General features: G+C 38.3%; 12 protein-coding genes and 2 long non-coding RNA genes across 22 annotated transcripts in view; 6 read left to right on the forward strand and 8 right to left on the reverse strand.

Moving 5' to 3' along the window:
* Positions 1–4,020, reverse strand: part of LOC311251924 (T-lymphocyte surface antigen Ly-9-like) — an 8,873-nt gene extending 4,853 nt beyond the window's left edge. For 2 of the 4 annotated variants that reach the window (XR_014621467.1, XM_084344596.1), the window contains exons 1-3: positions 3,800–4,020; positions 2,163–2,337; positions 1–292 (exon numbers count right to left, since the gene is read on the reverse strand). The exon at positions 1–292 is cut by the window's left edge and continues 11 nt beyond it. Coding sequence is in view for 3 of the 4 variants with exons in the window: in XM_084344596.1 (XP_084200722.1) it covers positions 1–292; positions 2,163–2,241 (371 nt within the window). In the remaining variant the exon portion in view is untranslated. Of the gene's footprint in view, positions 293–1,563; positions 1,792–2,162; positions 2,338–3,799 lie in introns of those variants that run through there. The other 2 variants (XM_084344598.1, XM_084344597.1) reach the window with 2 other exon arrangements.
* Positions 4,021–20,104: 16,084 nt separating this feature from the next.
* On the forward strand, positions 20,105–33,166 carry LOC311251741 (uncharacterized protein). 6 transcript variants are annotated; one of them, XR_014621458.1, is made up of 7 exons: positions 20,105–20,185; positions 20,971–21,023; positions 21,236–21,595; positions 21,709–21,943; positions 22,086–22,144; positions 22,262–22,339; positions 25,293–25,362. XR_014621458.1 is itself a non-coding variant. In XM_084344374.1 (6 exons), coding segments are annotated over exons 1-6 (786 nt in total). In that variant the 5' UTR covers positions 20,105–20,108; the 3' UTR covers positions 25,295–25,368. The 6 variants fall into 6 exon arrangements, 2 of the variants coding, with proteins under 2 accessions (XP_084200500.1, XP_084200501.1); XR_014621459.1 differs by adding an exon at positions 20,691–20,732 and having other exon boundaries at positions 20,157–20,185; positions 22,086–22,339; XR_014621456.1 differs by lacking the exons at positions 22,086–22,144; positions 22,262–22,339 and adding an exon at positions 31,962–33,166 and having other exon boundaries at positions 25,293–25,370.
* LOC311251742 (programmed cell death 1 ligand 1-like) lies at positions 22,868–31,387 on the reverse strand. Its single transcript, XM_084344376.1, has 4 exons — positions 30,938–31,387; positions 28,922–28,995; positions 27,334–27,693; positions 22,868–25,655 (listed from the first exon to the last, which is right to left on the reverse strand). Exons 2-4 carry the CDS (start codon positions 28,977–28,979, stop codon positions 25,528–25,530), a joined length of 546 nt encoding a protein of 181 aa, XP_084200502.1. The 5' UTR covers positions 28,980–28,995; positions 30,938–31,387; the 3' UTR covers positions 22,868–25,527.
* Positions 33,167–39,490: 6,324 nt separating the features above from the next.
* Positions 39,491–48,204, forward strand: LOC311251246 (Fc receptor-like protein 5; the record flags this gene model as incomplete). The annotated part of the gene is made up of 13 exons (XM_084343624.1): positions 39,491–39,689; positions 40,383–40,652; positions 44,114–44,377; positions 44,810–45,109; positions 45,630–45,899; positions 46,141–46,383; positions 46,578–46,691; positions 46,839–46,854; positions 46,950–47,023; positions 47,135–47,185; positions 47,741–47,797; positions 47,883–47,942; positions 48,123–48,204. The coding sequence occupies 13 exons, from the start codon at positions 39,491–39,493 to the stop codon at positions 48,128–48,130; spliced, it is 1,926 nt and encodes a 641-aa protein (XP_084199750.1). The 3' UTR covers positions 48,131–48,204.
* Positions 48,205–51,089: 2,885 nt separating this feature from the next.
* On the forward strand, positions 51,090–55,901 carry LOC311252174. The gene is made up of 3 exons (XR_014621498.1): positions 51,090–51,318; positions 51,689–51,721; positions 55,624–55,901. It is a non-coding gene; the product is annotated as an uncharacterized lncRNA (long non-coding RNA).
* Positions 55,902–56,935: 1,034 nt separating this feature from the next.
* LOC311251247 (Fc receptor-like protein 5) lies at positions 56,936–64,934 on the forward strand (the record flags this gene model as incomplete). The annotated part of the gene is made up of 16 exons (XM_084343625.1): positions 56,936–57,005; positions 57,501–57,770; positions 58,648–58,914; positions 59,052–59,327; positions 59,471–59,770; positions 60,149–60,418; positions 61,372–61,614; positions 61,821–61,934; positions 62,082–62,097; positions 62,193–62,245; positions 62,379–62,429; positions 62,901–62,963; positions 63,063–63,122; positions 63,655–63,711; positions 63,953–64,018; positions 64,156–64,934. 16 exons carry the CDS (start codon positions 56,936–56,938, stop codon positions 64,161–64,163), a joined length of 2,184 nt encoding a protein of 727 aa, XP_084199751.1. The 3' UTR covers positions 64,164–64,934.
* Positions 64,935–75,316: 10,382 nt separating this feature from the next.
* LOC311252173 (uncharacterized protein) lies at positions 75,317–77,977 on the forward strand. Its single transcript, XM_084345096.1, has 8 exons — positions 75,317–75,436; positions 75,762–76,004; positions 76,794–76,892; positions 77,019–77,034; positions 77,128–77,201; positions 77,313–77,363; positions 77,600–77,662; positions 77,773–77,977. Exons 1-8 carry the CDS (start codon positions 75,328–75,330, stop codon positions 77,778–77,780), a joined length of 663 nt encoding a protein of 220 aa, XP_084201222.1. The 5' UTR covers positions 75,317–75,327; the 3' UTR covers positions 77,781–77,977.
* A 1,657-nt stretch (positions 77,978–79,634) lies between these two features.
* On the forward strand, positions 79,635–91,783 carry LOC311251248 (uncharacterized protein; the record flags this gene model as incomplete). Its single annotated transcript, XM_084343626.1, has 15 exons — positions 79,635–79,656; positions 80,459–80,728; positions 81,516–81,782; positions 81,935–82,271; positions 82,380–82,435; positions 83,239–83,505; positions 84,003–84,018; positions 84,112–84,185; positions 84,305–84,355; positions 89,063–89,107; positions 89,412–89,444; positions 90,323–90,589; positions 90,762–91,037; positions 91,209–91,508; positions 91,761–91,783. 15 exons carry the CDS (start codon positions 79,635–79,637, stop codon positions 91,781–91,783), a joined length of 2,304 nt encoding a protein of 767 aa, XP_084199752.1.
* A 2,490-nt stretch (positions 91,784–94,273) lies between these two features.
* Positions 94,274–105,542, reverse strand: LOC311251111 (Fc receptor-like protein 5). The gene is made up of 19 exons (XM_084343413.1): positions 105,424–105,542; positions 105,220–105,255; positions 104,797–105,063; positions 103,202–103,477; positions 102,793–103,062; positions 102,426–102,698; positions 101,316–101,648; positions 100,557–100,823; positions 100,135–100,407; positions 99,677–99,979; positions 98,445–98,711; positions 97,951–98,190; positions 96,536–96,643; positions 96,417–96,432; positions 96,201–96,298; positions 95,985–96,035; positions 95,836–95,901; positions 95,241–95,300; positions 94,274–95,011 (listed from the first exon to the last, which is right to left on the reverse strand). The coding sequence occupies exons 1-19, from the start codon at positions 105,458–105,460 to the stop codon at positions 95,004–95,006; spliced, it is 3,249 nt and encodes a 1,082-aa protein (XP_084199539.1). The 5' UTR covers positions 105,461–105,542; the 3' UTR covers positions 94,274–95,003.
* A 3,179-nt stretch (positions 105,543–108,721) lies between these two features.
* LOC311251115 lies at positions 108,722–110,168 on the reverse strand. The gene is made up of 3 exons (XR_014621353.1): positions 110,093–110,168; positions 109,147–109,209; positions 108,722–108,789 (listed from the first exon to the last, which is right to left on the reverse strand). It is a non-coding gene; the product is annotated as an uncharacterized lncRNA (long non-coding RNA).
* Positions 110,169–115,666: 5,498 nt separating this feature from the next.
* LOC311251114 (uncharacterized protein) lies at positions 115,667–117,902 on the reverse strand. Its single transcript, XM_084343421.1, has 9 exons — positions 117,864–117,902; positions 117,573–117,707; positions 117,435–117,450; positions 117,253–117,341; positions 117,093–117,143; positions 116,931–116,978; positions 116,761–116,805; positions 116,310–116,369; positions 115,667–116,126 (listed from the first exon to the last, which is right to left on the reverse strand). Exons 1-9 carry the CDS (start codon positions 117,874–117,876, stop codon positions 116,041–116,043), a joined length of 543 nt encoding a protein of 180 aa, XP_084199547.1. The 5' UTR covers positions 117,877–117,902; the 3' UTR covers positions 115,667–116,040.
* Positions 117,903–120,381: 2,479 nt separating this feature from the next.
* Positions 120,382–124,609, reverse strand: LOC311251249 (Fc receptor-like protein 4; the record flags this gene model as incomplete). The annotated part of the gene is made up of 8 exons (XM_084343627.1): positions 124,528–124,609; positions 122,747–122,837; positions 122,609–122,644; positions 122,199–122,468; positions 121,157–121,402; positions 120,642–120,902; positions 120,455–120,529; positions 120,382–120,419 (listed from the first exon to the last, which is right to left on the reverse strand). The coding sequence occupies exons 2-8, from the start codon at positions 122,781–122,783 to the stop codon at positions 120,382–120,384; spliced, it is 963 nt and encodes a 320-aa protein (XP_084199753.1). The 5' UTR covers positions 122,784–122,837; positions 124,528–124,609.
* A 532-nt stretch (positions 124,610–125,141) lies between these two features.
* On the reverse strand, positions 125,142–128,157 carry LOC311251250 (uncharacterized protein; the record flags this gene model as incomplete). The annotated part of the gene is made up of 9 exons (XM_084343628.1): positions 125,142–125,622; positions 126,115–126,174; positions 126,273–126,323; positions 126,451–126,501; positions 126,627–126,700; positions 126,796–126,811; positions 126,959–127,081; positions 127,295–127,537; positions 128,055–128,157. The coding sequence occupies 9 exons, from the start codon at positions 128,155–128,157 to the stop codon at positions 125,615–125,617; spliced, it is 729 nt and encodes a 242-aa protein (XP_084199754.1). The 3' UTR covers positions 125,142–125,614.
* Positions 128,158–129,655: 1,498 nt separating this feature from the next.
* LOC311251251 (titin-like) lies at positions 129,656–132,443 on the reverse strand (the record flags this gene model as incomplete). Its single annotated transcript, XM_084343629.1, has 3 exons — positions 132,357–132,443; positions 131,450–131,725; positions 129,656–129,954 (listed from the first exon to the last, which is right to left on the reverse strand). Exons 1-3 carry the CDS (start codon positions 132,436–132,438, stop codon positions 129,656–129,658), a joined length of 657 nt encoding a protein of 218 aa, XP_084199755.1. The 5' UTR covers positions 132,439–132,443.
* Between the last annotated feature and the right edge of the window lie 11,736 nt (positions 132,444–144,179).

Raw genomic sequence — 144,179 nt, forward strand, 5'->3', positions numbered from 1 at the left:
AGAGAGATGATGACTGTTTTCCTTTGTTTGTCATTAACATCTGAGACAAAACTGAAGTTCCCAGAATCTTGGAGAGTCAATCTTCTCACTGTTAAACTAAAGGTTTTGGGGTTTAGCTCTAATCTGCCCTTAAACTGTTTTTCAGAAAAATGCATATCTTTCTCTGCAATTCTTATCCTTCCATATTTCCATAATGCCCCAGTAACCCCATCAGTTGGTAAGCATGACGGAAGCTCCACAGTGTCTCCAACTTTTTTTTGGATGACACGTGGACAGCTGGAAGCCTCCACATCTGAAACGCAGAAGCAAACAACAGAGTGAGTGTCATCTTTTTGAGAGTGTCATATAGATCTTGATATCACAGCTGATGGTTATCACTGTTTACAGAGAGAGAAACAAAATAGACAGAAAGATAGATTACATATTGTTTTTGGGGGATAGAACATTTATTCGTCATTTGCTCTGAATCATGGAGGTTTCCTTGTGACCTGTTCCCACACCAGCCCTGTGGTCAGGAGCCTCTGCACATAAAGACATTGCTGCTGGATGTGGTCACTTGTGAAACCCAATTTCAAACTTTCAGTCAGACAGTGCAGGAAGATAATGCTGGGTATTAAGTTACTCTTTAATTGTATTTCAACTATAATTTGCCAAGATTTTGCTTTTAAGATGACAGCTAAAATCAAATTTGGATTTCCAGCTGCATTTCTCTGCAGTTTTGTTCACAAAAACTACATAAAAACAAGAAAAGCACAGAGGCAGTGCTTTACACAAGGCAAGGAAATGCAACAATATCTGAAAATACATTCAAAAGTAAACTTAACTATCATGTTATTCTAAACCAGAGGTGGACAGAGTACACAACTTCACTACTTGAGTAAAGTACAGATACTCCTTGTCAAATATTACTCCAATACAAGTAAAAGTAGCTTAGTCAAAATATTACTTAAGTAAAAGTACTAAAGTATTTGTTTAAAAAATTACTTAAGTAAAAGTATTTAAAAAATATCTCAGGAAATACAGGAAAGGAAAGTAGCTTAATGTCATTATACAATACACTGATGTGATTCTGCTACAGACGTGTTTATAGCTCAAAAATAAGCAAATAAAGGCAAGAAGCCTCAGAACACAGACTCAGCTGCATTCACCAACACATGAAATATATTGCAGACAGCTGCGGTCAGTTCAGTATATTTTTGCATCTGACATCCATGCTTTCTCTACATAAAAAAGATGTAGATGCAGGCACTACAAGAACTGATATTGACATTTACAGATAAACAACTTATTGGCTAGTTTACTTATATCATACATCACAGCCAAAAATGAGCCGGATAACCCACATCAAAGACAGCCGCACCTCACTAACGCGTGCACACCCACTCTCTCTCTCTCTCTCTCTCTCTCTCTCTCTCACTCACACACACACACACACACACACACACACACACACAGACACATGCGCGTGCGCGCGCGCACACACACACACACACACACACACACACACACACTCTCTCTTTCACAAACATTAAGCTAGCTAACGTTAATAGCTACTTTACATACCGCGACGTGCTTTTTCCGGTTGGAAGACGAGTCTTTGTAGTCCGTGATATAATTGGTCCGCGGTAAGAACAACAAACATTTAAACTGAAACGAATCAGTTTTTGTGACAAAAATCTCAAACATGGGTTTGAGATAAGGCCACGGGTGCTCATGACGTAGTACAGGTACGGCAATACGGCTAAGACAAACCATACGCGAATCAGCAGAAACAGTTTATTTTCTCTGAATTTTGCAAAAAAAAAAAAAATCATCAGCTGACGTAAGATCAAAAGTAGCGAGTAACGAGAGCATTAATAGAAATGTAGTGGAGTAAAAGTACAATATTTGTCCTTCAAATGTAGTGGAGTGAAAGTAAAAGTATCCCCCCAAAATAATACTCAAGTAAAGTACAGATACTCAAAAACTGTACTTAAGTACAGTACTCAAGTAAATTTACTTCGTTACTGTCCACCACTGTTCTAAACACACAATACCCAGATAATATGCAGACATCCAGGAAGTATTGTAAGCTTGGCCCACGTACTTCAGCTGTGCAGTTCCAAGCTCATGCTCTCAAGACATTAAAACCACACAGCCTCACTGAGTAGAGGTATGCTCACCATTGATGGAGACCCCAAGCAGCAGCAGAGCACTGCATGTAAAGTAGCAGGTCGAGTATCGAAGGCAACCACCGGCCATCTTTGAAAGGAACAATGCCTCTTCCTCTTCTGGTCAAACTCTGTTGCGGCGAATTAGAGAGAAGGGAAAGGGGAAGACACAGCAGAAGGGGGCAGTCTGAAAAACAAATTGAAAGTCTGCATTAGCTGACCTTGGAGCAGGAAGAACTTTACCACATCCTATCATCAGACACTCCTACACTCCTGCATGTCATTCTGTGTTACTGTCATTTCTGTCTCTCTGCAGGAGTGGCCTGTGTGATAGTCACACCTCACAAGTTCTGGACGGTATTAACTACCCTCCCCTGGGCCATGCACGAACCATTTCCACTCAGAATGAGTTTTTCAGACAATATTCACATGTCAGCCATTCAAACTATGGGCCACTCAGGCAAGAACACAACCTCTGCACATTGGGCACAATTGGGAATATTTGAACATATATTTTCTGTTAAACTGGCTGAGAAAGTCTGACACAGTTTCTCCGGCACTTAACCTGTGCCCTTTAACTACCTGACGAGGAACAACCCTGGCACAACTGAAGGCCTTAACATTTATAAATGAGAGAGGTTGTAATTGTTCGACATATTTGTAAAAAAAAACATTCAGACACTGCTACTGGTGTCATCAGTAGTCCAACCATGTGAAGTTTGGAAAAGTGAGGAGATGAAGATGTGAACTCTTTACCACAGAATCATGAGCAGAGGTGGACAGAGTACACAACTTCACTACTTGAGTATAAGTACAGATACTCCTTGTCAAATATTACTCCAATACAAGTAAAAGTAGCTTAGTCAAAATATTACTTAAGTAAAAGTACTAAAGTATTTGCTTAAAAAATTACTTAAGTAAAAGTATTTAAAAAATATCTCAGGAAATACAGGAAAGGAAAGTAGCTTAATGTCATTATACAATACACTGATGTGATTCTGCTACAGACAGTTTATAGCTCAAAAATAAACAAATAAAGACAAGAAGCCTCAGAACACAGACTCAGCTGCATTCACCAACAAGTGAAATATATACTATACTCACTCTATGCTACTCTTTCTCTCTCTCACACACTCACACTCACACACACTCTCTCTCTCTCACACCCACACACACTCTCTCTCTCTCACACACACACACACACACACACACACACACACACACACACACACACACACTCTCTCTCTCTCACACACACACCCACACACACTCTCTCTCTCTCTCTCACACACACACACACACACACACACACACACACACACTCACTCTCTCTCTCTCTCTCTCTCACACACACACACACCCACTCTCTCTCTCTCACACACACCCACTCTATCTCTATCTCTCTCACACACACACACACACACACACCCACACCTAACCCCTACCTTGGACTCTTTGATATGAATTGTATAAAAAACATGAGCAGAAAATCAACTCAATCATTCAACTGCACTGCAACAGTTGCCATATTTTTAAACCGTTTAAAAATGGCAACTATGATACTACAAACACATACAATTACGTTTAAAATGTTTATCTGCAATTTAACCAACATTGTGCTAGCTAACGTTAGTAACAACTTTACATACCGCGACGTGCTTTTTCAGGTTGGAAGACGAGTTTTTGTCGGCCGTGATATAATTTGTTCGCGATAAGCACAACAAACATGTAAACTGAAACGAATCAAACATGGGTTTGAGATAAGGCCACGGGTGCTCGGTGGGAGTTTCCCCCGTGTTTCTCCAGTTTCTTCCTCCATTTCTTCGTATGGCATGACGCAGTACAGGTACGGCAATACGACTAAGACAAACCATACGCAAATCAGCAGAAACAGTTTATTTTCTCTGAATTTTGCACACAAAAAAAAAAAAAAAATCATCAGCTGACGTAAGCTCAAAAGTAGTGAGTAACGAGAGCATCAATAGAAATGTAGTGGAGTAAAAATTACAATATTTGTCCTTCAAATGTAGTGGAGTGAAAGTAAAAGTATCCCCAAAAAATAATACTTAAGTAAAGTACAGATACTCAAAAACTGTACTTAAGTACAGTACTCAAGTAAATTTACTTCGTTACTGTCCACCACTGATCATGAGCCATGTGCTTTATCCACTGCACCATGGAGCAGCAGTGGTTGTAGTAGTTTAGCAGTAGCAGAAGTAGAATAAGTAGTAGTAGTATAAAGGCTGTAGTAGTAGTAGTGGTAGTGGTAGTAGCAATAGTCATGTTAAAACTTGTAGTTGTAGCCGGCGGCAGAGTTTAAACCACTAACCTTGTGATGGTGTGCCTCCCACTCATTCTCTGTGGCAAAATCTTGTTGAAAGAAAGCTAATATTTTAGTACAGAAGGTATAAAGCATTGAAATACAAGCACACTTTTGATATTTGAATGGTAGCGGGAGTTGAAACAGGCTAAAACTCAGAATGGAGTCAAAAGATCAACACTAATCCAAGTGCTGTGTACAGACAGCACACACCTCATCGCAATACAGGCATCGGGGCGGTGCAAGAGCAGAGGGCATATTCTCCATAACATGCATATATCAACACAATGAGTTGTTAGTTCGTATATAATGTGATGTGATTCAATATAATCATAATTACTTTTTGTACTTTTTGTACTTGTTAATCTTGAGGGACTAGGAACCAACCTTTTGCATTAGAGACGAGCTTATAAGTTGTTGCAGTGGGCAGGAAGTGTAAACATGTCAAAGTATGCTGCGGCCAAAGCCACAAGTGAAGGTGTTTGAGGTGTAAAAGGAGAGGAATATCTCTGTTTCCTGTATTAATACTAATGCAAAGTAGAACTTTTTCTCAGAAGCAGATCAACAGTTGGAGGTGAACATGGGGCACACTTGGCTCTCTGTACTGGGGTTATTCTGTGAGTACATTGCTGACTTTCAGAGGCAGACTCGTGTTTGTTATCATTATAGGCATTATTTTTTTGTGGAGAATTATGTTTAATATGCTACTTGGGTGGTTATTTTTACACTGGCTTTTGCACACATATTTGCACAGTGAATGTACGGTATAGGCTATATTAATTTTAAAGAGGTTTTTTTTTATTTGTGTCCTCTCTCTGTAGCTCTGTAGCAGAATATCATCACAGAAATGTGTGATGCTGTTTATAGCTGGATTTTAAATGCCGGTGATTATTGTCTAATGAAGTTTTAATCTTGTTTTTAATGTTTAGTGCTGAATACACTCCTCTACGGACATGCTGAAGGTAACCAACTGTCTTTTCTCCGTTGTCAATGTCAATGATATACAAAATTATTATTTGTTATTACTGAATTATTGCATTTAATAAAAAAAAAACACAACAAAACATGATATTGGCATTATATATCAGCCATCGGCCGCCCTGCTCTCAAAAATATAGGCGTTAAAAAAACCCTGTCTGTCGATCATTAGTCTGAAACATGCTGCGTAAACACGACATAAAACAAATTATTGTTGCTTCCTGATCCATTTGCATGTTCTTATAGAGCTCTCTGAAGTATGATAATAGTTTTGATTAATGTGTCGAAATGAGGAAAATATTTCATGTTACAAAAAACAGCTTGCTTGATACAAATTTGATGAATTGTTCTCCTGGATGGTTACAGCTCAGATACAGACAATATATGGCCATGACATACAACAGAGGTCACTTTAATTTAGTGTTAATATTAATATTATCACTTAAGGCAAGTTTAAGAAGTCTGAAGATTTGAGATTTACTTGACTTTGTTGGCTGCTATATTTACATTGGACTGAATCACAGAGACATTAATTTAACGTTTTATGTCTTTGTTCTAAATCAAACAGCAAACAGACCAAAGGCTGAACTGAGGGCTGATGACAGAGACATTCCTGTAGGGGGCAGTGTGACCCTGACCTGCTCTGTGAACCCATCATCATCTGGATGGAAATACTTCTGGTACAGAGGAGAGAAAACATCTGAACATCTGACCACTCAACTCTCAGCTGGACGAATAATTGTCTCAGAGGAAGGAGTCTACTGGTGCAGAGGAGGAAGAGGAGAGCCAGTTTACTACACAGAGTACAGTGATCCAATCACTATCAACAAAAATGGTGAGTTTGACATTTGTTTTGGAAACAGGATAAAAATATATGTTGTATTTATTGATTGAAAAACATGTTTGATGAAGATTTCACTTTTTTTTTTTCATTTTTGATTCCTTACTGTGAATTCTTGAACATGAACAGTTCACAACAAGGCTGTTGTGACTCTGCAGCCAAACTGGTCTGAAATATACAGAGGAGAGACGATCACTCTCAGATGTGAGATCAAAGATGGAGGAGACACTGAGTGGGAGTATGAATGGAAAACAACCAGCTTAGAAAAACCTTCAAATCAAAATGAACACAAAATTAGATTTGATTCTGCATCCCACAGTGGAGACTACAGGTGTAAGGGCAGAAAGAAAGGTGAAAAGTCTTCAACAGATTGGAGTGATCCCTTCAAACTGACAGTATCAGACAGTAAGTCACATCACATTTCTTGTGAAGATTATACAGCTCATTAAAGGGATGTTTTGGTTCATATACAGTGTATTTTTAAATGTAAATATTCAGGTTTGTATGTACTCATTGTGCCATTGTATTTGATCAACATGCTTTCATATCGAAAAATCACTTTCCAGAGGCACCACGGCCTGTCCTCACTGTGTCTCCATCATGGCTGAGTGCTGGAGCCTCAGCAACTCTGAACTGCAGTGTTGAAGATCCATCTGCAGGATGGAGGTTCTACTGGTATAAGACTGCTCCTGATATTTTAAACTACTTCGACAGCATTGAGCTGCTACCTGGCAGTGGGACTGAACAGGATTCCTACATTGTTCATGGACAGACACACTTAGCAGGATATGTGTGCAGAGCTGGAAGAGGAGATCCAGTGTCTTACACTGATTACAGCAAATCTAAATTAGTCTGGTATGAAGGTCAGTCTGTTTCTCTCTCTCTCTCAAAAAGCACCCTTGTTTATCTTTTACCTGTCTATGTCAAACATAAATAGCTCCCTCCCAATAATTGTTTATTTTTTTTTTACATAATTGTTTCGCTTGCTGGCTGCTTGTAAATTGTATAGCATATGTGGAGTATAATGTTAAGTTCAGGCAGGGACACAAGGCAGTAAGGACAGGCCCCAGTGCAGGTCATTATGAAGGGGACTAGTGCTCCTTATTTACAAAGGACACAAGCACACACACTTAGGTGCATATGTATTGTACATACCATGTGTCGGATTTAAGTCGAATGTGTTATCTAGGCTTTTGTATTTGCAAAGTACAGAGGTCAAAGAGAAAGCTGTCAGAAGCATGGATAGCACTGTGACAGTCAAAGTGCTAAAATGTGACAACAAGCACCTGAGAGCAAAGCAGCTGTCCATTTCACTGTGGTGCTGAAATGACTGTCGAAAGCCATTTTAGTGCAGCCACACTGTCTGCACTGCCTGGCAGTAAAATCATCATTGGAGTTTTGCAGACTGTGTGGGCCTGGCCAGTTTTCGGGACATGGTGTGGTTTGTTGTCGAATATTGCAGCTCTCCAATTCTCTTCTTTCTCCAATTACCATTCTTTCCATAATCTCTGGCCTCTATATCGAATAGGAGTGCACTCATGAGGTTACTTAACTAAAATTGCCTTTGTTAAAGTCTGCTTGTTGTTACATGTTGTTTTTCAGATTTTCCCTCATCAGCGTCTCTCACAGTGAGTCCTGACAGAGCTCAACACTTCACCTCTGACTCTGTCTCACTGAGCTGTGAGGGAAACTCTGCTGAGTGGAGAGTGAGGAGGTTAAGCATGGACAGCCACCTGTCTGACTGCCCCTACTGGGGGACAATGATTCAATCCACATGCAGCCTACGCACTTTCTGGCGCAGTGATGCAGTGTACTGGTGTGAGTCTGGATCAGGAGAGCTCAGCAACGCAGTCAACATCACTATACAGGGTATGATTTCACTTAATCACTACATCACACATCCATTTATTTGTTTCAGCACTTATTATATGTTGATCACATCTACATGGAAGAGTTCAGTACACTGACATCTTAATAGTTTGGCCCATTACTGCCACGTGGTATCTTAAGTAACGGCAGGTAACTAAATTACCCAACATTTTTCTTTAATTTAACTTGAGTAGGTTCACCCTTTTATCATTAGTAAATCAACATTTAGCAGCATCTTAGCACACAAAACAAGTTACACCAAAACCTTTGCCAGAAAAAAATGTCACCTCATCTTTCAGATTTAGAATTTTTTTAAAAACAAACAAAAAGCTCAAGATTAATATATCATTGAATTATTGTATTATTATCCAAAAACTACTGTGCAGTCGGGTTCAAAATCATTGGTCCTCTGCACAGCAGTATAATTCAGTTGGGTACTGGTCAAACACAGGCAATGCCAAAGAATCTATATTGAATGAACGGCTAGCTGCACACCAGAAACTCAGCTCTGCACCAGCTTCCTCGGTTTTCATAAAAAAAAAAAACTGCAAATAAGATAACCCCCTATATCTGCAGCTGTTTGAATGAAAACATATGAAAAAACAGAGCTGAGTTTTCTGGTGTGCAGCTAGCCCTAAAAAACAAAACACTCTATTTTGTGGCAGTTACCTTCCACTATTTGTTTCCTATGGTATCTACACAAGATCAACTGTCTGATTTTATAATGTCACAGAGTACAGCTTCTGCACACCTTATGATCGAAAGGTACGCACCTGAGATGGAGATGACCGAAGGCCGACAAAATCAGGAAAAAGACTCCTGCACACTGTCCGACTTCACTTGCAAATAAGTTTAATGACAACGTTTCGGTACTTAGACCTTCATCAGGCTTATCTAGACAGATCTAGATCTAGATAGATAGGTCTATCTATTTAGAGTCTTTTCCCTGATTTTAAAGTAAGTTTTTAAGTGTGATGTATTCACATCATTGTACGTAAACTCATTCTCAAGTTCCTCGACCAGCTGATCTCTGACTGAAACCTCGTATTCTTTGACTGTTTAACAGATGGAGATATGATCCTGCTGAGTCCTGCCCGTCCTGTGACTGTGGGAGACTCTGTTAGTCTGAGCTGCAAATTAAGAAGTCGAACATTCATGTCCACTGTGTTTTTCTATCACAATGAGAAACTGATTCAAAGTGACACCAGATGGGAGTTAAATATCTCTGCAGTGTCAAAGTCAGATGAAGGATTCTACAAGTGTCAACACTCAGGACAAGAATCAGCACAGAGCTGGATGTCAGTTCAGGGTGAGTAGGAATCTGAAAGAAAAATATGGTCAAACACTTAACTGAATTTGAAGGAGCGTTGGCTTCAGATGACTTTAACAATTCTTCATTTTGAGCTGCTATTTTATTACTGTCCGAGTATTAACCTGTGTATCACGATATGGATGGTATTAAAACATGATGTTTTGCATGTATGTACATATGTGTTGTTTAAATCTCTGGTTATCTTCATTTTGTTTACCCTTTGTAAATTAAGTTTCACAACAGTAAAAGTTTATTGACAGTTATTATTTGTTATTTACCGCAGCAGTGTCCAGGCCTGAGAGCTCTTCATTTCCAGTACGGATGATTGTTTGGCTGATTTGTGGACTCGTTCTTATTCTTCTTCTGCTCCTGTTGTTTCGCTACAAAGCTTCCAAGGGTGAGACCTTCTTCTTCTATTATTAGATGTTGCGTTTGAATTGTCCAAAAACACAGCGGTATTCTGATCGCATGTCAGAGGAATAGCAATATAACTTTGTAATAATAATAATATGATAATTTTACATTACAAAATGTAACTGAGAATGACTTTTTTCACAGGTTCATCCATCATCAGGTAGGTGCAACACTCTCTCATCTCATTTTGAACATAACATCAACACATGTTTATGTTCCTATTTATGTATTGTAACCGATACGTGTTGTAGACCAGTCCAGTCTGAGAACGCCAACACAGATCGTGAGGACTACCAGAATGATAATTACTCTGCTCTTCTCCATGGTAAGCAGTTAAACTAAGCTTTATTTTTTAGATAATTTAAAAACCTAAGGATGTTCAATTAGTATCATAAACTGAGCTTGTCTTGATTTTCTTTTGTCTGTAGGTGATGTTTTTCTCTATGAACCAATCAGAGGCCCTGGAGAAGCTGGACATGGTACAATTGATGCCTCGACAATCCTTTAAGTTTAAAACACATTTCAAATTCGCATTACATTTACATGTCTGATTAATCAAAGGATGTCACATATTCTTCGAATGATCTTAAAAAACACTGCTAAGTAGAGTGAGTACTTTAGTAGTGTCCATAGTGTAGATACTTTTGTAGACAAGTGTCTAAATGAAGTACAGAAAATTGTTCTGATGAATTCATCTGATTCTTCTAGCAGGGACGAACAATGAACCGGAAGAGGATGCTGTTTACGCAAATGAAGAGATGTAATCAGCTGCAGGTACAGTCAAGTACAACAGACATTGAACAAAATATATATATGTCACTGTTATATTTATCCTGTTTTAAAGAAATAACAGAACAAAAGAATAAAGAAATGAAGCACCCTTAATCCTTATATAACCCCTTATCTTTTCTCTTTCTCTTTGGTTTTCTTTCAGGTCAATAAAGAAATCTGTATCAACTAAACTAATGGAGCGGATGACGACATGAAAAACGACATCTGTGTATTTTTTCAGCTTCTATATAATCAGTGTGTGCAGCTGTGCTGTCCAAATATCAGACGGTATTTTGTAAAGTTAATCTAACAGCAGGTCATATAAGAAAAATATATCATATGGTTTGAATCTTCTTCAGATGTCATATATAATTATTCATAAAAATGTTTATGCTCTATATTTTTTCTTTGGTGTATCATACTGACACTTTTAATTTTTTTAAAACTCCTGTAGATACCTTTGTTGTTTGTTGTTCCAAAAAACAGCTGTTATGCACCTCGACACTCTGTACGAGGTGATTGTGCCGTTCCATTGTGAAAAAAACAACATACCAAGAAGAATAGTTAAGTACAACTCAGTAAAAACGCGAGGAACAAAAAACCAGAAACATACCACGGGGAACGTAGGGAAACACAGGAAGACACGGGAAAAGGTTCAGGTGAATAACACAGGACAAACTGACAAAGACATCAGGGAGAACATACTGTATACACACAGTGCTGACTGACAAACAAGACACAGGTGAACACAGAAAAAGGGCAGGTAAAACAGGAAATCACAGAATCACAAACATGACGTGCAACTTTAGAGTCAGCATCTTTTGTAGCTTTTGATTTAAAAAGGTTTACACATTTATAACATTTAACGTATTATATGTGAAAATCACATCCTGTTACACAAGTTTTCTTCTGACATGTTAAAAACGGTTTGACAATCTATTATGTAGTTTATGTAGGTTTCATGCATCAATAAACTTGTTCCAGCAATAATTTGTCAGCAGTGTTCCTCATAGATTTAAGGGGGAATATAACTGTAGTTACTTAAGGGTTAGTCTCTTTTTTATTTTATGTCACTTCTTAGTGCACATGATGTTTATTAGAGTCAAGCCTGATCAAAATGTTCCCGTACCATCAAGCATATGTTGTGCTGCATGTGAATGATCTTCGCATCTCAACATGATGCTTCATACTGTGGAATTGTTTTATATGTCATTTACATTTCCTTTTTTTTAATTACTCAAATGGAACCAGAGGTAGTTTCAAAATCTAAGTCAGGCAACAAAATTAATTTGTCAATTGTTATGGCTCTTGTATCAAACATATATCATGATCATTGTATCATTACCATTTCCGAGAGTGCCCTCTTGTGTTCTAAACTGTTGTTGTTATCACCCCAGTTGTTATGGCTCTATAGAGCGACAAGAAGGCAACAACACGTTTGAACTTCAGGTATTCTTTGTGGAACAGATGAAAAAAAATCAACCACCAAATAAAAGTTCTGACCTCATTTTATATTAAATTCAGTTCAGAGTATGAAGCACACACATACAGGATGTACAGGCCTACACAGTATAATCATACAACAACATAACATGCACAAATGAACACAATGAAATGTTAGTTAGTATATGATATGTGTTATAATAACTGATTTTTCATGTCTTTTTATTGTTAGGGACCAGTCAGCTTTGTACAAGAAATGATTCCATATATCTTTGCAGTGGAGGAGGTGGCAACATGTCACAGTATGCAGCGGTCAAAGCCACAAGTGTAGTAACTTCTCTATTTGCTGCGTTATTATTGCTGCAAAGAACATTTTCCCACACACACAGCGACAGTGTCTTTGCTGGATGTGAGGATGGAGCACACTATGCTCGGTGTGCTCGGGTTGTTCTGTGAGTACATCTCTGACTTTCTAATGCTGTGACTTTCAGTGGCAGACTCATGTTTTTCATCAACATGGTCATTTTGTACACATGATCTCTGTTGCTGATTTGGCTTTTGCACAATCTATGTACAGTATATAGTCTGAGATAATGTAATGAATAGTTTTTCTGATTTTATGGATTGTTTTACTTTATATACTGTATTCCATCTTGAAGAGTTTCTCTTACTTGTTTCCTCTTTCTGTAGCTCTGTAGTAGAATATCATCACAGAAATGTGATGCTGTTGATTGATAAGAAGTTGCTGTCACTGATGAAATTCCAGCTGGATCTTAAATGCTTCTGATTATTGTCTAATCAAGTTTTATTTATTTTAGTGCTGAATACACTCCTCTACGGACATGCTGAAGGTGACCAAATGTCGTTGCTTCTGCTTTTTATATATTTAGTCATTGATTCATACTTATCATCTACTGTATCACTCTTGATCACTTCCTGTTTTTCTTTTTCTGTTTTTCCACGTATCATAATTCCATGTTTCAATATAAATTAATGTCTAGATTAGTGCCCAGTGTTTGGGATGATACAAGCTACAAATTATTGGACATGGAAAGAAGTTGAGGTACAACAAAGATCCCCTCGGGAGAAATCTAGTTTGGTTCGGTCAAGCTAAAAAAGATACCAGACAGAACAAGTACACATGATATTAAATCATGTCAGAATAGAAAACAAAAAGTCACATGCCAGCACAACATGCATCTTGAGTTTAATCCTAAAACTTATTCACCGGTCATACATAAACACTTACTCATATGTTGTAATGGCTGCCACACAGAGATGCAGGAAGTGAGTCACAGTTGGCAGTACTGAGGAATCAGTCTATGTAAGGACTTCACAGTAAATGGTGGGCGACATTCATGTCTTTTGTATTAGTTTGAATGAAACTTGAACACCAACATATTATAGGTCAAAGTGGCCACATCAGCTACACTCAACAACAGCAAGGAGACGAACAGGGAGGGGAAATCCCCCTGTCTCCCTTATAAGATTGCTCAATTTTGTGAATTGTTGAGTCAGGAAAAACTTTATAAACTTAAATAAATATAAACTGTGATTCGCTGTTTCTGACAAATTCTTGAATATTTAGGCCTTCTTGTAAATTCAGCATATGATATAGCCTCTATTTAAGGAGTGCTGGAGCCACCTTAGCACCCCTAGTTCCTGCATCTTTAAATATTATTAAAAACAGTCAAAGAAAGATAATCAGAAAAAGAAGCAAAGAAGGGAAGAGTTTTACTGTTTACATCAGGAAAGTAATACAAATTACAACCCATCCTCTATCTACCCTGTAAGAGCAACATTCTTATAACTGTTGAGCAAGCAAACAGGGCAGGCAGGTATGAAGCTGTTTCTAAGAAATGAGTAAATGTACTAATGTAGAGTTATTGACACAGTTTAAGAACATATTGAGCAGAAATATAATATCACAGCTAATCATATGTAGTCAGATAAATCATATGTTCTTTTGATTGAACATATTAATAAAACATCTCTCTACCTCTGTTACATAGATGTTGATGCAGTCCTGGAAATTCCTGTATTCACTTTGTTTGAAGGAGACTCAGTGATTCTGCGCTGTAAGAATCGTACTTCAGGAAGTACGATGACAGCTACCTTTTTCAAAGATGGATCACTTCTTAAAATGGACAGAAACCATAGGTTATCCAGAACAGGAGGAATGACCATTGATCCAGTGTCAGAGTCAGATGTGGGCTGGTACAAGTGTAAGTTTGGTGATGGGACAGAATCTGAAGAAAGAGAGCTGAGAGTGAAAGGTAAGAAGCTGCCTCACTGTGATGAACAAACATCATTATTGTTTTCAATGCTGCACCAAGAATCCAAAGAACAGGTCACAAAATATTCAACGAACAAACACTTACTAGCTTCTGATGAGCTTTCAGCTGCATTTACTGTCTTCATCCAGTAAAGATTTGTTTTGTCGTGCAGTAAATTCTACATGAAGTATTCATACTTCTTAAAACAACTACTAACAAGTGCTGAACTACAAGTGAATGTTTTTCTGTGCCTTCACCAAACCATTCACTAAATATCTTTAATTTCCTTAATTTATTGTTTTTCTAAACCAAACAGCAGGTAGACGTACAGTCACACTGACAGCAGACAGGACAATCATACCACTGGGGGGCAGTGTGACACTGACATGTGCTGTGGAGGATCCTGCTGGCTTCAAATATCATTGGTACAGACAGACCTCAGACTCTTCTGGAAAAACTTCTGTTCAGACTGAAAATGTTTATGAATCAGACAGAGTTATCTCACTTGGAGGCAAATACACCTGCAGAGGATGGAGAAGAGAAAGAGATGTCATCACACCTGATAGTAATGCAGTCGTCATTGAGGAAACTGGTGAGTTTAGTATTTTCTAATGGAATAAACAACCTACAGTCTTTATGTTCTTAAACAATGTCCACAGGTTACACTGTTAATCTGAACTAAATCACAGTGACATTAATTTCCTTCTTTTATGTCTTTGTTCTAAATCAAACAGCAAACAGACCAAAGGCTGAACTGAGGGCTGATGACAGCAGCAGTGGGACCGAACAGGATTCCTACATTGTTCATGGACAGACACACACAGCAGGATATGTGTGCAGAGCTGGAAGAGGAGATCCAGTGTCTTACACTGATTACAGTAAACCTAAGTTTGTCCGGTCTGCAGGTCAGTTTGTTTCATGTTATGTCAACTCTTAATTAATTAAATCTAATTCTATTTCCTGTATGTAATGAACATACAGTAACTAACTTGAAAGTTAACAAATACTTGTCAACAATAATAATCATGATAATGTGTATAAAGATAAAAATTATAATTTCACCAAAACTTGTACTAACCCTAAGAAAAGAATATAAAGCAAATGAATATTTGAATTGTGGAGTTTATAATGTAAAGATCTCTGTGCTCTGTTGACCTCCTGTCACATGTTTTTCAGATTCTCACTCATCAGCGTCTCTCACAGTGAGTCCTGACAGAGCTCAACACTTCACCTATGACTCTGTCTCACTGAGCTGTGAGGGAAACTCTGCTGAGTGGAGAGTGAGGAGGTTATCGACTGAGGACAGATACCTGTCAGACTGCTCCACCTGGGGGGCAATGACTGGATCCACATGCAAACTAAACACTTATAGGCACAGTGATGCAGTGTACTGGTGTGAGTCTGGATCAGGAGAGTTCAGCAATGAAGTCAACATCTCTATACAGTGTATGATTTCATTATATTTGTTTTTTCTTTTAATAAATTATTTTGCACATCCCATTAGGTATTTCAACATATATTAGATGTTGTTCACACTGAGGAGTACAGTACACTGGCATTTTAAGAGTTTAGTCCAGTCCTTTACTATATGTTATCTTCAGTAGCTATAGGTGGCCAGGATTAATGGAAATAATGTTTTCTACTCAATGTAGATTGACTTAAATAGGTTCAGCTTTATTATAATGACTCAATCTTATGTTTTGTCATTTGTAGACCATCCACATTCAGCAGCATCTGAGCACACAAAACAAGTTACAATAAAACATTTGAAAAAGTGTCTCCTGTCTTTCAAAGTAATATTTTTAACAAAACAAACAAAAAGGTTTAGATTTATATGATTGATTTATTGTTCCACAAGATTATTTCCAAAAACTACTGTGCAGTCGGGTTGAAAATCATCAGTCCTCTGCACAGCAGTATAATTAAGTTGGGTACTGGTCAAACACAGGTAATGCCAAAGAATCTATATTGAATGAACGGCTAGCTGCACATCAGAAACTCAGCTCTGCACCAACTTCACACTTATTTGGTTTTCATTCAAACAACTGCGAATACTATATATTTATATATTTGTTGAAAAAGTCATGGAGGTCATTCATAGGGTATCTACACAAGATCAAATGTCAGATGTTATTATGTAAAATAAATATGTGAGTGATCTATTCACATCATTGTACGCAAACTCATTCTCAAGTTCCTCGACCAGCTGATCTCTGACTGAAACCTCGTTTTCTTTGACTGTTTAACAGATAAAAATATTATCCTGCTGAGTCCTGCCCGTCCTGTGACTGAGGGAGAGTCTATTAGTCTGAGCTGCAAATTAAGAAGTCGAACATTCGTGTCCACTGTGTTTTTCTATCACAATGAGAAACTGATTCAAAGTGACACCAGATGGGAGTTAAATATCTCTGCAGTGTCAAAGTCAGATGAAGGATTCTACAAGTGTCAACACTCAAGAAAAGAGTCAGCACAGAGCTGGATGTCAGTTCAGGGTGAGTAGGATTAAAACAATTATTCCATTTTCTTGTAAACTGTTTTTTGTTTTTTTTTTCTGAGAAAGAAATTTGGAAGAATTCTGTTCCTATTTATTCCAGCAGTGTCCAGGCCTGAAAACTCATCACTTCCTGTACTGTTGATTATTGGGCTAGTTTGTGGACTTGTTCTTGTTATTCCTCTGCTGGTGTTGTTTTGCTACAGAGCGTCGAAGGGTGAGACCTTCTTCTTCTATTATTAGATGATTTTTATTATTCAAATACACACACATACTCTGATCTCATGAGATAGAATAGCAGTATAACAACCATCTAACAACAAATGTCTTTTTCACAGATTCATGCTTTGTCAGGTAGGTGCAACACTCTCTCATCTCATTTTGAACATAACATCAACACATGTTTATGTTCCTATTTAAATGTATTGTATCTGATACGTGTTGTAGACCAGTCCAGTCTGAGAGCGCCAACACAGATTGTGTGGACTACGAGAATGATGATTACTCTGCTCTTCTCCATGGTAAGCAGTTAAACTAATCTTTATTTTTAACATATAATATTTTAAGAAATCTAAAAAAATCTTAGTTTGTTTAATTAGTATTGTTAATTAACCTTGGCTTGATATTTATTTCTCTGTAGGTGATGTTTGTCTTTATGAAGCAATCAGAGGCCGTCAAGAAGCTGAACATGGTACAGTTTATACCTTTTTATTCATCATGGAGCTGTTAGAAATATGAGACAATGTAATTTAACTGTAAATGACTTATTGACAATCCTTGAGCATATTTATTTGTCTGAAATGACATATTTTAGACTGAGTTACACATCTAACAACAAATGTCTTTTTCATAGATTCATGCTTTGTCAGGTAGGTGCAACACTCTCTCATCTCATTTTGAACATAACATCAACACATGTTTATGTTCCTATTTAAACGTATTGTATCTGATACGTGTTGTAGACCAGTCCAGTCTGAGAGCGCCAACGCAAATCGTGTGGACTACGAGAATGATCATTACTCCGCTCTCCTCCATGGTAAGCAGTTAAACTAATATTATAAATCTAATCTTACATATTTATACAGTGGGGTCCAAAAGTCTGAGACCATTGAAAATCTCTAATATCACGTTAACCAGGAAATAATCAGAAAGTGCTAAGAAAGTGTGAGTCTCAGCATCAAATCATTTCCATGCTTTAGGTTTCTAAAGGGGCAGTGCATGTAACAATATAAACTGTAAAACACTTCACAGAAACTGGATCAGTTGCATCCAAAGACAGACCCAAAGTGAGCACACCATCAGAAGATCAATAAATCAAGTTTGTTCCCTGAAAGATAGAAAAGCAACTTGATCACAGATACAGAATTTGATCAATACACACACAAGAATCCAATCAGGTGAAGTCTGTCAAAGGAAAGCTGTCTTGTAGTTGCTGAGGACGATTAGCCGCTCCTAAACCACTTCTTAGTTGGTGAAGCGAGACCAAAGACTGGAGGTGGGTTAAGAAATACCAGAGTTCTTCAAAGAATCAACTTTTAACTCAAATTGTTCAGCTGATATTATCATCTGCAATAAAAAATATTATTACATTCAAAACAGATGCAAAATAGAGTTGTTGAGTGGTCTCAGTCTTTTTGACTCTATAAACACATTTTAAATGATCAAAACAATCTGAGGTCTCACATGATTCATTTGTTGTTTACAGTTAAAGTGATTAAATTAACCTTGACTTGATTTTCATTCCTCTGTAGGTGATGTTTGTCTCTATGACACAATCAGAGGCCGTCAAGAAGCTGAACATGGTACAGTTTATACCTTTTTATTTAACATGGAGCTGTTAGAAAAACTGAACTAGGACAATTAACTGTAAATGACTCATTGACAATCCTTTAAGTTTAAAAAATATTTACATTTCAATTAATCCAATGATCTCACCTATTCTTTTATTGATCGTAAAGACTCCTGACATCAACCTCAATCTCTTTTTTGTTGACTTTGCTTTTTCTTTCAGGTCAATAAAGAAATCTGTATCAACTGAACCAATGGAACGGACGACAACATGAAAAACTACATCTGTGTACTTTCACAGCTTTTATGTGATCACTGTGTGCAGCTGTGCTGTCCAAATAACAAACAGTATTTGGTAAAGTGAATCTAACAGCAGGTCATTTAAAATGAACGTATCATATGGTTTTAATCTTCTGTTGTATTTGGTATAAAGAGTTTAGATTATCACATATAATAATTGAAATGTTTTGTTGTTTACGTCCGGTTTGTTCTGACACCTTTGTTGTTGTTTGTTGTTGCAAAGAACAAATATTATGTGTCGACAATCGGTACGAGGTGATTGTGCAACTTTAAACTCAGCATCTTTTGTAGTTTTTGATTAAAAAGAGTTAAACATTTATAACATTTAATGTATTTTATGTGGAAAAAAAATCCTGTTACACAAACAAGCTTTCTTCTGTCATTTTAAAAATAGCTTGATATTCTCTGTTTTTCATGTTTTGTTTTATATATATATGTATATTTTTAAAAGGTCGTTGACCATTTTTTGCATCAGTAAACGTTTTCCATCAATAAGCTGTCAGCAGTGTTCCTCATAGATTTAGAGGGAAAAAGGAATATAACTGTAGTTACTTCAGTTTGAAAAGTCTCATCATATTTGTGTCACTACTCACTCTTCATAATGTGTATTAGAGTCAAGCCCATTCAGGCACATGTTGTACTGCAAGTCAGTTATCTTAGTGTCTCAACATGATGCTTCATACTGTGGAGTTGTTTTATATCTCATTTACATTTCTTTATGTTTAGAATGAAACATATTTACGGTAAACATGTCACATTTTACAAATACAGTAAACTAACTACAATCAACTGCTTCTCGTGGTCCGTGGAGTAAGTCACCAGACTCCATTAGAAAAACACTCAATTTTGGGCCTTGCAGCGTTAGGAGAAACTGTATAAACTTGTGAAACGCTGTCTATACCATAGTCTTAACTAGTTGGGCCTCCGTATTAGTTCGGCTAACGTTATAGTGGTAAAAAAATTAATAGGTCAAATAAAATCATGTAGTTACATTTAAACATAAAGAAATCTTAAAATCAAGGAGTGTTTCCCATCATGCACTGTGTTCTGTGGAGAGAAGAGAAACATCTGCAGCTGTCTTTATGATTTAATTCTGATGCTTCAAACACATATCGATATATACGAGAGGAAGCAAACAAACCAACCACTCTGAACATGCGCAGAAAACAACACAGTCAGTTGACATCCTCGGATGAGACAGGAATACCCACCGTCATTATCACACTGGGATGGTAAGCTTGACTTTGGTTCGTCTATAGAAGCAACGTTCGCGCTGTGGCAAAGCCTGTTCTCTTGTAATATGTTTATGAACGTCTGAAGATATTGAAACTATCTCTCTCTAAGTAATCATATTTGTTGATGTCAAATGAATTAGTCAGCTGTAAGAGGGACATTTACCAGAAACATCATTTCCTCTTGAACAAATCGTGTGTGAGAGACGATTGCATTGATGGAACTACACAGAGTCAGTGTTGATATTTACCTCCACCTTCATATGAACATGAACAACAACATGAGCTTGTTTGTGTTTATTTGCAGTTTTTTTTTCTCGTGACTTTATATGGAGACACTGTTTATATGTATTTCTAATGTATCAGTGTTACATTTTTACAACATAATATGTTTTTATGAGTTTTTTACATCAGCTAAATCTTTAAAGAAATACAATACTAAATCAAATACTGACGTCATGCTATATGCAGCATACTACAGAGTAATTTCTGTTTTCACCACTAGATGGCGCCATTATTGCCTCCGGAGGTGTCCACATACACTTGGGTACTTTTTTGGGTGTTTTTATTATGAAGTTAAATGATGTTCTGTTTTCTTCGTTTAATTTGTTGAACCACAGAGCTGCTGATGTGTTTTTACTGAGTCACCATCAAAGCTGTTGAACAGCAGGATAATAAAGACAGAGGAGTATTGTAAAGACTAGACAGGCTGTAGATGTTTGTTGTGGTAAATGTGAGGACCGAACTGTGATCTCATGACTCTTCACCTCTGTTTCCTCTCACAGGGAGAAGATGATCTGCAGGATCCTGCTGCTCATCAGCCTCAACTGTGTCTGTGGTTAGTTTCCAGCTTCACTTTATTACACTGTGATTCAATGAATCAGTTAAAGTAGCCCACGTGTGAGCAAACAGTTGATGTTGATGAGCCTCTGCAGCTCTGAGACGTCACTAAACTGTCCACAGAAACATGTGTAGACTGAGTTTAAAGGCTGCCATGTTAAAGTCGTCAGTGTGTCTGCTCCCGACTTTCCCTCTGTGTCTCCTCAACAGGAACATTTGTAGTGAAAGTGGCACAGACCTCCTATCAGGCAGAGGAAAACCACAACATCACACTGGAATGGATGTTCCCAACCACAACTAACACTTCCCCAAACTCCCTTTTTATCTTCTGTGAGATGATAACTGATCACAAAGTCTCAGTCCTGTTTGAGCTACGTGGAGGTGTTGTGGTCCCAGAGTCTCGAGATCAACAGTTTGTAGGACGAGTCCAGTGGGACAAAGATGTCATCAGAGACGGACGACTCAGACTTCATGTGTCCAGACTGAGGACTGAGGACTCAGGCCGGTACCTGTGTGATGTGAGGACAAACTATGGTGTGGACTTTGGTGAATGTTGGCTCAACGTCTCTGGTAAGTCAGTAGAACTTTATCAACACCACAATCCACAATCCTTCACTTCATTCTCACAGTATCTGTGAAATATGTCACAACTTCAGCTGTTCTGTTGTTTGGTCTCTTTACAGCAGCGAGGGAGAGGCCAGAACCTGAGAGACCCAACACAGACACACCTGAGAGACCCAACAGGGTCAGTTGGGGAATGATTGCCCTCTACTGTGGACTGGGACTGACAGCAGCAGTGGTCGTTGTGTGGTTTGTTTGTCGCCGTTTACTTATTCACTGTGTGTCTGCTGAGTCCAGTGGAGGAACTAAGAAGAGTTTTAGCTCAGCAGCACCAGAGGAAACAGTTTCATCAGTACTGTAAGTGTGATTGTTAAAACACATCCTGCCTTCATGTTGTTCAGTACGTGTCCGTGATCTAAGAGTCAGAGGAGATAAACAATAATGGAGTTGATGGAGGAAATGTTTTTCTTTACCTTTATGTTGTCCTTTATTTTGACAGGACGTCTCATCAAGCTCATCAAATAATGCTGAGAAACACATCGACCTTGTACGCCATGTGTATGTTATAACTGTATATATGTATTTATACTTTTAATTTCTCTACATGATGTATTTATTTATGACATTATTATTCATTATGATTCATGTCATCTCTCCTGTACTGGACTCCTGCAGGATGTCATGAAGCTTCAGCTGAACTGATCTGCCTGTTCTCATGTGCTGTACAGTATGATGTTACAGGACACACAGGAAGTGATGTCTTTATTTATTTTATCATAATCTTCATCTTCTGATGAACATTGTTACAATGCACTGCCTTAACTACCTTAAATAAACAACTGCGGTTTCACTCTGAGCCTGCGCTGGAAACTTTACACCACAACAAACTCAGGGAGCCAGACCAGTGCAAGTGCAAAGTCCCCACTGATAAGATTTGTGGAATAGTTCCAAGCTGGCTGTTTCCCTCATTGGTGTAATAAGTAAAGCTGAAGAAATGTGGATGAGGATGGGGAGGTGTGCAACAGAAAGGAGTCACCAAAAGGAAATTACCTAGACCGGCAGCTGAGAATGTTTGTATAGTCAGTACTTGAAATCATTTCTCTCTTCTTGATGGTTATACCATACAAATTCTCAGGGGCGGCGACTTAGACATGTTACAAAACCCGACAGTCAGGAGTGTCTCCACTGTCAGCTCAGATAAACTTCCTCTCTGACAGAGAACACACTTGTATCGCAAGTTTCACAGTTTCGTCCGCAAATGACCAAAGACTCACAAGTTGATCTGTGTTAGTAATCTGTTTATTGAAGTCATATTAATCAGTCAGCTGTATGAGTGACATTCTACCAGAAATGACAGAAATAACAATGTCTATGCTGTGCAAGTAATTCATATGCAGGAATTATTATGTATGACAGCATGATTGATAGATACAAAAAAAACAACTATAAACCAAAGACCACACTCTACATACAGTATATGAAATCTAAATTAAAGTGAACATATTCACTGATGCTCAGCTTACAAAAGAGCACGTGTGAAACAAAAGTATTGCAGGATAAAACGATCAAAGATCATTCATTCATTCGCCTTCAATCGTCACAATGAAGCACCGTTACTCTGGGAGGTAGCACGGAAGAATATTAGTGTAACATTGAGATTAAACTTCATCCATGATTTGAACTCTGTGTCCAGGCAGATTCATGAGGATAGTTAAACATCAGTTATATTGTCTCTCTGTCTACAATCTCAAAGTGTTGATAATGTTACAAATGTTGTTGACATTATAACACAGAAGTGAGTAGTGCATCAATTAGTATTGTTCTTATTTAAAGTTGTTAACAGAGATGAGGTATGCTGTACATTCAGTGAGGAGGACTTGTTTGATACTCAGACCAAAATGACTTGAGTCACATGTCTGGCAAGAGGTAAGAGAGGAAATGCCTCTCACTGAAATGACAAAAACTGAGTTTGACTGAGGTACTGGAGGCCTGGTCACATCAGAATTCTTTACAAAACAAATTAGGAAATTCAAATGAAATCACTCTGATTCATTTACAAGTAAATCATTTCAAAAATTTCACAATAGGCTCAACTTTGGTGACTTTTGACACACCAGTTTTCACCTTTGATCAACAGTAAAACTGTCTTGACGATGCTGCCGACGTTTGATGAAACACACGGCCAGAAATGTAGAGGTATCTTTTGTAGCTGTGTTGCACATCTGTTTTACCCTACGCTATCAAAGTATAAATGTCTAAGGTATTCCTAATAAACAGATTACACAACAGCAGCTTTAGAAGAAGAGGTAAACAGAGTCTATTATATTAATATCAACTTGGTGAGGTAGCAAGGCCAAATACTTTGTTTGCATAGGATGTCACGTCATTCTGTAGCTAATGGCGCAAACTGCAGATGGAAGGCAGGAAGTGATTTATGATTCATAATGAGACATGTAGTGATACACAAGGTTCCTCTTAAAATACTTAATAGGCCATATTAACACATCTGACCCTGACATCAGGTTCAGGGTGCAAGGCTTGAATGCTGGAATAATGTAATGCTGCTGTTTTCTAGGTTGAAAGTTGTCTACAGGTAGGTAATGACAAAACCATTTTACCACTTTGCAATTGATAAGGTGACGGAGAGTGAAAATCTAGAGGGACATCGGGCCATATTTCAATGTAAAACAGCATATTTGATAAACATTAGCTTTCATTAGAAAACAGATCATGTTGGCAATTAAAACCACTTCCTAGCTAATGTGACTAGGAAGTGGTTGAACGCTAACATTAGTTAAGCTTACATGTGTTGTTTTATCTTGAAATATGGCCTGATGTCCCTCTAGATTTTCACTAATCATCATCTTTTCTGTTGCTGATCAATTTAGGAAGTGCTGAAATAATAACGACTCGTCAGAGCTCAGAGTGTTTATATGACAACCCATTACCTAACGTAAGCATTCAACTACTTCATAGATGTCATTATTGTTTGATTAAATCCAGTGTGATTCACTTTCAGGCTTTAATAAATCTGTCCGAGATGTGTGCATTGATGTTTTAGAATTAATTCACGACTTTCCTGTCATATCGTGAAACACTATCAGACAGCAATGTTAACTAGGAAGTGGTTGCATTGCTAACATTAGCTGTTGTCTAACGGAAGCTAACGGTTTAAAAAAATGTTGTTTTATCTTGAAATATTGCCTGATGTCTCTCTGGATTTTTACCATACATTGTCTTCAATGTCTCAAAACTGTTTCCTTACTTTGTAATGTTAAAGTAACTGTTTTTTTTTCTTTCATTTGTGGAGTTTGGGCCACTGTAAATGAACAGTAAGAACACATGAGAACAATAGCTTTCCTATATCCTATCCATTCTGCTTTTCACTTCCGCTCAACATCTGAAATTCACGTCATCAGAACCACGTGACTGCAAATACTCCACTCATTAACATCAAAAGAAAGGACAGCTTAAACAAAAACATAGACCAACTATTGTGGTCTCATTTCCATAAGGTAGATGACTGAGGTATAACAATAGCTTCAGAATGACAAATAGAGTTCACTCTTCTATGCATGAGGTATTTAAAGAATGAACATTAGGGATGCATGATAAATTATTGGCCTGAATTTATCAACTATTAATCGTATCTGTGAAAATACAGCCAATAATACGAAAAGTTGTTTTGTGATCTGCAAATTAACAGAGAAGAAGAAGGAAGATGAGGAGAAGAAGCAGAGGAAGATGAGGAACACTCTTCTCACGCTCAAACGGCTGCTAACAGGTTGTTAACTTCTTTCTAATATATAAGAATGTGAAATTATGGGTTGTTTTATCAGTATAAACAATCCATATCATGCATCCCCAAACAAGAAATAAATCGCATTACTTCCAAGGTGTTCTCCTTGTTGCAGTGCATATAAAAATAACATTAACCAACGTTACTTGAAACTCAAGTAAAGTGCAAGTGCTGCTTTTACTGTTGTAAACAAACCAAAACTTGCATAGAGTCCAATCCTTCCCCGGCTCACTGGCTTTGATGTCTCATTTACTGGTTTATTGCTGGCAGCTGTGAAGAGATTTAACAAATATTAGCCACTGTCTACAGATTTCTGTTAACAGAAAATTAAGAATTATAATTATACATGTGTTTTTAGATTTTAAATTATTATTGCATTAATATGTGAGCATGACTTTAATGTTGTGGCTGGTAAAGATGGGACTAATTCTAATTACTTTATATACTTCAGTATAGAGTAGCTTAATCAAGAATAATATATCATAATTTGGTAATTGATTATAGAGAGCTGAAGCCACTCTCCTTCTGGTGGACCCCATGGGACCTTATTTCATGAAAACTTTGTATGTTAGTGAATAAAGAGAGACAAATAATTAATTGATTCTGTTTGAATTGTGTCATGAAACACACACGATGTTTAAAATATATTTTCTAAGACAATACAATCTCAGTTTGTCATCAAACTAATAAAATATCAGACTCTGAAAATAAGTCATTACAAAGACGACACAGCCAACAGTATCGTTAGTGACGTTGTCTCCTAAATTAAACTTTGTAGGGCTGCTCCTGTATATTAGCAGCTCACAGAACTGAACCAGAACCAACTCTCCTTTCACATAACTGCAGTTGTCAATATGAGCAGATTTATTGTGATTTTTCATCTTTTTACGACCTTTTCTGAGCCCAATTGGCTCCATGTTGGTGTTGGTGACGTGTGTTGAGTGAGACGATGTAATTCACTGAGCGCTTTAACATGAAACTACATGAGATTTTACTTTAATTACAACAAACTGAGACTTTATTGACTTTAGAAAATTATCACTCCACAAACTGGCAGCTACCAAGACTGTTTATACTGATGACACACAGACACCACATGATACTAACGGCGTTACTATTGGCTGACAAACCATGTTAGAAACCAACCATTTTTTCTTTTTCTTTTTTATCATCTAAAACAAGTCTCCAACTACTTCAGTTGTTTAGGAGAATGCTGCAACATTGTTTTTGCTGTGAAGCTCCAGAAATCTTTTGTGGAAACTTGACCTGACTTTCCATCATCATGGAGGGAGGAGATAACTTTAGCTTTTAGTAATCAGACACCCATGATGCAGGTGTTAAATTAAATCAACACTTTTACACTGTGGGTAATGCCGGGATCAGACTACATATGTCGTTCACAATGGTCACCATGTCAGATTAAGCAATCACAGTGGCATAAATTCTTGCCATGTCTTGGTTGGAAGACTGGCAACGTAAGTTCATAGGTCATCGTTGAGGCGGGACAGCACGGTCTTGTGCTCAGACACAAACAAGAAAAAGAAAAAACATTGTGGACCCATTCCTGGGTCTCACAAAGAGTGAACAGTGTGGCTTGTCTGTTCTTCAGAGAGAACTTGAGGTAAGTAAAGGAACGTGTACATGTCAAAATCATTACATTACTGCGGGATGCTGCTGTTAGGGTGTTGTGGAGCATCCCAGATGCAACATCTTCAGTTATGTTACACTACGCGTCTGTTTCTCGTTTCCGACATTCATAATCAAGCCCACGACCACATCGTGTTAAAATCTGCCTGAATTTGTGTCGTCTGATCCCGGCATAAGGGGAACAACAGTGGGGCTTTACTAATTTGTGTAACTAATAATGCAGTGGCCCTGGTATAACTGGGTTAATATCAATGTACATGATTGTGAAACAACATACAACTTGTCAATGATGTCATCTTACCTGTAACATTGAGATTACATGCCGTGTGGTTAGAATCTTTATTAATGGCAACACTGCACTGATAGGTGCCTGTGTCATTGAGCCTCAGATCCGTAAGTAGACATTCAATCCGTCCTTTCTTGGCGAGCTCTGGATCACACCACGCTCGACCTCTGTAGTGTTCATCTTGATATGGTTCAACCTTAGGCGGGCTGTTGTAGAGGAAAACTGTCCTTTGTTGGTTCACGCTCCAAATATGTATATGCAGTGAGGCAGAAGACATGTCAGTAATGACAGGGAAGAGCCATGTCAGCGTGATGTTACTGTATTCCACTACCTCCCAGTACTCCCTGGTCACATTCACAGTGAATGGCCTCTGACCTGCAGGGGTGAAAGGACAAAACACAAACACTGAGTGAAGGAACTTACACAAAAAGTAAAGCTGCTCGTTATCAGTACGTTGATTAGCAGTTACTTTAGCAACAAGTAAAGCTATCTGTCCCGAGCTGCTTCCGAGACATAACCCGGTTTCACCTGAATCACCGGATGGAGTTATAGGGCCGTATTTAGACGGTCCAAAGCGCAGCGCACTAGTGCGTTTAGGGCGTGTACAAGTCCATTTTGCTTGTTAAATGGTGGAAAATCTGGGCGCAAAGAGGTGGTATTTAGACTCTGAATTTGTCATGGGTGTGTTTTGGCCGAAAAATAAATCAAACCAATCCAAGTAATGTCTCCCTGTAAGAGCCAGGTGCGCAAGGACCTGGCACATATAAAAACAGCAGCACTCGTCTTCAGCGTGATTCTCGGCTGCTGGACCATCTGCCCCGCTGTTTCACAACAACTCTGTTTGACTGCATATGAAGAAATAAACTGATGTTAAACTGAGGAGGAGGAGAAGCTGCTGCGTCCCTCTGTGTGGGCGCAGATCTAAGTCGGTGAATCAGGCGGGACGGATCATAAAAAGCATCATCCTAATCAATAACGGTGGGATGACGGGAGAAATAAGTTCTTAATGAGGAAAATATTAATGATATCACTTGCAGCAATCCTCCAGCAGCAGAAACAATATGTGTATTTGTACATTAATGTAAGGAACAGATAATAAACTTCATTGATTATTTAAAACTCCTTACGCATTTTTTTCTGAGAGTTTATAACTACAGCTTTTAGTTTTGTTGATTAAATGAGCCACGATGTGTTACAGTGACATGACTGCGTTCAATTAAATGTTTAAAATAACTGAGAGCAGCCTCTCAAATCATAAAATCAGAGTGTGTGAATGGTGTGAAGCCGCCTGTGTAGGCACATCTAATGCGTCCTCAAAAAGCAGAAAACAGACTGTGCTTTGACTTAGACCAGCTTTTTGTTGGTCCATGTCTCTTTCTGCTGCCTCAAGATAGCAATCCTCCAAACCACCTGACGACACCTCATTTTAAGACCAACATGCCCAGGGGCATACAGGTGGGAGCGAGTACATTTACTATTTACACAATGTATCCCCAGAGCCTAATGCCCTGCACAACCCGGCAGTTACAGGGCTTGTTTGCACAGTGGAAAGGCAGTTTGAGTAGCAACAGTAAATAATCAGATACGATGAACGGCAACTCACCCGCTGCGAGAGAGAAGAGGGTCACAGTTATCAAGATGGGAGCCGTCCCAACTGGCATCTTTCATCAGGCCAACCTAAAGTGGGAAACAAAAGTGACAAATATGATCAAATTTGACTTAAATGTATTAAACTTATCTAAACTTATTTCTATGCTAAAATAATTTATTACAGTTTTTGCTTAATGCTTAAACACTAAAAGTGGTTGCTATGCCCAAAGCATCACAACCTCTAACTTTGGTGACCATGCCCTAAACAAAAGCAGCAACCCTGCAAACACAATATAAGCTTTGCACTGTGTTTGAAATTCTCCAACACACTTCTTGCAAAACACTACACACTGTTTTTTACATAAGACACATTGTTCAAAAAGGAAATCTCATGCAATCATTGGGAAAACACATCTATTTAAAATACAACACACAACTAAAATTGGAAAAGCACACAGACTCACACACATGAAAACATTTAAAATGTCATTGTAGACCAAACAGTCTAAGCCATAGCACTACAAATACACCTGGTGTGAGCTCAGCTCCTTTGTGCCAACTTTGGAAACATGGAGGCAGAAAGAGGAAGAGGGAGAGTAAGAGCAGTAGCAGGACGAGGAAGAGGACGAAGAAGGGGAGCAAGCAACAGAAGGAGACAAATATCTGATGCAGGGGTGCAGATCCGATGTCAGGATTGGGGGAGACTCAAAAGTGATTTTTTTTTTTTTTTTGCCTGTATGCAGCTCATACCATGCCACCATAAATCACAACTTCGTAGAGGCTCGCCATATCATTCAAAAAGTACTGCATTTCTTTTTAGACGTGAATCTAAAATGTGAAGAATGTGAAGTCTGAAAATACATTTGTTGAATAATTTAGGGTATTCAACCCCCCCCCCCCCCCCCCCCCACACACACACACACACACATACTTATTACAGTATTGTGTGTAAATGTATATGTGATAGTCCTGTGTTTTCAATTACACTCACTATTCACTGTACATTATCTGCATGTTTCTGTTTTTAGAGATTCCTGGAACTTTTTTACTTTTGCAAAAACCTGAAAAACAAGTGTTTCCATTTTGTGTTCATGTGTCTAGATCAACTGTAGTTGATCAATCTTTCACACAAAAAAATCTGTATGAGTCAAAAACCATCCAAAGTACTGAATACAGCTGTGTTTTGCATAAAGCACATCTGCGTGCTGTTGCTGCTAGGAAAGAGTAATTCAAAGGTGCATGTGTTTAACGTTTTGCTGCTAAAAACTGTTTTGAAATGGGATTGTTGGGTTTTGTTTCAAGAGTTTCATTTTGCCGTATAAGTTAGGAGTTTATCTCCATGTGCTGTGTCTTACTCGGCCTGTGTGTTAAGTTATGACACAGTGAGCCAAAGTCTGCAACATGTGTCAAAGCATTCGGCAAAAACTGTAACCATTTACACCGTATTATGAACATCAATTGCAACTTTCCAAAACACAATTGCTAATAAAAAGTTTATAAAGCATTTCATTGCTTGTTAACAGTGAAATAACTATTAAGTACGGTTAATAACTATTAATTTTAATTTGCCATTTTCATTATGTCTAATTGTTTATTTTAATGAAATGATGTTAAGAAAGTGTTACCGAATATATATACACAATGTATGTGCGTAAAAGAGATAATCAAAGACCCGAGAAATACCAAGGACATGACCTCAGTTTCCTAAATGGTAGCTTCGGCTCTGGGCCAGGGGTGAGAAAAAAAAGAAAAGTTTCTTTGTTTTTCATTATGCACTCAAGGAAAAAGTGGAAATGTTCGAGAAAAAAGTTGAAATACAACACACCTCCTCTAAAATTGGGTGTTTTTCGAGTTTTCGATAAGCGCTGTTTGGTTTAGTCTCAAATGGTCGACTCAAATCTTGAAATGTCAAGTTTATTGTATAGCGATTAAGTGCAACTTCCTCATCTTTCTTTCTCACCCCTGGCACTACTCTTCCGTACCCGACCTCCCGACTATTTGCAAAAACGTGTTACATAGTGAAGTTTACCTGAAGGACGTCGATGTGTTTCTTTGTAACGCGGTTGTCTGCAGATTTCTTCCTCCTCTCTTCTGTCGCTGAAACGCTTCCAGTCGCTACAGTCTGGGGAACATTACTGAGGAGATAGAGGTCCAGTCTGTTCTTCCTTTCTTGTTACATGCATGAGGACTGAGAGCAGAGATTAAAACTACTTTTGAAACTAATCTGGAGGCCGCAAATCTAATTTATGAGCCGGTGGCGTTGGTTAAATTCACCACGTAGCCTACCGACTGGTTGGTTTCGTTTTTACTGTCGCTCCTCAGTGTTCTCACTGTAAATATAAATCTTACTCCTTTTACATCACATCTCTTGTCCTCTGTCTCGACTGCGATGGTTAAATTTTGCAAAAGGCGACAACACATGCTCTTTCACTCCTTCACTCCATGGTTCACTTTGTCAACTGCGCACTCTTTTCACAGGAAGACTGTGAAGTGGGGAAGTGACAGCGGGATCACATGATGAACAATATGACGATCACAACTTTAAGCTCTCCTTTTTTAAATGCAGCCTGTCTGCTTCTGTGTCTGAGGTGTTTCTTACCTCCCTGCAGCTGTTTGAACTCACATTTTCAACTTATTTCAGCATTCACACCAAATTGATTAAAGAATATAACATATTGATGGTAAACATGGAAATTTTTACATATCCAGTAAACACTAACAAGGGCTGCTTCTTTGGGGAAAAAAGACTCACCAGACTCCATTAAAAGATGCTCAATTTTAAGACTTGTTGCGTTAGGAGAAACTGTATACATTTCGTGAAGCTCTGTCTATAACACATTCTTAACTATCTAGGCCAACTTGTCAATTCGGCAAATATTATACATAAAGTTTTTCGTTTCTTTGTGTAGAAAACGTATTTGTTTTTTCCCAGTGAAATGACCTGATTTGAAACTGCTACTTCCTGAACTGTGGACCAATGTTACACATTTTAATGTGAACCCGGGTTGCTTTTACACATTTATCATTCATGTATTTCTCCTTTGCTTTTACAGAAACAGTTAAATGTTGTGCAGAGCCTCAGATGAAGACCGTGATGATGGCTGAGGACATCACCAGCAGCAGGAGAAGGACACTGGAGCCTGTGGTGACTGCATGTGACTGTTTCACCGTTCAACTTCACCAAACGTGACTGTAGGCTAGCTTTTCTAGATTGACTGTACTATGCGTCATCATGACCTCGCAATTATACTGATCTGACTACTTCTTGACTGTGTTCTGGTGTGAAGCTTCCTGTTCATGTTCATGATGGGAAACACTCCACTTTTCTCCTGATCGAAAGAAGTTTGATCTGAAGTTTTCTTTATGTTTAAATGTAACTACATGATTTTATTTAAATGATTAGGCGATCTGAGGGGGGATGAGGGTGCCGTCCCCCTTGTCTGCAAAATTACCAAAAAGCATCCCCCTTGTTAACCTGCCATCACTCTCCATCCGCTAGTAGGAGATAGTGTGTTACAAATCACAGGCGGCCGCAATCAGCTCCGGCTCACAGTGGAGTCAAGCCAGGCACGGCTTCATGTTTATTTTGTTTATTTCATGTTTATTTTCAATAATGTTCAAGTTTTTTCAAAGATAAGTTTTTTCTGACAGTTTAATATCAATAGTAAGTTTGCTATTTATGTTCTAAAACTGAAATGTCACTTTTCGTAAGTGTTTTTAGTGTGTCTGTTCAGAACATGGTGGCTTATGTTGGTAATTGTCACTTTTGTGCTGGTTTACAGTTTAACTATTAGTAAGGTAGCTGTTACATTTCCTGACACCAGCTGTTTAATCCCCTTTTGAAGCACACTCTACTGGGCAAACTATGTCCTTACATCAATTTAAAATGACCCCAAGCATGTTTTTCTGCATTATAGTTTTTAAATGTAAGGTTTTCATATCAGTGCAGGTCGGACAATATAAACACCTATACTGATATGTCTGTGGTAGGCTAATATCGGCCGATAAATCGGTCGGGCTCTACGAATTTAAGATGGTAAAAAATTCCAAGGGGTCATGTAACTAAAAATGACCCTGCTTGTGGTGTATTGTGAGAAACATGAGAAAACCCTGCCTGAATAAACTCAGTCCACTGCATACAATTTAAAGGTGTATTTACTCATTACTTTAATACAGTTATGAAAAGACAACTGTAGTAGGGAGAGAAGGAAGATAACTGGATGAAATGGAGTTGTAGAATTAGAAATGTCACAGTTATGGTTAAGGCCTCCTGCAACAATGTCCTTTGGGAGGTGTACATAGGTGTGTCGGGGCAGGGTGGTGCTCCCATTGGGCCACCCCCCCTGGTAGAAAATTAACAAATCACCTACTGGTTAAGTCCCAGGATGCCAAGTCAAGGTTACCTGTGAGCCTCATTCTCAAAAAGTCGCAGTCCTCTCTAAGTAATAATAACTTTGTGAACTTCTCTCATTTTAAACTTTTCATGTTCTTTGACTCTTTTGCAACTGAAAATGTCACCCTGCTTTACTCGACTCAACTTCTGCCACAAGATTTGTTTTTCCCTCATGATTATCCTATTTGATATCTGGACTCATTGTAGTAACATGAGGTAAAAACAAAGGCATCTCAGTTTACAGACATCTTTACTCCATCTTATAAGGCTGCAGCTCACAGGCCAGGTTATGTCTTTAAGGTTAAAAGTTGTGAAACATTGATAGCTAATATAATACTTTACTTTAGATTAATATCTGAAGACACCCGACTGACAATCTGTTCTAATTTGTTAAATGTAATTCTTTAACTGAATAAAACACAGAAAATCCACAAATATGCTATAAAATGTTAGTATATGGTCTGACATGTGCAATAATTACTGTTAATGCCACTTTTTCTTTTGACATTTTTTAGGTACCAGGAAGTAACTTTTGCACGAGAGACAACTTAATATATAAAATGAACTAAAACTGTCTATAGCTGAATGAATACGTTTGGAATATAATATAATGTGTTGCTCTGGAAATTAATGAATAGTGTTGGAGAGGTCACATGATTTGTGAGGCTGCGAAGAGAGAGAGACCGTTTCCTTCCTGATATAGATTGGATCAGCCTGTAGATTACTGCTGCCTCAGTTGGGAACATTTTATCTGAAAATTCTTCAGTTTTAATCACACGATTTAAAGGCAGTACTGTAGAGGAGAGTGTCTCCTCCCTCCAGCACAGAATCTTTACATGGTCTCACTTTAAGGTGGTTTTGTCACAACTTCACGCACAGGAAGTGACTGAGCTCGGAGAGAAACAGAAATAGTCTCATGAAGAGAAGTGAGCATGAAGAGAGCAGAGAGCTGTGCCCTCTCTCACAGCTCCCCTCTGTTCCATTACTAGTAATCTGGCTCTGACTTTACAAGGGACAAAAACATTAAGAGGACCAATATCAATTTTCAAATCTGATGCACCATGAGAAAATATTAAGAACAGTCATGGAAACCCCCCTTACATTAAAAAGACAGTGGCATAACACAGGTCTACTTTAGGCAGAGACAAACATAAGTTTTAAAAAACTTCAAACATACTACAAGGAACATTTAACTGGTTATGAAACAGTCTCACCATTCACTACTGTACATTTTCTTTCTGAAATAAGACCCATGAGGTCGACCAGAAGGGGCCTGACTTCTTTCTGCTTTGACATCATGAGTTACTGAGTGCACTGTGTATACACACAACACACACCCTCATTGAAATACAGGCACTGTGGATGCAAGAACTGTTGGACGGCATAACACGTACAGATTAGCTAACAATAAAATGTTATTGTGAAGTATTATCATACTCATTGGATTTTATCAAATCCAATGATCTTGTGTTTCTTGGATGTGAAATGAAGATGAGGAGCAAACCTTTGCAAGGGAGCTGAATTTATAATTTATTCACTGTGGACAGGAAGGGTGTCTAAGTATGCTGCGGTCAAAGCCACTGCAGTTGTTTGAGCTTTGTGTGAAAAGGAAGCAAGAACAGAGTCAGAACTGCACTCAGACGAGGAGGTTGATGATAAACTCTGCTCTCACATTTATAAGAAATTTAACTTTTATTTTCTTTCGGCTGCAGTTTTATTAATACAAATTAGGAAGTTTGATCAGAAACAGAGCGACAGTGTCGGTGCTGGATGTGAAGATGGGTCACACTCTGCTCGGTGTGATCGGGTTACTCTGTGAGTACATCTGACTTTCTATGTGATGTTCAGTATTTATATCAATGTAGTAGTTGTGTAGTGTTACGAAAAAATGTTTAATGAGGGTGAACTTAGCTCACAACATGGTTTACAACATGTGGGGGAGGAAAGGAGGAAGGTGGAGTGCCAAAGCAATGAAATCAATTAAACAAAACAAGGCCTATGCTACTTATTCACACACAAAAACCTCTGTCTTCTCTAAAAAAAGGAGTTCAAAACAACTTTCAAAACGATACACAAGTGGCATCCATCCACCGCTAACCTAGTGTTTTTAGACTGTTTACTACGTGATGAAGTGTATAGGGCACCCCAACTTACCTAACACTCCTTTCTCCCGCCACATACCTTTACCAATCCAAAACAAAACAAAGTCTGCCTGAGCATGTGTATCATGTGAGGACCAAATAAAAAATGAGAGAGCGAGCTCCTCAGCCAGGCTCCCTTTTATTGGGCCTCCAGTCAGGTGATTGGCCACCCCAGAAATTACTGCAACAGGGGGCGGTGGCTTCATGGCCTCTCAGGTGCAGCTCGTCACCTTGTCAGCACCTGAAGGAAAACTAGGGAGGGGGGGAGAGACAGAGAGGAGAGGGAGAAAGAAAACAAACCCTCTGCCCCTGCTGGGCACGTAACATGTAGGCAGGACCTTTGTTGCTGATTTGGCTTGGTTCAGATTGGAGGATTATGTCCATACCTGGACAATACATGTACAGTATATGATCTAAGGTGTTATGTATATAGCTGTGGAGTTACATGTATCGCTTATTTTACTGGGCCTCTTTATATTGAAGAGTTTAAAATGTGTTTCCCACCTCTGTAGCTCTGTAGCAGGATACCATCACAGAAATGTGTGATACTGTTGATTGATAAACAATAGTTGCCACTGATGAAACTCCAGCTGGATTTTGTATTTGATTCTGGTCTAATGAAGTTTTCATCTTTATTTTAGTGCTGAATACATTCCTGTACGGACATGCTGAAGGTGACTAGTAATCTTTTCTATATTTACTGATCATGTTTGTCCTATATGTCACCTACTGTATCACTCTTGATCACTTGTTTTTGCAGTTGTGTTTTTCCATATACGTTTCATTTTACTCAGTGCACATTATGAAATGACTGGATTAGTGCTCAGTTGTTAAGGGAAGCTTCTTGGAAAGCGTAGCTCTGCATGATACCACTGACTTCACACTGGAATAAGTTTAGTGACTGTAAAGCTGCTTTAGTTTGGTTCACTGAAGCTGTGTAGAAAAAGCTGTTCAAACTGCTTTGTTAGAAAGATCAAATGAACAAAACCTTATCTAAACCTAATGCAAAATTATAACAGAATTGCTAAGAGCGTAGTGGTCGTGTAAACATATGAGTTTACCTACACTCACATACTGTATGAGTGAGTGTAGGTTGTCCTGGGAGCTGATTGGTTCCGGCCTTGAAGCCAGAAGTTTAAAGGCCGGCTCTTCCCAGTTCCTGTGGGCTCTCCTCTCTCAGCCAGACTGATAGCACGTCTGTTTGTGTGCGAGATGTGTTTTTAAATAAAACCTTTTATCAGGGCTAAAGGTAATACAAAATAGAGGACCCAAGTGCAGACACAAGTGCAGACACACAGGAGGCAGGATAAGGGGAAGGAAAAGTGAGTTTTATTTAAATAAAGCTAAAGTACCAAACACAAAAAACATAGACAAACCCAAAACGAGACAGGAGGACAAAAACAAGGTTGCAACAAAGCTTAAACAAAGTACAAATAAAAAAAAAACAAGGAACCAAAATCAAAACATACCAAATGGGGAGACACTGGAGGAACGACGGAGGACACAGAACACAGAGTGACAGGAGACACCAGGGGGGTATTCCAGAAAGGAGGTTCAACAAACTCTGAGTCTATCCATGAACTCCGAGTTGACTTACCCTGTTAAGTGAAACTCTGAGTTTTCAGTTCCAGAACAGCTGATCTGAGTTCGGTAAGTCGACTCTGAGTATGTTAACTCTGAGTTGAGCTCGTGCCTGACGACTAGTAAAAAGCCATCATCAATGGAGCTCCGATACTGTGATTCACCATGGCAACAGGGGAGAAAACAGGAAGCAGACATTTTCTGGGGAAAAAAAAAAAAAAAGCAACACGGCTGCGGCCGTAAAATCACTGACAGAGTTTTAGATGCGGTCGTCTTTTCATTTGGAATTTAACATCAGTTTCTTTCATATTAGCCTTTGGGGAAGTGGTTGAATGTTGTTCAGTGTTTTATTTTAGGCTATTTTATTTCACTTAAATCGGCTGAAAATGAAATAGCCTACCTATAAAAACAGTCTCACGGTGGCTCCTCCTCCTTCTTGCTGCTGAAGGTGATTGATTAACCTGCGAAGTGATTAAAAAAAACAAAAACGCAGAGGATGGTTCAGATCTGAGAGCACGTCAGCGATGACGTGTAGCCTGATATTCGCTGTGCGGCCGGAGAATATAAATGACGGACTGATGAGGAGCAGTCTACTGTTCGGTCCAGTCCTCGTCAGGGAGTGAGAGCTCATCTAAATTAATCTAAATTCTCCTCCTGGTGTAAAACTGTGTGAATTATTTCTGCTTCAACATGATCGGACTGAAGGAAAGGACAGCCGCTGTCAGACAGCTCCGTCAGACTCAGGGTTTCTTCAGGTGAACCTGCCAGTGAACAGGTTATGTTCACAGAGTCAGTTACCGCGGTAACAGACCCAGAGTTTAAGTTATCTCTCTTTCTGGAACTGAAAACTCAGAGTTTCTCTCATCTCAGGGTTAACAAACTCAGAGTTTTCACAAAACCCGCTTTCTGGAATACCCCCCAGGGAACATCTCAGAGGAATGACAAAACAAACTGACAAACACATGAGGGAGAACAAAGACTATATACACAGATACTAACGAGGGGATCAGGAACAGGTGGAGTGAGAAGAGGGAGAACACACAGGAGGAACTGAAAAGCAAGAAGAGACACACAAGGGTAAAACTTCAAAGTAAAACAGGAAACAGAAACAGACACCACGTGACACCTTTTTGAAAAAGCTTCACTGCTGGTGGTGCTTGGGGGATGGGAAGAGGGGAGCCTCATCTTCATGTTGCACCAGGGTTTCCCCAAGGCCCTGGTCGTAACAAATATTTTACAAAAAGTCACAAAAATGTTGAGTTTTACTGCAAAATAGTCCACTTGTTCACAGGTCATACATAAAGAAGAAGAACAAAGCAATAAACCTTGCTATTCATAGTGAAGTGCAGAATGTCAGTTTTGTTTTGTATCTAATGTCCAACAGACACTTCTGTCCAAAAACTAGAGTCCAGATGAGTCATTTCTACAAAAGTACTCAACAACTTCTCTGCACGTTTGACTCGACATTCCTTCACTGCAGTCAGGATCAAAGAAAAAAGGGGAGCGGGGCTGGTGACAGATTATAAACCAAACTAAAGTGTCTTAAATAATCTAAGTAGTCGTAAGTCTTTGAAAACAACAAACCTCCAGAACAGTTTCAATGCTCTTTGGCATAATTTCTGTATGTCTTTAAACTTTATCACTCTATAGTCTCTATGTATGAGTAAATTCATCAAAAACATATTTAGTATTGATGTAATATCACTGCTAAAAAACTTGTTTTGATTGAGCTTATTGAAAAATCATCTCTCTACCTCTGTTACATAGGTGATGATGCAACCCTCGAAATTCCTGAATTCGCTTTGTTTGAAGGAGAATATGTGACTCTGCGCTGTAAACATCGTACTTCAAGTAACATGATGACAGCTACCTTTTACAAAGATGGATCACTTATTAAAAAGGACAGAAACCATCAGTCATCCACAACAGGAGAAATGATCATCTACCCAGTGTCAGTGTCAGATGTGGGCTGGTACAAGTGTAAGATTAATAATTGGGCAGAATCCACAGAAAGACTTCTACAAGTAAAAGGTAAGAAGCTGTCACACTGGGATGAAAGAAATATATGATTGTTTTAAATGCTGCACAGAGAATCCAAATATTTAGTTATTATTTCAGATATTGGGTACACGTACTATCAGCCTTTTACTACTAGTGGTCCCTAGAAATGTGTTTAGTATTGAAACATATTTATCTTGATGTGAACAACTTTTCTCTGTTTTCTTGTGTTTTCTGTACTTGCAGCTGTTTGTGGTGTCAGAACTGTTCAACAGATCAGTTCATTGAAACAATAAGTGTTTTCATTGTGTTATGTAATAATGTAAAAACATTTTTTAAGGCATGTCCATGACAGTTGTTTCCTTGTTTTATTGTTTTTCTAAACCAAACAGCAGGTAGACGTACAGTCAAACTGACATCAGACAGGACAGTCATACCACTCAGGGGCAGTGTGACACTGACATGTTATATGGAGGATCCTGCTGGCTTCAAATATCAGTGGTTCAGACAGACGTCAGACTCTTCTGGAAAAACTCCTCTTCAGACTGAAAATGTTCATGAATCAAACAGAGTCATCAAACAAGGAGGCAAATACACCTGCAGAGGATGGAGAAGAGAACCAGATGTCATCACACCTTATAGTAATGCAGTCATCATTGAGGAAACTGGTGAGTTTAGTATTTTCTAATGGAATAAACAACCTACAGTCTTTATGTTCTTAAACAATGATTGTTAGTCATGTTAGCCCAGTACCTCTCTCTTTCCTGACAAAAATCCTCCTTCAATTTGTTAACAGAAACAAAGATTTGAGGATGCTTCCTTTATGCTGTTCAGTTTAATTAATCAATATCTGTATTAGGAGATTGTTCATAAGGAAAAGTTTACACAGTACTGCTGCTAATACTGTAGTTGTGAACAAGAGGGAGTGGAGGTGGCTGAGAAAACACACAATCAGCATGTTGTGCTGGGAGTTAAACATTAATGTTATTAAAGCCAAAATCACTACATGTTTTATTTTAACCAGATATTAATTCGAACAAACTTTAAATCCTAATGTTATAAAGGTGTTGATGTGTTCATAAAGGCCTTTTACCAAACTGTTTATAATAAAAAGAATCCAGCCTGCATGATACACTAGACATTAGACACAAGACTAACAATGAAGACGTTCTTCCATATTGCTGTGGTCACAACAGTCTAGTGTCTGTACTAAATGATTTGACTTTTGAAATGTTTGCTGCAGAATAGAACAACATTCATTCACATAATTAATACAGTGATTATAACAGAAGATGATGGCATTTTATCTGCTCAGTGTTTAATCCTGTTTGAATTCTACTGTGTATTTTTTATGTCAACAGTTTCCAACAAGGCCACTTTGACCCTTCAACCCAACTGGCTTCAGATATTCAGTGGTGAGACGATCACCCTCAGATGTGAGATCAAATATGGAGGAAACACTGAGTGGACGTACGAATGGTATAAAGACAACTTGAACACACCTCCAACATACAGTGAATACAGGATTATCAGTGCTACTGAGGCTCACAGTGGAGAACACAGGTGTAAAGGAAGAAGAGACTCATATTCCTCAACAGAGTGGAGTGATGCCATCACATTGACTGTATGGTGTAAGTTGGACCATCTTTCATACATAATGACTATAAAGCAAAAGGACACACTTCTTTCTTCAACAATTATGTACAGTAGCTGTCTTCAAGGCGAGCAGTAACAAATTCTGTTTGACTTTTTAACTAAAACAAAGTCAATAATCATTACTGCATCCTTTGAAATATATATATAAATGTACATTCATTAAAAAATATCTAGTAACCTGTAAGGTGAAATGATGGTACAGTATAACACTGTTCAAGTGGTTGAGTTAACTCAGGTTCATCACAGTCAGGTTAGTTTAGATGAATCACTTGAGTCGTCTACACCTCCTGTAAGTGATAGTGTCAATGGTCGTCTGTGTTATGTGTTCACTCTGTGATAGACTGACAGTCTGTCCAGGATGTAACCTCGCTCTCATCAAATGTGAGCTGGGATAATCACCCTGTGACCCTGCAAAGGATAAGAGGCTACAGATCATTGATAATTAAACACTTGTCTTTCAACAATGAAAACCACAGTGAAAGTGTTCAACTTGGCTCTTCAACACTGAAACACAAGGTTTTACCTTCACAAATGTAACATTCAGTAGCAGCAGCTAATTCATTAAGAAACCCAGGAAAAGAGAGAGGGGCATGACATGCAAGAGAGGTTTAAACTAATATGTGTCCAGTATTTATAAATGAATTCAGTGTTAATATTAATGCAAATTTAAGTCTTATAATTCAAGTAGCTAGTTCAACAGTTCAATTCAAGTAGTAACCTGTAGCTCATCCTTTAATCTCTTTTCCAATGTCGATTTCAACTCCTATCTGCTCTCATATTCCTATTAGAGTTACTGACAAGCGTGATATCCTGTCAAAACGCTCTCTCTGTCCTCATAGCTTCAACCCTGATCTCACTAAAGTTACTCACTCCAGCTCTCATAGAAGGGTCAGATCTGACCTAATTAGCATAAAAACAGTTCCTGTCCCTCAAACTCCTCCCCCTGTCGACCTCAGGTGTGCCTTACTTAATATTAGGTCACTCTCCAGCAAGACTTTTTATATTAATGATTTTATTTCTCACCATGGTTTGCATTTCTTTTTCCTGTTTCAAATCTTTTGAGTATCTGGCCATGCTCATGGGAACCCGTCATCAAATCCTGGCACTACTCATTTATAGACCACCCAGGTATAATCCCATTTTCTTAACTGAGTTCTCTGAGTTTTTATCTACCGCTTCAAAAGCAGCAGAATTTCTGAATCTTCTTACTGGCCTCGGCTTCATCCAGCATGTCACTGGATGAAACCATGGTATACTCATAACCATGGTAATACCTTGGATCTAGTCTTTACAAAGGATATTACTGCTGATCTCCCATCTATTCTTCAGGTGCCGGTCTCGGACCACTCTTGTGTCTTTTTTTACCTCCCCTCAAAGGTAACAACTACTCACTCTGAACCTAACCCCCACTCTTTTCATGTCATTAACAACCATGTTAAGTCCCTTTTAGCTGAGCATTTGCCCAATCAACTTGAGTCATTCTCCAACACAGCTATGTCTGTCAATAACCTTACAGATAGCCTAAACACTGCACTATTAGAATCACTCGAGTCCTTTGCTCCTCTTAGAAATAGTAGAGGCACTCGAACCAAATCTGTCCATTGGTTCTCCGACCTCACTCGTTCATTAAAACGGGCTTGCCGCAGACTCGAAGTTAGATGGCGCACCGGCAAATCAGAGTCCTCCCGCCTCGCCTAGACTCTTAGTTTTAAACGCTATAAACATGCACTTTCTGCTGCCAGATCCTCTTATTTCTCCAACCTGATTGAAACCAATAAGAACAATCATCAAGTCCTGTTTAATAATAATAATACTCTTGCTAATTATCGACCTGTCTCCACTCTCCCCTTTTTCTCCAAAATACTTGAGAGATTTGTTGCTGATCAACTGACTGCCCACCTTCCTGCCAACAATCTCTTTGACAACTTACAATCTGGTTTCCGCTCTTGTCACTCTACTGAGACTGCCCTAACTAGAGTAGTTAATGACCTACTTGTTACTGCTGACTCTGGATCAGCTTCCTTACTTTTGCTTCTTGATTTAAGTACGGCCTTCGATACTGTAGATCATTATGTGCTTCTACACCGACTGGAACATTGTGTTGGTGTTCATGGGCTGGTGCTCTCATGGTTCCAGTCCTACTTATCTAGCAGAACACAATGCGTTTTAATAACTCCTTGTCCGAATGCTCTACAGTTATCTCTGGTGTGCCCCAGGGGTCTGTCCTTGGCCCTCTGTTGTTTTGCATTTACATGCTTCCTCTGGGTAGAATAATTGCTGAATACGGTATAGTACGGTATACGGTACAGTTCCATTTCTATGCTGATGACACACAACTATACATTCCACTGCAGCCTAATGACCCCTCTCAAATACAAAATCTGGAAACGTGTAAATCAAATCAAGATCTGGATGAGCCACAACTTTCTCATGCTTAATACTGCTAAGTCTGATCTGCTGGTGATTAAGCCTAATAATTATAAATACTTATCTGAGGGTCTTGGTCTCAATATTGATGGTTGTTTTATCTCTGAAAGCACTCTCATCAGAAACCTCGGTGTTATTTTTGATCCAACCCTGACTTTTCAGTCCCATATCAAAGAAATCACCAAAACAGCTTTCTTTCACCTGCGGAATATTGCCAAAATCCGCCCTTCTCTATCCCTGCGTAGCGCCACGGTGGTTCTCCATGCCCTTGTGTCCTCCCGATTAGATTTCTGTAACGTCCTTTTTTCCGGCCTCCCCATCTGCACTTCCAGGAGTCTCCAGCTTGTACAAAACTCAGCCACTAGACTTTTAACGAAAACTGGTAAATTTTGCCTCATAACTCCTGTCCTGGCATCTTTACATTGGTTGCCCATTCAAGCTAGAGGTGATTTTAAGGTTCTTCTTTTAACTTATAAGGCCTTGAATGGACTTGCACCACTGTATTTAACTGAACTACTCACTCCCTACACTCCGTCACATCCTCTTCATTCTCTTGGTTCGAACCTCCTGGTCATCCCATGTATCAGTAAAAAGTCAGCTGGTGGTAGGGCCTTCTCCTACCGTGCTCCTCTCTTATGGAATGGCTTCCCACAAGATATCACAAGATATCCACTGCAATTTTTAAGTCTCGTCTTAAAACATACCTTTTTACCCAATACTTTGGTTTATACTAACTAATTTTATAATTTTCCTCTGTTGTTTTACTATTGTTTTATTTATTGTTTATTGTCTGTTATTATTGTACTTGTTTTTACTGTAAAGTGTATTGAGACCATGTACCATGGTGATTTTGCTCTTTAAATAATACATTGATTGATTGATTGATTGATTGATTGATTGATTGATTGATTGAAGTATTTCTTGTCTGTAGGGGCTGCACTATATAAACTGAAGTAAATCACAGTGACATTAGTTTCCTTTTTTTATGTCTTTGTTCTAAATCAAACAGCAAACAGACCAAAGGCTAAACTGAGGGCTGATAACAGAGACATTCCTGTAGGGGGCAGTGTGACCCTGACCTGCTCTGTGAACCCATCAGCTGGTTGGAAATACTTCTGGTACAGAGGAGAGAAAACATCTGAACATCTGACCACTCAACTCTCAGCCGGACCAATCAGAGTCTCAGAGGAAGGAGTCTACTGGTGCAGAGGAGGAAGAGGAGAGCCAGTTTACTACACAGAGTACAGTGATCCAATCACTATCAGCAAAAAGGGTGAGTTTGACATTTGTTTTGGAAACAGAATTTTAAAACTTATGTTGTACAGTTCACAAGGCTTTTGTGACTCTGCAGCCAAACTGGTCTGAAATATACAGAGGAGAGACGATCACTCTCAGATGTGAGATCAAAGATGGAGGAGACACTGAGTGGGAGTATGAATGGAAAACAACCAGCTCAGAAAAACCTTCAAATCAAAATGAACACCACATTAGATCTGTTTCTGAATCCCACAGTGGAGACTACAGGTGTAAGGGCAGAAAGGAAAGTGAAAAGTCTTCAACAGATTGCAGTGATCCCATCAAACTGACTGGCTGTTTTTGTTTATATATATTTTTAAAGTAAATCTTCAGTATGTACTGATTGTGCAGAATGTATTTGATCCACTATCGATACATGTTTTCATTTCAAAAAATCATTTTCCAACAGCACCCCGGCCTGTCCTCACTGTGTCTCCATCATGGCTGAGTGCTGGAGCCTCAGTAACTCTGAACTGCAGTGTTAAAGATCCATCTGCAGGATGGAGGTTCTACTGGTATAAGACTGTGCCTAAACTATCAAAAAACTACTACAGCTATGAGCTGCTACCAGGAAACAGCAGTGGGACTGAACAGGATTCCTACATTGTTCATGGACAGACACACACAGCAGGATATATGTGCAGAGCTGGAAGAGGAGATCCAGTGTCTTACACTTTTTACAGTGAACCAAAGTTTGTCTGGTCTGCAGGTCAGTTTGTTTCTATCTCTTAAGAAACATATGTTATATCAGCTCTGTTTTTTCTAAATGATGATAAACATACAGTATCTTGAAAAAAAAAGGAAAATTAATTTACTGTGGTCTTATGATCTTGTCTCTCTCTCTCGCTTGTGTCAAGCTAAACTTCACATTTTCCACCTCACTGGGTGGAATTGACTTGTTTCCTTCTGTCCTCACTCTTTAACATAAAACACAAAAAGAGAGATATGATATCTTGGCTAAAACTTTACTCTCATTTGCAAAAAGTACTTTCAGTCTGGATACTTTAGGTCTTCTTCTGCTTACAGCAGCTGTAGTCACTTGGTTGTCTATCATTTAAAATTTACTCAAAATTGTAGCAAGAGGTCAAAGTAGAAATCATAATTTTACCAAAATACTGAACTTTGTTGCAATAAAAACAAAACAAAGCTAAAGACTATTTGAATTGAGGCATTTTATATGTGAAGATCTCTGTGCTCTGTTTGACCTCTTATCACATGTTGTTTTTCAGATTTTCACTCATCAGCGTCTCTCACAGTGAGTCCTGACAGAGCTCAACACTTCACCTCTGACTCTGTCTCACTGAGCTGTGAGGGAAACTCTCCTAAGTGGAGAGTGAGGACGTTATCAACTGAGAACAGATACCTGTTAGACTGCACCACCTGGGGGACAATGGCTGGATCTACATGCAACATAAAAACTAACTGGCGCAGTGATGCAGTGTACTGGTGTGAGTCTGTATCAGGAGAGTTCAGCAACGCAATCAACATCACTATACAGAGTATGATTTTATTATATTTTGTTTTTTTAGCTGTGAGGTTGCAGATTCAGCCAACTGAAAGGGTTCTTGAACAGTAAGACACACAAGGTGTATGAAGATACAACGTCAGATTTTATGATCACTGTTAAATCAATGAGAAAAGTAAAAGAAAAAAAAACCAGTATGTATCTTGTCTCATCTCTCTACATCCACTCATCGACCAGCTGATCTCTGACTGAAACCTTCTTTGACTGTTTAACAGATAAAAATATGATCCTGCTGAGTCCTGCCCGTCCTGTGACTGAGGGAGACTCTGTTAGTCTGAGCTGCAAATTAAGAAGACAAACATTTGGCTCCACTGTGTTTTTCTATCACAATGAGAAACTGATTCAAAGTGACACCAGATGGGAGTTAAATATCTCTGCAGTGTCAAAGTCAGATGAAGGATTCTACAAGTGTCAACACTCAGGACAAGAGTCAGCACAGAGCTGGATGTCAGTTCAGGGTGAGTAGGATTAAAACAATTATTCCATTTTCTTTATGTAAACTGTTTCTGTCTGAGAAAGAAACTTTGTATTTTTTGTGTGTTTTTGTCTTTATTGTGGCTTAATGTGAGACAACTGTCATATTAAAGCACTTTGTAAATTCAGTTGTAGAAACATGCTATATAAGTTTATTAACAGTTGTTATTTATTGCAGCAGTGTCCAGGCCTGAAAGCTCTTCATTTCCTGTCCTGTTGATTGTTGGGCTGGTTTGTGGACTCGTTCTTCTTCTTCTTCTGCTCCTGTTGTTTTGCTACAGACCTTCCAAGGGTGAGACCTTCTTCTTCTATTATTAGATGTTTGGTGTTCACGTTGAATTGAAATACACAGACATATTCTGGTCTGATGAGATAGAACAGCAGTACAACAACTTACAATACAAAACCATGTAACAACAAATCTTCATCTGTTTTACAGATACATGCTTCAAGAGGTTGGTGCAAAACTGTTTCTTCACATTTTGAACATAACAGCAAGACATTCAATGTTCCTGTTTATTAAATGTTTTGTGTTTGCTTCATGTTTTAGACCAATCCAGTCTGAGAGCTCTAACACTGATCAGAATGAGGCTCAGTGCAATGAATACTCCTCTCCTCCACATGGTAAACATTGAAAATAATCTTATATACATAAGATATACAGTATATGCCTTTTCTTTAGTATCATATAATTAAGAAGATGACTGACTGTGGCTTGTTTTCTCTGCTCTGTAGTTGATGTCTGTCTGTATGAATCAGTCAAACACTCTGAAGACACTGAACATGGTACAGTTTACACCTTTTATTAACATCATTGCAGAAACACCCTGTTAAGTTTAAGTGAAAAGATTTATGGTTGACAGCACTGAGATCACTTTCATTACTTCAGATGAGTCAGGATCATTGACTGTATATAAAGATGGATGACATGACAGCTCCCCAAAGTGAAGCCAGAACATCTTGAACTGCTGGTTAGCATTTAGCTCGAAGCATTGCTTTACCTCCAGCCTGAGAGGTGTGCTAGCATCGCTTTAGACAATTTCCTTATTATCAGTGTGCGTCATGAAAATATCACCTTTGATGACACGTGACTATTAATGATGTGGTTACTTTGAAAATGTGTTTTTTAGATCAAGTATCTACATCACTGTGTCTGCAGCACATGTGTCATCATTGCTGTCTAGATGTGCCATATGTTCTCCTCTGGATCATGTACTGTTTCTGAATCTATTGAGGTTCTGCAGTGAACGTTAGAAATGCAACCACTGCATGAATTAAGAGAACTGATCCCAAGTGATCGATATGAAATCCTGTAACTAAATATGTACATTTCAGTTGCAGGTGGATCCCAGGACGTCACATATACTTTACTTGAACTTAAACACATTAGAAAGGAGGGTGAGTACTCTAAATAAAGGCAATAAATAGAAATATCTTTAGATTTATTTTTTTTCTGTATGGATTCATGTGATTGTCTTCACAGGGAAGCAACATACACCAGAGGAGACATCAATTTACTCTGATGTGAGGACAGGAGCTGCAGGTACAGTCAGTTACAACAGTCATGTTCAAAGTCTGGTTTGGTTCGGTAATAATGCTGCCGTATAATGTCCATACTGTGATGACATCTTCCACAGCTGATTAAATGGATAAAAGCCAGAATAACATGTCAGAAAGCATCTTGGGTAACCCAGTACCTTTGTGTTTTGTGTTTTTCTTCCAGGTCTGTAAGGAGAGAGGAGAGGAGGAAGAGGACAATTGTCGATGTGGTGTTAATTCTAACAAACAAAAGACTAATCAACAAATGATTGTCTTTAATTATTATTATTATTATTATTATTATTATTATTATTTTAAATATAGAATAACAGAGTCAATCTATTTCAGCTGAAAGGTCAGCGCTCTTCACATCAGGGCGTTCTGGGTGAGTCTGACAAAGAGCTACAGAGAAAGTCCCAGTTTATAGAAGACTATGATAATAAGACACAAAGGGAGGTTCAGAGCAGAAGATGAGATGCTCTTGAAAATACCTCAGTACCTACGGTGAACTGATGAGTGTCCTGAGAACACAATGTTTATTCTGTACCAACACAGTTCCCTTAAATTAGTCGAGGTCACTGCTCACCCCACATCAGACTGTTACTGACACAAGTTCATAACTCACACATATTCTGAGGTGTAATAATATGTAAGGCCAAAAGATAATGTCAGTATATAAGGTGAGTGATGGCTCTGCAAGGTGGAAAGGTAACGATTATATGTGAGGTTAAAGGTAATGAACACAGTTTGTGTTACAGTTGGCAGCATTTCATTAGACTGCTATAGAAATATGAGACATGCTCAGTATTCTGTACAGTTAATTTGTTAGCAGATTGTGTAAAATAATGGCTTCATATGGATTTTATTATTGTCTCTTTTAGCACAAGACTACTGAAGCAAAATCTCTGTTTTATTTACGCATTTCATCATTACTTTTCATTTTTACAGTTGTGTTGTCACCTTTTGTTTTTGTTAAGTGTTTGTAGGAAACATTGAATGTAACTTTGATACAACATGTTTGAGCTTGTGTAGCAGGGCACCAGCTTTAGAGTCAGCATGTTTGTTAAGTGTTAGATCCAGGATAGACGTCAACACTTCCTCTTGATAGAAGTAATAATCTGCTATCAAACAACATCTCCTATTGCATGTACAGTATGTATGTTTTCTCTCTGTCATTTTTAAGTTACCTGAGAGGTATTGTGTGTATTCTTTCACCTCAAATTATTTTATATTCATCGTATTTTAAAATCTTGTGAATATTTTATACATCAATAAACAGTTTGTTTTCCAGCAGTCAGCTGTCAGTTGTGTTTTTAATTCCTTTTTTGACTGCACAGCCAAACTGCCACAGAGCCCTGCAGCAATGATCATGTCCCTTAATGTCAGTGTATGTCTTAAAGTTTTTATCTTTTTCATCCAAACATCCTGGTGGTTCAGATTTGGAAACTTCAAGATATCTATGTAACTTGTACACATGTACACTATGTAACTTCAGTGAGAGGGTAGGATCACAGCGTTACATACATGTTTATTCAACATACAAGTTTTCAACACATAACATTGTAATGACGTAATGAGTTTTGTTTGTAGTTAGCACCTACATTACATCTGACAGTTTGTTACACACCTGAGATTTACAACAATGTTGTTGCACTCAGAAAGTGTGGGGGGTTTTCTACATAATATTGCTTAAATTTGTATTCTCTGTCATGGTTTTATTTGTGTTTTTGTTGTTTCCTGTTTTATTTTGAAGTCCTGCCCTCATTGACTATAACAGTAAGTCCTGACGGTGTAGCACTGAGCTGTACAGGGAGTCTTCTTCTTCTTAAAGGATGGTAATACAGTGTACCAGTGTGAGTTTACCAGGTAGCAATAATAAGGATATGTGATTTAAGTTAATACAGAGACAGGTCAATGAAACTTCTTAAACTTTATTTTATATTAACATGATTAGGTTGATGAGTAAGTCAGTCACTGTACTTGATAGACCTCAGTCACTGTGCAGCTGAAATAAAAGCTTTTTCCACAGGTCACCACAGGGGGGTGCCAAACCACACTAACTGATACTGACACAATGCATGTGCTCCTTTGACCTCTGAGACGAGGGCGGCTGTAGTTAAGTCCCAGGATGCCAAGTCAAGGTTACCTGTGAGCCTCATTCTCAAAAAGTTGTAGTCCTCTCTTAGTAATAATAACTTTGTTTTGAACGTTTCATGTTCTTTGACTGTTTCGCAGCTGAAAATGTCACCCTGCTTTACTCGACTCAACTTCTACCACAAGAGAAAAAAAAAAAAAAAAAAACACTTCTAAGGTGTAAATGATGACACTGTAATTCTTGGTATCTCAGCATCACGTCTTTATGTGTGAAACGAAACTGGAAACATGTTTCAGTCATGTTGAGGAGAACTGGCTTTATGTGTTCCTTCTCACACACCGTTTATTTTAGTATTTTGTTCATTTGATTTGATTTTCCCTCATGATTATCCTATGTGATGCATGTATGTTTAATAATTACTGTTAATGCCGCTTTTTCATTTCACATTTTTTAGGGAACAGGAACCATGTCGTCACTTTAAGTTGGTGTTGTCACATCTTCACCACAGGAAGTGACTGAGCTTGGAGAAAAACAGAAATAGTCTCATGAGCACGAAGAGAGCAGAAAGTCCTCTCTCACAGCTCCCCTCTGTTCAATTGTCTCTCATCATTCACTACTGTACATTCTTCTTTCTGAAATATGGTCCCATGAGGTCGCCCAGAAGGGCCTGACTTCTTTCTGCTTCGACATCATGAGTTACTGAGTGTAGATTGATGAGGGAAAACTGAATGTAATTGATTTCAGCATGAGGCTGCAACATAACAAAATGTGATAAAGGTGGAGGTACCTAAATACTTTCTGACTGCACTGTGTATACACACAACACACACCCTCATTGAAATACAGGTACTGTGGATGCAAGAACTGTTGGACGGCATAACATGTACAGATTAGCTAACAATAAAATGTTAGTGTGAAGTAATATGATTAAATGGATGTGAAATAAGGATGAAGAACAAACCTTTGCAAGGGAGATGAGCTAATAGTTTATCCACAGTGGACAGGAAGCGTGTCATGTCAAAGTGTCTAAGTATGCTGCAGTCAAAGCCACTGCAGTTGTTTGAGCTTTGTGTGAAAGGGAAGAAAGAACAGAGTCAGAACTGCACTCAGATGAGGAAGTTGATGAAAAACTCTACTCTCACATTTATAAGAAATTTAACTTCTCTTTTCTTTCTGCTGCAGTTTTATTAATACAAAGTAGGAAGTTTGATCGGAAACAGAGCGACAGTGTCGGTGCTGGATGTGAAGATGGGTCACACTCTGCTCGGTGTGATCGGGTTACTCTGTGAGTACATCTGACTTTCTATGTGATGTTCAGTATTTATATCAGTGTAGTAGTTGTGTAGGCAGGACCTTTGTTGCTGATTTGGCTTGGTTCAGATTGGAGGATTGTGTCCATACCTGGACAATACATGTACAGTATATGATCTAGGTATTATGTATATAGCTGTGGAGTTACATGTATTGCTTATTTTACTGGGCCTCTATATATTGAAGAGTTTTAAATGTATTTCCCACCTCTGTAGCTCTGTAGCAGGATATCATCACAGAAATGTGTGATACTGTTGATTGATAAACAATAGTTGCCACTGATTAAACTCCAGCTGGATTTTATATTTGATTTTGGTCTAATGAAGTTTTCATCTTTATTTTAGTGCTGAATACACTCCTGTACGGACATGCTGAAGGTGACTAGTAATCTTTTCTATATTTACTGATCATGTTTGTCCTATATGTCACCTACTGTATCTCTCTTGATCACTTGTGTTTGCAGTTGTGTTTTTCCATATATGTTTCATTTTACTCAGTGCACATTATGAAATGACTGGATTAGTGCTCAGTTGTTAAGGGAAGCTACTTGGAAAGCGTAGCTCTGCATGATACCACTGACTTCACACTGGAATAAGTTTAGTGACTGTAAAGCTGCTTTAGTTTGGTTCACTGAAGCTGTGTAGAAAAAGCTGTTCAAACTGCTTTGTTAGAAAGATCAAATGAACAAAACCTTATCTAAACCTAATACAAAATTATAACAGAATATTACACAAAAAAGTCACAAAAATGCTGAGTTTTACTGCAAAAGAGTCCACATGTTCACAGGTCATACATAAAGAAAAGAACAAAACAATAAACCTCACTATTCATAATGAAGTGCAGAATGTCAGTTTTGGTTTTGTATATAATGTCCAACAGACACTTGCCTTCCAAAAACTAGAGTCCAGATGAGTAATTCCTTAAAAAAGTATTTTTTAAATTCTTCTTATTATTATTGTTATTATTATTATGGCCCAACACTGTTTGTAGTTGGGTGATACAGTCACATACAACAGTCTGTCACTCACTCAGTCACTTTGTGCAGTGACATGGTGTGTTTGCTGCCTCATGCTGTGTTTCTTGGTATTACCTCTGGGAGCTGCAACAGTCACAAGTTGCCAAATGCTTCACAAACAGATGGCTGACAAATTATAGACCAAACTAAAGTGTCTTAAATAATAAAAGTAATCGTAAGTCTTTGAAAACTACAAACCTCCAGAACAGTTTCAATGCTCTTTGGCATAATTTCTGTACGTCTTTAAACTTTATCACTCTGTCGTCTCTATGTATGAGTAATAAAATCACTGTTAACTGTATCCAGCAGCTCTGTGAAGTTATTGTTACTATCACCAAGTTTAGCAGCAACAGTATTACTTATTTATAAGCCATGTTGATATGATCATGTTTTGCACTGTGCTCATATGATGTATGAACACAAACTCAATCTTGTTTTCAGGTCCTGAAACTTTGAACCTCGACTGGCTCAGTCTGATTTTTGACATTTTCTCTCTCACACAGCTCAGTACACACTGTAATCTGAGGTGATTTGCTTCAAGAAGCTGCCTCATAGTAATGAAAAAAATGTTTTGATTGTTTTAAATGCTGCAACAAGAATCTAAATAATATGTCACGAATTAGCCATCAAAGATCAAATGTCCACTTACTAGCTTTTCTGAGCTTTCAGTTGCACTGTCTTCTTCCAATAGAGATTTTCTCTTGGTTTTCCAGTAAATGCTATGAAGTATTCAAACTATGCAAAAAAATTGCTAAACAAGTCAATATTTCATCTGCCTCCAACTTACCAATCAATAAACTGACTGTCTTCAATTTCAAGCAGCTTTTGTCTCAAAGCTGCAGGTGGCTCAGAGCGCTTAATGCACTGCAACTTGAGGAAAATGCTGCAAATAAATGAAACTTGAGCAAATCAAGAAACACATTCACAGATGTGACACTAGGGGAACTGAAGTCCACTTTGGCAAGCTAACATTAGATTTCACAAACTGATTGCCTGATTGAATTATTTCAGATATTGGGTACACGTACTATCAGCCTTTTACTACTAGTGGTCCCTAGAAATGTGTTTGCAAATGAAACATATTTATCTTGATGTGAACAACTTTTCTCTGTTTTCTTGTGTTTTCTGTACTTGCAGCTGTTTGTGGTGTCAAAACTGTTTAACAGATCAGTTCATTGAAACAATAAGTGTTTTCATTGTGTTATGTAAAAATGTAAACACATTTTTTTTGGCATGTCCATGACAGTAATTTCCTTGTTTTATTGTTTTTGTAAACCAAACAGCAGGTAGACGTACAGTCACACTGACAGCAGACAGGACAGTCATACCACTGAGGGGCAATGTGACACTGAGATGTACTGTGGAGGATCCTGCTGGCTTCAAATATCAGTGGTTCAGAGAGACGACAGACTCTTCTGGAAAAACTCCTCTTCAGACTGAAAATGTTCATGAATCAAACAGAGTCATCTCACAAGGAGGCAAATACACCTGCAGAGGATGGAGAAGTGAACCAGATGTCATCACACCTGATAGTAATGCAGTCGTCATTGAGGAAACTGGTGAGTTTAGTATTTTCTAATGGAATAAACAACCTACAGTCTTTATGTTCTTAAACAATGTCCACAGCGTGAAGGGAAAGTGATTGTTAGTCATGTTAGCCCAGTACCTCTCACTTTACTGGAAACAAAAGAAAAATGTTTAAATATCCTTCATCATGGCAAGAATGGGCTACTGGTTTGACAGAAGGTGAATGAACAAAACCTAACCTAAACCTAATTCACAATTTTAACAGAATATTATACAAAATATTATACTGCAAGAGTCCACTTGTTCACAGGTCATACATGAAGAAAAAACAAAACAAAACAAAAAACCTCACTATTCATTAGGAAGAGCAGAATGTCAGTTTTGGTTTTGTATCTAATGTCCAACAGACACTTGTCTTCCAAAAACTAGATGAGTCATTTCGTAAAAAAGCACTCAACAACTTCTCTGAACATTTGTTAAATAGCAATAATCAAGACTTAGGACTAATTGAAACCTAATACATGTAAGTGATGAATGGATTGACTCGACATTCCTTCACTGCAGTCAGGATCAAAGAAAAAAGGGGAGCAGGGCTGCTACAGTAAAAGAGGACAGAGAAGAGAAGCAATGGTAAAATTATAATAATCATTTCATTCTTCTTATTATTATTTTGGCCCAACACTGTTTATAGTTGCATTAATTAGCTGCAAAAATGGGGAAAAGTGATTTAACTAATTGGATTATGATGCACATATGAATGAAGTTAAACTGTCAGCATGTCACTGCAGAATGTAATTAAACCACTAGTTTAATTGTTATGTGTTATAATTATGTAGTTTACTTCTCATCAACACTTTGTGTCTCAGAGTTTTTGTTTGCATGTTTCTGTAGGGAGAGCTGATGCTGATCCTGATATGAAACTGTACATTTACCAAAGAGTCTGTTACCTATGTGATCATTTTACCAGAGCAGAATTATGAAGAAGAAGATTAGTCTGATGAGGGGAAAGAACCAACAGGTGATACAGTCACATACAGTCTGTCACTCACTCAGTCACTTTGTGCAGTGACATGGTGTGTTTGCTGCCTCATGCTGTGTTTCTTGGTATTACCTCTGGGAGCTGCAACAGTCACAAGTTGCCAAATGCTTCACAAACAGATGGCTGACAAATTATAGACCAAACTAAAGTGTCTTAAATAATCTAAGTAGTCGTAAGTCTTTGAAACAAACCTCCAGAACAGTTTCAATGCTCTTTGGCATAATTTCTGTATGTCTTTAAACTTTATCACTCTATAGTCTCTATGTATGAGTAATAAAATCACTGTTAACTGTATCCAACAGACAAACAATCAGAGAAAAAAAGTGAGAAAAGAAGGGCAGAGTTCAGCTGTTCACATCAAAAGATTCATATAAATAAATAAACGCTGGTTTTCACAACAAACCATCAGACATCTTCTCTTTGTGAAAGCCAAATACAGGACTCAACCATAAAAATAACCCGTCCTGTGTGTACACAGCAAAGCAACATTATTATAACTGTTGCACTAAGTTAAATAGTTAAATACACTTTTACTGCTTCCTCAAATCCTCCTTAATGTTGAATGTTCTTGATAAGTTTAAAAACATATTTAGTATTGATGTAATATTACTGTTAAATAACTTGTATGTTATCAGATAAATCATATGTTCATTTGATTGAACGTATTAATAAAACATCTCTCTACCTCTGTTACATAGATGCTGATGCAGTCCTGGAAGTTCCTGAATTCACTTTGTTTGAAGGAGACTTGGTGACTCTGAGCTGTAAGAATCGTACTTCAAGACGTACGATGACAGCTACCTTTTACAAAGATGGATCACTGATTGAAAATGACACAACCCATCAGTCATCCAGAACAGGAGAAATGACCATTCAAGTGACAGTGTCAGATGTGGGCTGGTACAAGTGTAAGTTTGATGATGGGACAGAATCTGCAGAAAGAGCGCTGACAGTGAAAGGTAAGAAGCTGTCTCACTGTGATGAACAAACATTATTATTGTTTTCAATGCTGCACCAAGGATCCAAAGAACAGGTCACAAAATCTCTAAACATCAAACATTCACTTATTAGCTTTTCTAAGCTTTCAGTTGCATTTCACTGTCTTCATCCAGTCGAGTTTTTTGTCTTCTTATTCATGATTCTCTTAAAATATTATCAAGTGCTGAACGACAAGTTAAGCTTTCATCTGCCTTCAACTAACCGATCAATAAACAGCCTGACAGTCCTCAATGTCAAGCAGCTCTTGTCACAAGAATCCTGGTGGCTGAGAGGCTGATTGCCTGATTGAATTATTTCAGATATTGGGTACACGTACTATCAGCCTTTTACTACTAGTGGTCCCTAGAAATGTGTTTAGTATTGAAACATATTTATCTTGATGTGAACAACTTTTCTCTGTGTTCTTGTGTTTTCTGTACTTGCAGCTGTTTGTGGTGTCAGAACTGTTCAACAGATCAGTTCATTGAAACAATAAGTGTTTTCATTGTGTTATGTAAAAATGTAAACACATTTTTGATGGCATGTCCATGACAGTTATTTCCTTGTTTTATTGTTTTTCTAAACCAAACAGCACGTAGACGTACAGTCACACTGAAAGCAGACAGGACAGTCATACCACTGGGGGGCAGTGTGACACTGACATGTTATGTTGAGGGTCCTGCTGGCTTCAAATATCAGTGGTTCAGACAGACGACAGACTCTTCTGGAAAAAGTCCTCTTCAGGCTGAAAATGATTATGAATCAAACAGAGTTATCTCACAAGGAGGCAAATACACCTGCTATGGATGGAGAAGAGAACCAGATGTCATCACACCTGATAGTAATGCAGTCGTCATTGAGGAAACTGGTGAGTTTAGTATTTTCTAATGGAATAAACAACCTACAGTCTTTATGTTCTTAAACAATGTCCACGGTGTGAAGGGAAAGTGATTGTTAGTCATGTTAGCCCAGTACCTCTCACTTTACTGAAAACAAAAGAAAAATGTTTAAATATCCTTCATCAGGTCAAGAATGGGCTACTGGTTTGACCTCCTTCACTTTGTTAACAGAAACAAAGAGTTGAGGATGCTTCCTTCATGCTGTTCAGTTTAATTTATCAATATCTGTATTAGGAGATTGTTCATGAGGTTTTCATTTTAACCAGATTTTAATTGGAACAAACTGTAAATTCTAATGTTATAAATGTGTTGATGTGTTTATAAAGGCCTTTTGACAAACCATTTAAAATAAAAAAAAACATCAGCCTGCATGTTCTTCCATATTATGTGTATATGTAGTTTGGTTTATGTATTATATGTACTAAATGATTTGACTTTTGAAATGTTTGCTGCAGAACAGAACAACATGCATTCACATAATTAATACAGGGATTATAACAGAAGATGATGGCATTTAATTTAAAAATAAAAAGCCTTTTTCTGGCATTTGACGCTTCGCTGGCTGGTGGTTTCATCTACTTACCTGGTTCTAGTCTGCCCGGATCCCCTTTACGTGAGGAGGCCGCGCCGGTCCCTCACATATCTGCTCAGTGTTTAATCCTGTTTGAATCCTAACTGTGTATTTTTTATGTCAACAGTTTCCAAAAGGGCCACTTTGACCCTTCAACCCAACTGGCCTCAGATATTCAGTGGTGAGACGATCACCCTCAGATGTGAGATCAAATATGGAGGAAACACTGAGTGGACGTATAAATGGTCACCAGACAACTTAAACAGACCTCCAACGTACAATGAATACAGGATTATCAGTGCTACTGAGGCTCACAGTGGAGAACACAGGTGTAAAGGAAGCAGAGACTCATATTACTCAACAGAGTGGAGTGACACCATCAAACTGACAGTATCATGTAAGTTGGGCTATCTGTCATTCATACTGAAAATGTCATGTTTTAATGTTTTCATTCATCTAAATTAAACTGCAGGAAACATTTCTCTCCAACAATAATGAAGTCTCTTAAATTAACTGAATGATTTTTTCTATTTATTTTTTTGTAGCATTGGAACAAAATAACTGAAAAGCAGCCAGTAATCAGAGTACAGTAGTTTTTCCATCAGAAATGACAAAAGCATCTCAAATAACTTCCAGGCTGGAATGATGCTGCACTTTAACACTGTTCTCCACAGTCAGAAGGTTCTGGCTGTGAAGGAAACATTTGGCCGACTGGTTGAGTTAACTCAGGTTAATCACAGTCAGGTTAGTTTAGATTGATCACTTGAGTCGTCTACATCTCCTGTAAGTGATAGTGTTAATGGTCGTCTGTGTTATGTGTTCACTCTGTGATAGACTGACAGTCTGTCCAGGATGTAACCTCGCTCTCATCAAATGTGAGCTGGGATAATCACCCTGTGACCCTGCAAAGGATAAGAGGCTACAGATCATTGATAATTAAACAGTTGTCTTTCAACAATGAAAAACCACAGTGAAAGTGTTCAACTTGGCTCTTCAACACTGAAACACAAGGTTTTACCTTCACAAATGTAACATTCAGTAGTTAGTCAGCTAATTCATTAAGAAACCCAGGAAAAGAGAGAGGGGCATGACATGAAGAGAGGTTTAAACTAATATGTGTCCAGTATTTATAAATTAATTCAGTGTTGATATTAATGCAAATTTAAGTCTTATAAGTCAAGTATTTCTCGTCTGTAGGGGCTGCACTATATAAACTGAAGTAAATCACAGTGACATTAATTTAACGTTTTATGTCTTTGTTCTAAATCAAACAGCAAACAGACCAAAGGCTGAACTGAGGGCTGATGACAGAGACATTCCTGTAGGGGGCAGTGTGACCCTGACCTGCTCTGTGAACCCATCATCAGCTGGTTGGAAATACTTCTGGCACAGAGGAGAGAAAACATCTGAACATCTGACCACTCAACTCTCAGCTGGACCAATCAGAGTCTCAGAGGAAGGAGTCTACTGGTGCAGAGGAGGAAGAGGAGAGACAGTTTACTACACAGAGTACAGTGATCCAATCACTATCAACAAAAAGGGTGAGTTTGGCATTTGTTTTAGAAACTGAATTTTAAAACATGTTGTATTTATATTTGTTGATTGATTAGAAAAAAGACATGATGTAGATTTAACTTTTTATTTTGTTTCCTTACTGTGAATTCTTGAACATGAATAGTTCACAACAAGGCTGTTGTGACTCTGCAGCCAAACTGGTCTGAAATATACAGAGGAGAGAGGATCACTCTCAGATGTGAGATCAAAGATGGAGGAGACACTGAGTGGGAGTATGAATGGGAAACAACCAGCTCAGAAAAACCTTCAAATCAAAATAAACAAACAATATGGTATGCTACTGAATCCCACAGTGGAGACTACGGGTGTAAGGGCAGAAACAAAAGTGCAAAGTCTTCAACAGATTGGAGTGATCCCTTCAAACTGACAGTATCAGACAGTAAGTCACATCATAAAAGGCTGTTTTGGTTCATATATATATATATTTTTTCAAAGTAAATCTTCAGTATGTACTGATTGTGCAGAATGTATCTGATCCACTATCAATACATGTTTTCATTCTGAAAACTCATTTTCCAACAGCACCCCGGCCTGTCCTCACTGTGTCTCCATCATGGCTGAGTGCTGGAGCCTCAGTAACTCTGAACTGCAGAGTTAAAGATCCATCTGCAGGATGGAGGTTCTACTGGTATAAGACTGATCCTGATATATCAAACAACTTCTACAGCTATGAGCTGCTACCTGGCAGCACCAATGGAACTAAACACGACTCCTACATTGTTCATGGACAGACACACACAGCAGGATATATGTGCAGAGCTGGAAGAGGAGATCCAGTGTCTTACACTGATTACAGTAAACTTAAGTTTGTCTGGTCTGCAGGTCAGTTTTTTTTCTGTCTCTTAAGAAACAGATGTTATATCAGCTCTGTGGTCTTATGATCTTTACTCTCTCACTAGCGTCAAGCTAAACCTCATGCTTTCCACCTTATTGGGTGGAATTTACTTGTTTCCTTCTGTCCTCACTCTTTAACCTGAAACATGTGATATGATATCTCGGCTAAAACTTTACTCATTTGCAGTAAGTACTCTAAGTCTGGATACTTAAGCAAGAGGTCAAAGTAGAAATCATAATTTTACCAAAATACTGAACTTTGTTGCAATAAAAACAAAACAAAGCTAAAGACTATTTGAATTGAGACATTTCATATCTAAAGATCTCTGTGCTCTGTTTGACCTCTTATCACATGTTGTTTTTCAGATTTTCACTCATCAGCGTCTCTCACAGTGAGTCCTGACAGAGCTCAACACTTCACCTCTGACTCTGTCTCACTGAGCTGTGAGGGAAACTCTACTGAGTGGAGAGTGAGATGGTTATCAACTGAGGACAGCTACCCATCAGACTGCTCCACCTGGGGGACAATGACTGGATCTACATGCAAACTAATAATTTACAGCCGCATTGATGCAGTGTACTGGTGTGAGTCTGGGTCAGGAGAGTTCAGCAACGCAGTCAACATCACTATACAGGGTATGATTTCATTACATTACACTTTTTTGCATATCAATTAATTGATTAATTACTTTGGAGAAACAAAATAATATTTATTCAAAATACATTAATAATTATTTAAAATAAACCATCCATTGTGTGTTGAGTACAGTACACTGACATTTTAAGAATTGTGCTCATTAGCTGGCTTAATGATATCTTAAGTAATTAATTGTTTTCAATTAATAAAAATAGTTAAGTATTCATTTAAACTGTGCTTTTAAACCTGTACTACATGTTAGCAGTGCCAGCTTCACCTCACTATGATGAGGACTGGATTCAGTATACAGCAGGTTTGTGTAGGTTTATGGGTCATCTGTACTTCAGTTTGTATGTCAGTGAACATGTTTAAAGGTCCAGTGTGTAGGATTTAGTGGCCTCTAGCAGTGATGTTTCACATTTAACCAACTGAATACCCCTCTCCCCACTTTTGGTTTCCAAGCAACTAGGAGTAAACTAGAAACATAAAAAACATGAAGGTCCTCTCTAGAGCCAGTGTTTGTTTTGTTCATTGTGATCTACTGTAGAAATATGGACCTGCTGTCTGTACAAATAAAAGACTCATTCTAAGGTGAAAGATAACATTCTTAATTCAGGTGATTGTGCACTAATTTAAACATTATGTATATTATATATTCCATTTCTGCCAATAGATCCCCCTAAATCCTACACACTGGACCTTTAAAGCACTGTGTGGTTTGTAGGACCCTGATGACACCTGTTGTTTATTTGGTAAAAGGTGACTTGTACAGTAGGAGACTCAAGGTGTTTGATAAAACATCAGATTTTATGATCACTGTTAAATCAGTGAGCAATAAGCAGAAGAAAAACATAGTATATATCTTTTCTCATCTCTCTACATCCACTCATTCTCAAGTTCCTCGACCAGCTGATCTCTGACTGAAACCTTGTATTCTTTGTCTGTTTAACAGATAAAAATATGATCCTGCTGAGTCCTGCCCATCCTGTGACTGAGGGAGACTCTGTTAGTCTGAGCTGCAAATTAAGAAGACAAACATTTGGCTCCACTGTGTTTTTCTATCACAATGAGAAACTGATTCAAAGTGACTCCAGATGGGAGTTAAATATCTCTGCAGTGTCAAAGTCAGATGAAGGATTCTACAAGTGTCAATACTCAAGACAAGAGTCAGCACAGAGCTGGATGTCAGTTCAGGGTGAGTAGGATTAAAACAGTTATTCCGTTTTCTTTATGTAAACTGTGTTTCTGTCTGAGGAAGAAACTTTGTATTTGTTTGTGTTTTTGTCTTTACTGTGGCTTAATGTAACACAACTGTCATATTTATTAAAGCACTTTGTAAATTCAGTTGTAGAAACATGCTATATAAGTTTATTAACAGTTGTTATTTGTTATTTATTGCAGTAGTGTCCAGGCCTGAAAGCTCTTCATTTCCTGTACTGTTGGTTGTTGGGCTGGTTTGTGGACTCGTTCTTCTTCTTCTTCTGCTCCTGTTGTATCGCTACAGACCTTCCAAGGGTGAGATCTTCTTCTTCTATTATTAGATGTTTGGTGTTCATGTTGAATTGAAATACACAGACATATTCTGGTCTGATGAGATAGAACAGCAGTACAACAACTTACAATACAAAACCATGTAACAACAAATCTTCATCTGTTTTACAGATACATGCTTCAAGAGGTTGGTGCAAAACTGTTTTGTCACATTTTGAACATAACAGCAAGACATTCAATGTTCCTGTTTATTAAATGTTTTGTGTTTGCTTCATGTTTTAGGCCAATCCAGTCTGAGAGCTCCAACACAGAAAGAAACGACTCTCTTCTCCATGGTGAGCATTAGAAATAATCTTATATACAAAATATATTTATAAAATTATACAAATACAAATTATATATATATACATATATATATATATATATATAGATGACTCTGACTTGTGGCTTGTTTTCTCTGCTCTGTAGGTGATGTCTGTCTGTATGAATCAGTCAAACACTCTGAAGACACTGAAAATGGTACAGTTTACACCTTTTATTAACATGCATTGCAGAAACACCCTGTTAAGTTTAAAAGAAAAGATATATGGTTGACAAAAGTGAAGGCAAAACATCTTGAACTGCTGGTTAGCATTTAGCTCAAAGCATTGCTTTACCTCCAGCCTGAGAGGTGTGTTAGCATCGCTTTAGACAATTTCCTTATTATCAGTTTGGGTTGTGAACATATCACCTTTGATGACACGTGACTATTAATGATGTAGTTACTTTGAAAATGTGTCTTTTACATCAAGTATCTACATCACTGTGTCTGCAGCACATGTGTCATCATTGCTGTCTAGATGTGCCATATGTTCTACTCTGGATCATGTACTGTTTCTGAATCTATTGAGGTTCTGCAGTGAACGTTAGAAATGCAACCACTGCATGAATTAAGAGAACTGGTCCCAAGTGATCGATATAAAATCCTGTAACTTAATATGTACATTTCAGTTGCAGCTGGATCCCAGGATGTCACATATTCTTCAGTTGAATTTAAACACGTTGGGAAGAAGGGTGAGTTCTCTAAATAAAGGCAATAAATAGAAATATGTTTAGTGTAAAAAGTATTGATTTATTTTCTTTTTGTATGGATTCATGTGATCGTCTTCACAGGGAAGCAACATACACCAGAGGAGACATCAATTTACTCTGATGTGAGGACAGGAGCTGCAGGTACAGTCAGTTACAACAGTCATGTTCAAAGTCTGGTTTGAAATGTTGCATATCATTTTACTGGAGGTGATTATTTGTTGTTACTTGTTGTTACATGTAATCTTGGTCACCTTGGGTAAGTAGTAAAAACTACCACTAGGTGTCACCAGAGTTGTAAATCTCACACAACTTATCTGGCCTTTCACACTCTGGGGTTTTTTCTAAGTTTGACTTTTTCAAAGACAGAATGTGGTTGTTAATTTATGTTTTCTGTAATTTGTTTAAAATATATAAACAAGAACAACAACAAAATAAACAAAAGACACAGCAGCTGAGGTGTTGGTGTTGTGAAGAGAACTAATTTGGAAATATTTAGATTTTCATTTAAACATCAGACGCTGCTGTATTGTCATGAAATAAACACAAGAAGATCCAAAATGTATTTTATTTGTATTCTACCTGTCAGTCCATCTGTTCATCCATCCAGCCGTACAGGGCCGTAGTGTTTACGTCTGTGGAGCAAACAAATCCTAACATCTGCCCTCTGTTTCAGACGACAATCTGTTGTATGCCCAAGTCTTCAGCCACGATAAAGGCAAGAAGAAGAAAGGTCAGTAAAGTCTGCATCCACCTGCAGTCGTTATCATCCAACATGTTGGTCTTGGTTCAGCTGTTTGTTGTCACTTATTGTTTTTATGCTTCATATTTCTTTTGAGTAATGTATTGTTTATTATCTGCATTGCTTAAGAACAATTTATTTTATTTCATACATAACTTATTCTGTAAAAATGTAAACTGCTCCAGTGGAGACGTTAACACTGACAATGTTCATGTCTCATCTCCATTTATAGGAAAATCAGCTCCTGCAGCAACTGATGAAACTGTTTATTCTGAAGTCAAAGCGGGATCATCTCTCGGTAATAATGCTGCCGTATAATGTCCATACTGTGACGACATCTTCCACAGCTGATTAAATGGATAAAAGCCAGATTAACATGTCAGAAAGCATCTTGAGTGACCCAGTACTTTTGGGTTTTTTTTGTTTTTCTTCCAGGTCTGTAAGGAGAGAGGAGAGGAGGAAGAGGACAATTGTTGATGCGGTTCCCTTAAATTAGCCGAGGTCACTGCTCACCCCATGTCAGATTGTTACTGACACAAGTTCACGTCAGGTCACATCATAACTCACACATATTCTGAGGTGTAATAATATGTAAGGCCAAAAGATAATGTCAGTATATAAGGTGAGTGATGGCTATGCAAGGTGGAAAGGTAACGATTATATGTGAGGTCAAAGGTAATGAACACAGTTTGTGTTACAGTTGGCAGCATTTCATTAGACTGCTATAGAAATATGAGACATGCTCAGTATTCTGTACAGTTAATTTGTTAGCAGATTGTGTAAAATAATGGCTTCATATGGATTTTATTATTGTCTCTTTTAGCACAAGACTACTGAAGCAAAATCCCTGTTTTATTTACGCTCTTCATCATTACTTTTCATTTTTACAGTTGTGTTGTCACCTTTTTTTTTTGTTAAGTGTTTGTAGGAAACATTGAATGTAACTTTGATACAACATGTTTGAGCTTGTGTAGCAGGGCACCAGCTTTAGAGTCAGCATGTTTGTTAAGTGTTAGATCCAGGATAGACGTCAACACTTCCTCTTGATAGAAGTAATAATCTGCTATCAAACAACATCTCCTATTGCATGTATCGCCATTTTTAAGTTAACTGAGAGGTATTGTGTGTATTTTTTCACCTCAAAGTATCTTATATTTATCGTATTTTAAAATCTTGTGAATATTTTATACATCAATAAACAGTTTGTTTCAGCAGTCAGCTGTCAGTTGTGTTTTTTATTCCTTTTTTGACTGCACAGCCAAACTGCCACAGAGCCCTGCAGCAATGATCATGTCCCTTAATGTCAGTGTATGTCTTAAAGTTTTTATCTTTTTCATCCAAACATCCTGGTGGTTCAGATTTGGAAACTTCAAGATATCTATGTAATTTGTACACAAGATAGATAGATAGATAGATAGATAGATAGATAGATAGATAGATGCAAAGTGCAAATACTGTACAAATATAAAAACAGTAAGAGCAATAAAGTACTATATACAATAACATACACTATGTAACTTCAGTGAGAGGGTAGAATCACAGTGTTGTATACATGTTTATTCAACATACAAGTTTTCAACACATAACATTGTTATGACGTAATGAGTTTTGTTTGTAGTTAGCACCTACATTACATCTGACAGTTTGTTACACACCTGAGATTTACAACAGTGTTGTTGCACTCAGAAACTGTGGGGGGGCGCCAAATCACACAAAATTCCAATTTTCTACATAACGTTGCTGTAATTTGTATTTTCTGTCATGGTTTTAGTTGTGGTTTTGTAGTTTCCTCTTTTATTTTGAAGTTCTGCCCTCATGTGTCCTGCTTAACTTTCAATTCCTTCCTTTGTGTGGTTTCCTGCCCTTTTCCTGTTCACCTGTGTCCTATTAGTTCATCAGCCCTTGTGTATATGGTCTGTGTGCTTCCTGCTGTCTTTGTCAGTTCGTCTGTTCAGTCTCCTGTCTTGTTCTGCTCTGTTCCTGTCTCCTAGTTTCATGTCCCTGTCAAGTCTCTCTGGTCTTTATTCCCCATGTCATTCTTGGTTTGTACCCTTGCCTTTTGATTTAATACTTTTGGTTGGTACTTTGCTTTTATTGGTTTGAACGTTGTTAAGCTTTTGTAGTTCGTCTTTGTATTTTGTATTTTTTGGATCTGGATCTCAGCTGTCATCAAAGTTTGCTTGTTGTCCTTTACCTGCCGGCTTGTGTGTCTTGCGTTTGGGTCCCATTCTGTGTAACGAGACATTTTCTGTCTTCTGGAATGTGGACATGCCAAAACATACAAATCTAATACTCATGAAATATCTATTCACAAAAATGATTCAATAATTGGGGTGGCTGTAGCTCAGTGGGTAGAGCAGGTGACCGAACCCCGGCTCCCCTGGGCGGAACCGAGCCACATGCCGAAGCATCCTTGAGCAAGATGCTGAACCCCGAAATTGCTCCTGATGTGCAGTTGGCACCAGGGCGGCAGTGGCTCAGTCAGTAGAGACTTGGCTTGAGGACCAGAGGGTGGCCAGTTCAAGTCCAGCTACAGACCACAATATGGAAGTGGACTGGTAGCTGAAGAGGTGCCATTTCACTTCCTGGGTTACTGCAGAGGTGCCCTTGAGCAAGGCACCAAAACTCCCATGTGCTCCCCGGGCGCCTGACACGGCAGCCCACTGCTCCTAGTTTGCAGTGTGTGCACTTACCATGTGTGTAGCTAGTGATGGGTTAAATGCAGAGGACTAATTTCGGGTGTGTTTGCATGTTCCATGTAAAGATAACTGACAATAAAGATTCTTCTTCTTCTTCTTCTTGTGTGGCAGCCTCTGCCGTCAGAAAGGGCCCTGTGACGAACTGGCGACTCGTCCAGGGATATACCCTGTCCTTCGCCCATATGAAGACTGGGATTGGCTCCAGTAGCCCCGCAACCCCCTGAAAGGGGGGATAAACCGGCAACACTCCACAACCCTCACGGAAAAGCGGACAAGAAAATGAGATGAGATGAGATTCAATAATTCATTTGAAACTTTGCAGCAACACACACATTAAGACCAGACAGGTCACATAATTAAAAATAAGGTGAACTGCTCTAAAGAAGAAAATGATCAATTTTCTCCCATCCTCTTTCACACTGGCTGTCAATCGGACAGGCTGTCAATATATATGTATATATATATATATACACACACATACATACATACATACATATATGTGTATATATATGTATGTATGTATGTATGTATATATTATATATATATATATGTATGTATATATGTGTATGTGTTAGTTGCTCATCACCCTTCTTGAGGTCACTGTGGTGAAGGAAGCCTCCCTGCTTGGCCATATGGTCAACAGGCAAGTAGAGGTGTGGGTTCTTGTTTTTCACTTTGCTGAAGCTGAAGAAAGCTCCAGAATAAACCCTGAACTGAGAAGAAAGACTGCAAAGATTCCTAAAAGCTACAAGTCAGGCCCAGCCCTTTTCTGTATTAATACTCATTAATTTTGTAATCCTCCTCTTGTTATTTCATACATTTAAAGACTTTTGAAGACTTTTTGGCTTCACGCATCCCAACACTGCAGACTGCCACTGGACGCAACACCACCGGAGAACACATGCTGTGTGTGTCTTCTGTGGCCTCAGATAGGTCTGTCTGACAGTGGACTCATAAACCTGAAGAAGTGAGACCAGCTGCTTCACTGAACCCACTGTACAGTGGTCTTCATGTGGCTGTTTCCTGGAGACCATGGACCTGGAGCTTGCCATGCTCGGCGCTTTCCGAGAAGTTCGCCTCATCATCAGCACAGAAAAGTGTGAAATAACCATCTTCATGCGTTATGTCTCAGAGCTGCTGCAGAGCTAATTGTTAAATGTTAATTGCTTTTATTGATATTAATTAAGATTCCCCTTGTTGCGTTTTTAAATTGTTTTTGATAACAATCATTCATTCAGTCAGCAACAGTTTAATACCAACATTTACAATTCATTCATGCCTTATCATTGATCTGCTCTTGTTGTACATGCAGTATGTGCAAATGCATATATGTTAAGTGTTGCTTATTCATCATCCATGTCCCTGAGTAGCTCAATAAATATCAAAATAAGTTGTTGTATTTGTGTTTTATTTTAGGACAGAGGTGGTATTTGAATGTAACATTTTTTCCTTGACACAAACTTGTGCACAGAAATTAGTTAATATGTCTTTGCAGTTGGCAGGAAGTGTAAACGTGTTGTAAGAGTTACGTGGAAAAATGGAAGGAAGTTAAGACGCTTTATCAGATGATGACGTTGAAGAAAAATTCTGTTATCATTAACTTCTCTATTTGAAGAAGATATTTCTCGCAGAAGCAGACTGTTTGTGCCAGATGTGAAGATGGGCCACATTTTGCTCTGTGCGCTGGGGTTATTCTGTGAGTACATCTGTCACTTTTTTTATTGTTTGACTTTCAGTGTCAGACTCATTAACATGTTTGTTTTACACACATGAGCTCTGTTGCTGATTTAGCTTTTGCCACAATGCATGTACAGTATTTAGTCCAAGATATTGTAATGAATATGAGAGATCTTTTTATTTGTTTCTTTGCTCTGTGGTAGAATATCATCACAGAAACGTGTGACGCTGTCGATTGATAAGAAGCTGATGAAACTCCAGCTGGATTTTAAATACTTGTGATTATTGTCTAATCAACTTTACATCTTTATTTTAGTGCTGAGTACACTCCTCTACGGACATGCTAAAGGTGATCAATTGTTTTTTATCTGTTTACAAATATTTACTTATATTTTTTTTTCCCTGTTTATCACCTATTGTATCACTCTCACTGATCAGTTCCTCTTTCTGCCTCTTTTTTCATGTACGTATCATTGTACTCCATGTATCAATACACATTTTGCAATGACTACATTAATGCCTTCTTTCTGGTATGAGAGTTTTTTTCTAACTGTACAGGTTCGTTTGTTATTGTGTGTGTTTTATGTCAACAGTTCCCAACAGGGCCACTTTAATTCTTCAACCCAACCAGCCCCAGGTATTCATTGGTGAGAGGATCACCCTCAGATGTGAGATCCAGGGAGGTGGAGACACTGAATGGACATATGAATGGTCAAAGAACAATTTTGAAACACCGACAAGATACAATGAATCCAGGATTATCAGTGCTACTGAGGCTCACAGTGGAGAACACAGGTGTAAAGGCAGAAATGACTCATATTCCTCAACAGAGTGGAGTGACACCATCACATTGACAGTATTGTGTAAGTTGGACCATGTTTCATACATAATGACAATTTAATAATGCAGAAAAAGAGACAGGGTTATGACATGCAAGAGAGGTCCTTCACTAGGTTTAAACTGATATGTATTCAGTGTTCAAAAAATTCAGTGATAATATAAATGCAAATTTAAGTCTAACAATTCAAGTGTGTCTTACCTGTGTGAGCTGCACTCATTAATTGATTTCCTTTTTTATGTCTTTGTTCTAAATCAAACAGCAAACAGACCAAAGGCTGAACTGAGGGCTTATAACAGAGACATTCCTGTAGGGGGCAGTGTGACCCTGACCTGCTCTGTGAACCCATCATCATCTGGTTGGAAATACTTCTGGTACAGAGGAGAGAAACCCTCTGAACATCTGACCACTCAACTCTCAGCTGGACGAAGAATTGTCTCAGAGGAAGGAGTCTACTGGTGCAGAGGAGGAAGAGGAGAGCCAGTTTACTACACAGAGTACAGTGATCCAATCACTATCAACAAAAATGGTGAGTTTGGCATTTGTCTTGGAAACAGTATTAAAAAATGCTTGTTCTTTTCATAGTTATTGTTTGATAAAGCTAAAGACATTATGTTCGATGTAGATGTAACTTTTTGTCATTTTTGTTTCCTTACTGTGAATTCTTGAACATGAACAGTTCACAACAAGGCTGTTGTGACTCTGCAGCCAAACTGGTCTGAAATATACAGAGGAGAGACGATCACGCTCAGATGTGAGATCAAAGATGGAGGAGACACTGAGTGGGAGTATGAATGGAAAACAACCAGCAAAAGAAAACCTTCATATCAAATTGAACACAGTATTAGTTTTGCTTCTGCATCCCACAGTGGAGACTACAGGTGTAAGGGCAGAAAGAAAAGTGAAAAGTCTTCAACAGATTGGAGTTACCCCATCAAACTGACAGTATCAGACAGTAAGTCACATCACATTTCTTTCAAAGTGAAGATTATACAGCTCATTAAAAGGCTGTTTGTGTTCATATGTATTTTAAATGCAAATCTTCCAGTTTGTACATTGTATTTGATCCACTACAACTACATGTTTTAATTCTGAAAAATCATTTTCCAACAGAACTCCAGTCTTATCTCATTGCGTCTCCATCATGGCTGAGTGCTGGAGCCTCAGTAACTCTGAACTGCAGTGTTGAAGATCAATCTGCAGGATGGAGGTTCTACTGGTATAAGACTGTTCCTGTTCAATCAGATGACAGCTACAGCTATGAGCTGCTACCAGGCAGCAGCAGTGGGACTGAACAGGATTCCTACATTGTTCATGGACAGACACACACAGCCGGATATATGTGCAGAGCTGGAAGAGGAGATCCAGTGTCTTACACTTATTACAGTGAACCAAAGTTTGTCTGGTCTGCAGGTCAGTTTGTTTATATATATATATTATATCATCAGCTCTGTGTATCTATCTTCTGTCTGTGATGAACAAATGTTTTTAAGATACTGGAGAGATACTGACCTATCTTAATCGGTCCTTAATTAGTTAGTTAGTTAGTTAGTAATGCTGGAATGTGCTTTTATATTATAGAATGGCCTTTCTGTCGTTGGTGCTTTTATTTTGATATATTTACTTTTACTTCTGGGTCACCTGACTAGGTTTTCTCCATGTCTTTTTTCAAAAGGAAAAACAAAAAAAGGAATATCCAGAAAACATAATTGGGTCCGTTATATGAATTCAATATTCTTGTTTTTCATTTGAAAAAAAAAAATGAAATTTGATTTTGAATACCAAACAAACAAACAAAAAAAAAAAAACTGTCACTTCCACTTTTGTTGCAAGCATTTTAATTCTTCACAGTAACAAAGGAATTACCAAAAACCAAAAACAGACCGTTTGGTTGGGTATTTCATTTTTTGATTCCGACACGAAAAACATTTAATCTGTTTTTTGTTTCACAACAAAAAAACCAAAAACAAATGTACAGTTATTTCATTTTTAAATAACGAATTAATTAAGGATGATCTGATAATACCCAAACCAAGTTTATTGAGATGTTTGTCATAATCCTCAGCAATAAAAAATGAAAGCATAACACTAACTGAATTGAGGAATCTAAAGATCTCTGTGCTCTGTTTGACCTCTTATCACATGTTGTTTTTCAGATTTTCACTCATCAGCGTCTCTCACAGTGAGTCCTGACAGAGCTCAACACTTCACCTCTGACTCTGTCTCACTGAGCTGTGAGGGAAACTCTACTAAGTGGAGAGTGAAGAGGTTATCAGCTGAGGACAGCTTCTCAACAGACTGCTCAAGCTGGAGGACAATGACTGGATCAATATGCAAACTAAGCACTTACGGGCGCATTGATGCAGTGTACTGGTGTGAGTCTGGATCAGGAGAGCTCAGCAATGCAGTCAACATCACTGTACAGGGTATGATTTCACTACATTTGGTTTTTCTAATATAAATTATTTCAAACATCCCATTGTGTGTTTTGCCCAACACTCTGCTTCATGACCTCTCAAGTAATTGTGACTGTGATTTTAAACCTGTCCTACATGTTAGCAGTGCCAGCTTCACCTCACTATGATGAGGACTGGATGCAGTATACAGCAGGTTTGTGTAGGTTTAGGGGTCATTTTTACTTCAGTTTTTATGTCAGTGAACATGTTTAAAGGTCCAGTGTGTAGGATTTAGTGGCCTCTAGCAGTGAGGTTTCACATTCAACCAACTGAATACCCCTCTTCTCACTTTGTTTCCAAGCGACTAGGAGAAAACTAGAAACATAAAAAACATGAAGGTCCTCTCTAGAGCCAGTGTTTGTTTTGTTCACTGTGATCTACTGTAGAAATATGGAGGTGTCAATAATTCTTAATTCAGGTGATTGTGCACTAATTTAAACATTATATATTCCATTTCTGCCAATAGATCCCCCTAAATCCTGCACACTGGACCTTTAAAGCACTGTGTGGTTTGTAGGACCCTGCTAACACCTGTTGTTTATTTGGTAAAAGGTGACTTGTACAGTACGAGACTCAAGGTGTTTGATAAAACATCAGATTTTATGATCACTCTGTTAAATCAGTGAACAAAAAAAACCAAAAACGAATGCATATGTACTCATGCTGAAGTTCCTCGACCAGCTGATCTCTGACTGAAACCTTGTATTCTTTGACTGTCTTACAGATAAAAATATGATCCTGCTGAGTCCTGCCCGTCCTGTGACTGAGAGAGATCCTGTTAGTCTGAGCTGCAAATTAAGAAGACAAACATTTGGCTCCATTGTGTTTTTCTATCACAATGAGAAACTGATTCAAAATGACACCAGATGGGAGTTAAATATCTCTGCAGTGTCAAAGTCAGATGAAGGATTCTACAAGTGTCAACACTCAGGACAAGAGTCAGCACAGAGCTGGATGTCAGGTAAGGGTGAATTTAAAACAGTTAGTCTAAATTGTCTGTAGTAATAGACTAATGTCATGACACCTTAAATAACATCACCGTTGCATTTAATTGACACAACTGACTGACTGACACTAAATGACAACAGTCATAAACATTCGCAAAGACTCACTTACTGTTCATGAAAGGTGTCATATCAGCCTTATGCACACCTCTGCAAATAAAATGATATCAAACTTCATTATGTTATTCACACATATCACAAACATTATCATTGTGGCTTGCTGATAAATTTGCATGTTCCTACAGAGCTCTTTAAAGTATATTTGTTCCGACTGCTGTGTCAAGAGATAAGGAAAATGTCTCATGTTGTCTTCTCTCATTCAGCTTGCTTTTTGTAAATTTGGTAAATTTTCTCCTGGATAGTTACAGGTTCAAGGATATGACATCCATAATTAAACTAGTATGACTCCATTACGTATGAATTAATTTATTGTTAAAGTTAACAATATCAATCACTGCACGTTTGAGAAGTTTACAAATTCAAGTATTTCTAATTTTTCTTAACTGTATTGGCTGCACTATATAAACTGAAGTCAATCACAGTGACATTAATTTCCTTTTTTATGTCTTTGTTCTAAATCAAACAGCAAACAGACCAAAGGCTGAACTGAGGACTGATGACAGAGACATTCCTGTAGGGGGCAGTGTGACCCTGACCTGCTCTGTGAACCAATCATCATCTGGTTGGAAATACTTCTGGTACAAAGGAGAGAATACCTCTGAACATCTGACCACTCAACTCTCAGCTGGACGAATCAGAGTCTCAGAGGAAGGAGTCTACTGGTGCAGAGGAGGAAGAGGAGAGCCAGTTAACTACACAGAGTACAGTGATCCAATCACTATCAACAAAAAGGGTGAGTTTGACATTTGTTTTGGAAACAGAATTAAAAAATGTATGTTGTAATCATAATAATTGATTTATGAAGCTGAAGATATTATGATTTGATGAAGATCCAACTTTTTGTTGTTTTTGTTTCCTTACTGTGAATCCTTGAACATGAACAGTTCACAACAAGGCTGTTGTGACTCTGCAGCCAAACTGGTCTGAAATATACAGAGGAGAGATGATCACTCTCAGATGTGAGATCAAAGATGGAGGAGACACTGAGTGGGAGTATGAATGGAAAACAACCAGCTCAGAAAAACCTTCAAATCAAAATGAACACAGTATTAGATTTGCTGCTGAATCCCACAGTGGAGACTACAGGTGTAAGGGCAGAAAGAAAAGTGAAATGTCCTTAACAGATTGGAGTGATCCCTTCAAACTGACAGTATCAGACAGTAAGTCACATCACATTCCTTTCAAAGTGAAGATTATACAGCTCATTAAAAGGCTGTTTTGGTTCATATATATTTTTAAAGTAAAACTTCAGTATGAACTGATTGTGCAGAATGTATTTGATCCACTATCAATACATGTTTTCATTTCAAAAAATCATTTTCCAACAGAACCCCGGCCTGTCCTCACTGTGTCTCCATCATGGCTGAGTGCTGGAGCCTCAGTAACTCTGAACTGCAGCGTTAAAGATCAATTTACAGGATGGAGGTTCTACTGGTATAAGGCTCTTCCTGATCCATCAGATGACAACTACAGCTATGAGCTGCTGCCTGGCAGCAGCAGTGGGACTAAACAGGATTCCTACATTGTTTATGGACAGACACACACAGCAGGATATATTTGCAAAGCTGGAAGAGGAGATCCAGTGTCTTACACGTATTACAGTGAACCGAAGTTTGTCTGGTCTGGAGGTCAGTTTGTTTCATGTTATATCATCATGTCAGAATTTCTTTTTTTACACAAAAAACAAATGACACTTTGTTTTTCGTACATTTGATTTTACCCAAAAATAGGGAATTAATAAAATGGGCCAAGGGCAAAATTTGATTTTCATATATAATTTCTCCGATTTTGTGTGACTATAATGACTCACACAGTAGGTCTGGCTCATAAACTACTCTGTTTATGCCAGTTTATGAGCTGTAGATTTGCTGTTTTAACACAACAATTTTTTTGGCCCTTCCCGTGGTCTTCTTCTTCACCTCTCGGGGTCACTCATCCTCCTTTGCTTTGTCTGCAGTGTCTCTGTGCTTGTTGGGTAGAGCGGACAGGTCGGGTGATGGAGCAATGGCAGGGCAGCCCATCTCCGCTATCTGGCCTGTTCGCTGTGGTGCCGAAGTCAACTCAATTCAACTGCATCAGCTCTTTAGCTAGCATTAACCCCAGACATCCACTGAACACACAGTCAGGAAAAAGCATGTTAGATAGGTAATTCTTGGTCTGATTAAACAGTAAATGCATTGGTTTGTAAAAACAACCAGCCAGCTGCAGAGTTGATGCTACAGATTATGAGCCACCTGCCCCACCACTACAGCAAACAGGCCAGATGGAAGAGATGGGCTGCCCTGCCACTGCTCCGCCACCCGGCCTGTCCGCTCTACCCAACCAGCCCAGAGACACTGCAATTGGAGGACGGCCCTGACAGGAGCAGCAAAAGGCCGGGAGAAGGGCCTAAAAGATCAGTGTGTTTATCCGCAAAGCTACAGGTCACAAACTGCCATAAACAGGGCAGTTTCTGAACCATAAGACATCATTTGCTCATTTTCTGTTTTTCGATTCTCAATTGAACATCAAATAAACGAATGACACACCTTGCTGCAACGTTTGCACTAATCCTCAGCAATAAAGAATTAAAGCAAAGGAATATTTGAATTATGGAGTTTATAATCTGGAGATTTCTGTGCTTTGTTTGACCACTTACCACATGTTGTTTTTCAGATTCTCACTCATCAGTGTCTCTCACAGCGAGTCCTGACAGAGCTCAACACTTCATCTCTGATTCTGTCTCACTAAACTGCGAGGGAAACTCTGGTGAGTGGAGAGTGAAGAGATTAGCCATGGACAGCCGCCTTTCAGACTGCACCAGCTTTGGGACAATGATTCGATCCACATGCAGTCTACACACTGTCAGGCGAAGTGATGCAGTGTACTGGTGTGAGTCCGAATCAAGAGAGTTCAGCAACGCAGTCAACATTACAATACAGGGTACGATTTCATTACATCTTCTTTTTATTATTTAAAATTGTTCAAACATCCTATTGTGTGTTGAGGAATACAGTTGACTGATATTTAAGAGTTTTGCCCAACACTGCCTAATGATCTCTTAACTAATTGATTAAAATGAATGAAAATAGTTACATATTTAATTAAACTGTGATTTGATTTGTGATAGATAGATAGATAGATAGATAGATAGATAGATAGATAGATAGATAGATAAAAGGTATATATCTATTTTTATCATTGCTTAAGTATTTTCTCGAGCAGCTGATCTCTGACTGAAACCTCGTTTTCTTTAACTGTTTCACAGATACAAATATGATCCTGCTGAGTCCTGCCCGTCCTGTGACTGAGGGAGAGTCTGTTAGTCTGAGCTGTTATTTGAGAGGACAAACATTTGGCTCCATTGTGTTTTTCTATCACAATGAGAAACTGATTCAAAATGACACCAGAAGGGAGTTAAAAATGTCTTCAGTGTCAAAGTCAGATGAAGGATTCTACAAGTGTCAACACTCAAGAAAAGACTCAGCACAGAGCTGGATGTCAGTTCAGGGTGAGTTGAGGAGTACAGGACACTGACATATTACTGTAAGAGTTTTGTCTAACACTGCTTCATGATCTCTCAAGTAATAAAATGTTTTCAATTAAAGGATAACTACCGTTTTTTACAACCTGGACCTTATTTCTAGCAAAATATATGGTCATTTACTCACCCAGATAACTTTGGTGTCATTTGAAGTCGTTCGGACGAAATTAGATCCAGTGTAGCGCTGATATATCCATATAATGCGAGTGACGGGGCATCGACACACAGCCTCTATAACGCATTATCTGCCACGAAACTAGTTCATTTCACCAATATTTTGTTACGATATGCTAGTGCTATTCCCCTCTGAGTCCGGGCTCGTCCGTTATCAACATCCGGGGTCAAACTAGCAGTAGCAGCTACAGGTAAACAAGCTGGGCTGTCGCGGGTGCGTGGGCAGCTCAGAGACGACATCTTCCAGGTCAGAGGTAGTAGGTCAACCTACAGACCCCGGATGTTGACAGCAGACGAGTCCGGATATGGATATGCCGGCGCTACACTGGATCTAATTTCGTCCGAACAACGCCAAATGACACCAAAGTTATCTGGGTGAGTAAATGACCATATATTTTGCTAGAAATAAGGTCCAGGTTGTAAAAAACGGTAATTTTCATTTAATGAACATAGTTAGAATTCAAACTAGTTTTAGTTTCAGATAACTTCACCTGTTGGATTCAGCACTTTGTAAATTCAGTTTTAGAAACATGCTGTGATACAAGTTCATTAACACTTCATTTTTACTATATATTGCAACAGGGCCTGAAACATTTCCTGTACCGTTGATTATTGGGCTGGTTTGTGGAGTCGTTCTTGTTGTTCCTCTGCTTGTGTTGTTTTTCTACAAAGCGTGCAAGGGTGAGACCTTCTTCTTCTATTATTATTTATTTTTTTACTAATTATTCAAATACACACACATACTCTGATCTCATGAGATAGAATAGCAGTATAACAACCATCTAACAACACATGTCTTTTTCACAGATTTATGCTTTGACAGGTAGGTGCAACACTCTCTCATCTCATTTTGAACTTAACATCAACACATGTTTTTGTTCCTACTTAAATGTATTGTATCTGATACGTGTCGTAGACCAGTCCAGTCTGAGAGCGCCAACAGGGATTGTGTGGACTACGAGAATGATAATTACTCTGCTCTTCTCCATGGTAAGCAGTTAAACTAATCTTTATGTTTTAGATAATATATATTTTAAATAATCAAAACATCTGAGGATGTTTAATTAGTTACAAATTGTCTTGACTTTTATTTCTCTGTAGGTGATGTTTGTCTCTATGAAACAATCAGAGGCCGTCAAGAAGCTGAACATGGTACAACTGATGCCTCGACAATCCTTTAACTTTTAAAATATATTTACATTTCAAATTGGACCAATGATGTTTCATATTCTTTGATTGAGCTTTAAAAAAAACTGCTAAAAAGAGTGAGTACTTTATTTTATGTGGTGAGAATTACATGCAATAGTTGAGAACTCTTTGTAGGCCAGCAGTGTCTAAACAAAGTACAGGAAGTTGGTTTTCATGCATTCAGCTTATTTTTTCTACAGTGGCAGATGACGAACCAGAAGACAGCACTGTTTACATGAATGTACAGATGAGATCAGCTGCAGGTACAGTCAAGTACCACAGACAGTACTAAATGTAAATATAATACCACCGTGATAGTTGTATTCAAACAATTCAAACTCAAAATCGCTTTTTCCTTTGCTTTTCCTTTCAGGTCAATAAAGAAATCTGTATCAACAAAACCAATGGAGCGGACGACAACATGAAAGATGATATCTGTGAATTTGCAGCTTCTAATGTAATCACTGTGTGCAACAGTGCTGTTCAAATATCAGACAGTATTTTGTAAAGTCAGTCTAATAGCTGGTCATTTAAGAGAAATATATCATATTGTTTGATTTTTCAACATATGTCATATATAATAAGTGTTTGTGTTCTGTATTTCTTCTTTGGTGTATCATACTGCCACTTTATTTCTTTTTTAAAAACTCCTGTAGACACTGTTATGCAACTATAAACTCACCATCTTTTGTAGTTTTTGATTGATTGAATATTTGAACATTTATAACATTTTATATTATATATATTTAATAGTTTTGTTTGATCTGGATGGATTTATGTTTTGTTGTATATTTTTTAACAGTTTGGTTGACCACTTTATGCATCTGTAGCAGAACATGTTATCATTTTGATCTTATGAAACTCAAACTCTGCTTCAAAAGCTGCTCATTTACAGGATTCTGCTCTGCTATCTGATGAGTTTTGGTAATAACTTTTTTCAGATAATGACATGAGGAAATGCACGTACCACATGAGTGTACATCCACTCTTGTAATGTTTATATGTTTAGTGCTCCTTAATAATCATCCATGTCGCTGAGTAGTTCAATAAATATCAAATGAAGTTGTTTGTATTTGTGTTTTCTTTTAGGACAGAGGTGGAGGTCAATGTCATCAGAATTTACAACGTTCAGATATATGACTGATTCATTTGATGTGAATAATCTTCCTCTGAATTGATTAATCAGTTGATGAGTTAATTGGTGGAGGTGGTGACCTTTCTAACAAGAGTTTAATTATATCTCATATACTTTGTGGTGAGAACGCTAAAAAGGGAATATAACTATGATATTACTTAAAGTTGAAGAGTCTCTTCATATTTGTGCAACAACTTACTGTACATAATGGAGGGGGTCCCTGTGTCCCCATACCAGGTGACGTTCTTTCCTATTTCACCGATTCTTATACCATATTTTAATGTGACATTTTATCCTCGACACAAACTTTTGCACGGAAATGAGTTGATTTGTCTTGCAGTTGGCAGGAAGTGTGAGCGTATTTTAAGAGTTACGTGGAAAAACAGAAGGAAGATAAGACACTTTATCAGATGATGACGTTGAAGAGAAATTCTGTTATCATTAACTTCTCTATTTGAAGAAGATATTTCTCACAGAAGCAGTGTTTGTGCCAGATGTGAAGATGGGCCACATTTTGCTCTGTGCGCTGGGGTTATTCTGTGAGTACATCTGTCACTTTTTTCATTTTTTGACTTTCAGTGTCAGACTCATTAACATGGTTGCTTTACACACATGAGCTCTGTTGCAAAGTTGGCTTTTGCCACAATGCATGTACAGTTTTTAGTCCAAGATATTGTAATGAATATGAGAGATCTTTTTATTTGTTTCTTTCCTCTGTGGTAGAATATCATCACAGAAATGTGTGATACTGTCGATTCTTCAGATGCTGATGAAACTTCAGCTGGATTTTAAATACTTGTGATTATTGTCTCATCAACTTTTCATCTTTATTTCAGTGCTGAATACACTCCTCTACGGACATGCTGAAGGTGATCAATGTTCTTTTATCTGTTTTTAAATATTTACTCTTCATATTGCTTTCAAAGTGAAGATTATACAGCTCATTAAAAGGCAGTTTTGGTTGTCATATATTTTAAATGGAAATCTTCCAGTTTGTATTTTGTTTAGGATTTATTTGATTCATTCATGTTAACATATATGTTTGTATTTTAACAATCATTTCCAACAGCACCCCGGCCTGTCCTCACTGTGTCTCCATCATGGCTGAGTGCTGGAGCCTCAGTAACTCTGAACTGCAGTGTTGAAGATCAATCTGCAGGATGGAGCTTCTACTGGTATAAGACTGTTTCTGATCAACCAGACAACTTCTACAGCTATGAGCTGCTACCTGGCAGCAGCAGTGGGACTGAACAGGATTCCTACATTGTTCATGGACAGACACACACAGCAGGATATATGTGCAGAGCTGGAAGAGGAGATCCAGTGTCTTACACTGATTACAGTAAACCTAAGTTTGTCTGGTCTGGAGGTCAGTCTGTTTCGTGTTATGTCATCAACTCTGTAATTAACATACAATAACTTGGCAGTTGACTAATAACTGGCTGTTAATGTAATAATGCTCATATGGAAGAAATGAATTGACTGTTGTGACCTTATGATCTTTACTGTCTCAGTAGCATCAAGTCAAACTTTCTCTTTTCCACCTCACTGGGTGATTTTACAGACTGGATGGGACAGAATTTACTTTTCTCTTTTGTCCTTTTCTTTTGACTTTTATAGAGTACTTTTACTTTGGATACTGATTGCTTTTACTTACACAACAGGCAGGACATGTAGAGTCAAAACACATGTGGTTAGTGGTCATGTAGGTGTTGAGACAGACAAAACTGTCAAATTCAGGAAATGAAAAACCAAAGAAGTAAACCATATTTTAAGTTTCAAGATAAAAATCATAATTTCACCAAAACTGCAGCTTGTTTCAATGTTTGCACTAATCCTCAGCAAATGAATATTTGAATTGTGGAGTTTATAATCTAAAGACCTCTGTGCTCTGTTTGACCTCTTATCACATGTTGTTTTTCAGATTTTCACTCATCAGCGTCTCTCAAAGTGAGTCCTGACAGAGCTCAACACTTCACCTCTGACTCTGTCTCACTGAGCTGTGAGGGAAACTCTACTGAGTGGAGAGTGAGGAGGTTATCAACTGAGGACAGCTACCTGTCAGACTGCACCACCTGGGGGTCAATGAATGGATCAACATGCAAACTTAAGAGTAACTGGCAGAGTGATGCGGTGTACTGGTGTGAGTCTGGATCAGGGGAGTTCAGCAATGCAGTCAACATCACTATACAGGGTATGATTTCATTACTTTTGTTCTTTCTAATATAAATGATCCCACTGATGATCCCATTTTAAGAGTTTTGTTCTGTACTCTGCGTCATGATAAATAAAGTAATAAAATGTTTTCAATAATTAAATGTAGTTAAAAATTTAATTAAGCCTGTACTTCATGCTGGCAGTGCCAGCCTCACCTCATTATGATAAAGATTTGATGTAGCATGCATTAGGTTTGTAGGTGATCTGTACTTCAGTTTTAATGTCAATGTGTGCAGGGTTTAGTGGCCTCCCACAGCATGCTGTTCCAATCATCTCTCTCACTTGAGGTACTTACATGTCTGCCACAGTCTGTTTTTAAGTTTTATCTCTCAGAGCTGCCAAAGTCAAAAAGTGTCAGTGCTATAATCAAATTATAAAATATTCCTTAATACTGCTGCAGTCAAACAGTCGAGTCTCTGTACTTAATGCATCCTGTGGAAGGTTATCAGTATTTTGGTATTCTGAGACACTGTTGTGACCCTCACAGTCAGAATGCAGTTGTCTTTCAACAATGCCACAAGATTTTTTCTTCACAAATTTAGCATTCAGTAGTGCAACTTAAATATTAGGTAAGGAAACACAGGAAAAGAGAGAGGGTTATGACATGCCACAGAGGCTCTTCTCTTCTTATGTATTCAGCACTCAAAAAATTCAGTGTTAATATTAATGCAAATTTAAGTCTAACAATTCAAGTAATTCTTTCCTGTGTGGGCTGCACTACTTTATACATTTCCTTTTTTATGACTTTGTTCTAAATCAAACAGCAAACAGACCAAAGGCTGAACAAAGGGCTGATGACAGAGACATTCCTGTAGGGGGCAGTGTGACCCTGACCTGCTCTGTGAACCAATCATCAGCTGGTTGGAAATACTTCTGGTACAGAGGAGAGAAAACCTCTGAACATCTGACCACTCAACTCTCAGCTGGACAAATCAGAGTCTCAGAGGAAGGAGTCTACTGGTGCAGAGGAGGAAGAGGAGAGCCAGTTAACTACACAGAGTACAGTGATCCAATCACTATCAACAAAAATGGTGAGTTTGACATTTGTTTTTTTAAACATAATTAATAAATGAATGTTGTAATCATAATTATTTTTTGATAAAGATGAAGGTATTATAATTTGATGTAGGTCCAACTTTTTGTCATTTTTGTTTCCTTACTGTGAATTCTTGAACATGAACAGTTCACAACAAGGCTGTTGTGACTCTGCAGCCAAACTGGTCTGAAATATACAGAGGAGAGACGATCACTCTCAGATGTGAGATCAAAGATGGAGGAGACACTGAGTGGGACTATGAATGGAAAACAACCAGCTCAGAAAAACCTTCAAATCAAAATGAACACAACATTAGATCTGTTTCTGCATCCCACAGTGGAGACTACAGGTGTAAGGGCAGAAAGAAAAGTGAAAAGTCTTCAACAGATTGGAGTGATCCCTTCAAACTGACAGTATCAGACAGTAAGTCACATCACATTTCTTTCAAAGTGAAGATTATACAGCTCATTAAAAGGCTGTTTTGGTTCACATATATTTTAAATGGAAATCTTCCAGTTTGTATTTTGTTGAGGATGTATTTGATTTGTTCATGTTAACATACATGTTTGAATTTTGAAAAATCATTTTCCAGCCCCACCCCGGCCTGTCCTCACTGTGTCTCCATCATGGCTGAGTGCCGGAGCCTCAGTAACTCTGAACTGCAGTGTTAAAGATCAATTTACAGGATGGAGGTTCTACTGGTATAAGGCTGTTCCTAAACTATCAAAAAACTTCTACCGCTTTATGCTGCTACCTGGCAGAACTTATGGACCTAAACACCACTCCTACATTGTTCATGGACAGACACACACAGCACGATATTTGTGTAAAGCTGGAAGAGGACGTCCAGTGTATAGAACTCATTACAGTTCATCTAAGTTCGTCTGGTCTGGAGGTCAGTCTGTTTCGTGTTATGTCATCAACTCTGTAATTAACATACAGTAACTTGGCGGTTGACTAATAACTGGCTGTCTATGTTCATACTGCTCATATGGAAGAAATGAATTGCTTGTTGTGACCTTATGATCTTTACTGTCTCAGTAGCATCAAGTCAAACTTTCTCTTTTCCACCTTACTGGGTGATTTTACAGACTGGATGGGAAAGAATTTACTTTTTTCTTTTGTCCTTTTCTTTTGACTTTTATAGAGTACTTTTACTTTGGATACTGATTGCTTTTACTTACACAACAGGCAGGACATGTAGAGTCAAAACACATGTGGTTAGTGGTCATGTAGGTGTTGAAACAGACAAAACTGTCAAATTCAGGAAATGAAAAACCAAAGAAGTAAACCATATTTTAAGTTTCAAAATAAAAATTATAATTTCACCAAAACTGCACCTTGTTTCAATGTTTGCACTAATCCTCAGCAAATGAATATTTGATTTGTGGAGTTTATAATCTAAAGATCTCTGTGCTCTGTTTGACCTCTTATCACATGTTGTTTTTCAGATTTTCACTCATCAGCGTCTCTCACAGTGAGTCCTGACAGAGCTCAACACTTCATCTCTGACTCTGTCTCACTGAGCTGTGAGGGAAACTCTACTAAGTGGAGAGTGATGAGGTTAACTGAGGGCCACACCGCGTCATACTGCTCCAGCTGGGGGACAATGACTGGTTCAACATGCAAAATAAACAGTAACAGGCCCAGTGATGCAGTGTACTGGTGTGAGTATGGATCTGGGGAGTTCAGCAACGCAGTCAACATCACTATACAGGGTATGATTTCACTTTATTTGTTTTTTCTAATAATAATGATCCCATTGTGTGGTGAGGCGTACAGGACACTGACATATTAAGAGTTTTGTCCAACACACTGCTTCATGATTTCTGAAGTAATAAAATGTTTTCAATTAATAAACATAGTTAGAATTCAAAGTAGTTTTAGTTTCAGATAACTTCACCTGTTGGATTCAGCACTTTGTAAATTCAGTTTTAGAAACATTCCATGATACAAGTTCATTATCAGTTCATTTTTACTATTTATTGCAACAGGGCGTGAAAGGTTTGCTGTACCGTTGATTATTGGGCTGATCTGTGGTATTGTTCTTGTAATTCCTCTGCTGGTGTTGGTTCGCCACAGAGCGTCCAATGGTGAGACCTTCTTCGTCTGTTATAAGATGATTTTTAATTATTCAAATACACACACATACTCTGATCACATGAGATAGAATAGCAGTATAACAACCATCTAACAACAAATGTCTTTTTCACAGATTCATGCTTTGTCAGGTAGGTGCAACACTCTCTCATCTCATTTTGAACATAACATCAACACATGTTTATGTTCCTATTTAAATGTATTGTATCTGATACGTGTTGTAGACCAGTCCAGTCTGAGAACGCCAACACAGATCGTGTGGACTATGAGAATGATAATTACTCCGCTCTTCTCTATGGTAAGCAGTTAAACTTAACTTTATGTTTTAGATAATATAATTTTAATAATTGAAAACATCTGAGGAAGGTTAATTAGTATCACAAATTAACCTTGACTTGATTTTTTTTTTCTCTGTAGGTGATGTTTGTCTGTATGAAACAATCAGAGGCCTTCAAGAAGCTGAACATGGTACAACTGATGCCTTGACAAACTTTAACTTTCAAAATATACTTACATTTCAAATTGGACCAATGATATTTCATATTGTTTGATTGATCTTTAAAAAAAGAAAAACGAGTGCTTTGCTTTGTGTGGTGAGAATTACATGCAATAGTTGAGAACTCTTTGTAGGCCAGCAGTGTCCAACACAAAGTACAGGAAGTTGGTTTTCATGCATTCATTTGATTCTTCTGAAAGGGACGGATGATGAACCAGAGGACAGCGCTGTTTACATGAATGTACAGACGAGATCCGCTGCAGGTACAGTCACAGTCAAGTACAACAGACTTCATACAGAATATAAATGTAATACAGCCATAGATAGTATGGTTCTGAAATGGTCTGTCACTGTCACATTATATGAAATAACTGGTTAAAATGTCATATCCTTGAATGTTAGATTACCTTTTGCTTTGGTTTTCTTCCAGGTCAATTAAAATATCTCCATCAACAAAACTGATGGAATGGATGACAACATGGTAAACTACATGTTTGTATTTAGAGCTTTTTATGTTATCATTATATGCACCTCTGCTGTCCAAATACCGCACAGCATTTTGTGAAAGTTAATCTTATAGCAGGACATTTAAAAGAAATATATCATATGGTTTGAATTTTCTACAGATTATCACATGTAATATTGTAATGTTTTGTTGTTTAGTTCAGTATTTCTTCTTTTGTTGTGTTTTTTTATTTTTTTCAAAACTCCTGTAGATACCTTTGTTATTGTTTGTTGTTCCAAAAAACAAATATTTTGCGCCTCGATACTCTTGACTTTAAAGTTGCCATCTTTTGAAGTTTTTTGATTAAAGCGCCTTACATATTGACATCAATTAAAGTATTATACATGAAAAACACATTCTGTTACACATACAAGTTGTCTTCTGTCATTCTGAAAATGGTTTGATACTTTCTGTATTTTAGTTTCACCTGGATGGATTTTACTTTTTATTTTGTGTTTTTAAAAGTTTGTTGACCTTTATAAGCATCAATAAACTTGCTGTCAGCAGAGTTTCTAACAATTTCTTTCATAAAAAAAGATTGTAGATAAAAACACTATTATTGTAAACAAATTGTAACCCACATGGCTACTAAACCCATTTATGTCATTTAAGTGTTTACCATGCCCACCACAGGGCGGCGCATCAGCCCTTGACTCATTGTCAAGATCACGCAGCGTGCGCTCACTCTGAGCCGAGCCGCTGACTGAGCACCCACCGATATACAAGCTGACGAGCCTTGGTGAGAAAATACAGTGTAGAAGCTGCAAAATGATTAAAAACCCCTTGAATCATGTGACTAACTGGTCGCTTGCTTGTTAGGAACGAGTCTTGTGTAGTACGCTGGATAAGAGGAGCCGTTCACCGTGTGAGCTTGTTGATGTAGCTTGTTGTGTGAAAATGCCGCGCATTGAGATACTTTTCTTAAACCAATCGGAGCTACAGGAGTGTTTCCTAATGTTTGAACCCACCGTGATACTCTCTGTATCATTGTGAACCATGTAAACTGACTTTAAAAAGATCGCAAGCTAAGTTGCGCGATGCTGGCGCGAAGTTGGTGCTGCCGTTATGCTAGCTCGGGTGTTACCTGTAAAATGTGACGTGAGGGCTAACGGTGTAACTGGGTAAGCTAACGTGCCGCTACTGCAATTATTAGAGAAATAGAGACAGCATATGATGCAGATTTGTGTTGATAATGTGGCAGGTTGTGATAATTATTGTTTTCTGATAACTGAAACGCATATCTGTTTCATTGCACTGAAGTTGTTTATTCATTTTGGTTAAAAAAGAGTGAATTGATACTGTTCGTTTATGATTAAAAAGGTTAAAGGGAGAAATATGTTACAGTTAACAAGATAAATAGTGATTAAAGGAGCTGTTTAAAAATATAAATAGTGCTTTATGAAGATAAATAAGTGCATTTATGTTAAAATATAAGTTCATTGTGAGTAACTGTCATGGTAAAAATACTTATACTGTACTGTAAATGTATACAGACTCATTTAAATTGATTTGAATACTGTATATCCTACACCTGGGTATAGATATGAGAGATATTTAGAGTGAAAAGTGAAAGTAGAAAGATGTCATTTGTGATTGAATAGAGAGTAATGGTTATGTTTCTACACTATGTGTAGATTGTGTTGGGAATGGATGGTAGGGCAGGTGTGGTTATTAGGAATTCCTAAATATTAAAAATAATTATTAAAAGTAATAAAATAGGAGTTGGTTTAAATCCTTGAATGTGAGGTTGAGCAGTGTGACATTTTATTGTGTTTTTTCTGTGAACATTGATATCATTTACTTGCATAAAACTGTGGTACTAATACAAAAATGGATACAGTTATATCTGAAAATGTTAAAGTGCCTAAGTCGCTGCTTGTAAGTGGTGTAACTGGTAGTGATGTAGATGATGAAGTATACGATTACTTGGGACAGTATGGTAAGATTGAGAGGATAATTAAAGTTACCAGCAGTAAAGCTAAGTTCCAACACACAGCTATAGTGGAATACAGTTCAGGTGGAGCTATTGAGTATCAACTTTCAACTTCATGTTCTCTCACTTGAATAATTTAGGGGTCCAACTCTCCGAACCTAGAGAGAGAGAGTGTAAGTGTCAATGTGTTTCTTCTAGTCAGGCTAAGGGTGCTACATAACGCATATATTTATGACAGCATATCACTTTAGGTGTTGACATTTTTTCGAGTGATTCCTCATCTAATCTGAATGAAATGAAACAATTTATTTGCCATGTTGTTATACTGACACATAGGCTACACGTCGAGATAAACCATATGCTTTGGTAACAGCAGATGAAATTGGGAGAAATTAACAATCGGGAGAACAGATGGACAAATCTGAAGTGTTGGCTGGCATGTATCTACACAAGTTTAACAAGTGTGAAAATACACTTACATAGTTACAAGCCATCTAACCTGCAAAATTATTACATAATTGCAACAAAATAAAACATGTAAATACAAAACAAGTATAAACACAAAAGCAAATTCAGCAGAAATCATCAGAAAATAAAATCCAACATAACAGTTGAATATCTTTCATATAATCTGCTGTCAAATTGCTCACACTATTGTTCATCTGATGTTTGGTTGGCAGCAGCTGTGAGCGACCGAGTAACACACAAACATAAGAGGGATCTGCCTGCACTAGTGATTTGAAACTTTGAAACTCACAGCAAGATGTAAATACCGGTGTGTATCTATCGCGAGTTCTGTTGATCTTGTCTGGCGCTGCTTCCGTAGTGCAAGCGGCTGTGAGGGAGACCTCGCGTGCCCACAGGAGGCAAATATAGTATAGTGACTGTTTAGGCTAGAAAAATGTACTAAATGACGTAGTTTCGAGTAAACTCTGGATGTCGCCACTTCAGGACACTTGGATTGCAGCAGACGAGCAGTATGGACAAATATTACAAGGTGTTTGTGTAGTTTTACGGACCTTTTTGTCTCGGACACCATTTACGCCAGTTATATGGATTTTTACTGCAGGAGGGTACCCCCGCGGGTCTCCAGCTGCACTTTGAGGAATAAAAAACTACACCAGACTTCTCATCAGCATGAGGGTGAGTCGATAATGACTGAATTTCGTTCTAGAGTGAACTATTCCTTTAAGACCTCTGAGGGTTTCCTGTGGTGTCTGGCAGCAGGGCGTTTTATAGTGGCTCCTCCTGGTCCTGTATGTTGGGGGATGGGGCCTCCATGGATCAGACCTTCTCCAGCATGTCTTACAGATGCTCGATCAGATTGGGATCCGGGGAATTTGGAGGCCCGGTCAACACCTTGGGCCCTTTATTGTGTTCCTCAAGCTGTTCCTGAGCAGCGTTTGCGGTGTGTCAGGGCACATTGTCCTGCTGGGGGGCCACTGCCATCGGGTAGTGTTGTTGTGATGTGGGGGTGTACTTGGTCCACAACAGTGTTTGGATGGGTGGTGCATGTCAAGTGGCACTCACATGAATGCCAGCACCCAAGGTTTCCCAGCAGAACATCGCATTGTGATGAGATGATCAATGTTGCAGGCGAGTAGTTGAAAACGCTTTTCTGGTCCGAGTTTGATTCATGATAAATCTGTGATATATTACTGAGATGATCAGTCGGTCTTCCTGTCGGCATGAAGAGCAGTTAGCTAATGGTACCTTGTTGTAGGCCTAATGTTGGATGGTTGTGTTAATATGCTGGTTGACTCAGCAATAAAAAGGTTTTGAAATTATTTTTCTGCCTTTAATTCTTTGTAGACGTGTCTGAAAGTCTCAAAAGCAGCCATTTGTTAAAAAAAAAAAGTAAAAATGTAGATATATTACTTAAATTAATAAAATTTTAAAACTTTATAAAAAAAATAATAAAATCGGCCGATCCATATCGGTCGGGCCCTACTTATAATAATGGCTCCAAGAGGGGGTCCCCATATCAGGAACTTATTGGCGCTGATGCTTATGCCATATTTTAATGTAACATTCTTTCCTAGACACAAAGTTTTGCACAAAATTGAGTGAATATATCTTTGCAGTTGGCAGGAAGTGTAAACATGTGTTGTAAGAATTATGTGAAAAAGGGAAGGAAGGTAAGACACTTTATCAGATGAAGAAGTTGAAGAAAAATTCTTTTGTCATTAACTTCTCTATTTGAGGAAAACATTTCTCTCAGAAGCAGACTGTTTGTGCCAGATGTGAAGATGGGCCACATTTTGCTCTGTGCACTGGGGTTATTCTGTGAGTACATCTATCACTTTTTTCATTTTTTGACTTTCAGTGTCAGACTCATTAACATGTTTGTTTTACACATATGAGCTCTGTTGCTGATTTGGCTTTTGCCACAATGCATGTACAGTATTTAGATAGAGATACAGATATTGTAATGAATATGAGAGATCTTTTTATTTGTTTCTTTCCTCTGTGATAGAATATCATCACAGAAACGTGTGATGCTGTCAAATGTTAAGAAGTTGATGAAACTCCAGCTGGTTTTTTAAATACTTGTGATTATTGTCTAATCAACTTTACATCTTTATTTTAGTGCTGAATACACTCCTCTACGGACATGCTAAAGGTGAGCAATTGTCTTTTATCTGTTTACAAATATTTACTTATATTTTTTTCCCCTGTTTATCACCTATTGTATCACTCTCACTGATCAGTTCCTCTTTTTGCATTTGTTTTTTCATGTACATGTCATTGTACTCCATGTAACAATACACATTTTGCAATGACTACATTCATGACCTATTTAAGGTATGAGTGATTTTGTTCTAATTGTACAGGTTTCTTTATTTGATTTATTACTTAATCGTGAAGTAACATAGTTTTTAATTACACTTAACTGTCAACATGCGGTTCCAATCATCTCTCTCATTATAGGTACTTACATGGCTGCCACAGGTTGTTTTTGAGTTTCATCTCTCAGAGCTGCAAAAGTCAAAAAGTGTCAGTGCTATAATCAAATTATAAAATATTCCTCCTTACTGCTGCAGTCAAGTCTCTGTACTTAATGCATCCTATGGAAGGCTATCAGTATTTTGGTATTCTGGAAGAGTGTTGTGACCCTCTGTAAGAATTTGCAGCATTAATTGTTTTAATGTAACTGTTGAGTTACATTTGTCATATTACACAGTACTGCATCTTTAGAAACATAATCATACACAGGCAAATGTACAGTAAGTTACCTACATCGTGGAACAATGGTGGTGCAAATTTAGCATTCAGTAGTGCAACCTACAACTTAAATAAAGAAACGCAAGAAAAGAGAGAGGGTTATGACATGCCAGAGAGGTTCTTCACCAGGTTTAAACTGATATGTATTCAGTGTTCAAAAACTTCAGTGTTAATATTAATGCAAATTTAAGTCTAACAATTCATGTGTGTCTTACCTGTGTGAGCTGCACTAATTAATTGATTTCCTTTTCTATGTCTTTGTTCTAAATCAAACAGCAAACAGACCAAAGGTTGAACTGAGGGCTGATGACAGAAACATTCCTGTAGGGGGCAGTGTGACCCTGACCTGCTCTGTGAACCCATCATCAGCTGGTTGGAAATACTTCTGGTACAGAGGAGAGAAAACATCTGAACATCTGACCACTCAACTCTCAGCTGGACAAATCAGAGTCTCGGAGGAAGGAGTCTACTGGTGCAGAGGAGGAAGAGGAGAGCCAGTTTACTACACAGAGTACAGTGATCCAATCACTATCAACAAAATCAGTGAGTATGACATTTGTTTTGAAAACACAACTAAAAGATTTCTGTTGTAATCATAATTATCGTTTGATAAAGCTGAAGATATTGTTAGATATATTGTTTGATATATTGTTTGATGTAGATCCAACTCTTTGTCATTTTTGTTTCCTTACTGTGAATTCTTGAACATGAACAGTTCACAACAAGGCTGTTGTGACTCTGCAGCCAAACTGGTCTGAAATATACAGAGGAGAGACGATCACTCTCAGATGTGAGATCAAAGATGGAGGAGACACTGAGTGGGAGTATGAATGGAAAACAACCATCTCAGAAAAACCTTCATATCAAAATGAACTCAGCATTAGATTTGCTGCTGAATACCACAGTGGAGACTACAGGTGTAAGGGCAGAAAGGAAAGTGAAAAGTCTTCAACAGATTGGAGTGATCCCTTCAAACTGACAGTATCAGACAGTAAGTCACATCACATTTCTTTCAAAGTGAAGATTACACAGCTCATTAAAAGGCTGTTTTGGTTCAAATATATTTTAAGTGGAAATCTTCCAGTTTGTATTTTGTTCAGGATGTATTTGATTTGTTCATGTTAACATACATGTTTGTATTTTGAAAAATCATTTCCAACAGAACCCCGGCCTGTCCTCACTGTGTCTCCATCATGGCTGAGTGCTGGAGCCTCAGTAACTCTGAACTGCAGTGTTAAAGATCAATCTGCAGGATGGAGGTTCTACTGGTATAAGACTGCTCCTAAACTACCAAAAAATGTCTACAGCGCTGAGCTGCTACCTGGCAGCACCGATGGAACTAAACACGACTCCTACGTTGTTCATGGACAGACACACACAGCACGATATTTGTGTAAAGCTGGAAGAGGAGATCCAGTGTATAAAACTCAATTTAGCATATCTAAGTTCGTCTGGTCTGGAGGTCAGTCTGTTTCGTGTTATGTCATCAACTCTGTAATTAACATACAGTAACTTGGCGGTTGACTAATAACTGGCTGAGTATGTTCATACTGCTCATATGGAAGAAATGAATTGACTGTTTTGACTTTATGATCTTTACTGTCTCAGTAGCATCAAGTCAAACTTTCTCCTTTCCACCTCACTGGGTGATTTTACAGACTGGATGGGACAGAATTTACTTTTTTCTTTTGTCCTTTTCTTTTGACTTTTATAGAGTACTTTTACTTTGGATACTGATTGCTTTTACTTACACAACAGGCAGGACATGTAGGTTAGTGGTCATGTAGGTGTTGAAACAGACAAAACTGTCAAATTCAGGAGATGAAAAACCAAAGAAGTAAACCATATTTTAAGTTTCAAGATAACAATCATCATTTCACCAAAACTGCAGCTTGTTTCAATGTTTGCACTAATCCTCAGCGAATGAATATTTGAATTGTGGAGTTTAAAATCTAAAGATCTTTGTGCTCTGTTTGACCTCTTATCACATGTTGTTTTTCAGACATTCACTCATCAGCGTCTCTCACAGTGAGTCCTGACAGAGTTCAACACGTCATCTCTGACTCTGTCTCACTGAGCTGTGAGGGAAACTCTACTAAGTGGAGAGTGATGAGGTTAACTGAGGGCCACCCCGCGTCAGATTGCTCCTACTGGGGGACAATGAATGGATCAACATGCAAACTAAAGAGCTACTGGCAGAGTGATGCAGTGTACTGGTGTGAGTCTGGATCAGGAGAGTTCAGCAACGCAGTCAACATCACTATACAGGGTATGATTTCATTACATTTGTTTTTTCTCATATTAATGATCCTATTGTGTGTTGAGGAGTACAGAACACTAACATATTAAGAGTTTTGTCCAAAACTCTGCTTCATGATCTCTCAAGTTATAAAATGTTTTCAATAATAAAAATAGTTAAGTATTTAAACTGTGATATTAAACCTGTACTGTATGCTAGCAGTGCCATCCTTACCTGATTATGATGAGGATTGGATGTAGCATTTATTAGATTTGTGTAGGTTTATGGGTGATCTGTACTTCTGTTTTAATGTCAGTGTGTGTAGGATTTAGTGAGGTTTCAAATTCAACCAACAGTTCATTTTTACTATTTATTGCAACAGGGCCTGAAAGGTCTTCGTTTGCTGTTCCGTTGATTGTTGGGCTGGTTTGTGGAATCGCTCTTGTTATTCCTCTGCTGGTGTTGTTTCGCTACAGAGCGTCCAAGGGTGAGACCTTCTTTTTCTATTATTAGATTTTTTTTTGTTATTCAAATACACACACATACTCTAATCTCATGAGATAGAATAGCAGCGTAACAACCATCTAACAACAAATGTCTTTCACAGATTCATGTTTTGACAGGTAGGTGCAACACTCTCATCTAATTTGAACATAACATCAATGTATTTTTATGTTCCTTTATAAATGTATTGCATTTGACATGTGTTGTAGACCAGTCCAGTCTGAGAACGCCAACACAGATCGTGTGGACTACGAGAATGTTAATTACTCCACTCTTCTCCATGGTAAGCAGTTAGGCTATACATTATTTTTTTCACATATTATATTTTAAATAATCAAAAAAATCTGAGTTGATGTTCAGTTGGTATCATAAACTAACCTTGTGCTGATTTTTATTCCTCTGTAGGTGAAGTTTGTCTCTATGAAACAATCAGAGGCCGTCAAGAAGCTGGACATGGTAATTTATGCTTTGAAAATTCTTTCAGCTTAAAATACTTTTACCTTTCAATTATGTGGTGAGAATTACATGCAATAGTTGAGAACTCTTTGGCGGCCAGCAGTGTCTAAACAAAGTACAGGAAGTTGGTTTTCATGCATTCATCTGATTCTTCTGAAAGGGACGGATGATGAACCAGAAGACAGCGCTGTTTACATGAATGTACAGATGAGATCCGCTGCAGGTACAGTCAAGTACAAAAGACTTTGTACAAAATATAAATGTAATACCGCCATAGATAGTATGGTCCAGAAATGGTCTGTCACTGTCACATTATATGAAATGACAGGTTAAAATGTCATATTCTTGAATGTTACATTACCTTTTGCTTTGGTTTTCTTCTAGGTCAATAAAAAAATCTCCATCAACATAACCGATGGAATGGATGACAACATGGTAAACTACATGTTTGTATTTAGAGCTTTTTATGTTATCATTATATGCACCTCTGCTGTCCAAATACCGCACAGCATTTTGTGAAAGTTAATCTTATAGCTGGTCATTTAAAAGAAATATATCATATGGTTTGAATTTTCTACAGATTATCACATGTAATTATTGAAATGTTTTGTTGTTTATGTTCAGTATTTCTTCTTTGTTTTGTTTATTTTTTTCAAAATTCCTGTAGACACCTTTGTTATTGTTTATTGTTCCAAAAATCAAATATTTTGCGCCTTGATACTCTTGACTTTAAAGTTGGTATATTTTGTAGTTTTTTGCTTAAAGCGCCTTACATATTGACATCAATTAATGTATTATACATGAAAAACACATTCTGTTACACATACAAGTTGTCTTCTGTCATTCTGAAAATGGTTTGATACTTTCTGTATTTTAGTTTCACCTGGATGGATTTTACTTTTTATTTTGTGTTTTTAAAAGTTTGGTGACCTTTTTAAGCATCAATAAACTTGCTGTCAGCAGAGTTTCTAACAATTTCTTTCATAAAAAAAACTTTTTTTGATAAAAACACTTTTTATTATTCTAAACAAATGTATATTTATGACAGCATATCACTTTAGGTGTTGACATTTTCAAGAGACTCCTCAACTAATCTGAATCAAATAAGCTTTTCATGTTTCATGTTGTTATACAGGCACAGGCTTCTCATAAACCATATGCTTTGGTAACAGCAGATAAAACTGGGAGAAATTAACAATCGGGAGAACAGTGAGAGAAATCTCTGGCTGGCAGGCATGTATCTATACAAGTTTAACAAGAGTGGAGATGACAAACCACCCAACCAAACTCCATTACAGATGTAAAAATACACTTACATAGTTACAAGCCATCTAACCTGCAAAATTACACTGACATTTATATTAACATTTAAGGCATTTAGCAGACGCTTTTGTCCAAAGCAACTTGCAATAAGTACATTTGTCACAAGAAAGAAACCACAACATACCACTGTCGATAAAGCAAGAAAGAATTATTACATTATTGCAACAAACTTAATTGCATTATCGCAAAAAAATAAAAAATGTATATACAAAATGAGTATAAACACTAAAGCAAATTCAGCAGAAATCAGCAGAAAGTGAAATGCAACATAACAGTTGAATATCTTCATATAATCTGCTGTCAAATTGCTCACAATATTGGTCATCTGATGTTTGGATGGCAGCAGCTGAATAAGTCCAATAAACATGTTCAACCATGAATGTTTATCATGTTGTTGTCCACATGTCTCTTATTTAGCTGATGATGCACTTCTCTTTATGAACCTGGAACAAAATCACAATATATACAATTGTAACACATTTTCCTCAAATAGTTTTTGTCCCACACATATATATATGTATATACAGTATGTGTATATATATATATATATATATATACATATCCATACATATCTGGTGTATTTAATAATGTTGATATCATACAATTCTAATAAAAAACTTTATCCAAATGCAAATTATCTTGAAGCTGAATATATAGTGTTAATATTTGTACCTGTTGAATCTGGATTGACATTACTGTAGTCAGAGCTCTCTGCTGAATCATCACGTATTCCTGTTAAAACAATATGAAAAAATAAATAAAATTAACACACAAAGTGTGTGGATACCAATGTGGGGCTGTATTTCATGGTTCAGTTCCAGCTATGGTAGATCTTAATGTTATTTTAAACAATAGCCTGATTCCAACTTTTTTTGGCAAAAGTTTGGGGAAGGTCCTTTCTTGTTTCAAATGGCCTGCCACAGAAAGAACGGAAATTTGAAGAAGTCATTTTCCAAGTTTTGTGTGGAGGAACTTGAAAGACTGGCCTGCACAGAGTGACTTCAACCCCATCCAACACCTCTAAGATGACCAACTGTGAACCATGCCTTATTAGCCAACATCAGTGGATAACCTCACTGATGCTCTTTGGCTGAATGGGAGCAAAATCCCTTCAGTCAGGTTCCCAAATTCTGCAGTTTTGAAATTAGATGTATGAGTGCGATTATTCAGCCATCCACATACTTTTGTGCCATTCAAAATATGTACATTTGGACTGCTGTTTGAATTAACAGTCTATAATTTTATTTTTCATATTTTGTTTACTCACCCCTCTTTCCAAGACCTTTGAGCTGAATCTTTGATGTGACATTTCTGTATTCATCTGAACGTTCACCTGAAGTTGAAATGTTTTTAACAACTTAAATAGCAATCACTCCATTAAAATCAGTATCATTTTGGACTAAGTTTATACAGTACCACTTCCAGTGTTTCCTGAGCCACTGATTGTTTCATAGACGCAAACATCACCTTTAAATCAATAAAAATCAAGACAACGTAAAATTAGTCACGTCTGCATCATAGCATGGTTCTTAGCTTTTGGTTCAACAATGTTAAATCTGCAGTACTAGATATGAATTAAGAGGAGCGTTACAAACAGCTGTGAAAGCTTTCATGATTAGATGGAATACTGACCATGGCGAAGAGAGGAGTATACTTGCTGTTCATTTTTATCTTGGTTGACAGTTTGAGCTGTAGCAGAGCTCTGATTGGTTCCCTGACACTGGATGAGCCTGAAGCATGTAGTATTACAAAAAAAACAAAGGAAGTAATATGCAGAAATGTAGAGTATAGTAATTAGTTATTAAATCATCTTATGTATAAGATGAGACAAGAGTGTATTGTACCAACCTGTGACAACATGTATCTGTGAAAAAGAAAGTAATTATTACGCTATATAATGTAATTTTGCAAACTGAACCGATGCTTCGTGTCATGACATCAGAATTTTGAATAAGAAAGCATCACACCTTTTGACTTTCTGTACCAACACAGTAGTAACAGTGGCAGGAGAACAATCACTAAGATGCCAACAACCAGCCCAACGATCAATGGCACAGGCAATGGAGAGTCTGAAGCTGCAATGATAAAGAATAGGTATCAATTCAAACCTGTTACAATTTCTGTAAAAAATTATGTAAAATTATCCTAAAATGCCTATCACAGTCTCGCCCAAAGAAAATTCAAAGCTGTCGTTGAACCATTTGTAATACATGCAGGGTTTTGGGCTCTTTTGAAACGTTACAATTAGAAGCTCTTTGAGTGCTTCTGGTATTCATCTATAGGAGTTTCAACACACAGAAATATTTATTATTTTTTCATGCCTGATTTTTTTTTTTAGACAAAGATAAGCCTGCAGATGAACTACCCCTTTAACTACCCCTATTAGCAGGAAAACACAATGTGTTCTCACCATGTAGTCTTACACGGTCCAAGATCAAATTCGATTGTGCATATGAAATAGTCAAAAACAAGTGCTTCGGTGAAAAACCAGACTATACAAAGAGCAAACTTGCATACAATAATAAGTTAAGGCCTTAGAAACCACATTTAAACTATATTTTTCCAGTTTTTAAATGATATTGGCTAAACGTCAGTTATCCGGCGACTGGTGTGAAAGTGGCACAGGAGAGGAGGGGGGCAATGGAGAGTGGGTCTGCTTTCTAGTCAATCACTCATTGACTGTTGTAGGCTCCAGGGAGGGCATATAAGCTCCTACCTGACCAAATCAGGTGTCAATCATGGTCAGAGGTCAGCAGCCATCTCAGTATTAGTCGTAAAGCTGAATAACAGCATTAAAGAGTGTAATGGAAAGAGTTTTGGACATATACAGTAGGGCATAAAAAAGTATATGTGACGTTAGTTTGTTGCTGTTCCATCGCTATTGTATTGCTTGATGGTTTGCTGATTGTACCTGCCTGATGTGGTTGTATCTTTTAAATACTTTCCATGAGTCGAATAACAAGTATCTAAGCTTTCTGATATATGTTATGAGTACCCATGTAAACTGCGGAGCTGTTTACATGTTTGCATTGTCGTGCAAATGAGCTGGACGACAAGCAGGTGGGTCATCGGACTGTTTATGTTATCCATAAAAGGATTACACAAGAGGGAACCCCAATCAAGGGTTTAGTGGTCAGCATGACCAAAAGCAGATCGATGATGTGTAAAAAACACATCAAAGAACAGAAAACATCATCAGCATTAACATCCTTTTCTAATTGTGTGACTTGTGTGCTCTTTTCTGATTAATTCTAGTAATGCCCCTTTAAAAACAGCATATTCTTGGGGGCAAACCATCGTGAAGCATAAGCAATTAACCTTGTGATGACTATATTTCAGCAATTACTGATAATGATGATTCATTTACTTCAATCATACTCACATTTTACTGATATCCAACTCTCTGGTGACACATCACCTGAATATTCACATTTGTAGAAGCCTTCGTCTGACTCTGAGACTCCAGAGATTTTCAGCTCCGTGCTGAAGTCATTTTGGATGAGTTTGTTATTTTTATAGAAAGTGACATTGGAAAGTAATTCTTCTGTTTCCAAGTTGCAGCCAAGAGTAACAGAGTCTCCCTTAGTCACAGGATGGACCGGGCTCACCAGGATAATATCAGCTGAAAAACAGTTAAATAATATGATCAATAAGAAAGACCTGACTTTCAGATTGTACATTTACAAATTAGTTGTATCAAAAGCCAAAATTAGTTTGGTTAATTCTAGTTTGAATTGAAAATTGAAATTTCTCATGTAATGGATAGGCAAGCGCACTTCTTGGTATGTCAAATGAATATCTATTCATTACAATTATAAAACAAGGTATATCACAAACTGTTCAAAATATGGAAGAGGAAATGTAATGAAAACCTACATCCTGTTGTGATGTTGACTGCGTTGCTGAACTCTCCTGATCCAGACTCACACCAGTACACTGCATCACTGTGCCATCCTTCTATGTTGTATGTAGATCCATTCATTGTCCCCCAGTAGGAGCAGTATGACAGGTATCTGATCTGAGCTGATGAACACCTCACTCTCCACTCAGTAGAGTTTCCCTCACAGCTCAGTGAGACAGAGTCAGAAGTGAAGTGTTGAGCTCTGTCAGGACTCACTGTGAGAGACGCCGATGAGTGAAAATCTGAAAAAACAACATTAAGGAAGAGTAAAACAATAAATACAGATACTAAAAGATTATAAAGACAACAATCCAGCAAATTCTTTAATCTTACTGTGTTTACATCATTTCAAACCGTTGAGCAATAAAAATGCTATGAAAAAAACTGGATAAACCGTTGAGGGGGTTAACTGTTTTGTCTGATTTTTTTGCATGTTTACTTCAACATGCAAGCTTTCAACACAATACATTGTTATGACGTAATGAGTTCTGTTTGTAGTTAGCACCTACATTATGTCTGACAAATTGTTGCAGACCTGGGATCTGTACTTACAACTCTGATGTTGCACTCAGCAACTGTGGGGGTCAGCAAATCGCACTAAGTGACAATTTTCAGAATAAAGAAGCTGTGTGTCAAATTAGTAGATAATTACTTCAAATTAGAGCCCGACTGATGAATGACTGTGAATTTTTTGGTGCCCATGCTGATACCGATATTAGGGAGTGAAAAAATTCCAATATCAATGAATATTGGCCTATATGTTTTTATTCTCATAGCATATACATAAACACATTTTTTAATGATTTCTCAAATATCAATTACTTGTGACAAAGATGCGTACGTAATGTCGTTCAGTTTTTCACAGTTAAATGATAAACTTCATTGTCAAGGTGCACTGAAACAATAGACTTGACTGGGAAATAATTCATTAAATATTACCCCAAGCATCTTTTGCTGCATTGTTTCCGTCAAAAACAGTTTTCATATTGGCCAAATTATACACTTATATAAATATGTGGGCCAATATCAGCTAAATGGTAATAAATAAAAATCTGTGGTGCTGTGAAGGTGCAGATATTTTGAATCTAGCCCATATGCACATTCGTTTTCAAGACACTTTGGTAACAAACCAACATTTGACTGACAATGAATCAAAAACACAAAATCTGCTTTTTGAGAAAAGGAAGGAAGAAACCAACAGACTGACCTGCAAACCAGACAAACTTCAGTTCACTGTAATCAGTGTAATACACTGGATCTCCTCTTCCAGCTCTGCACACATATCCTGCTGTGTGTGTCTGTCCATGAACAATGTAGGAATCCTGTTCAGTCCCACTGCTGCTGCCAGGTAGCAGCTTAGCGCTGTAGTTGTCACCTGATAGATCAAGAACAGCCACATACCAGTAGAACCTCCATCCTGCAGAGGGATGTTCAACCTCACACTTCAGAGTTACTGAGGCTCCAGCACTCAGCCATGATGAAGACACAGTGAGAACAGTCTCAGGTTTATCTGTTGGAGAATGATTTTCCCAGAAAGAAAATATGTTTTGATGTATAGCCTAGACTTGGTGGTGGATTACTTGCACTGCTGAGTGATACAGATTTAACACAACAACCTGGAGATTTTTGTGAATTTATAGTGTGAATAAAATTGAATCTACTTACGAGATACTGTTAATTTCAAGGAATTACTCCACCCTGTTGAATTCTGTTGGGCTCTTTTCATTCTGCCTTTACACCAGTAGTCTTCACTGTCTGATGGAGAAGCAGAAGTAATCCGGTATTCATTTACATTTGGAGGTTGGTGTGAGCTGGTTGTTGTCCATTCATACTCCCACTCAGTGTCTCCTCCCTGGATCTCACATCTGAGAGTGATCGTCTCTCCTGAGTATATCTCAGACCAGTTGGGTTGCAGAGTCACAACAGCCTTGTTTGTAACTGATTGTGTTCACCAACAAGGACACAAAAAATGAAAGTAAAAAGTGAAACATATTATATCAATGGTTATTGCCATGATCCATAATCAGCAATCCTTACCACAGATTACATTTTCTTACAAAAATGTGTAATATTTTAATGCCACTCACAAATTGTGTTGATAGTGATTGGATCACTGTACTCTGTGTAGTAAACTGGCTCTCCTCTTCCTCCTCTGCACCAGTAGACTCCTTCCTCCGAGACTCTGATTCGTCCAGCTGAGAGTTGAGTGGTCAGAGGTTCAGAGGTTTTTTTGCCTCTGTACCAGAAGTATTTCCAACCAGATGATGATGGGTTCACAGAGCAGCTCAGGGTCACGCTGCCTCCTACTGAAAAGGCTCTGTTGTCAGCACTTAGGTTAGCCTTTGGTCTGTGTGCTGTTCAGTACAAAGATATAAAAAGAACTGAACATACTGCAACTTAGGAAAACGCACGCAAATATACAAAATACAAGCAAATTGAGAAAATAGTCATGCAAACACGCTGTAGGTAGCCCAAACAACAGGGTAGGGTAGGCTTCTAGTTTTGCCAATCCAATCTGGTGTACAAGCATTTGTCGTGGTGTTTGTATAGGTGTAATGTAATATGTGTAAAGAGTTGGTGCCGAGCCTTCGGGAAGAGCGCCAGGCTTTGAAGCCGGTTGTCATAGTGGCCAAACTGTGCAATTACAACGTCATGTGATGCACTGGGACCCAAAAAGACATTTCCCAAAAGCTAACATTTTGGAATGTAAGATTTGGAGTCTAGAAGAGCTGGGCGCTACAGTAGAACTTAGCCGGTTTGGTCGTGGGAGTCTAGAGAAATCTCAAAGTCATAGAAAGTGACATGTATGTGTGAAATACATGAAGTGCACTCACAGGTCAACTTACCTGAAACCGTCAATGTGATGACATCACTCCACTCTGTTGAGGAATACAAGTCCTGTCTCAGTTTACCCATACACCTGTAGTTTCCACTGTTGGACACAGTAGCACTTCTAATCCTGTATTCATCGTCTGTTGGGACTGTGTCTGAGTTGGGACTGCTCCATTCAAACTCCCACTCAGTGTTTTCATACTCCAGCCCATAGTCAAAAAACTCCATTCCAAAATATTCCCACTCAGAGTATCTAAGTCGATGTATGTCACATCTAACAGTGATCGTCTCACCACTGAATATAAGAGGCCAGTTAGGTTGCAGCGACGCGACAGCCTTGTCAGAAACTGTAAACAGAAAATAAACAGATAAAACTTTAGAGCATTAAGTCTGCATGCTGTATTAGTCCAAACTAAAGCACTAACTGGACACAAGGGCACGCAATGCTTCCCAGCTTTGGCCAACATGGGCTACACCCTCCCACACCTATGACAATTTTACTGGCCTTACCTGATTGGACTATAACCAACTCTTAGGCTGTCTGTTCTGGCTCATCTGGAAACTTTGTCTTATTTTACCCATAATGTTTCACTGTTATGTGATAAATAGGCCCTCCCATTGCCATTTCCAGTGTCTCTGGAGGCACCCCTCATTTGCATTAAGTAGACTTCTGGTGACTGGGTGACCCACTTTATGTAGGACTGTGCAGTATTTTTTTTTTTCCCTTATCCCTGCGTCCCACGTATTTAGGTGATGTCCCACATTTTCATTGGCATTATAGTTTTCAATAGTCAAACGACTGAAGGACAGATGCTTTTGACATGCTCTCCTGTAATCTGGTTGTAATCCAATGGTTTGCAGAGAAAGCGGTGAGGGCCGTCATCACGGTGAAGCACTTTGTATTATGTCAATCAAATCTTACTTGATTGACATCTCAACTTCTCAGGATTGGTAGCGTGTCCCGCATTGTCCCACAGAAACATACTATTTGTCCCCCCTTTGGTTTGTTCAGCTCTGGTCACCCTAAGTAGACTACACCTCAACTTTAAAGCAACTGCTTACATAGACAATGAATGGGAAGCATAAAAACATCGGATCCTGTGGACATCTACAGCAACACTCACCTCTTTTCTCAATGGTGACTGCATCGCTGTCCTCTGTGAAGAAAGCTGGGTTTCCTCTCCCACCTTTGCAGCTGTAGATCCCTCCTTGTGAGATACTGATATCTGTGTTTGGTTCACCATCGCTTATCATCTGACTTTCTGAAAAAACTGAGGCACGTCTGAACCAGTAGTATTCCCACTCAGCGGGGTCTTCCAAAGAGCAGATCATTGTTTCGTCGCCATCAACTGGTATGGTTTGCTTGTTGGCTGTAACGGTCGGCCTGGGTTTATTAGCTGTTAATTTTTGTGAAGAAAAGTAAAGTTTTTATAGATTGGCATATGGCATAACACAAAAACGTGACACATTATGTAAGACAGTTTGACATACGTGATACTCTCAGTGGGAGGGCAGCACTCCACTCTGTAGAGGAGTACAGGTCCTTCCTACCCTTACACCAGTAGTCTCCGCTGTGAGAAACAGAAGCATGGCTAATCCTGTATTCACTGTGTGTTGGAGGTGCGTTTGGGCTGGTTGTTCTCCACTCATACTCCCACTCAGTGTCTCCTCCTCCCTCAATCTGACATATGACAGCCAAAGTCTCACCGCTGAATATTTGAGTCCAGTTGTGTTGCAGCTTTACAAAGATCCCGTTGGGCACTGTTCACACCACAGTTAAAATTCAAATAGAAATCAGAAGAATCAACAGAGAAAACTTGATACTTTTCAGTAGTCAATCCTGTTAGAAATATAATGAATGCATGTCGTTCTAAAAAAAAAAAAAAGGTGCTCAACTTACAAGTTATCTCAATGCGAAACACATCACTTTGCTCTGTATAGAAAACTGGGTTTCCTCGTCTTCCCCGGCACCAGTAGATGCCTTCTTGTGTGATACTGATGAGGTTTTCCATTCCGTTCCCATCTGCCACGACCATATCTTCATCAGAGTCTGAGGAACGTCTGAACCATTCGTAATTCCAGTCAGTAGAGCCTTCCACAGAACAGGTCAGAGTCACAGCGCCCCCTACTGGTATGGCTGTCCTATCAGCTCTCAGAGTTGCCCTGGGTCTGTGTGCTAGATATAGATATATACAGAAAATATATTTACGAATATCTTTCTGAAGTACATTTCTTAAAATTACTTTCCATCTAACTATGAAGCAAGGAATCTCTGATAATCTGTGGGTTGTTTGCGTATCTTTAGAATTGTTTGTCCGAACTACATTAAACTTGGCAGGTTTGTTGCTGGGGACCCAAGGAAATGCATCGCCAAATTTGGTACAATTTGGACACGTGATGTGTTCAATGTAAATACATTCTGAATAAACCTCAAACACCGCTTTGTGCACCAGCGGGAGCGCTGAAGCCACGCTGATCTCATGGGGAAGCCGACTTAAACAAAATGGAGATTAGTGTGGTGCAACAACTTGCTGTAGTAACGCAACGCAGTGAGAAAAAAAGACAAAAGTAGGAAGTTAAACCATTCTGGATGAGTCGGAAGATGCGGTCAGCACAGGATTTCTTTTCCTCAGCGAGAGCTGGAGGTAAGATTTTATGTTTCTGTCATCAGTAGTATGCTAGCTTACGTTAGCCTCAATGATTACCATTGCTCAGCGGGATGCCTCTCTCATTGGATGTTGTTGTCCGGCTCGGAGACTACAGATGTAATCAACCAGATTCTAAATTACAAATTTCAAACATGTGTAACAGTTTGTGATGTAGTGATATAGTTTGTAACAATTGTGATATGTACCTTTAGGACCTACTGGGTTGCTTACTTACGAGGGGAGCAATGTCACTAGACAGCATCTTGTTTTTCCTTGAATAAGATGAATCTTTTATCTTTTGTTTCTGAACTCAACAGTAACGTTAGGGTTACGTGTTGCTACGGTTTTGTTCATGTATGGTAGAATAGTAGCTTAACAAGATACACCGACCCAAATTGTTACACATGTTTGATGTTATCAGAGCTGTCCTTAAGACTGGATCTGTAAACCTCTCAGAATACCATGTTTTGAATGGGCACTGCACTAGTACACATATAGGATGACTTTTTTTTCACAGCCAACTGGAGTCTACTACTGTATAACTAAGTCCTTTCTTTGCAACATACACTTTGTGCATTTTATGCGCCTTTTGCTACTTGACAGTGACCTTAAACCGTCCGTCTTCACTCTTAAGTTGTTGTCACTGCCTGCTGCCACAAAACGCTCAGCTAAAAGCTATGTCGTAACTGTATGGAAACAGGAAGCACTTTACTCTGTGGCTGGAAAATGCAGACAATTCTTACTCAATTTTATTTTTAGTTTCTATTATATGATAATAGAAACTACATTTTACTGTTACTGTTCAAATAAATTATCAAATATTATTCAAATGAATTTAATATCTTACCTGATACAGATAGAGTGACATTATTGCTCCGTTTTTTCAAATCTGTTGAGCTTTTGTGACGACCAATGCACTGATAATCACCACTCAAGTCTGGCGTCAGTTTAAGTGAGTGCCAGTTGTTTGTATTGAAGGAGACAATCTGTTGACCGTTCCTGTTGAATCTGTACTGCCAGCCAGTGTCAGTTCCTTCCCCCATGTCACATACGAAGGTGAGAAACTCTCCATTAAATAAAGAAGATGAGTTGGGCGCAAAGGTCAGCTCAGCATCTAGAAACCAACATGCATACACATGCATGACACACTCTTCAGCCCTATAGTCTGTGTTGGTACTTGAAAATAGATTATAAATATATGCATAAAAACACAGTTGGTGGAAATTCATCTTGAATGACTAAACACAAAGAAAGAAAACTGGTCACTCACCTTGACTGTGTCCACAGTAGAGGAGTGTATTCAGCACTATAATAAAGTAGAAAGCTCATTAGACGAAATATAAACAAAGGTATTAAAAATACACACTTTCACTAGTGACAGCTACGGTTGAAAAAACATCTCATACTGTGCTCTTCTCACTACATTTTCCTAAATCTGTAGCATTCAAACAAACAAAGTCACCGATGTACTCACAGAATAATGGCAGCACAGAGAATAAAGTGTGCCTCATCCTCACATCCAGCACCGACACACTTTTACTCTAATGTATGAGCAGGAAAATCGAGTCTTCAACAGGAACAGAAACAGAGAACTGCGCAGAGAGGAAGTTACAATTCTTATAAATATGAGACGAGAGGTTTTCAACAACCTCTTTTTCAGCCTATCTCTGCTTCCTTCTTGTGCCACTTCATGAGTATGACCACACATTTTGTACACAAGACATCATACAGTGCCTGCATATAAGACCAAACCAGGATCGCACAGAATAATTATTAATCTGACACTTTTTTTCTCACAATTCTGACTTTTTTTATTCTGAGAAAAAAGTCAGAACTCTAAATATTTTTCTACAGTGTAAAACTTGTAGTCTTGTGAATGATATTTCTCCTGCAGGTAATATTCTCAGATTTGTATGTTGGCTAAATTCATAACTGTCTTGTCACTGAGATCAAAATACCACAAAAAAAACGGTATTTGTTTGGTTAGGTGTAGGCACTTAAAATAAACTTTTGCCATTTGTTTGGGTTTGGCCATGTAAACTACTTGGTTAGGTTTAGGCACAAAAGTAAACATCACAGTAATAATAATACATTTTAGACTTATTTTTTACCTAAAACAGAAAGAAAACTAAACATGCGAACTGAGTAGGAACGGCAGCACAACAACAGTGGTGTCTGTCTTGTCACATATATATATATGGGGTAGTTTTAGCTTCCACCACACACACACGTGTAACAAACTGAATTTGAAGTTTAATAAGTGAGCAAGCAACATCCAATATTTTGTAATAAACATGATAAAACATACAGCATCACTCTGGGTACCAAATGTTGCTTTTTTTGAGCTGCTTTTCTGCAACTGGAGCCTGAGAAAAAACAAGACAAGGCACTGCATGTCAGTTTGACATGACTGACCTCAGCTTCACTTCCTTTTCACACATACAAAATGTGTGACAAGACGGACGATTAGACAGCCTGACACCAAACCTTGTTTTTCTACACGCAACAAATCCCCTTAGAGTAACTGTACACAGAGCAGCTGTGCAATCAAAACATTATGTAGTTATACTGTATCTTACATGCATATCAGTAGATAACACTGCAATAAAAACAGCTATCATTATTGTGGCTTTAAATGCACCATCTATTCGTAGTGTCTGTTTTGAAAAATGAGGAAGGGGATGGCTGAAGTTTTCCCGCAATCTAAAAGCCTGTGAAAGAACGGTTTTATTTCTTGTCTGCACATCGATACAGTAAAACATCATTTGAATGGGCTTGACACTGAAAGATTACTATATATACACTGAGTTTTATTAAATAATTTTAGATGACATATTTACATAATTTAACCGCATTCTTAGTTTGCTCAAATTATTTTAACATAAGATCAGAATTTGAGACAAAAGACAAGGTCTGGTGCTGATTATAAAAACCCTGAGAGACCCTCAGAGAACCAACCAGCCAAGACACTGCTGGTCAGCATGAGTTGACTCCGCTCAGTTTGTCATTTCCTCTTCACACATACAGAGATGTGTCGTTGTTATAGCCAAATTTAGACAGTGCTGACACCACACCTAATACGCTCACACCATTGAATGTATATGAAGATGGCGGCATGACAGCCAAAACATCTTAAACGCCCCTGGTGGCTGGCTGCAGTATACTGTAGGTCATAAACCCCTCCCCCTCCATGTTAGCAGATGGGAAGCGAGCCAAACTCAAATCTAAAAGTACAAGTCATAACATTATTTTACATATCCGGCATGAAAACGTGCTCACTCAGGTCCATACATACATGTGAAAATACATATAACAAGATATGAACCTGGGTTCTATTAATGTAGTTTCTGTCTCTATTACACTTCTTATATTATTTGCTTTAGCGTCTTGTTTCGGTCAGTATGGATGCTGCGCTTCGATTGCTAAAGACAACTGATGAAGAGAAGCAGAAAATTGTTGGGAAAGTAAGTTACATTTCCTACGAACATGTGTCCTTCTCATGCCACTAAACAAAACTCATGACTTTTTCCTTGCAATTCTGCCTTTTTTTTCTTCTTAGAGTTAAAGTCAGAGAAAAAAATTTTGACTTCAATCTCAGAAAGTCAGAATTGTCCAGCCAAGTCTGTGCTCGTGGAGATGGGTGAGTCTTGAATAGATGGGTGAACTCGCAATGACGCAATGACTGGTCACATGTCTGGCTTTCACATAGAGGAAACCGTGGCAGCTTACTGAAGCAACTATAAATATACAAAACTTGTGATGATATATGTCCTGATCCTCGACTATTTATAGCACAGCACATCACTCTGGGTTACATCATCTCCTGATCTTTACACCTACATGTTGAAATCGGTTCAAAAGAACAGAATAACATAAAACACATCCTGAATATCGGCATCATAAGGTCTTGTATTTACATCGTCACTGCTTTTTCTTACATGATTATTACTTTGACTGTAAATGATCATGTATTCAATACCATCCCCATCACCACGATAAAATGTTAGCACATAACATTCCTGCAAACCACAGATACAATCACATGGACGGTAATAATAATAATAACCTTGCCACACGGACGTTTCGGTTCTGAGCCTACCAATGTCAATGAAACTGCAGCTGTGTCCCAAATCTACACTATATATTCAATGTGTGCAGGTTTTCAGCACAATATTTGTTTTGTTAACTCTAAAAATGAACAACCAAAAAATATCCCCAAAGAATGGGCATGCATACTAAAAACTCATGTTTTCATGTGTGCTGTTGATTGTCCATCTTCTCCTACAGTGTTTTTCACAAAGGAAACGGGGCCTACTGTTTATCTTGTGTACATGCAATAACATCGAAATACAGCATTATCATGTATTACCAATGTTTTATTTGGAAGCATCACAAAAGGAAAACATTTTACAAAGATTTAATACTTATTTTTGTTTCTTCACAACATTCCTGGTTTAATGTCTTCAGTGAAAATTACATAAAAGCCATAAAAGAACAACCACAGCCACACGACTAAAAAACTGTGTTATTTCTGTATAAAATGATTGAAGACAAAAGTGTTAAAGGTGCAGAATAACCATCAGGTACAAAGTAAATACTGTACAGTACCATGTTTGAAAGACAACGGTAAGTTCATTATATGTGACAAATGCACAACTCATTATGGACCTGGAAGAAAACCAGAGAAAGCTGAGATTAAAGGTTGTTAAAGATGTAGTTGCTTATAATTAAAGACACAAATCACAACATCCACATTATTCGGCAGCATTATTACCAAGAGCTGTTCCGAATTTGACTTCAGAATAAACAGTTTCACCAGTTAGTCCAGGAGATAAGTTTCCTAGAGATGATTAGAGAGAGATGATTAGTTTACCTGTGAAACACCAGATACATCTACCTGATACATCTATGCGTTTTTTTCTGAGATCACTGGGGTGATTTGAACCAAGCAGACCCGTAATTAAGTACAGGGTCTATTTTAATGATCTTAAAACAAAATATTTGATGGACTTTTATAAGTGACCATTCCTGTAGCTGATCCTATTTTCACAGTGGAGTAAACAGAGCTCTCCTCTGGTTTGTTGTGCCATTTTAAAGTGATCATATGCATGAAAAATATTTTCTTTTATTCAGGCATTGCCAACCTCACAAAGATCAATTTACAATAGTACTTACTGCTTGTACTTTGAGTACTCACCCTTATTTCTAAAGTTTTTGAGTTGAATCAAAGAGTATGTGACATCGCTGGATTCATCAGCACCTGAAATGTACAGTAGTGTAATGTCAACTATGATCAGTCATCTTAAATCATTGTCTTTGAGTGATTCTGACTGTTCTGTGTAAATAAATTCACTACTATTTTACCTCAGTATCACCTCACCTCAGTAAAACAGATAATTTCAATTTCCTGATACCCACTGAATATCATTATTATTTGGTGTGTAGCTCAAATTGCATTCAGGGGATTTTTAAACAATACTTGTGTTTTAATGTCTTATTATCTAGTATAGTAATAGGAGGGCTAGTAATATTTGTGGGGATTTTTTCTGCAGACAGAAAAAAACTTTTAAATTTGTTTTTTCAACAGGAAACAATGTGAAAAGAGCCTAAACCATTCCAACTCTGATCTTTTGTGTTTGTTGTAGATGAGTTGAGTGTTTGATAAACCAACTGACAGGTTGATTTTGGTGCCAGTCAGATGGATTGTTGCTTTTAATGACAACAATTATCCATAAAATCCACCTACCCGAGAATAACTGTATAATAACCACTGAATAATATGTATATGTCATGGGCAACGTAACGTATTGTTTCAACATTTGTAACTGTGACACCACTGGATATTTTTACAGAGACCTCAGGACAATTTACAGCCATGTTTGTGGCAACCAAAACAGATATTTTAAGTCAAACATGGATCTTTTCCTAACCCTAACCAAGTGTTTTTTGTGCCTAAACCTAACCGGAGCATTAGCGCAGCATTATGACAAGAGAGGAATAGAAAAGAAATCCAAAGTTGCAACATAATTAACTCATCTGTGGTTTTGCAGAAGCGTGCTTTGTCAACATTCATTCTGGAGATTGGGTTGTAAATGATCGATAACAGTTCATGAAATAAATCTCGATAAACTTTTAAGGCTGACCGCTGTGATGAGATGAGTTCACTTTTGGTTGTCCTGATTGGTTGTCCTGATTGGTTTTCTGGGACGGTGTTGTCCTAAAAAATATTGTTAAGACAGTCAGGTTAATAAGGGAACATTTGCTGCTTTGAAGTTCAAGAGAATAGAGAGTGTTGTACCGACCTGGCAAAGAGCGAATCTGTGGAGAAAAAAAAGATAATTGGACTTCAGAATTGATCTGTGACTTTAAATAATCCAATTGTAATCAATCAAATATTAGAAGTTAAAGGTCTCACACTTTGTCTTTCTGCAGCAACAAAACAGCAGCAGGACAATACTCAGTAAAATCCCACAAACCAGCCCGATGATCACTGGCAGAATAACTGAAGAGGTTTCAGGCCTGGACACTGCAGTGAAAGTCAGTTATTAAATGTTATCTGTAGTTTGCAGGTCAAAGGCTATTAAAAACAAAACACTCATCACAGCTGTTCACACTTGTACTCATTATTAGACTGTATGAGACATTTACAGTAAATAAGACATTTTCCAGCCATCATTGCTTCTAGGAAGGTGACGTATTTTACACCATTTCTTTAAAAACTGTGACAGATTTTGAAAGAGGAAGTTTTAATCATACTCACATTTGATGGCCACCCAACTCTGCAGTGACACATTTCCTGAGTATTCACACCAGTGGAAGCCTTCGTCTGACTCTGACGCTTCAGAGATATTCAGCTGCCCTCTGGTGTCATTTTGGATGAGATGTCCATTTCGATAGAAGAGCACATTAGAAACCACATTTTCTGTCCTCGATTTGCAGCCAAGAGTGACAGGATGTCCCTCGGCCACAGGATGGACAGGGCTCAGCAGGATAATTGTAGTTGTATCTGTGAAACAGTGAGAAAATCACATTTGTCACACATACACTTACATTCTGCTGTTATTCTTACATTAACCAAACCTCCCTAATAGAAAAGCCTTGGTGGTGACAGGATGTGACTGACATGAGAAGTCAGAGGAAAGAAAAAATACAAGTTTATTTATTTTTGATTGATTTACACATGAGCAGCAAGAATGTAATTACTTTGCACAGTGATGTTGACTGCATTGCTGAATTGACCTGATCCAGACTCGCACCAGTACACTGCTGTATTTTTATTGAATTTGTGGACGTTGCATCTGGATCCATTCACCGTCCTAAAGTCAGAACAGTTGGACAGACGATTTGTTTTGGAAAACCTCATCACTCTCCACTCAGCAGAGTTTCCCTCACAGCTCAGAGACACAGACTCAAAGGAAAAGTGCTGTGCTCTGTCAGGGCTCACTCTGAGTGATGCTGCATGAAAATCTGCAAAATGACATTGCAGGAATATGATGAGATTAAGGACAGCACGGTTCAAATGATCTTTCAAAATTCTTTCAATGCTCAGTCTCAGTACTGTACACTGGCGGCTCCAACCCAATCTACAGAATAAATGCTGGCAAAGTGCATTTCTGCAGGGATATGTTGAAACTTTACATTCTTCATGGTGCAATTTTACGATTATTCAGGTGCAGTTACATACAATTTTATGTTGTGCCAATGTTGTGCTTAAGGTTGGGTCAGGTCTAAGCACAAAAAGAACTAAGAGTTAGGAAAAGATCATGTAACGGTAAAGAAAAGCTAAACAAACAGACTGACCTCCAGACCAGACAAACTTCGGTTTGCTGTAGTAAGTATAATACACTGGATCTCCTCTTCCAGCTCTGCACACATATCCTGCTGTGTGTGTCTGTCCATGAACAATGTAGGAATCCTGTTCAGTCCCACTGCTGCTGCCAGGTAGCAGCTCATAGCTGTAGGATTTGTTTGATTGAACAGGAACAGTCTTATACCAGTAGAACCTCCATCCTGCAGATGGATCTTTAACACTGCAGGTCAGAGTTACTGAGGCTCCAGCACTCAGCCATGATGGAGACACAGTCAGGTTAGGCCGAGTGTAAACTGTTGGAAAGCAATTTCACAGAATGAAAAACAGCAAAGTCAAGTCTTGTTGGTGGAGTGCAGTGTTTGGATCCTGCACATTTAAAACATTAATTTCAAAACATGTTGGTCAATCTATTAATTAAATATGTTTCATGAGGAACCTGAGTGGTGACAAACGACTGCTAAATGTAACGTTTGTAAAGTATGAAATCATAATCTCAATTACCATTAAAGAATAAGTTCACCCAAAGTGAATTTTTCAGATTTTTTCTTTTCTGGAGCGTCACAGCAAAACAGCGTTGCAGCATTCTCCAAAACAACTGAAGTAGATGGGGGGCTACTTGTATTTAAAATGTGTGAAAACAACCAAAAACAAAAACCTTAATTGGCTCCATACCAGTGGTGGACTCTGGGCACCCTTATCTACCGAAAAACGATCTTTAATGTAGTTGCATGGCTAAAGCGTTAGCGTGCACCCCTAATGAGGGTTGTGTGCAAGCTCGACCACACGTCAAGGTTCTCATGGTTTATGTTGTTATTGTTAACAAGTCCCAATCAACTTCAGCTGTAGACTCAAACTTGTTCTCCATCAGTATGACAGTAAGTAGACACTGACTGAATTTACATTTTTGGGTGAACTGTTCCTTTTTACATTACATTTAAGGGCATTTAGCAGACGCTTTTGTCCAAAGGGACTTACAGTAATTCATACATAGATTCATACACTGATGGCGGTGGCTGCCATGCAAGGTGCACATCAGGAGCAGTTTGGAGTTCAGTATCTTGCCCAAGGACACTTCCGTAACGCAGACCAGGGGAATCCAACCAGTGACTTTCCCATTACAAGACTCTGGCTCTACCCCTGAGCCACAGCTGCCTTTTAGCTGAATTCAGAAGAAGCAGCAGAAGTCTCACATTAAAATACATTTAGAAAATAAACATCAGATCACCTACCTGAGACATTTAGAGTGACATTCTTACTCTCCACTGTGGGATTTTTGCTCGTGTGACGACCTGTGCATTGATATTCACCGCTGCTGTTTTTCATTAGCTTATATGAGCAGGACTTTTCTGTACCGCAGGATCTAAGTCGTTGACCATTCCCGGTGAATGTGTACTTCCAGTCTGTGTGCTTTCCTTCTGTTACGTCACATGTGAATGTAACTGACTCACGATTGAATAAAGTGGACCAGTTTGGTTTAACGGTCAGTACGGCATCTAGACCTAAACACAAACATACACAACAAAGGAAAATAAAGTACAACCACATCACAAGTTAACACTTTGAAGCACTTGTTTTTCATATCTTAATTTGCAGTAACGCAAGGATTAAAGTGACGCATGCACTGACGGAAACAGACAGATGAAGCCACTGAGAGTGATGTAGTAGGTGTGAAATCCCTTGAAGTGAATAAATAGAACAACAGACAACAAGGAAATTGTGCAATTACCGTCAGCACGTCCACAGTTGAGAAGTGTATTCAGCGCTAAAATCAAGATTGAAACCTCATCAGACACTGTAAAACCGACAGAATCTGTCATATTACGAATCATTAATATTAAATTAAAAGTTTCACAAATTGAAATTGTAGTCGGAGAAAATTGTAAGCATCAAATCATTATCGCATTTCAACCAAGATGAACAAAAGATGGGAAAATCTATAAAAAGCATTAAGTTAGCAGTGTTGATTAAAAAAACAAAGCCTTTTTTCAAACTTTCTGAGAAACCAAACAATCAGAGAGACAAAACAAAGTAAATTCACCGCTGTACTCACAGAACAGCCCCAGCACACAGAGCGAAGTGTGTCCCATCTCTACATCCACCACTGACAGTGTGCCAGCCTGCCTGTCGAGTGCAAGACTAAGAGGAAACTGTGGCAGAAAAGAAGTGATGTCACAATTCACTATTAGCTCAGACGTTTGTTTTCCTAAATATGTCCTCTCAGCTGTCAATCCTTCCTGTTTTTGCACAAAACCCACACAACTACAATTTGACAGGCAGATACGGGAACTAAGTGTACTTAAGTAGATTGCACGCCACCTCCCCAACATCACAAGACCGATTTCAACTTATCAGTGCATAAACATACTGCAGAAGCAGCAAAATGAAATGACGCAACAGACCGAGAAGGAGACAAAATGTTGGTATTTGACCTGTTTCCACATAATGTTGCTTTAAAGAACGGAGAAGAATATTAGTATTTGTATGTAATGCTCAATTTTGTGAGTTGTTGCGTTAGGAGAAACTTTCTAAATTTCTTGAAATGCTCTCTACAACAAATTCTTATCTATTTGGGCCTTCTTGTGTAATGCAGCAAACATTGCACTTGAAGATATTTCTATCTTTGTGCAAAAAAACTTGTATTTTTTTTTGTTCTAGGGGTGTACGTGTATATTTGCACAGAGCGGGGAGATGCATGTTGATGCCAGGTGTGAAGTGACGGACCTAAAGCTGTCTACAGTGCTTTTGCTCGGATCACTCAGGGAGCGTGTTGATACGGCGTGTGAGCAGCCTGTATGTTTGTAACCACAACCACAATTTCTCAGCATGAGTAAGACTGAATTGCAGTTCCTCTTTACACATTCAAAGATATGTTGCTATGATAGCAGTCATCACACAGTCACCACACTGACGCCAGCGCTGCTGATGTAGCACCCACACAGTCGGGATGTCTGTGAAATTCAAATTCATTCACTTGGCAGAAATCCATAGAGAGTTCCCAAAGCATCCCAATAGACAACACGACCATTAAACCATGAATGAGCGACTGTGGTTTCGAATACAACCACTTCTGACACCACTTAGGTAAACAAGAAAAGAGGAAATTGACATGTGAAAATATATTTCGCAGTCACATCATGATAAGACGCTGGGAGAACAGACAGTTCAACCATGCAAAAAGGACAAAAATGTGTTTTGAACAGGCTCAAGGCCAAATCACAAAAATATATAAAGACTTTTCACATTTTCATTTCTGCAACCATTATCTGGCCGATTGGATTTTATCATGCTGGATAAAGCTGAATATGACCTGATTACATTCATAACAAGCAACATAAGATTGTGATAACGGTTGTGAGAACTTGAGACTTACGGGAGAGGAATGGTTAGGCTCACCTATATAGGTCTGCACAGGTGATTGAATTGAAAAGGTACAGGTGGTGATGTTAATGAGGTGGTGGTGGTTTGACTAAATAGGCCCGGGTGGAAAATAGCTTTGTTTATAATCATTTAGGCATTTGGACCAATATCAGAGATGTACCTGATGGTACATCGTCCTCCAAAAAGAGGCCATGAGTCTCTCTGCTGTAAGAGCATCTCTGCTCCCTGGCTCTAAGTTTTACAGCTTTTGCACATTTATACTCCTTCTGTCCCCGAAAGCTTTATAAAACTAAAGTGAAGAAACACAACTGAACACTTACAGCTGGAGCAAGTTTATTGGTCCAAAATTATTAAACAACACAGTAACTATAAACCATTAAAAAAAGGCACAGAAAGCCTAAAGACGTATCACATAACATATAATGTAATAAATTAAATGTTATAAATCTGAGAAGTTTTTTCATCAAAATCTAAAAAGAACTGACTTCAGTTCAAATATTAAAACTGTCTTTTGGAGCAGCCTGTTTACAAAGTTGTCTACATTCGGTTTAAAAAATAAAGTGACACTTTATTAAGCTAAAGAAGAAATACAGAACATAAACACACCTTAGGATCATTTAAATCTTTATAATAGTCATTAGTCTTTACGCTACATACAACAAATGATTAAAACCATATGATGCATTTCTTTGAAATGACCTGCTATTAGATTAACTTTACAAAATACTGTCTGATATTTGGATTTCATTGGTTTCATGTTGCTATCCATTTCATTGATTTTAGTGATACAGATCTCTTTATTGACCTGGAAGAAAACCAAATTAAAAAGAGATGTTTCACGACATTTTACTTCCAATTACACCCCATTTAACTGAATCTTTACAGTGGCTTATTCCATGCACATTATTTAATTGCTTCATTATTACCCAAAGGTGCTCCTGGTTTGACTTCAGCATAGACCGTTTCATCCGTTGCAGGATTTGATTTCCCTAAGAAAGGACAGATGATTTGGTTTTTGTTTGCCATGATGTGACTGCCAGTGCGTGTGTACACAATGTAAATGAAAATATAATAAACTAAATAAATACATAAAGATAAGAGACTACAGCTACTACTTTTGTCCAAGGCAAACTGTACAGTAGCAGCTGCAGGTGGATGGAGGCTTTACTTACTGTTGTCTTTCATGGCTTTATTGTGGCAGTACACCTTGGCATACATCACATCGTCATCATCTAAAACAGAGGCCTCATTTCAGATTTTATTTACACCAAGACACATTGAAAAGGTAGACTGGCTGCAACTTTATAAAAGTAATGTGAACTCTGTAACCCGGTCAATTTAAAATCATATTTCAGACACTTTAAGGCCTAAAATATTGAGTTTATTTTAACATTTTGACATTTTGATTACAGCTATCTATGATTTATCAGCTATCCAACTAATTTGCAGAAGACATTTCTCAAAAGAAAATTGTGTCTATAAAATGATCAAATCCTACACATACAGTATATAAAAGAGTTTTTAGACTTTGGGGGTATTTTTGTTTGTCTTTTGCTGGCCAAGTGTTAATATTAAACACACAGCACAGCATCCAACGTAAACCATTGTTGAACATGACTGTACCTGCAGCTGACTCCACAGTGCCCTCTTCTGGTCCATTATTCTTCCCTGTTAGATGGATCAGATGAATATGTTAAAAAGACAGTTTCCCACACTTTTAAGGCAGTGCCGGCCTGCGAGAGTACCTCAAAAATAGCATGTTACTCTCACTACAGGAAATAAAGTCTTCTTACCAATGTTTCTGAGCTCGATCGAAGAATATGTGCCATCATTTGATTCCTCTGAAATACAGATGTTTTCAGAATTAGGGGGTTGTCAATGAATCGCTTATAGTTAGATCATGTTATTATAGTATTTTTAACCGTTCGGTGTCAACCAAAAGGTATAAACTGTACCATGTTCAGCTTCTTCAAGGCATTTGATTGATTCATAGAGAACGGCATCACCTACAGAGCGGTTAAAATCAATCCAAAGTCATATTAATCATTTTAATACCATTATACGAATTCCAAAAACTTTGACAAAAGACAACCAGAATCAGGATTAAAAGCTGACCGTAGAGAGAAGAAGGCACTTCTCTGAATTGAGTTTCATCCTGGTTGATCATGTGGTCTGTAGCAGAGCCCTGATTGGTGGTCTGGGACCTGAAGTAACGTGAAGTAAATACAGTGTATTTAATAAGGAGCATGTAACGTACTGCTGTAATGTTGAGAATAGGAGAAGAGTGTTGTAACAACCTGATGAAATATGATTCTGTAAAAAAAAAGAAAAAAGAAACACACCTGCTGTTACATGTCTTTGTATTTGAAATTGGACTGTTGTTACTAAATACATACGTCTGAGATTTTGACTAGTATCCAAAGTAAATATCTCACCTTTTGACTTTGTGTAGTGGTGATACCGGCACACCAGTAGTAGTAGTAGTAGTAGGAGAATAATCAGTAAAACTCCACAAACTGGCCCAACAATCCACAGCACGGGAAATGAGGAGCTGTCAGATCTGGTCACAGCTACAATACATAATCTCTTTTAATATTTGTTTTATATGTAACCAATTCAAAATAGTTTTTTTTTTTTTAACCCTAATTTCTCTTACACAAAGACACACTTATTTCGAACTGTTACACAACTTACAAACAGTCCCAAAGACAGCTAATCATACTCACATTTTACTGACATCCAACTCTCTGGTGATGTCCAACTCTGCCAACTGTGCAGGGAATCTTGTCCTTTGCATTTATAGAGGCCTTCGTCTGATTTTGACACTGCGGGGATAGTCAGCTCCCTCCCGGTACCATTTTGGATGAGTTGTCCATCTTTGTAGAAGTCCACATTAGAAAGAACAGTTTCTGTCTTCAACTTGCAGCCAAGAGTGACAGGATGTCCCTCAGCCACAGGACGGACGGGGCTCACCAGGATTATTTCACCGTCTGTAGAAAGATCAAAGAATGTGAAGGTTTGGTCAGAGATCAGCTGCAGGTGGAGCATATTGATTAACAAAGATGAGAGTTAAACAAAGCTTTTCTCATTTGTTTTACAGATGAGGTACAGGGCGATAGTCATTTAGACTAGAGACATGGTCAGGGATGTTATCAGGACCAGCATGCATTAACCTCAGCTGGCAACCTGGCCTTTGCCATAATAGGGGTGCTCCTTATTTTCTTAGACTGTAATGGTCTGGATCTCTTGCCACATGTCTTCAGCGTTGTTGGTGTTGACCTCTCCGCTCTTCTGGTCTCCAGCCTCTTCTGACTTTGTTTTGCCTCCTTGATGCACTCTTGCAGTCTTGCTCTGGCGGTGCCGTGACCTTCCTTGTTACCTGACCAAATGGCAGCTGGACCTTGGCTCTTGACAGAGCCCTCACACCAACACAGTGATGATACATATTCCTCACGACTGATGTGGTACTCCTGTGTGGCATCATCTCTGAACATGTGCCAGTCTGTGCACTAACAACAGTCCTACAGAGCTCCTGTAGCTTCATCTATCCACAGTTGAACTGTCTTTTTCTGATGGTTTGACCCTTGTAATCAGATGGGCGTTACTTGGCAGGAGAAGCAGGGAAATAAAAAACTAAAACTTCTAAAACTAATGTAGTGTTGAAATAATTCTGATACAAAAAATGTGATTTAAACTCACACTGTCCGGTGATGTTGACTGCATTGCTGAACTGTCCCGTTTCAGACTCACACCAGTACACTCCATTAATGTAATGTGAAGTAAGGGTCTTGCATGTGGATCCAATCATTTTCCCCCAGGTAGAACATCGTGTCACATATTCATTAAACTTCACCACTCTCCAACTAGTAGAGTTTCCATCACACTTCAGTGTCACTGAATCTTGGGTAAAGTGCTGCACTCTGTCAGGACTCACTGTGAGAGACGCTGCTGGATGAGAATCTGTGAAATCAACCCACACAAAAAAAATTGATTAAAAAGACCTTACAACAAACAGTCCCTTGGTTTTATTGTGTTTTGAATCATTTTAGATGGTGGATTATAGAAACAACAAAAAGAGGTAAACAATGAGAATAAACATTTTGATTATTTGTGGATTAACTCATTTCTTTTGCTGAGGCTGAAACTGTTTTGAATTGTGCACAGTGCACATGTATGCCATAAGCACAGGGTGAAGAGATACACGTTTGCAAACTTTTAAGCGTTCATAAATTGCATTACTGCCCTCTGGGTGCATAACGTCCACTTGATTCTCAAAAAAGATGACTGGTTGGTAGGTTGTTGGGTAGACTAATTTCTGCCCTATGTATGTTTAAAGATCCAGTTCATCATAACTCCCCATTGTTAGTCCTACATTGAAAGGTTTGGGTGAAAGAGAAAAGGAAACAAGCGAGCGAAAAAGGAAGGAAGGAATGGATGACAGGGTGAAAAGGAAATTACACAAGTTCATAGCTCATATCTAAGTGAATGTATTTGATTATTTTCCAGATCTGGGTATTGGTGGCATGTCTGCAATGAAATGCCATGACATGCAACTTAATATTCCCAACTGAAAACTGAAACTAAGGATTAAAGTCATTTTTAAAAACATGTAAACAATGTATCTGGTAAGTACATTTCTTCAATTATGCAAGCAGCGTTAAGTCAAGACAAACTTACCTGCAGACCAGACAAACTTAGGTGCACTGTAATCAGTGTACAACACTGGATCTCCTCTTCCAGCTCTGCACACATATCCTGCTGTGTGTGTCTGTCCATGAACAATGTAGGAAGCCTGCTCAGTCCCACTGCTGCTGCCAGGTAGCAGCTCAACGCTGTAGTAGTTGTTTGATAGTTTGGAAACAGCCTGATACCAGTAGAACCTCCATCCTGCAGATGGATCTTTAACACTGCAGTTCAGAGTTACTGAGGCTCCAGCACTCAGCCATGATGGAGACACAGTGAGGACAGGCTGGGGTGGTGCTGGAAAATGATTTTCCCAGATTGAAAACATTATGTACAATTAGTCTAATCTCCAATATTAAATACAAATGTGAGGATGATCTTAAATTACAGTGAATAAAAAATAGCACTTCTCATTTTTTGACTGATGACTTACTGTCAGATATCGTCAATCTGAAAGGATCACTCCACTCTGTTTGGGACTGTCCACCTTTCTCTCTGCCCATACACCTGTAGTCTCCAGCGTGTGATGTCTGAGCACCTCTAATCATGTATTCATTTTGATTATGATGTTGGTATGGGTTGGGTAATGCCCATAAATACTCCCACTCAGTGTCCCCTCCATTCTCAATTTCACATTTAAGAGTGATCGTCTCTTGATAGTATATCTCAGGCCAGCTGGGTTGCAAGGTCACAGCAGCCTTGTTTGTGGCTGTTCAAGAGGACAAAAATAATAGAAATAAGATAAAGTTAAATAAAATAAACAACATTTTAAGCCTTAATCTTAACACATAAGCATTTATTTAAAGCAATCATGTCAATACCGATTGGATCACTGTACTCTGTGAAGTAAACCGGCTCTCCTCTTCCTCCTCTGCACCAGTAGAGGGCTCCCTGTGAGACACTGATTTTTTCATTAGAGATGAAGAAAACATCTTGTGTTGTCAGAGGTTTAGAGGTTTTCTTGCCTCTGTACCAGAAGTACTTCCAACCAGGTGATGATGGGTTCACTGAGCAGGTCAGGGTCACGTTGGCTCCTACATAGGCTCTGTAGTCTTTTCTCAGATTGGCCTTTGGTCTTTTTGCTGTTTAATGTAGAACAAAGACATAAAAACGTAAGTGTTATCAATGTGAATTAGAAAAGTTAGAAAGATTATGAAATGAGTAAAATGGATGGAAACCAAGAGCAACTACACTTATGCACTTATTAACCACTGGAATGAACCTTACCATGGATTAAAGTGAGTACAAACACATTTAAAAATGGACGACAATGTAAACACTCTCCTTTTCTTTGAAAGTGTTCCTAAGATAATGCAGAGATAAAAGCTCTACTTACATTCCAGTTTGAGTCGTATTGGTTGGGATTGGGATTCTTCATCCTCATCAAATTTACACATGTACGAGCTCCCATCTGACAGCAATTGAATGGTTATTTCAACTGTGTTATTTGATAGTATAAGTGATCCGTCTCTGTAGAAGGAAGCATTCTTCTCCTTTCTCTGAGTCCGATGTCGACAGCGCAGAGTCACTGATTCTCCTTGATACATAGTGGATGCAGGACTTGCCAGGATGACATCCTTATCTTGGTAAGTAAATAAGCAAGATATTATTTATGTAGCTTCTTACAAAGTCAAGGTCACAAAGGGCTTTACAAGAGGATGAAAGGTTAAAAGGTCAAGAGTGTGTGTGGTGTCCTTGGGACATTTCCGGCCATGTTTGTGGTCTCAAAAAAAGGATATTTTTGACAAGAAGTCAGGCGATCTGCAGCCCTGTGGCAACAAAACCAGGTGTTTTTTTTATGAGACCTCGAGACATTTTCAAGCCGCGTGTGGTCGACAAAACTGGGTGTTTTTTAATGAGACCTCTGGGCATTTCAAGCTGTGTTTATGGTGCTCGAAACAAGTACTTTAAGCTAAACCGTGACGTTTTCCTAACCCTAACCAAGTAGCTTCTGGGCCTAAACCTAACCAGAGCATAAGCACAGGAGAGCAATAGAAAACTGAACTTAAAGAAATGTAAGAATCTTGACTTATCTGTGGACACGTACTCTTCTAACATTTACTCCAGCCATTGGGTTGCCGTACCCCTCTCCCCATCTGATACATGACTGTTGTCACATCCGTAAATGTATTGTCATGTACTCACTTTTTACAAGGAAAACAATATCAGATGGTTTGTGAGTAAAGCCTTAATATCATAACGTAAACCCTTGATGTGAACAGCTGCTTGAATCTCAAGGTAGTTTCTACACAAGATTAAATTCCAACAGCATTTATAGATTAAGTAGCACAATGCCAAACAGGACGATCATATAAACATGGCTCATACATAAAGGCTTCCAGTGAATTGGTCATGTTGGTAAAGCGTTGATGACTTACCTGATACAGTAAGAGAGACTTTGTTACTTTCTTTTGTTAACTGTGTTGAGCTCTTGTAACGGCCAAAGCACTGGTATTCACCACTGTGGTCAGTAAATAGATTTTGAAATGTTTTGATCTTATTTGTCATGAGGTAGACATATTCTTGACCGTCCTTGAGGATCGTGTAATACCAGTCAGTTTCTAGTCCCTCCCTCATGTCACATATGAGGGTCACAGACTCTCCGGTGAAAAAAGTGGACCAGTTTGGCTCAATGGTCAGCACAGAATCTAGACACCAACACAGGATACAAAGAGGGAAATGATAAATACTTTGAAGAAAAGAAAACAGGTAGAGGTGGTGTTAAAGATCGATAGGTGAAGCGTCAACTAGAATGAATTTGTGAAAAGAAAGAAAAATGTATAATAACCTTGAGCATGTCCACAGTACAGGAGTATATTAAGCACTGAAAGAAAGTTTGGAACAGACGCGTCAAACTGACAGAAACAATGTTGTAACCTCGGGCATTCAAAAATGGGTGAACAGAGAAAGTCGCTGATGTACTCACAGAAAAACCACAGCACACGGAGAAAAGTGAGCCCCATCGTCACTTTCAGCACTGATTCCCACAGTGTCTGCCGCTCTTCTTCTGAGAAATCCTCTGTTGTGTAAAAACAAAGCTTGAAACTGCAGCAGATGAAGAGAAACGAGGAACTGTGGTGACAGAACATTTGCGTCGCACAAAGGCTGGATTGGAAGTTTTCTCCAACTACTTCTTCTTTCCGAATTTAGCCGCTTCCCTTTCTTTTACAAACAGCTCAGAAAAAACGTATCTATGATTTTGTTACAATCATACAGTATACGACAAGGAATGAATGAGTTTTTAAGTCACTATATCAGTACTTTGTAAGCATTCATTTACCAACACAGAGGCACATTTAATACCCTAAGAAATCCTTTAAAACCCTTGTACGCAACCTCGGTATTTTGCCGTTCATGCAACTGTCAGTTGGTGGGAATTATTAGAGTGTGACACATCAACGGCCCTGATTGACAGCCAGTGTGAAAGAGGATGGGAAAATTGATCGTTTCCTTCTGCAGAGCAGTTCACCTTATTTTTAATTATGTGACCTGTCTGGTCTAAATTTGTGTGTTGCTGCTTTTACACAATTATTACATTATTACAACATTTACAAAGTTTCAAATTAATTCTCTAATCATTTTTGTGAATAGATATTTCATGAGTATTAGATTTGTATGTTTTGGCATATCCACCTTCCAGAAAACAGAAAATGTCACGTTACACAGAATGGGACCCAAACACAAGACACAGGTAAAGGACAAAAAGCGAGCTTTGATGACAGCTGAGCTCCAACTACAAAAGCTAAACAAAGTTCAAACCAAGAAGAGCAAAGTACCAACCAAAAGCTAAGTATCAAATCAAAAGGCAAGGGTACTAACCAGGAATGACACGGGGAAGAAAAACAGAGAGACACAACAGGGACATGAAACCAGGAGACAGGAACAGAGCAGAACAAGACAGGAGACTGAACAGACGAACTGACAAAGACAGCAGGAAGCACACAGACCATATACACAAGGGCTGATGAACTAATAGGACACAGGTAAACACAGATAAAGGGCGGGACACCACACAAAGGGAGGAAATGGAAAGTTAAACAGGACACATAATGGCAGAACTTCAAAATAAAAGAGGAAGCAACAAAAACACATAAAAACCACATTTAAAACCATGACAGAAAATACAAATTAAAGCAACATTGACAGTATCTAATTCCGTCATAACAATGTTATGTGTTGAAAACTTGTATTTTGAAGTAAACATGTATGTAACGCTGTGATCCTACCCTCTCACTGAAGTTACTGTCAGAAACTATTGATAGGGGGGCGGAGTGGCTGAGACAGAGACACCATTCACCCTGTTACAAGACACTGTACCTTCAACATGATTTTGAGGCTGTTATTATAAATCATGTAATGTTTCTTTAAATAAATACAGAGTAGAAATCAGAAAGTAGAGCAAAATGAATGCCTTCAGAATGTGGACATGTTGATTTTACAGGTGTTAAAGCACCCTGTATCCTTAGACCCTCGATTCACAAAAAAGTTATTGTGACAATACAGACTGTGTATTGCAACACACATTCAGAAAAAAGTGACTTTTTGGTTTGTGAGGCCTCAGAGAGATAGACATTTCAATTTCCTTCCTAATATAGATGTGATCATACTGCTACCTCACAAAAGGCTTAGTCATTTTTGACGCTACTGAAAAGGCTTCCGCAAAAAAACGCGAAATATACTAAATTAATAAATTGATAAAGTGCCTACCTGTCAACAGCACGGTTTATGAAGAGCTCATTCGGTAATCAATGGGCTCTGTCGCCTCAACTGGGAAAAAAGTATCCAGAAGTTTGTTCATCCTTCAGCTTTAATCACAAAGTTGAAGCGAAGTACTTCAGAGGAAAGTGTCCCCTCGCCCCAGCACAGAATTATTACACATCATCGCTTTATTGTGAAACCCTGGTTTCAAGTTTGGTCACAATGACACCCACAGGAAGTGACTGAGCTCCAGCAGAAGGGAAATCATCTCATGAACAGACAACACCCTGCCCCCCTCTCAAAGCTGGCCTCCATTCAGTTTCTTATCCTGCAGCTGTGACTCAATGAGTTTAGTCAAAGAGAATAAAGTAATAGCATCAAAGGCTTTATACTGTATATACCGCTATCTTGAAGTTTCTATCTTGAAGATGAAAAAGATAAAAACTTTAAGACATACACTGACATTAAGGGACATGATCATTGCTGCAGGGCTCTGTGGCAGTTTGGCTGTGCAGTCAAAGAAGGAATTAAAAACACAACTGACAGCTGACTGCTGGAAAACAAACTGTTTATTGATGTATAAAATATTCAAAAGATTTTAAAATACAATGAATATAAAGATACATTGAGGTGAACAAATACACACAATACCTCTCAAGTAACTTAAAAATGACAGAGAGAAAACATACATACTGTACATGCAATAGGAGATGTTGTTTGATAGCAGATTATTACTTCTATCAAGAGGAAGTGTTGACGTCTATCCTGGATCTAACACTTAACAAACATGCTGACTTTAAAGCTGGTGCCCTGCTACACAAGCTCAAACATATTGTATCAAAGTTACATTCAATGTTTCCTACAAACACTTAACAAAAACATAACCGTAAAAATAAACAGTAACGATGACGTGCATACATTTTTTTGACTCAGTAGTCCTGTGCTATCACAGACAGTAATAAAATCCATATGAAGCCATTATTTTACATGAACTGCTAACAAATTAACTATACAGAATACTGAGCATGTCTCATATTTCTATAGCAGTCTAATGAAATGCTGTCAACCATTTTCCTCTTCCTCCTCTCCTCTCTCCTTACAGACCTGGAAGAAAACCACAAAAAACAAAGATACAGTTTAAGGATGCTTTCTGACATGTTATTCTGACTGACACCTCGACAATGTGCAGCTCAATGGATGAACAGATGGATTGACACATAGAATAAAAATAAAGGAAATTTTGGATGCCCTTGTGTTTATTTCACAACAATACAGCAGCGTCTGATGTTAAAATGAAAATCAAGATACTTCAGAATGAGATTTGAGCACCACAGCAGCACCACAGCTAATGTGTATTTTGATTGTCTATTTTTATTTTACATAAACAATTCAGTTTTTTTTGCCATATCTTCAATATGGAAATATATCAAATGAAAATTACACAAAACATTGACAAACACAGACAAACTTAGAAATACCCCAAAGTCTGAAAGGCATTAGGTATGTGTAGCATTTGTCAATGTCCAACTCTGGTGACACCTATTGGTAGGTATGCACAAACCTCAGTATACAAACGACTGTTGTAACTGACTGTACCTGCAGCTCCTGTCCTCAAATTAGAGTAAATTGATGTCTCCTCTGGTGTATGTTGCTTCCCTGTGAAGACAATCACGAATCCATACAGAAAAAAAATAAATCAATACTTTTTACACTCAAGGTATTTCTATTTACTGCCTTTATTTAGAGAACTCAACCTTCTTCCAGTTCAACCGAAGAATATGTGGCGTCCTGGGATCCACCTGCAACTGAAGTGTACATATTTAGTTACAGGATTTTATTTCGATCACTTGGAATCAGTTCTCTTAATTCATGCAGTGGTTGCATTTCTAATGTGATTGTGATGTTAAAGTTAATAAAAGGTGTAAACTGTACCATTTTCAGTGTCTTCAGGGCGTTTGATTGATTCATACAGACAGACATCACCTACAGAGCAGAGAAAACAAGCCACAGTCAGTCATCTTTTTAATTTTATGATACCTGAAAAAAGGACCCTCAGTTCATGTGTGTCCTTTAGAAGTGTGAATATACCAAGATTACTGCATGCTTACCATGGAGAAGAGAGTCGTATGTGTTGCACTGAGCCTCATTCTGATCTGTGTTGGAGCTCTCAGACTGGATTGGCCTAAAACATGAAGCAAACACAAAACATTTAATAAACAGGAACATTGAGTGTCTTGCTGTTATGTTCAAAATGTGACAAAACAGTTTTGCACCAACCTCTTGAAGCATTTATCTGTAAAACAGATGAAGATTTGTTGTTACATGGTTTTGTATTGTAAGTTGTTGTACTGCTGTTCTATCTCATCAGACCAGAATATGTCTGTGTATTTCAATTCAACGTGAACACCAAACATCTAATAATAGAAGAAGAAGGTCTCACCCTTGGACGCTCTGTAGCAAAACAACACCAGCAGAGGAATAACAAGAACGAGTCCACAAACCAGCCCAACAACCAACAGTACAGGAAATGAAGAGCGTTCAGGCCTGAACACTGCTGGAATAACTAACAAATAACAACTGTTAATAAACTTATAGAGCATGTTTCTACAACTGAATTTACAAAGTGCTTTAATCAGAGTCAATGGAAACCAACAGGTGAATGTGTCTGAAACTGAAACTACTTTGAAATTAGTTCAGTATTCAGCTAAACTTCTTTCACACACAGAAACAGTTCACATATAAAAGAAAATGGAATAACTGTTTTAATCCTACTCACCCTGAACTGACATCCAGCTCTGTGCTGACTCTCGTCCTGAGTGTTGACACTTGTAGAATCCTTCATCTGACTTTGACACTGCAGAGATATTTAACTCCCATCTGGTGTCACTTTGAATCACTTTCTCATTGTGATAGAAAAACACAGTGGAGCCAAATGATTGTCTTCTTAATTTGCAGCTCAGACTAACAGAGTCTCCCTCAGTCACAGGACGGGCAGGACTCAGCAGGATCATATTTTTATCTGTTAAACAGTCAAAGAATACGAGGTTTCAGTCAGAGATCAGCTGGTCGAGGAACTTGAGAATGAGTGGATGTAGAGAGATGAGAAAAGACACATACTGGGTTTTTTCCTTTGACTTTTCTCATTGATTTAACAGTGATCATAAAATCTGACGTTGTATCTTCATACACCTTGTGTGTCTTACTGTTCAAGAACCCTTTCAGTTGGCTGAATCTGCAACCTCACAGCTAAATGTCACTAAATCCTTCACACTGGACTTTAAATGGTGATCATGGACCTAAAACCTGAAGAACAGATCAGCCACAAATCTATATTCTGTATTTATACATGGTTAAAATCACAGTGTGATTAAATACTTAACTATGTTTATTAAGTGAAAAACCATTAATTACTAGAGAGATCATGAAGCAGAGTGTTGGGCAAAACTCTTAACATGTCAGTGTCCTGTACTCCTCAACACACAATGGGATGTTTGAAATAACAAGTCAAAGAAAAACTAAATATAATAAAATCACACCCTGTATAGTGATGTTGACTGCGTTGCTGAACTCTCCTGATCCAGACTCACACCAGTACACTGCATCACTGCGCCAGGAAGTCCTTAGTTTGCATGCAGTCATTGTCCCCCAGGTGGAGCAGTCTGACAGGTAGCTGTCCTCAGCTGAAAACCTCCTCACTCTCCACTCAGTAGAGTTTCCCTCACAGCTCAGTGAGACAGAGTCAGAGGTGAAGTGTTGAGCTCTGTCAGGACTCACTGTGAGAGACGCTGATGAGTGAGAATCTGAAAAACAACATGTGATAAGAGGTCAAACAGAGCACAGAGATCTTTAGATATGAAATGCCTCAATTCAAATAGTCTTTAGCTCTGTTTTGTTTTTATTGCAACAAAGTTCAGTATTTTGGCAAAATTATGATTTCTACTTTGACCTCTTGCTACAATTTTGAGTACATTTTAAATGATAGACAACCAAGTGACTACAGCTGCTGTAAGCAGAAGAGCTGAAGTATCCAGACTAAAAGTACTTTTTGCAAATGAGAGTAAAGTTTCAGCCAAGATATCATATCTCTCTGTTTGTGTTTTATGTTAAAGAGTGAGGACAGAAGGAAACAAGTCAATTCCACCCAGTGAGGTGGAAAGTGTGAAGTTTAGCTTGATGCTAGTGAGAGAGTCAAGATCATAAGACCACAGTGAATTAGTTTACTTATTTTTCAAGATACTGTATGTTTATCATCATTTAGAAAAAAAAAATGAACAGAGCTGATATAACATCTGTTTCTTAAGAGATAGAAACAAACTGACCTCCAGACCAGACGAACTTAGGTTCACTGTAATCAGTGTAAGACACTGGATCTCCTCTTCCAGCTCTGCACACATATCCTGCTGTGTGTGTCTGTCCATGAACAATGTAGGAATCCTGTTCGGTCTCGCTGCTGTTTCCTGGTAGCAGCTCATAGCTGTAGGAGTTGTTTGATTGATCAGGATCAGTCTTATACCAGTAGAACCTCCATCCTGCTGATGGATCTTCAACACTGCAGTTCAGAGTTACTGAGGCTCCAGCACTCAGCCATGATGGAGACACAGTGAGGACAGGCCGGGGTGCTGTTGGAAAATTATTTTTTGAAATGAAAACATGTATTGATAGTGGATCAAATACATCCTGCACAATCAGTACATACTGAAGATTTACTTCAAAAATATATATAAATTCAGCCTTTTAATGAGCTGTTTAATCTTCACTTTGAAAGAAATGTGATGTGACTTACTGTCTGATACTGTCAGTTTGAAGGGATCACTCCAATCTGTTGAAGACTTTTCACTTTTCTTTCTGCCCTTACACCTGTAGTCTCCACTGTGGGATTCAGCAGCAAATCTATTACTGTGTTCATTTTGATTTGAAGGTTTTTCTGAGCTGGTTGTTTTCCATTCATACTCCCACTCAGTGTCTCCTCCATCTTTGATCTCACATCTGAGAGTGATCGTCTCTCCTCTGTATATTTCAGACCAGTTTGGCTGCAGAGTCACAACAGCCTTGTTGTGAACTGTTCATGTTCAAGAATTCACAGTAAGGAAACAAAAATTAAAAAGTTAAATCTACATCATGTCTTTTTTCTAATCAATCAACAAATATAAATACAATATATGTTAAACTCACCATTTTTGCTGATAGTGAGTGGATCACTGTACTCTGTGTAGTAAACTGGCTCTCCTCTTCCTCCTCTGCACCAGTAGACTCCTTCCTCTGAGACTCCGATTCGTCCAGCTGAGAGTTGAGTGGTCAGATGTTCAGAGGGTTTCTCTCCTCTGTACCAGAAGTATTTCCAACCAGCTGATGGGTTCACAGAGCAGGTCAGGGTCACACTGCCCCCTACAGGAATGTCTCTGTCATCAGCCCTCAGTTCAGCCTTTGGTCTGTTTGCTGTTTGATTTAGAACAAAGACATAAACAAGGAAATTAATGTCACTGTGATTTACTTCAGTTTATATAGTGCAGCCCCTACAGACAAGAAATACTTGAACTATAAGACTTACTGTGAAGTTGTCCCACATTTGTTGATTTTATAACGCCCTCTTTTGGTAGCAATTCCCCCTGTAGGTTATTTGTATTAACCTGCCGGATCTTCTTTTATATAGACGCCATTGTTTTGACTGGTGAAGCTGAGCTGGTGAGTTAAAAGATGTATATGTTGTAATGTGATAACAACTTATGTTAAACACTATAGATATGTTCATGTGTGTGGATTATATAGTGGATAATATGTCTGTGTCATTGATATTGTGGTTTTGTTTATTTTGTGTCATTTCAGTTGATTACCTGGCAAAGGCACGGTTACTGTACAGGTGATAGTTAGCATAGCATGTGTGTCGCAGGAATGCTAATGCTAAAAATAAACACGTGAAAGACAGTAATCAGATGTCCGAGCTTGAGTGTGACACTGTTTCATCAGTTAAGACACCCTTCACGGTGGGAGTTATTAGATTAAGGTAGTTAGTTTAATAAAACCGTACACTCACATTTGCGTTAATATCAACACTGAATTAATTTATAAATACTGGACACATATTAGTTTAAACCTCTCTTCATGTCATGCCCCTCTCTCTTTTCCTGGGTTTCTTAATGAATTAGCTGCTGCACTACTGAATGTTACATTAGTGAAGGTAAAACCTTGTGTTTCAGTGTTGAAGAGCCAAGATGAACACTTTCACTGTGGTTTTTCATTGTATACACAGTTAGGATTCAAACAGGATTAAACACTGAGCAGATAAAATGCCATCATCTTCTGTTATAATCACCGTATCAATTATGTGAATGCATGTTGTTCTGTTCTGCAGCAAACATTTCAAAAATCAGACCATTTAGTTCAGACACTAGACTGTTTTGACCACAGCAATATGGAAGAACATATTCATTATCCCTCTTTGTTAGTCTTGTGTCTAATGTCTAGTTTAGGCTGGATTCTTTTTATTACAAACAGTTTGGTAAAAGGCCTTTATGAACATATCAACACCTTTATAACATTAGGATTTAAAGTTTGTTCCAATTAAAATCTGGTTAAAATAAAAACATGTAGTGATTTTGGCATTAATAACTAATGTTCAACTCCCAGCACAACATGCATACATGTAAACTTTTCATCATGAACAATCTCCTAATACAGTTATTGATAAATAAAACTGAACAGCATGAAGGAAGCATCTTCAAATCTTTGTTTCTGTGAACAAAGTGAAGGAGGTCAAACCAGTAGCCCATTCTTGACCTGATGAAGGATATTTAAACACTTTTCTTTTGTTTCCAGTAAAGTGAGAGCTACTGGGCTAACATGACTAACAATCACTTTCCCTTCACACTGTGGACATTGTTTAAGAACATAAAGACTGTAGGTTGTTTATTCCATTAGAAAATACTAAACTCACCAATTTCCTCAATGACGACTGCATTACTATCAGGTGTGATGACATACGGTTCACTTCTCCATCCATAGCAGGTGTATTTGCCTCCTTGTGAGATGACTCTGTTTGATTCTTCAACATTTTCAATCTGAAGAGGAGTTTTTCCAGAAGAGTCTGACGTCTGTCTGAACCACTGATATTTGAAGCCAGCAGGACCCTCAACATAACATGTCAGTGTCACACTGCCCCCCGGTGGTATGATTGTCCAGTCTGCTGTCAGTGTGACTGTACGTCTACCTGCTGTTTGGTTTAGAAAAACAATAAATCAAGGAAATTACTGTCATGGACATGCCATCAAAAATGTTTTTACATTTTAACATAACACAATGAAAACACTTATTGTTTCAATGAACTGATCTGTTGAACAGTTTGACACCACAAACAGCTGCAAGTACAGAAAACACAAGAACACAGAGAAAAGTTGTTCACATCAAGATAAATATGTTTCAGTACTAAACACATTTCTAGGGACCACTAGTAATAAAAGGCTGATAGTACGTGTACCCAATATCTGAAATAATTCAATCAGGCAATCAGCCTCTCAGCCACCAGGATTCTTGTGACAAGAGCTGCTTGACATTGAGGACTGTCAGGCTGTTTATTGAACAGTTAGTTGAAGGCAGATGAAATCTTAACTTGTCGTTCAGTACTTGATAGTATTTTAAGAGAATCATGAATACTTCATGTAGAATCTACTGCAAGAAGACAAAAAACTCGACTGGATGAAGACAGTGAAATGCAACTGAAAGCTTAGAAAAGCTAATAAGTGAATGTTTGATGTTTAGAGATTTTGTGACCTGTTCTTTGGATTCTTGGTGCAGCATTGAAAACAATAATAATGTTTGTTCATCACAGTGAGACAGCTTCTTACCTTTCACTCTCAGCTCTCTTTCTGCAGATTCTGTCCCATCATCAAACTTACACTTGTACCTGCCCACATCTGACTCTGACATTTGAATTTTCATTTCTCCTGTTCTGAGTGACCAATGGGTTCCGTTGTTTTTAATCAGTGATCCATCTTTGAAAAAGGTAGCTGTCATCATATTTCTTGAAGTACGATTCTTACAGCTCAGAGTCACCAAGTCTCCTTCAAACAAGGTGAATTCAGGAACTTCCAGGACTGCATCAGCATCTATGTAACAGAGGTAGAGAGATGTTTTATTAATATGTTCAATCAAAGGAACATATGATTTATCTGACAACATCAATACTAAATATTAGGGGTGGGGGAAAAAATCGATTCACATAAGAATCACGATTCTAATCATCCACGATTCTGAATCGATTCATAAACTTCAAAAATCGATTTTAAAAAAATGTTTGTTTGTTTGTTTTTTTCAATTTTGAAAAATCACACAAAACACCAATTTGTGTTATTTGTATACAGTTTATTTTTGTAACTTCTGGGAGAAAAGGTCAACTGGCCTAAGCTTTTATTTAGCCAATTTTATTTATGCAAGTTATTTCTTGTACAGTAAGTAAGTTTTTATTTGTTTAGCATGAATAAATGTTACCTTTTTTAATGTTTGCCTTTGTGTGATTACATCATTGGAATCAGTTTGTTTAAAAATCACATTATCTTATACAAACTGTATTGTTTTGATGCCATAATTTGCCTTAACACACTATGCATTGTATCAATTTTTGAATCAAGAATCGTTTGAATCGAGAATCGTTTGAATCGAGAATCGATTGAATGAAGAATCGATTCTGAATCGAATCCTGAGACACCCAAAGATTCACACCCCTACAAACTAAGCCAGTCAAGGTTTTAAGTTTCAGGATCTGGAAATAAGATTGACTTTATGTTCATACATCATACGGGCACAGTGCAAAACATGATCATATCAACATGGCTTATAAATAAGTAATACTGTTGCTGCTAAACTTGGTGATAGAAACAATAACTTTACAGAGCTGCTGGATACAGTTAACAGTGATTTTATTACTCATACATAGAGACTATAGAGTGATAAATTTCAAGTTTAAATTATGCTTAAGAGCATTGAAACTGTTCTGGAGGTTTGTAGTTTTCAAAGACTTACGATTAATTAGATTATTTAAGACACTTTAGTTTGGTTTATAATTTGTCAGCCATCTGTTTGTGAAGCATTTGGCAACTTGTGATTGTTGCAGCTCCCAGAGGTAATACCAAGAAACACAGCATGAGGCAGCAAACACACCATGTCACTGCACAAAGTGACTGAGTGAGTGACAGACTGTTGTAAGTGACTGTATCACACAACTATGAACAGTGTTGGGCCATAATAATAATGATAAGAAGAATGAAATGATTTTAGTTGAACCATATCTTCTCTTCTCTGTCCTCTTTTACTGTACCAGCCCCGCTCCCCTTTTTTCTTTGATCCTGACTGCAGTGGAGGAATGTTGAGTCAAATGTTCAGAGAAGTTGTCGAGTGCTTTTTTAGAAATTATTCATCTGGACTCTAGTTTTTGGAAGACAAGTGTCTGTTGGACATTAGATACAAAACCAAAACTGACATTCTGCACTTCACTATGAATAGTGAGGTTTACTGTTTTGTTATTTTCTTTATGTATGACCTGTGAACAAGTGGACTCTTTTTGCAGTAAAACTCAGCATTTTTGTGACTTTTTTGTAGAATATTCTGTAATAATTTTGTATTAGGTTTAGATAAGGTTTTGTTAATTTGATCTTTCTAACAAAGCAGCTTTCCTACAGCTTTTTCTACACAGCTTCAGTGAACCAAACTAAAGCATCTTTACAGTCACTGAACTTATTCCAGTGTGAAATCAGTGGTATCGTATAATGTGCACTGAGTAAAATGAAACATATATGGAAAAACACAACTGCAAACACAAGTGATCAAGAGTGATACAGTAGGTGACATATAGGATAAACATGATCAGTAAATATAGAAAAGATAACTAGTCACCTTCAGCATGTCCGTACAGGAGTGTATTCAGCACTAAAATAAAGATGAAAACTTCATTAGACCAGAATCAAATACAAAATCCAGCTGGAGTTTCATCAGTGGCAACTATTGTTTATCAATCAACAGTATCACACATTTCTGTGATGATATCCTGCTACAGAGCTACAGAGGTGGGAAATACATTTAAAAATTCTTCGATATATAGAAGATACTTTTTGTCCAGCTGAAGGAAACTGAACTGCTTCTGGTGAGGAAAGAGAACTTGTAGACTCAGTGTTTAGGCATTCTGTGAAGAAAGTCAGTTGTAATATTTAATCTTGTGTAGATACTTTGTGTCAGTTGTTGTGAGCTATCAAGTGAGTTTCTGTTGAGCCAGGTGTGTGAATAGCCTTGATTGTTGGGCGGAGCTAAGTCCGCATGAGGTAAATCTAGCCTATAAAGGCTAGTCACTACAGCATCAGCTGCAGCGTCAGGTCAGTCGAACGAAGACTGTTGAACAAAGACTTAGGGAGTCTCTCTGCGGGAGTCTGTCGAGGAAGTCTAAGTAACCCACTTTCCACCACCATTCCGAGCCATGGGTCCCTGCCAATCCCAGTCAAGACATCTAACCGGAGAAGATTTCACCGACGACCCTTTGCTCGAGGCCGTAATCCAGCCAATCTCCGCTACCTAACATTCTCCACTGGTACTGAACTTGAAGTACTAGGAGGGCTATGGAACTGCCAGTCTGAAGACAAGAAGGCAGACACTATTTCAGCCTATGCCTCCCTGCAGACTCTCCACTTCCTGGCCCTTACGGAGACCTGGATCACCCCAGAAAACATTGTCACTCCAGCTGCCCTTTCAACTGCCTACTCATTCTCACACTCCCCGAGACAAACAGGTCGAGGAGGAGGAACTGGACTCCTCATCTCACCCACGTGGACCTACCAGGTCCTTAGCCTTGACCAGCTACCTAGATCTGCATTTGAATTCCACACTGTCTCTGTCACCCTTCCCTTCAAAATCACCATTGTGGTGATCTATCACCCTCCTGGTCCTCTCTGCGACTTCTATGATGAGATGGACGCCCTCCTAAGCTGCTCCCCAGATGATGGCACACCGCTCGTCGTCCTTGGGGACTTCAACATCCCCCCAGAGAAGCTGTGCTCATCTGAATTCATCAGCTTCTTTCCTCTTTTGACCTCACACTCTCCCCTCTCCACCCACCCACCGGGCCGGGAACCAACTTGAGCTTGTCTTCACAAGGTCCTGCAGTACCTCAGCACTCAGTTACCCCGCTCATTGTGTTGGACCACCACTTTGTCAGTTTCTCTCTCCCCTTGAAGTCCACTGATGTCCTCGCCCCAACACCTCGCATGGTCACCACCCACCGCAACCTAAAATCTCTCTCTCCCTCCACTCTCTCCTCAACTGTTCTCTCCTCACTACCATCCACAGAACGGTTCTCTCACCTGTCCACTGAGGAAGCCTCTTCCGTTTTCTTGTCCTCCCTCTCCTCCTCTTTAAACACTCTATGTCCCCTCACCTCCCGACTAGCTCGTTCATCTCCCCTTCTTCCCTGGCTGTCTGAACCACTACGAAACAACAGATCGGTGTTACGAACGGCAGAGAGAAAATGGAAAAAATCACATCATCCAGATGACCTTGCACACTACCTCCACCTCCTGTCTGACTTCTCATCAACTGTTTCAGCAGCCAAATCTGCCTTCTGTCTGTCAAAGATCAACTCCTCTGCCTCCAACCCCAGGAAACTATTCTCCATATTCTCTTCTCTCCTCACCCCTCCCACCGCTCTCCCTCCATCCTCCCTCACTTGATGACTTTGCAACTTCCTTTACGAAGAAAGTAAGAGACATCAGCTCTTCATTTACTCCGATGCCCTATCAGAAAGCACCTCCCCCAACCCTCACCTATGACAGCCTTACCTGCTTCAGCCCTCTCGCCTCTGAAGATGTTCACACGCTAGTGACATCTAACCATGCCACCACCTGTTCCCTCGACCCGATTCCCTCCTCTATTCTCCAAAGCATCTCGCACGACATCTTGCCTTACCTCACCACCGTGATCAACTCCTCCCTCACTTCAGGCCGTATTCCAGCTCATTTCAAGACAGCTACAGTAAAGCCACTCCTAAAGAAACACACTCTAGACTCAGCTGACATTCAAAACTACAGACTTGTAGCTCTTCTTTTGTTCCTCTCTAAAACCCTGGAACGTGCTGTCTTCAACCAACTGTCTATTTGACTTTTGCAAAACGACCTCCTTGACCCTAATTAGTCAGGCTTCAGGACTGCTCACTCCACTGAGATGGCCCTCCTCACAGTGACTGAGTCGCTCTGGGCCGCCAGAGCCTCATCCCACTCTTCAGTCCTCATCCTCCTCGACTTATCCTCTGTGTTTGACAACCACCAACTCCTCCTCTCCACTCTGGCCAAACTTGGCATTACTGGCTCTGCTTTAACCTGGTTCACATCATACCTCACAGAACGCAGCTTCCAGGTCATGTGGAATGGCTCCTTGTCGAAACCCTGCTCCCTGGAAACTGGTGTCCCTCAAGGCTCAGTACTCGTACCGCTTCTGTTTTTCACTATACACTACATCACTAGGCTCTGCAATCACATCACATGGATTCTCTTATCACTGTTATGCTGATGACACCCAGCTGTTCCTCTCCTTTCCCCCATCCTCTAACACCCATGTTGCCACGCGCATCTCGGACTGTCTGGCAGACATCTCCGCTTGGACAACTGCCCATCATTTCAAGCTCAACCTTAGTAAAACTGAACTCCTCTTCATCCTGGGGAAAGACTGCCCTTACATGGACCTGTCAGTCACTGTCGAGAACGTCACAGTATCGCCTTCATCGACTGCAAAGAATCCGATCCTGTAGATTTGCCCTCTACAACATTCGCAGGATCCGGTCCTTCCTCACAAAGAAAGCAACACAACTCTTGGTTCAATCGCTGGTCATCTCCCCCCTTGACTACTGCAACTCGCTATTGGCTGGACTCCTGGCAGCTTCTGCAACTAAACCTTTGCAACGTATCCAGAACGCTGCAGCACACCTCATTTTCAATCAACCCAAATTCTCCCATGTGACCCCCCTACTCCGTGACCTCCACTGGCTTCCGGTTGCGGCCTGCATCAGATTCAAGACCATGGTGCTGGCCTTCAAGGCCATTAACCGAACTGCACCTGTCTACCTCCAAACACTGATCAGACCACACACCCCATCACGAGCACTTCACTCTACTACATGAACTTCCGACCAACGTCAGTACAGCAGAATCGCTCGCCACCTTTCGCAAAAGACTCAAGACTCACTTGTTCAGACTTCACCTCGACCCTGCATAGCCCAAACCCCACACACACACACACACACATACACACAAAAAAAGTACTTATATGCACTTGTATGTTTCTACCTTCAGCACTAACATCAAAGCACTTATCAAAGGTATCCTTGATGAATAAGCAACTGCTTTGCTCTGATGAGGGCTTGAATATTGTTTCTATCCTTTCTACTTTATCAACAGAGATATGTTGTGGTTTTCTTGTGACAAATGTACTTATTGTAAGTCGCTTTGGACAAAAGCGTCTACTAAATGCCCTAAATGTAAATGTAAATATAGAGGCCCAGTAAAATAAGCAATAAATGTAACTCGACAGCTATATACACTGCATGAAAAGTGGGATTTTCGTCAGTATGCGGCACTGTAAATTGACGTGGAAGTTCAGGTTTAGGGCTGTTTACGGCAATTTACAGGCAACACCGAAAACTGCCGTGAATTGTCAGAAATTAACGCGGGCCTTGCTTGGCAGTTGTCCCCCCATGACCCCCCTCCCCCTAATTCTAGGGGAGGCTTTAACATGTAAATGAAAATGCTGTGAGCTATACACATGCAAATCAGGGTAGCAGGAGGAGCTTTACTCCAGGTGACATTTTTTTAAAAGGTATTAACTTCATTAGAAAATCTCTGGTATGAATAGATCAGGCTCAGTATAGCCTAATTATAGACTCTTAAATTTTAGCTTGAATTGATTTATTTAATTAAAGTATTGTAGATTAATTACTGTGTATGTCATTAGCAATGGCCAATGTTATGTAAAAAAGATACACACTTTGTTTCAACAATTAGTTTTAATCAGGCTTTGCCACAAAGCTTTATTGAATGCAGCATTTAAAATGTTAAATATTGGTTGTGAAATAATATTTGTTAAATGCCTGTAAGAATAGGAAAGAGAGTTGCACAAATGTTTTGTGGTTTTGTTATCCTTGGACCTTTTGTGACTTTGTTACTTTCGGGACCTTTCTGATTCCTGGACCAATCACCTTTGAGGTCAAAGGATGGAGGTGGAGGAACTGAGGCGAAGGGGAAGTGGGGGGAGATGCCTGAAAGGGAAGAGCGGAGGAAGACGACGGATGGTGGTTATCTACAGTAAAGTGGAAACACAAACTTTTTAGTTAATATGTACGCCAGTTTGAGTGAAAGTGTTCGACCAGGACTCTTATAAAAACGTTATTGGTGACTACTCAGCACAAGACGACAGAGAGGAGTTTAAGTTAGCTTCTGACCTAGCGGCTAGCAGTGCTTTTGCATGGACTTTGCTAACAAGCTAGCGACAAGCTAACCTGACGAGTAAAGCCTGTGGAGCTGAGACCGACGGCAAACACAAAGACCCCGATGGAGCCGGACAGCGCTACAAACCAGAGCAAGGGTAAGATTTAAAGAATATGCCTTCATTCTGCTGCTCGGAGCAAATAGAAGGCCAGATTTACATGACGCTGATAGTGATGCCATTGTGTGTAAGTAACTTTTACTGTGTTGTTCCTGTTCCTTCCTTGTTTAATTTTACTGTGACTTACGTTTTTTGTTAATACCACTCTCATTTAATTGTTTTCCAGCTGCCTGTAAGACAGTAAGACTGAGCTCTGTGCCTCGCTGCAGTCGAGATTAGAGGCAATTCCCAAGTACAGGGCAACGTGAACGCACCACAGACGTCTGCAAAATGGACAAGATTGGGACAGAATGCTGCCAGTTACCTACAGCTCCGAGGCGGCAGACTGCACTGTTTCACTTCCACTCCACTCCATTTGCACTGTTTACTGTTTGCTGTAGCTACAGTTAATTTGTAATGTATGTCTTGTATTTTGTATGCTACTGGACACTTGTAAAGTACCTATCTATCTATCTATCTAGACACTTCACGGTGCTGTAGGATTTTGGCCTTCTCCTGAGCTTCCCGTTTGTTGTGTGGGCAGATTTGTACATAGTTGTGTGTTTGTGTTTCTGGTAATAAAGCTCGGTCTTTGAAATTTTCCTTTCCTCAATAAATTCATTCATGTCCTTGATGGTAATAATAGTGTAGTCTATAGCATATCATATGAATGAATATATATATATATATATATATATATAGGGGTGGGGTTTACATTTATAATGACCCAGGGTGACCAATAGTGACAGATCTGCCAACCAATCACGAGTCATTTTCATTTTTCGTGTTTAAAAGAAGTGGTTTCATCCAATCCTGAGTGAGGAAATTCAACCCAGGCCACACATCCTCTGGCCAGGCGTGGTTTCGCTGCAAATCATATGCTAATTAGAGCCGTTCGCACCTCCGCAAGCTCCACATACGTCATGGTTCGTTTCCGACAATTTTCTGCACAGACGAACGCCACGTCCACACCCTTTAAATTGTCGATAACTGCCGAAAATTAGGGAGATTTCGGGGTGTTTACGGGGCCGAAAATCCCACTTTTCATGCAGTGATAATACCTTAGATCATATGCTGTACATGTAATTGTCCAGGTATTGACATAATCCTCCAATCTGAACCAAGCCAAATCAGCAACAAAGGTCCTGCCTACACAACTACTACACTGATATAAATACTGAACATCACATAGAAAATCACAGATGTACTCACAGAGTAACCCGAGCACACTGAGCAGAGTGTGACCCATCTTCACATCCAGCACCGACACTGTCACTGTGTTTCTGATAAAACTTCCTACTTTGTATTTATTTCACTGGATGCAGTTCTAACTCTGTTTTTACTTCCCTTTCATACAACGCTCAAACAACTGCAGTGGCTTTGACCGCAGTATACTTTGACACGTTTACGCTTCCTGTCCACTGTGAATAAATTATTAGCTCATCTCCCTCACAAAGGTTTGTTCCTCGTCCTTATTTCACATCCAAAAAACAAAATGTTATTCTGATGTAATCTGATTAAATCCATTATTGATTTTAATCAGATTACATCACACTACATTTTATTGTTAGCTAATCTGTACATGTTATGCCGTCCAACAGTTCTTGCATCCACAGTACCTGTATTTCAATGAGGGTGTGTGTTGTGTGTATACACAGTGCAGTCAGAAAGTATTTAGGTACCTCCACTTTTATCACATTTTGTTATGTTGCAGCCTCATGCTAAAATCAATTAAATTCAGTTTCCCCTCATCAATCTACGCTCAGTAACTCATGATGTCAAAGCAGAAAGAAGTCAGGCCCCTTCTGGTCGACCTCATGGGACCTTATTTCAGAAAGAAAATGTACAGTAGTGAATGTTGAGAGACAATTGAACAGAGGGGAGCTGTAAGAGAGGGCTTTCTGCTCTCTTCATGAGACTATTTCTGTTTTTACCGAGCTCAGTCACTTCCTGTGGGTGAAGTGGTGGCAAAACCACCTTAAAGTGAGACCATGTAAAGATTCTGTGCTGGAGGGAGGAGACACTCTCCTCTACAGTACTGCCTTTTAATTGTGTGACCACGTACTAACATTTTATTGCAGGTAAATGTGTGCATTTTATGCAGTAAATGCTGACAGTTTGTGCATCCACACTGCCTGTGTTTTGTTGTGGGTCTGTGTTATACTATGTCACCTATACAATTTTCTTTAAAATACTACATCAGCAAATACTCACAAGAGTAAAACAGCTTCTTGTTTGACTTCAAAATAAAGAATTTCAGTAAAATAATACATTTAACAAATTAGAAAAGGTCGTCAATCGGGTGTCTTCAGATATTAATCTAAAAAGGACAAGTATTATATTAGCTATCAATGATTCACAACTTTTAATCTTTAAGACGTAACCTGGCCTGTGAGCTGCGGCCTTATTAGATGGAGTAAAGATGTCTGTAAACTGAGATGCCTTTGTTTTTGCTTCATGTTACTACAATGAGTCCAGATATCAAATAGGATAATCATGAGGGAAAATCACATCAAATGAACAAAATACTAAAATAAACTGTGAGCGTGAGAAGAACATGCAAAGTCTGTTCTCATCAGCATGACCATTTTTTGACAGTTTCACACATAATCACGTGATGCTGACATACCAAGAAGTCGAGTAAAGCAGGGTGACATTTTCAGCTGCAAAAGAGTCAAAGAACATGAAAAGTTTAAAATAAGAGAAGTTCACAAAGTTATTATTACTTAAAGAGTACTACTTTTTGAGAATGAGGCTCACAGGTAACCTTGACTTGGCATCCTGGGACTTAACTACAGCCGCCCTCGTCTCAGAGGTCAAAAGGAGCACATGCATTGTGTCAGTATCAGTTAGTGTGGTTTGGCACCCCCTGTGGTGACCTGTGGAAAAAGCTTTTATTTCAGCTGCACAGTGACTGAGGTCTATCAAGTACAGTGACTGACTTACTCATCAACATGTTCATGTTAATTTAAAATAAAGTTTAAGAAGTTTCATTGACCTGTCTCTGTGTTAACTTAAATCACATATCCTTATCATTGCTACCTGGTGAACTCACACTGGTACACTGTATTACCATCCTTTAAGAAGAAGAAGACTCCCTGTACAGCTCAGTGCTACACCGTCAGGACTTACTGTTATAGTCAATGAACAGTGCTCTGAAAAACTAAAATATTCCTCTTCTTGATTTACCACTCAATATAGTCACGGGCACTCTTAGAAATGGTAATGATACAATGATAATGATATATGTATAATACATGTCAAGGAAGTAATATGTAACATTTCTACATTAAAATGTCTACAATGACCAGACCTTTTTCATATACTTTGTTGAGTTTTGTGCTAATATTATCTTAAATGTTTCAAACAATGTTCAAACCCCCAAAATGGTTTCATTTAGTCGCCTGACTTTGATTTTGAAACTACCTCTGGTGCCAGTTTAGTAAAAAACAAAGAAATGTAAATGAGATATAAAACAACTCCACAGTATGAGGCATCATGTTGAGACACTAAGATAATTGACTTGCAGTACAACATGTGCCTGAATGGGCTTGACTCTAATACACATTATGAAGAGTGAGTAGTGACACAAATATGAAGAGACTTTTCAAACTGAAGTAACTACAGTTATATTCCTTTTTCCCTCTAAATCTATGAGGAACACTGCAGACAAGTTAATGCTGTTAAAAGTTTATTGATGCAAAAAATGGTCAACCACCTTTTAAAAATATACATTTATATATAAAACAAAACATAAAATATAGAAAATATCAAGCCATTTTTAAAATGACAGAAGAAAGCTTGTTTGTGTAACAGGATTTTTTTTTCACATAAAATACACTAAATGTTATAAATGTTTAACTCTTTTTAATCAAAAACTACAAAAATGCTGAGTTTAAAGTTGCACAATCACCTCGTACCGAGTGTCGACACATAATATTTGTTCTTTGCAACAACAAACAACAACAAGAAAGGTGTCAGAACATACCGGACGTAAACAACAAAACATTTCAATTATTATATGTGATAATCTAAACTCTTTATATCAAATACAACAGAAGATTAAAACCATATGATACATTCATTTTAAATGACCTGCTGTTAGATTCACTTCACCAAATACTGTTTGTTATTTGGACAGCACAGCTGCACACAGTGATCACATAAAAGCTGTGAAAGTACACAGATGGAGTTTTTCATGTTGTCGTCCGTTCCATTGGTTCAGTTGATACAGATTTCTTTATTGACCTGAAAGAAAAAGCAAAGTCAACAAAAAAGAGATTGAGGTTGATGTCAGGAGTCTTTACGATCAATAAAAGAATAGGTGAGATCATTGGATTAATTGAAATGTAAATATTTTTTAAACTTAAAGGATTGTCAATGAGTCATTTACAGTTAATTGTCCTAGTTCAGTTTTTCTAACAGCTCCATGTTAAATAAAACGGTATAAACTGTACCATGTTCAGCTTCTTGATGGCCTCTGATTGTGTCATAGAGACAAACATCACCTACAGAGGAATGAAAATCAAGTCAAGGTTAATTTAATCAGTTTAACTGTAAACAACAAATGAATCATGTGAGACCTCAGATTGTTTTGATCATTTAAAATGTGTTTATAGAGTCAAAAAGACTGAGACCACGCAACAACTCTATTTTGCATTTGTTTTGAATGTAATAATATTTTTTATTGCAGATGATAATATCAGCTGAACAATTTGAGTTAAAAGTTGATTCTTTGAAGAATTCTGGTATTTCTTAACCCACCTCCAGTCTTTGGTCTCGCTTCACCAACTAAGAAGTGGTTTAGGAACGGCTAATCGTCCTCGAGACAACTACAAGACAGCTTTCCTTTGACAGACTTCACCTGATTGGATTCTTGTGTGTGTATTTATCAAATTCTGTATCTGTGATGAAGTTGCTTTTCTATCTTTCAGGGAACAAACTTGATTTATTGATCTTCTGATGGTGTGGCCACTTTGGGTCTGTCTTTGGATACAACTGACCCAGTTTCTGTGAAGTGTTTTACAGTTTATATTGTTACATGCACTGCCCCTTTA

This window comes from Pagrus pagrus (assembly GCF_965226575.1).
Source record: "Pagrus pagrus genome assembly, chromosome: 22".
Taxonomy (NCBI): domain Eukaryota; kingdom Metazoa; phylum Chordata; class Actinopteri; order Spariformes; family Sparidae; genus Pagrus; species Pagrus pagrus.

Coding starts and splice junctions, on each gene's coding strand:
- LOC311251111 (XM_084343413.1), bottom strand. CDS start 105,460: ATGAGGCACACTTTATTCTCTGTGCTGCCATTATTCT. Junction 103,478..104,796: donor TGTCACTCTATCTGTATCAG/GTAAGATATTAA, acceptor ATCTATATCTAG/CACACAGACCCAGGGCAACT. Junction 95,301..95,835: donor CAAAGGTCTTGGAAAGAGGG/GTGAGTAAACAA, acceptor TTGTTTTAACAG/GAATACGTGATGATTCAGCA.
- LOC311252173 (XM_084345096.1), top strand. CDS start 75,328: ATGATTCGATCCACATGCAGTCTACACACTGTCAGGCGAAGTGATGCA. Junction 76,005..76,793: donor GAGCTGGATGTCAGTTCAGG/GTGAGTTGAGGA, acceptor ATATTGCAACAG/GGCCTGAAACATTTCCTGTA. Junction 77,364..77,599: donor CCGTCAAGAAGCTGAACATG/GTACAACTGATG, acceptor TTTTTTCTACAG/TGGCAGATGACGAACCAGAA.
- LOC311251741 (XM_084344374.1), top strand. CDS start 20,109: ATGCGCAGAAAACAACACAGTCAGTTGACATCCTCGGATGAGACAGGA. Junction 20,186..20,970: donor GTCATTATCACACTGGGATG/GTAAGCTTGACT, acceptor TTCCTCTCACAG/GGAGAAGATGATCTGCAGGA. Junction 21,596..21,708: donor ATGTTGGCTCAACGTCTCTG/GTAAGTCAGTAG, acceptor GTCTCTTTACAG/CAGCGAGGGAGAGGCCAGAA.
- LOC311251742 (XM_084344376.1), bottom strand. CDS start 28,979: ATGCCAGTTGGGACGGCTCCCATCTTGATAACTGTGACCCTCTTCTCT. Junction 27,694..28,921: donor CCTCTTCTCTCTCGCAGCGG/GTGAGTTGCCGT, acceptor TCACCCCTGCAG/GTCAGAGGCCATTCACTGTG. Junction 25,656..27,333: donor ATGTAATCTCAATGTTACAG/GTAAGATGACAT, acceptor ATCTCTTCACAG/CTGCCAGCAATAAACCAGTA.
- LOC311251114 (XM_084343421.1), bottom strand. Junction 117,144..117,252: donor AGTGCCTTCTTCTCTCTACG/GTCAGCTTTTAA, acceptor ACCGCTCTGTAG/GTGATGCCGTTCTCTATGAA. Junction 116,806..116,930: donor GATCGAGCTCAGAAACATTG/GTAAGAAGACTT, acceptor TCCATCTAACAG/GGAAGAATAATGGACCAGAA.